The sequence below is a fragment of the Amphiura filiformis genome, chromosome 14 (assembly GCF_039555335.1).
Source record: "Amphiura filiformis chromosome 14, Afil_fr2py, whole genome shotgun sequence".
NCBI classification, from domain to species: domain Eukaryota; kingdom Metazoa; phylum Echinodermata; class Ophiuroidea; order Amphilepidida; family Amphiuridae; genus Amphiura; species Amphiura filiformis.
In genome coordinates, this window is record NC_092641.1 from 50,902,910 (window position 1) to 51,047,088 (window position 144,179).

The following is a 144,179-nucleotide window of genomic DNA, read 5'->3' on the forward strand; positions in this document are numbered from 1 at the left end:
GAATACGAAGCATGTCTTTCTGATATCAAATAATTTTCATTTTTAAAAATCACAATATAATACAAATTTTATGACAAATTATAAAAATTTGATATTTTTCAAATTTTTGATATATAACAGTCCTCGAAGTAAATTATATAAATCTAATGATATATTCTTAAAGTGTATGTAGCAGGGAGGAAAAGCCGACGATCAATTGAAAATTTTGACCTTTCATATTGAAGATATGGATTTTTTCCCCAAAAGACCTATTTTTTTTGGTGTTTTGGGAAAAAAATCCATATCTTCAATGCGAAAGGTTTAAATTTTTTATTGATCGTCGGCTTTTCATCCCACCTACATACACTTTAATTATAGATCATCAGATTTATAAAGTTTACTTCAAGTACTGTTAAATATCAAAAATATCAATTTTAATGATTTGCCATAAAATGTGTATTAAATTGCGAATTTCAAAAATCAAAATTATTTGATATCAGAATGACATTCTTTGTATTCAGAATGCAATTCGATATGTCTGATTTGCTCTAATGTCCCAAAATAAATACTGTCCAAACGTTCATACCCCAGCCCTTAAGGGAACTGGAATGAGCGTTTTGAGCGTTTCGACAGCATTTTTTGTGAGACATGAGAGCACATCAGACCTATCGAATTGCATTCTGAATACGAAGAACGTCTTTCTGATATCAAATAATTTTCATTTATGAAATTCACGATATAATACAACTTTTATGGCAAATTATTAAAATTTGATATTTTTCACATTTTGGAGATATAACAGTCCTCGAAGTAAATTTTATAAATTTAATGATATAGTCTTAAAGTGTATGTAGTTGGGAGGAAAAGCCGACGATCAATTGAAAATTTTGACCTTTCATATTGAAGATATGGATTTTTTCCCCAAAAGACCTTTTTTTTTTTTTTTTTTGGGTGTTTTGGGGAAAAATCCATATCTTCAATACGAAAGGTCAAAATTTTCAATTGATCGTCGGCTTTTCATCCCACCTACATACACTTTAGGTAGAAATCATCAGATTTATAAAGTTTACTACGAGTACTGTTAAATATCAAAAATATCAATTTTTAATGACTTGCCATAAAATGTGTATTACATTGCGAATTTCAAAATATCAAATTATTTGATATCAGAAGGCCATTCTTCGTATTCAGAATGCAATTCGATATGTCTGATGTGCTCTAATGTCCCACAATAAATACTGTCCAAACGTTCATACCCCTTCCTTAAAATTACAAAAATGATTTAGGCCATTAGCGTAGCAGGCTGCCGATATACAGAACACTAGCCTCGTTAGTTGCAACATGATAACGCACCTTACTGTTTAAAATCATGTGAAATCGGGATGAGCGAGATAGTATGAGTGAATGACATTTGATGCCATTAAAAAAGTTGCAGTTTATTTTTTTATCGATAATGCAAAATGCTTTCCATTTTGGCAAGACTGCGGTCGCATTGTCAGTTAGTTACCAATGACACACGTTGACAGCCACTGACTATAAGCCAATGGAACAGTAAAACTATGCAATGTCACACTGAGTAATTTTGAATTTGCAACGTCTCAAATCGGATCTAATTTCGTTCAATCATTAGCTTCTCGATCATTCGGATTTCTTTTTACACACATTTGGTGTCATAATGCAGGTATCAAAATTCTCCTCATGTTCTTGTCAGTGTTATAACTGTTAGTTTAGGTCAGAGGCGGATTTAAGGAAAAAGGATCTATAAGCAAACAGTGGCGTGCGCGAAGCGAGGCGCGCAAAAAAAATGCCATAGTGAAGCTAAACTGCTGAAATATAAAGTCTACACAAAAAGTAACTCGGCTGTTATAAATACGCGTATAGATTCAGAACTAATAACTGTTTTCACAATATTTCAACATAGAGGAAAGCATGATTTATTTACACGCATTTTGATACCTCATTCGTCAAATGTCGTTCAATATTTACAACATAGTAGTGCTTTTACAGAAAAATACCCGAATTTAAAAGTTGCAGTTTACAGCGATCAATGGTTATAATGCCAGCACTGTAAACACGTAAAGCCCGCCATTATCTTTGCGCTTACTTCAAATCAATACAAATAAGGGGTGGTGCAATAATTATGTGTACCCCCCCCCCCGGGGGTGAATTATAGGGGCGGGCAAAGATTTTTGGCAGGCCAAGGGGGGGCAAGCATTTTTGGCAGGTCAAAAGGGGGTGGGGCAAGCGATTTTTGGCACAGATATTTTGGGTACCATTTCTATATTACGCCCTAAAAAGGCGTAGGAAAACGTTAGGAACACATTCAAATATGCACAATTTCCTGCTCGCTGCGCTCGCATTATATGATAAAACAATTTAAGGTTTTAATTTCGGGTTCCCCAAAATCTTGCATGTGTAAGGGGGGGGCATGATTTGTTGGCACGTCAAAAGGGGGGGCAAAGATTTTTTGGCACGTCAAAAGGGGGGGCAAAGATTTTTGGCATGGCCAAAGGGGGGCAAGCGTTTTTGGCAGACCATTTTGAGAATTCACCCCCCGGTACACATAATTATTGCACCACCCCTAACTGCAACTTTTAAATTGGGGTATTTTTATTTCAAAACACTGCTGTATTGTCAATATTGAACAAAATTGGACTAATGGGGTATCAAAATGTGCGTAAATAAATCATCCTTCTTTTTATGTTGAAATATTGTGAAAACAATTATTAGTTCTGAATCTATAGGCGTGTTTATAACAGCTGAGTTACTATTTGTGCAGACTTTAGTACAAAACTGGAATTAATTGGCACTTTTTAGTTTTAAATGACCAAATATGGGGTTAATTTTTGATTAGAAACCCATATACAGGCGTCAACATTGGGGATGATTGTTTGGACCATCCCCTATCAAAAATATTGGGGGGGTTATCCCCATCCCCCCTCGCCCCCCCCAGGAACTACTCCTATGGTCATTAACTCGTTAGCTAAAAATTATCGTTTGGAGTTATTACTCATTGGATTCATAGTGTTACACCCAAAATTGAAAAGTGCGCACATTATTGATTTGTAGCTTGAGATTACAAAATTTTTTGAATGTACATGCCTTCTCGTACATTTTACCCCGGAATGTTACCGTCAAATTTTTTTTTTGATCCCCCCTATTAAGGACTCATTTTTTATGCCCCCTTTTTAGGACCCACATTTTTTGACCCCAATGCATATTTTCCACCCCATCCCCCACCCGCCACCAAAGTATTTATGAACACTCCCTAATGCATGTGATGGTTGCCATCATTCCATTAATAATGTACAATAATATACGAGGGTCATTCAAAAGGTTCTACCTCCATCATCACATCTCTGTTATCGTACTTACCACGATATTGAATATACCCATGATTGTGCTCTTGAATTCAATGTACAAAATAAAATTTATTTGCTGAAAATGTGATTTTGTTGTTGTTTAGATATGTTGGTTGAAGTAAATTCAGATTTGGTACGTCGGCAAATGGTCGAAAACGGTTAAAATTTGAAGCCAACAGCTTCGTAAGCATCATACTGTAGTTTTGGATACTCTACATAAAACACGTTTTAAGATGCGGTTGCCCAACAGCGCACTCAGGATAAATATTTTGTTCCTTTTTGAGCTCCTTGACATGCTTTGGGACTTCAAAAGAAAATAAAACACATTTTATAAGAGAAGAAATCATCGAAGGGCTCCACAGACACACAAATGTTAGTGACATTTGCCAGATTTCGACTAAACCATTCGTAATTACTACCTTTATACTGTAAGCAATTGATGCATCTTGACGTGGAAATGAGGCAGTTTCTTAATAACCTTGTATATACTTACAAAATACAAAAATTGTGCATACGACTCATTAAATTTTGAACCAACCAGCGATCACTCGATGGAAGTCAACAACCTATGGAAAAAGGTCAATATGAAGGATATCTTGAACATGTATCGGTTTTGTTGTGCAAAATACACGAGACCCAGTAAAACTGTACTGCAAGCATTAGCTGTAATGATTTCCATGATCATGCGGGCAACCAAAATTGCACTTTCTTTTCAGACCGTTTCCGACGTACGAAATCTGCATTCGCTCTAACCAACACATCTTAACAACCAAAAAACATAATTATTTGCATCAAATAACATTTGTTTTATAGCAAAGAATTTAGAATACAAGAATGGGTGATTTCAATATCCTGGCACGTAAGCTAACAGAGATGAAGGTTAATAAATAAAAATATCAACATAAGAAAGGAACATGCATTGTCAAACCCTGTTGCTATGGAAACAGATTTGTTGGAATGATAGTTCGTAAGACCTACTTTACTTTTATTTTATATCATAAACTGTCATTATAGTTTATTAAACATGAATGTTGAATGATCATTTGCAATTACTTGAAAAATTACAATGCGCACTTATTCTCTATTTGTTTGATGTCACATCCGTAATAATTATTCTTATATATACATGCGCAATGGCTAATGTAGATAGCTACAAAGCTACTTTACTTTAAAGCAAAGATGTTTGCAAATTAATTCTTTACAAGTGCCTCCTATCATCTGGCTCCAGAAAAAAAAATAAGCGCAGACATTCACGGTTCCAAAATTCTGGACTTATATTTTGGTATAATCCAAAAAATATTCGATCATTTCTCTTGTTTTAAAGTTTGGAACATTAACTGATTAGTTTAAAGGTGTTGCTCCTTTTCATCATCTTCATTATGAAATACCACCATTTATGAAATTTTCGGGGAAAACAAATTTGCAATTTTCTACACAGGCTTTTTATGCTTCAATTTGGTATAGGTTTGCGCAGTTTATATACAAGCAAAGAGGCATTACTGTTATTTATTTTCTCCCATACCTGTAATAGACTCGGTGCCTCCACCAATCGAATGACTCACGCTACATACGCCACTGCAAGTTTACATTGACATTGATTTATTAGAACATGCGAGAAACTAACACGTAAATAATGCCCAAATTAAATGTTTTCACCTCTTATTATCACTAACATTACAACAGAAGAGATTCTGTGTTAATATCTTCTCTAGTTCCGCTTCTTGATTAAATCATCCAACGTAGTAGTTCTCAGACGCTGCCGCATTGTCATCTCCGCAGATGAAATAGAGCATGCATTAAAAGTTAAGTGGATTTTCCCCTACTCCAGGCCTGAAGCTAAAAAACAACATTATCGTCCTGATGATTCGTTAGCCTCTTTTTCCATACAAATAGATTTGTATCCCCCCTGTTAGTTTTTACTGTCAGGTATGTCCCCTTCAGATTCCACATCTTACATCTGGGCCAGGTTTTTACGAGCTTGGCGGTAAAAATTTTCATCGCGCAGAGGAAATGTTGTTGGCGATGAGCCGATTAGAGTTGAACTTTTCAACTTTATTCGCGGCGCGCTGCGATATCACGGTCGTGCACGCTTGTGATTGGCTGTTGGAAAATCAAGGTTTGCAGAATGGCCATAAAAGAAGATGCAGACTCCTCATCGCGGCCGCGATATTGCGATGTTTCAAAAGCATCGCAGCTTAATTTTGAGCCAAACAACCGAGGGAAAGTGGTGTTTATGTCGCCAATGCCACTCAAAATGTTGTGAAGGAATGGTATTTGCCGAACCTTTTGTGATATGCCTTGAATTATTTATCTTTGTTTACAAGTTATTTGATGAGTGATGACATTTGTGTGAATCCTCTCTCATTCATTTTTATCTTTTGGATAGTTGGGAATCCCCTTTTCTAGAATGTTCATTGTGTTGCACAATTGGGAAAATCCCCAAGATTGTATAGTGCATATGTCATCATGTTGAGAAAAACCCGCAAGAAGTGATGTAATGTGAAAGTTTAATGTTTATAATTATTCTTGGTAACTTCCCTTGTTACATAAATTGTGAAAATAGTGATTGGCTATTAATATAAGGTTTTTTCTGATGTTTAGTATATAAGCAGATATAAAGATAATTCTACACAGTACAGTGTTGTTGTGGGCTAATAGCAGTGTGCTTACCTCCATTTCCTTCAAGGAATGAAAATTGCGAACCAGAAAAATTTTATGTAGTCAATGTACTACTATACCCTGTATTATCGAAGAAGTTCTAGAATAGGTCAAAGTGCGTACCTCTTCCGAGAAAGGAATTTATATTATAGCCTTTTCTTCTGTCGACTTGCTGAACTCTGGTTTATGAAACAACACATCTGCAAATGTAAGAGGGAACAGGGGACAACTGCAATGCAGGTATTTTTCCACTAGAAACTGCGGGGAAGGTGAAAATAGCACCAATTTGGAGAGAGCTAACTGTGCGAGGATTTTATGCAAAGGATATAAAAGTGGACTTCGCTGAGCAGTGTTCTACGCAGTGAATCAGGATATACATCAAGAACATTGACATCAGAACTCTCTAATCAACATTATGAAGAAGGCTGCTGGCTATAAGTAACATTAACAAATCTTCAGATGTATTTGATTGAAAGACTCAGATATTGTTAACTAAATTAACAGTGTGTTTTGTTTTGCATTCTGAAGTGAAATTGCGAAAGATGTGTTTTTGGCCTTGAGTCATTAACGACTCGTAACAATTTCGTTAAAGTGATCTATCTGAAGCCACGCCGCGGCGCGCCGCCAGGTTGAGTTAGTAAATTTTAATGCACTGGGTGTTGTTTAATACCTTAACCATTGTTAACGATGATAAAAGATTTATTCTACAAGCCAATCCTAAATCGGAAACACTGGTGCGGCTGTGATTAAAACTGTTTGGAGGACATAGACTGTATAATATCTGCTAAGATATTTCCACTAAAATGTATGCATGTAGTGAGCCACCGTTTCAGTTCCTCTATATTCGCCAACATATATATCGGATATAGAGGGATTTTCCAAAAGTAGCAAACAACAGCAGTTCTGCAATATATACAGTGGCGGCGGAAGCATAAACATTTAATGGTGGAGGTGGGGGAGGGGAGGATCATAAATTTCGTTTCTGTTTTATTGGGACTTTTTTTTGGCGCCCAACAAATACCTATTTCAGACCATTAAAATGAGGTGTCTTTTGATTTTGTGGGCGAGTTCGAGCGAGCGCGCGCAATGTTGCAATTTTAACCTATTTGGGTAAAAACACTGTGTTTTCGTATTAAAAAGGCAAATATTCAGGACAATATTATTGCTTAATTTTCTCGTCTATTATGATTTATAGGAGGAGGGGCGTCCCCGTTGCAAAAATTAACAGAAGGGCGTGTACCACCACCCCACCCCCTCCCAGGAATTTGTACAAGCTGTTACAGCTCGCCCTATCGGACCGGTATCTATGGGGGTTTTTGGCGAACTAAAAACCGATGGTGCGCTTTGAAGCAACACCATGTATGACCATGCAAACGGATGAGCGCCATCCCAGTTTAATAGCGCCATTGTATTCTCATAATATCTCGGGAGATTCAGTCATAAATGGGGGCTGATTTTATTTCTCAATTATTCTGGTGCATAAACTATTCTGTGTTACAAATCGGGGTCCGACACGGCTATTAAGGTTATATTCCTATAATTTATTGCGTCTTTGGACTTGCTGATGTCTTATACCTTTATTAACATGATTGATATCAACGAAAACTTCAAGCATGACATGGTTCGATATTCAAGACTATGCAATGTTTTCCAGGTGGTCAAAATTCAAAATTATTTTTAAAAATCCTAGATTTTGTAAAATCTAGTTTTTGTAAATGTTTTACTGTATAATTTATTTTTTAATCTTGTCAAACAAATGTTTGGTAAAAATCAAGCTTTCTTATGATTTCTCCAAAACTGAACATTTTTTACATAAATGTGACATAAATGTGACTTTCAACTTGCCAACAATTTAGCAGCAACGTTTCATATGCAGGGGAAAGAAGAATCACGCATCGAACACTATATAGGACAATTAAACATGAAATTAAAAGCATGCATAGGCAGATAAACCAGAGTAAAACTCCAGACATACCTGCCTGTGCGTGGACTTGAACCCCAAAGCCATGCTTGTGTGCGATGCGTGATTCTTCTTTCCCCTGCATATGAAACGTTGCTGCTAATCTGCATATTGATATCATTAACTAAGCATCATTAATTTGATCTCGTGCGCTAGTTTGTATTACTATACCTCATAATCTTATCGGTTAATAACGCCAGCGTCCGAGTATTTTGACTACTTCCCCACGCCTGTGCAATTACTAGCACGCGGGGAAGTAGTAAAAACTTCCGCACCCCTATTACCACACGGTGTCTCGACTCCGCGCGTCACCGTTCCTTCAGACGTAGCATTATGCTACACAATGGTGATTCTACAGATGCGTTTATCGTGAAAGTGGCGTCTGCTGCATTTATTTATTACAGATGGATAATAACACACGAATTTGACGTTTTATGAAAGAAAATGATATTTATGAAATGGTTAAAAGAAAATTAGAATAATGTAGGCCTAGCTAATTGTAAATTAGTTGATTGAACATAAATCCTCCAGTAAATTAGATAAGCAAAAATGCCGGTGGGCACATTGACTGGTGTGTATTTTGACTTTTGTTTACGATTTCACCTTGATAGTGAAAATATGTATGAGGTATAGTAAAACAAATACAACATGTTCCATTTCGGGGAAGTATTCAAAACTACTGGTCCCTCGGTGTTGGATGATTTGACGCGTCGGGAAGTAGTCAAATCATCCAACACCTCGCGACCAGTAGTTTTGACTACTTCCCCTTAAAACATGATGTATTTGTATAATGTTTATATGTTCCAGTGAGGCTTGTGGATCAACGTCTAGGCGTTGTGCCTGTGCGTAGCGCACTATAAATCACTGTGCTTTTCTTTCTTTTTTATGATACGTAAGCCTCTCCCCTTGTTTGGTTCATAATACCTGAAAGTATCTAAAAATCGAGAATAGAAATCACTGAAGAACCAGTAGTACCGTGAATATGGTGAAGTTTTTGTCATGAAGGCACCTTTGAGCAAATTGAGTCAAAGGTCACACAGGACTTTTTACAATTTTCATATCTTTAATCCTAACACTCAAAGTAGATTTTTGACCATCGGAAAGGGAAGAAAGAACGAAATAGGAAAGAAGATGAACAAAGAAGGTAAAGTTATTCCCTAGTTTCGACCCCCAAAACCGCTCGCCTGCCGAGTACTTGATCGGAGACAGTAGCCACGGTTGTTTCGCTGGCCAAGCCAACGGTACCGTGTGTATATATGAGATGAGTTAAAGTGATTGCGCCATTTGCATGCGCAGTGGTTTTGCTTTGTAAGATATGCAGTGATATGTGTCTAATGTGCTATTCAAGTTGTAATACAACCCATATATTAAAAAACATGACCTTAATCTCGCACAAAGTGGATGTGAATTCCAATTGGCCTTTTCGGTAAATCCCATAAGCCTTTGCGAGTAAACCTGAGATGTCGTCATTTGACGCCAGTTTGCGTCAGGCCGATGTGCACATCGTTTAGCGATTTTGAGATGTCGTCATTTGACGTCGCGCCGCCTTGCAATGCGCAGTAATGATATTCGCTAAACGATGTGCACATCGGCCTGACGCAAACTGACGTCAAATGTTGACATCACAGGTGTACTCGCAACGGCTTATGGGATTTACCGAATTACCTAAATGGGTGACTCCATTTGAAATCTACTCCCCCTGTGTGGGAGAATAAGGTCTTCCATAGGGGGTTGTGGGTTTCAAATGGAATAGCAAATGAATAGCCAGGGGAAGTAGATGGGAAATGAGTAACATAAGACATAGTCCAATCTGAAAGGTTTACGGGTCACCCCTGTCCGAACGCGATTGTTTATATAGCGCCGCCAAAGAGCGCGAAATCGTGTATTCGATTCATTGGGCATATTGGGCGGATTGTCTCAGATTGTATGCGCCAAACCTAGTCTCTGTTTCATGTCGCAAAAACGTACGTGTATTTGTAGTGAGCAGAATCAAGCCGGTCGCGGAGACTAGGCCATTGTTGTGTTTACATGTTTTTGATTTTCAATCGAGCATAAATTTGCGTTGACTTTGCGGCGGCTGAGATTTATATTACCTACACCGACTGTGTACATACACAGTCACAGCTATGACACTTGACACAGTCATACATGTAGATCATCATGATGCCGTCATGTAAACAGTACATGATGATGAAGGAAGGTAAACTTAAAATTATTTGTCTTTTCGTCGTGTTGTTACTTAACCCAGTTGCTCATAAATGCAGACACAACACCACACAACATTGAGTTTTTTTATCAAACAAAAGAGCAAAAGAGGAACCATATTTTATTTTATGCAGTCCAGTCGACATGTACTTGAAGTTTAAACATACTTCATATGACAATTTACTTTTAAGGGGGTACTACACCCCTGGCCAATTTTGTGCTTATTTTTTTGCATTTTTCTCAAAAATGATAGCGTATTGGTGACAAATAAGATATGTATATTATTGGGGCAAGGACTACAACTACTGCACTGAAAATTCAGCAACTCAAAGCAAGTAGTTATTGATTTATTGATCAAATATTGGTTTCCCTCATTTTTGACTGTAACTCCACAACTATGTATGTGCTGAAATAAAATTTCCAGTGGAGTATTTGTAGTCCTAGCCCCTATAATATACATATGTTACTTGTCCCCAATGCGCTATAATTTTTGAGAAAAATGCTAAAATAGGCACAAAATTGGGCAGGGGTGTAGTACCCCCTAGCCCCTTAAGAATTCTTCATTTCATTTCATTTTTATTTATACACAGGAAAGCCCAGATCAGCCCTTGAGCTGATGTCCCTGTAGCTTGATTTTTCTTATCCCTCGTGACGATTTACTCCATCTCCAAGATTAGAATGCTGAGGCTAACTTGCACCACTGGAAGCTTCTTCATTGTTGTATTGGTGACGCTACATGTCGGACTCCCGGATGGACATAGTCCAGCTGATGGTCATCCCATGCAACGGCGTACTACAGTCATCTTCCCTTCTGGTCTCCCGTTTAATTTGTCAGTCAATCTTAGTACAGGTTATAAACAGGGTCGATACCATGGTAGACCTATTTCTTATGGGGCGAATATCATCAGTACCTACCACGGTCATCGGATCATAATATTATCTAATGACATTGAGTTAAATCCAGGCCCACAACATACAACAGCTTCCCTCAGTTCATTGTGTGATGACATGCTGACTTTAAAGGGAATTAAAATAGCTCTCCTGAACATTGTATCGCTGCTTGGAGAAGATAATTCAAAAATTGACACTCTGAGATTAGTATTACAAAAGATGCCAGTTGATGTTTTATGTGTAAATGAGACATGGCTCTCAAGTCAAATTACATCCGAAGAGGTCTCAATAGACGGCTACTCTCTGTACCGAAATGATAGAAATCGTCGTGGAGGGGGAGTGGCAATCTATGTAAACAGTAAATATCAATGCGTTCATAGGGATGAGTTACAATGCGATTCTATTGAGTCCACTTGGATTGAAATTGGTTTGAGACAGAGTAAACCTATCATTATTGGTACCATCTATGGACCCCCAGAAGAAAAAGTTGAATATATAGATAGGCTTAAGGACCATCTCAGTAATATAACTGACGCAGCTGGTAGTAATGATATCATAGTTACAGGTGATTTTAATCTTGATCTTCACAAACCCGAGACAGCACAGACCATGAAGCAAATATGTCAGCAATTTCAGTTGCATAATGTGATAGACACTCCAACACGTATAACTGAGAAAAGTGCCACTTGTATTGACTTAATTCTAATATCAAATGATAGCAAACTGTATACATCTGGTAATATACCAGTTGGCTTTAGTGATCACAATCTGGTGTATATGACATACAAATCTCGCCCTGTAAAAGCGAAACCTAAGATCTTAAAAACCAGGTCGTACCGTAAGTTTGATAACAGTTTGTTTCATGATGATCTTAATAACACTGATTGGAATGTTGTTTTTCAGGCTGATAACCCTGAGATTGCTTGGTGTTGTTTTAAAGAGAAATTTAAACAGATTTCAGATAAGCATGCACCCCTAGTTGAGGTACGTGTGAAGGGGAACCAGCCTTCATGGTTCAATGAAGATATTTTGTCAATGTGTAAAGACCGGGATTACTACAAAGGTAAGGCACAAAAATCTGGTAGTGCCAAGGACTGGGAATTGTATCGTAATATCAGAAACCAGACTACAAATATGATCAAACAGGTTAAAAAAACATATTATACAGAGACCATCAAGGAAAATAAGGATGACAGCAAACAGCTATGGAAAACCATCAAAACCCTATTACCATCCAAGGTGCATGGTAAAATCAGTGAAATCAATGTTGATGGTAAACAAGTATGTGACCCCAAGCAAATTGCTGACACCTTTAATGGTTTTTTTGTCCAAATTGGTCAGAAGTTGGCCCAAAGGTTTGAAGGTAGTAAAGAATGTGAACTTCCCAGCTACAGCGGGGAACCCCTTCAATTTATTGATATTGAGGAAGAGTTTGTCCAGAAACAATTATCTGCCCTTTGTATTAACAAAGCCACTGGGCTTGATGGTTTAAGCTCTAGATTGTTGAAAGAGGGTGCTGCCCATATTGCTAAACCGCTCACTCATATAATGAACCTCACCATCTCCACAGGTATTATTCCTTCAGAATGGAAACAAGCCATTGTTACTCCCATTTTTAAAGATGGTCTCAAGACCGAGTGTGGGAATTATAGACCAATATCTGTGCTGCCGGTTGTCTCCAAAATTCTTGAGAGGGCTATTCACAAGCAGGTTTATAATCACTTACTCTCAAAGGGCTTCTTTCAAACATGCAATCAGGTTTCCGTCCCCAACATTCAACCCTTACATGTATCACAGATGTGACCGACTACCTTCTTAATAACATGGACAATGGTGAGTTTACAGGTGCTGTCATGCTTGACCTGAAAAAGGCGTTTGACACCGTCAATTATGAGGTGCTTCTGTCAAAACTAAATCACCTTGGCATTATGGGTAAAGAATGGGACTGGTTTTCAAATTACTTGAGTAATAGGCAGCAGTGCACTAGCATTGATGGTGTCCACTCAGAACTTATGCAGGTGACAGTTGGTGTGCCTCAGGGCAGTATTTTAGGCCCACTCCTTTTTATTGCATTTATTATGACATGCCTGGTGTTCTTTCCAAAAGCAAGGTTGTACTATATGCAGACGACACAGCCATCATGTACAACTCTAACTCCAGGGATGACATTGAAGATGTTCTTAATGAGGAACTTGCACTGGTCGCTGAGTGGATGCATGTCAATAAATTGACTGTTAATGCCTCAAAAACAAAAGTAATGCTGTTTGGCTCACAGCGTAAGTTGAAAAACTCTGTTCTTAACATCAAACTTAACAATGTAAAATTAGAACATGTACATGTTTTCAAATACTTAGGCATGTGGTTTGACTCGCATTTGAAATGGAATACCCATGTTAAAAAAACTGCAAATAAGATCTCGCAAAAGACTGGCGCGCATTCTAAGACGCCTGAGGTATTACATAGATCAGAAAACAATGACCATGTTGTATAATGCAATCATTCTCCCCCACATTGACTACTGCTGTCCGATATATGTAGGTGCTGCTGATAAGCTTACTAACAAAATCCAAGTGCTTCAAAATCGTGCTGCAAGACTCACACTGGGATGTAAAGTTAGGGATAAACATGTTAGTGAAATCTATGGTGAACTAAATTGGATGAAGGTGGATCAGCGTGCAAATTATTTTAAATGTATTTTGGTGTACAGGTGTATCAACAAGTTAGCCCCCGAGTACTTGGTACAAAACATCCATGATCGCATGAAGTCCCATGGTTATGGAACACGATTGCATGACACAATCAACATCCGTGTTGGTCGTAGTAGAACCAATTGGGGCAAGCGTACCTTTCAGAACTCGGGAGCTTATTTGTGGAACCAGCTTCCAGCCCAGGTTAAAAACTCACCCAACATTCACATATTTAAAAAAATGCTCAAAGCCCACATCCTCAATTGAGCTTAGGTTTGTATAATGTTTTTTGTTTTCTGGGACTGGATCTGCTATTGTATTGATTTATTGATTTCTCATTGGATTATTTGATTATTATGTTTTGGCTTTATGCCCAACATGTACTTCACCATTAATGTACTACATGTACGCACAGAGGAATTTTTGCATCATGGTGTATAGGTTGTGGAGCATCGCGGTGACTGAGTGGAGTGTTGCCCTGGAGCTGTGGGGTGCTTGCTGAGTTGGGTAGAATTTTACTTCTACTTATTTAAAGTTTTTGCATGATTTAGTGAGTGTTGCATGGTTCTGGGGTGGGATTTTTGCTTGATTAGTGTGGGTTTCTTACTTACATGGCATTTGTGTAGGGGTTCATCTGTGCGTACATGTACTAGCTTTACTGGTGGAGCCAATTACATTCCATTTCTTTGTATTTATTTAAATAGTATTTAATAAGTCACATTTTGGTTTTAAGTAAGTTTTTGATGGTAATTCTGATGGTTAGTGTTCTTGTTTAATTTAATAGGCTTTGGTTTGACTCACTGTGGAAGTCAATGGTAGCACTCTACGTTTTGAGTCGGTCATGTGCGGCGCCTCCTGTGTCTTTGTGCAATTGTGGGATGTCCGATGGCTTTCGCAGTGAATCACACCAAGGTTTATTTTCTACTAGTAACATTTTGCTGTGCTAAGTTTTTGCAATAAATATAATTTTATGTACTCTTGCAATCTATTTATATATAAATACAATTTTATCGATTTTGTTGTACCTATATTTTATGATCGTTTAATTTTAAATTGTGATCCAATGTACATGTATAGTCTGCACGGGAAGTGACGCGGCTGTTATAGATGCGCCGGTGGCTTCGGAGCTAGTATTTGCTTTCAGGATGTTTCGGCGTGGAGAGGGGGGTGGTTTATTTGCGCGCTTTTTGGTGCCCCATTTGTCGGATGTAGTTCAATATTGACAGCGTAGTAGTGCTTTTGGGGAGAGGTGCCTGGGTTTGAAGGTTGCAGGTAACATCGTTCAATGGATGTTGTGCCGGTGCTGTGGTGCGTGGGGCCCGCCGTTGTCTAAGTCTCGCTTGCTTAGATTCCATACGGATAGCTGCAGCTTTTGAGTTCGGGTATTTTTCTATCGAGGCGCTGCTGTGTTGTTGATGTTGAGCCGAGTTGGATAGATTGGGCATCGAGGTGCGCGTGGGTGGATCGTCCTTCCTTTTTTATGTTGGGACATTGTGGGAGCGAATATTTGGTCCTGGAGCTATGGGCGTATTTGTGGCAGCTGCGTTGCTTTTTGTGCAGACTTTATTTTATTGATATGCATGCAATTTACAAAAGTGCAATTTATACAGTTTTTCATGGTATTTTAAGTGCTTTGTAATTTAAGATTAAGGAAATTTTATTTTTCAATATTTGTATCTCTGTGTATTTTAATATGTAAAGAGGGCCCCAGTGGAAAGCAGTGCTTTGTTCACTGATCTGGGCTACCCTCTATAAAGATGCCGTTAATAAAAAAAATAAATAAATAGCCCGACACACCATGGCCCTATTGGTCCCTTCCTCGCCATACATGTAGGGCCATGACTTCCATAGTATTGGAAAAAACGGGGCACTGAGGCAGTTGAACCGCGAACTCATGTCGCAATTTCAAAGGTTCACCCTGCATTCACAAAAGTACACACATGTTCAGTTTTGTGATTATAATCCGGGTTATAATCCTTAAAAATACAATGTAACACTATGAAGACTTCCTGCGCATCTCTTTTCTTCATTAAATCTGCATTTCACAACAAAAAATGAAATTTATTTGCCACCATGGCCACCGTGTTATCTGTAGACTATGAGATATTGATGCTGTTATGGTGACGATCGCTACGGTTACGGTCACAAATTGAAATTTGGTCATTTTACAGTCTTCAAATGTACCTTAAATTTTCACACGTGCACCAAATATGTTTTGTTTAAAAGTCTTATTTTCATGTGAGGAAGAAGTGATATTTTGTTAATAAAATTTGATACTGTGTACCCTGGACCAGATAGGCTCAGACCTTCGTACCTTCGTACGGAGAAGGACAGTGGAAATCGTAGTGACGGAGGTGTGAGTACCTTGGGCTAGTGTCTCTGGGGCCGTGTTGCAACTTCGAATTTGCTCGAGAAGTCTAGCCAAGAATTTGCTCACCGATACATGTAGCTTCACATTCTAGGCTAGAGACCATTGCATTCAAAATCTAGTCGGATTCGCTGAAGCATGACACCGTGTAAAGCAATGGAAGTTCAGAAGTAAACACAGCCGACTCATCAAAATAACTTTCATTCAAATTTCGACATTAAACAGAATCAATAACCTCCGGTGAAAAAACTTGTACCGCTGTCCAACCGAAAAACGATAGCAAAGCACTCTAGCATCGAATGCGTAACTATCCTGTGCAAATTCGAAGCGGGAGTTCTCCAGTAACTTCAAATTTGCACACGATAGTTACGTATTCGATGCTACTTGCTAAAGTGCGTTGGTATCGTTTTTCAGTCGGACAACAGTGCAATTTTTTGCACCAGAAATTTATTTTTTCTGTTAATATTGAAGTGGATGAAAGTCATTTTGATTAGTCAACTGTATCTTTTGAGCAAGATTTGCCTGTTTTGGACAGTCTAAAATTTTTCTGAGTGAAGTGTAATTTTAGCAATATTTTTGATGCAATATGCGGATTTAGGGTTTCTCTACCGGAAGTCAATTTGTGCCGAAATTCCTTCCCACAATGCAATAAGCGTTTTGCATAACAATAGATACAGTTCGGAGGTTAATCAATATTCTTTGTTATGCAATATGCATATTGCATTGTGCGAAGTAATTTCGGCACAATTAATTGACTTCCGGGAGAGAAACCCTAAATCCGCATATTGCCTGTCGTAATCTGGCATACATTGTAATGCTTCACTGCTTCAGCGAATCCGACTACATGTATATTTTGAATGCAATGGTCTCTACTACTCTCATAGCCTAGTAGAATGTAAAACAAATTTGTATTGGAAATTTTGAAAATTTGGAACAAGAACAAGAATTTTGCTCCATTTTTTCCAAATTTTCTACTCGATGACCCCTTTTTTGAAATCAGGTGGTGGTCGCATTGCATTCTCTAAATTCAATAAATTTTCATCGTCAAACGTGTAATTGAATGGGATTATTTTGAAATTTTAAAACGCTTGAAATATCACAAACAAATCGGCCTATGCTAATAAATAATATAAATACAAGCTAAAACCGTTGGGGTCGATAATGAACCCCACAAAAATAACCAAGTATATGAAAAATGTCATGCAGCCGGGCGGTTTCACAAGTTCCTGGCTCGATCATGCCATTCGCCGCCTGTTTGAAATCTTATACCCAATGACCATCTTTTTTTTAAATATTATACCCAATGACCCCCTTTTAATTGGCTTGTACCCAACAACCCCCTTTTAAAATAATGTTATTTACCCGATAGGCCCCTACTTCATGATGCCGATAGGCTTTATACTCGACACTTCTAAAGTCCCCCCCGGATTTGAGGCCTACAAAATGTATTTGTTATCTTTAATATCAGCCGAATATACTAGCTGGTACTGGTAAATTCACAACACTGAAATAATAAAACACAAACAAATTGACACCCTGCATTGAGTGACATTGACATACTACGTATGGATTTATTATTTCAGATTTTGAAAACATATACTCTGGTGAACTGGTCCAAATCATAGAAAAGACATGACAGCTGGTTGGTGAGAGAATACCGACACTTGTAAACAAAGATACAATTTAAGTGAGTTATTTCCATAATTACTTAATTCAGGACCATCACCATGGGGTGGTGTATGAAGCCAGGGGGCACTCCAACTTTGGAGGTGACGCGTATGTAGGGCTGTTAAGACCCCTTTTTCAGCATCGCTGTCACCCAAAGACCCCATATTTTTTTTACGAACACATGCTCTGTCACCCGAAGACCCCCTATTTTTCCATTTGATCTGTCACCCAAAGACCCTTACAAGTTCAATTTGAACAGCAACTTTCATTTATCACTGATTTTATTACTTATTTTGAAAAAACAATGAAATTTGAAGCCATTTTGAACTAGAAATTCGATTTTCGAGGTTTTTGTGGCGCTTTTTCGGCTGTCACCCAAAGATTCCATTCAAAAAAAGGTCATGTTCTCACCCAATGACCCCATATTTTTTACATTTTGCTCTCACCGAATGCTAAAAATCATGCTCTCACCCAATGACCCCATATTTTTTACATTTTGCTCTCACCGAATGCCCCTTAGTGCGAAAGTGCCAGCCCTACACCTATATCCATTTCATATTGAAGTGCCCCCCGGGGTATGAAGTATTTTCAATGACTTGTTGTTTTAAAGCAGGAATAGCGGCATGCCACAGGTACCTGAGTAGTGCATGATACTCTTTGATTTTAAGAAAAAAATCAGAAAAATAAAAAAATTAAGTTTTTTAACAATTTTGAAGTGTATTTTATGTCTGTTGAAATATTTGAAAACATGAACAAAAACATGCCAGGAGATCCTTCCTATACCACTTTCAATGGCCAAAACCAGGGGCGTCGCTAGACCAATATTATTGGGGGGGGGGGGGTGTTTTGCAGACGGAAATATTTTTTGACCAATTTTTAATTAGTAACTACTATAACATTCACAATGTCTATTACGTAACAACAGCACTATTTTGTAACACATTAGGCCCATTCCATGTCAACTCAGGGATGTGCACCGCAGCACCTCTTCAATTTTTCTTTTTTCTGTGTGGTGGTAGATATTGATGAGAAAGTAAAATCCTGAAAAAATTGAGCTTCATACTCTATTTCGTTTTCCCGTGGCATCAATTTGAAATTTAGAGGGGGAGGTCAGCGCAAAAAATTTGTCGCAACGTGAAAGACGATGTTTGGAGGTCCATAAATGTATAAAGGGAACCCTTTAAAACTGTGAAAAGTATGTATCCTGGGGTACTTTTTGGTGTAGAATTCAAATCTGCTATCAGAAAACTTGTAACTTCGTTACTTTAAAAGATATAGGGCCCTCAAAATGCAACTTCGTCCAACCAGGACCAACTTTGGGGGGTCAGAACTCCAAAAGTAAAAATAATTTTAGCGTCAATTTTTTTGCCAGTCAGAGCCCTTTGGTAGGACATTACTCTTATCCAATATTGAGCATATTAGAATACATTTAGCTGAGATATTACCCCATGGAAAACCACTTTTTTACATTTTGACCCCCTGAAAACCAATGTCAGACAATTTGCCCCTCCATCAACTTCAGGTATGTTGAAGATATGTTCTTGGACAACATTTCTTGATGCCAGATATTAGCTTTGGTTCTTGATGCTTCAACACATTAGTAAGGTTTGCCTTCTCCATAGAGTTGTACATGAAATCATTATACATGCAAAATCAAAAATGTGTAAACTCTGTGGGTAACATTGGATAAGAGTTTGTCCTACCGAGGTCTGCAATAAAAGTGAAGTTAAATTGTCTGACTGAGGGTAAAATGTAAAAAAAAGTGGTTTTCCATGGGTAATCATTCTTTTTTAAAGTAAAGGAGGTTACTTTTCTGAAAGATGAAATGGGCCAAAAAATCTTTTATGTCTCTTGCAATTTGCCGACAATCACATAGCTTTGACTACATTTGCCGACAATCACATGGTTTTGACGACAACTGTCAATTTTTGCCGACAAAATTGTGTATGGACCCCAAACCCCACCCATATCATTTTTCAAAGTCAAAATATGAGTGTTCCAAAACGCTATCTGGGGATCTGGGCCAAATTTTGACAAGCCATATCTCCCAAACCGCTTGGAGTTGTGCATTCATTTTTGTCCATGTGTTCATTATGCTCATAGAGTTATGCTAGAAATGATTTTCAGCAAAATTTGAGGGGATGACCACTGACCAACCAACCCTTTTTGTTGATGTGGCTGGAATGACTCCTATGTAAGTAGGCAAGCCTAACATGCCTAACTGATGTTTTTAATGCAAAGTCATCAAGACCCCAAGCCACTATTTCTCAGAAATGTTGTCCAAGAACATATTTTCAACATACCTGAAGTTGATGGTGGGGTAATTTGTCTGACATTGGTTTTCAGGGGGTCAAAATATACAAAAAATGTACTATTTGAGTTTTGCATGGGTAATATCTCAGCTAAAATTATTCTAATTGACTCAATATTGGATAAGAGTAATGTCCTACCAAAGGGTTCCGACTGGCAAAAAAATGGACAAAAAATTATTTTTACTTTTGGAGTTCTGACCCCCCGAAGTTGGTCCTGGATGGACAAAGTTGCATTTTGAGGGCCCTATATCTTTTAAAGTAAAGGAGTTACAAGTTTTCTGATGCCAAATTTGAACTCTACACAATTAAGCTCCCCAGGATACATACTTTTCAAAGTTGTAGGGGGTTTCCTTTATACATTTATGGACCTCCAATTATCGTCTTTCGCCTTGCGACACATTTTTTACGCTGATCCCCCTAAATTTCAAATTGATGCCACGGGAAAACGAAATAGCGTATGAAGCTCAGATTTTCAGGATTTTACTTTCTTATCAATATCTACCACCACACAGAAAAAGAAAAAAAATTGAAGAGGTGCTGCGGTGCACATCCCTGGAGTTGACATGGAATGGCTCAAATACATTTCCGAGAAAAACGCGTTTGAAGGATAGGCTACTAATAACATAGTCAGTACTTCACCAATATTACCAATAAAAAAGCTATATCGTCAATACGGAAGGTCAAAAATTGTCATATAATGGACGGCTTGTCATCCCAGCTAAATACACTCTAGGTACATATCATTTGATTTATACAATTTACTTCGATATATCGAAACTATGTATTCAATTCGAAAAGGTCAAAATTGTCATATAATGGACGGCTTTTCATCACAGCTAAATACACTTTACGTACATATCATTAGATTTATACAGTCTACTTCGAGGAATGTTAAATTTCAAAAGTATCAATTTGTGTAAATTCAAAATGTGTATATCGCGAATTTCAAAAATTCAAACTTTCCATTGGAATTCAATATGTCTGATATGCTCTCAGGTCCCACAATATTACGTGCACACGTCGCTATCCCAGCCTTTAAACGGTAATAATATATATAAAAAAATAATGCACATGCAAAGCACAAAAACGTTCTTCCTTGACCATTATTTCAGTTGCACAAAGTTTCTGCTTTGGTAGCAGATTCTCTCATAATAAACACCTGCCAAAATAAACTTTGTTCAAGTTTTAACATACATTTTTTGCCACAGCGTTCGTCGCAAAACCCTCTGTTGCAGAGATGATAAACAAATAATATTTCGAAGCATAACATCAGCATGACTGTGGAGAATGTGTTACGGCTAATACACAACTGTTTGGACCATGTACAATTTTTATCATTATATAACCAGAATTGCTTAATTTGCACGTAGTAAAGATACGTATACTCAAATGTATCAGTGTTCATAGGTGTAATTATTGCTCCAGATTTAAGTAATAAAAAAATAACGTGTTTTCTTCAATACATAAATGTTACAACCAAAAAATCGTGTAATAAAGAGGAGACGGTTTATACTTAAATGCAATTTGTCAATATGCTATGATCACGACGAGAATGAATCGCACTTTGGGCGCAAGGAGTAGCGATCCATTTCATTGGCCGATGATAATAGTTCTTTTTGGCAACTTTGATAACCTTGCAATCGATGCTCACACAAAGGCGTTTGAGAATTACTTATTAAAAGCGTCTATTGCCTACCCATTGTGATTTATGAAATTGGTTATCAAAGACAGTGAGCAGTAATGATACGCATTTCTAAGGGAACAAGCCAAAAGATCGACGAAGCCGAAAGGTTGAAACATAGCAAGGAAGGAATTAAGTTATGTTGGTATTTTCCGAAAAGTTTTTCGGTAAAATAATTAATTTCTTAAAAAGCAACATTCGCAGTTTAACAAAATAACGGTTGATACGAAAAATACAACATTTAAAACGGATGGATAAATATCACTATACTAATCATGCTAGTAGTTTGATTAGTAAAAACACCAAAAAGGAATTTTGAAGTTATATTCCCAAGTATCAAAATATATATTTAAACAAGAATATTACTTTGGTCAGTAGTGATTACACTATTAGAATATACCGTAAAACTTTGTCTACAAGCATATATATGCCTCTAAACGGTTTTTTTAATGCAAGAGACGAGAGGCAGAAATTCTCCACAAAAACATTATTTGGAGTTTGAACAACTATATTACTGATATAGACGACTGTACAAACACGTATTATTGTAAGACCAATCTATTGTGATATGTTTGTGGAGGGTATTTGCCTTTCGTCTCTTTCGTCAAAAAATACCTCGTTTAGAGGCATATATGCTTGTAGACGGAATTCTACGGTATATCAATTACGTTTCCTATTACGTTTATGTTTTATATCCACTTTCGGTTTCGTTACATAATGGAAAGAGAATGGCTTTGCAACCAAACTAGTTTCGTTTACAGGGTTTTATTAATCTTTTGGTTTGCTCCCTAACGGGAATAACAAATTCTGATATTTTTTGCCACCTGGAACACCTGGATGGTCAATCTTCTATGTTTTCCATGCATGCATCATTTTGTTCATCTGTCTTCACTTATTAAATAAATAGACACCTACATTTTTGATTTTGTTTGTGTTAATTCTGTGTGGTGACCATGATTACATCTCGCCTTCAAAAGTAACGTTACCGGATTATGTAGTCAGCAGTTGATTTAAGGGTACTTGCCCATCAATTTCATTCTGGGTCGTGTTTGAAAAACGGCACAGCGCATTAGTAAAAAGAATAAAAAATACTAACATTTCACCAGGGTTCGAACCATTGCCAATTGCACTATGAAATAATGTTTTTGTGATGAAACACACCATCGACTGGAACAATGTCAAAGTACTGGATCAAGACTCCAACTGGTACAACAGAGGAGTGAGGGAAGCTATCAATATTCACAGACACCGCAGCAACCTGAACAAGGACAAGGGACGACACGACCTGGCACCCGTCTACCGAACATCCTGTCACATGACGTTGTTGACAACAACTCGTCATGTGACACTCATCAAGATCAATAACATCAGTTTGGAAAAGGCTTAGCGACCGCAAGCCGAAAGCTCACGTAAGTGAACATTTTTGTTGTGAGAATAGTCATAAATTCATCAATAAAAAAAAAACAGTTTTAATTCTAATAGATATCTTAATTTTAATTTTATTTATTTAATGTTATAGTACTTTTACATCAGAATAAACCCCGCAAACTTAAAATACACACAACAAAACGAAATTGCAAGCAGCCCTTGTGTGAGTCGAATAGAAAACACAACTGTGCAACAGATAATAGATAATAGGCAGCGCACGGTTGTTTGATGGGGTCATTTATTAGTTTTTCAAACAAAACATCATGTACAACCAAATTCCAGCCTATCCGTCGTTTTATCTTTTCAGTTTCTGTTTCCGTAACCGTAATAGTTTTTGTAAGTCATTGTTATTCTGAAGTGGTAGTCTCCCAGGTGTGACCAATCTTATATTCTAGCCTTTTGTTAGTTACTGAAAATTTGAAGCTCGTGAATTTCAGTTTTTGTTTTTGTTAAATTCACGGTAAATTGTACGGCTTCAATTGACTTGTGTTTGGTGTATATGCACTTACGCCTAGACGTAAGTGGCTCTTAAAAATAGTCTTGCATTGAAATATATACTAACCATATTGCAAGTTATAAGCAAAAGTCTTTCATATTGGCGATGAAACGAGCGTCTAAAATAGTCAAATATCTCCCAATGAGGCGCGTACAAGTGGTGATTTGGTAATCATATTTTATATTGAAATGCAATACAAAAGAATTGCACTGGAGCAAAGATAATGTATTCTATTCATTCGTACCAATGGTAAGCTAATCTGATAATTGGCTGTGTCTATATGTAAGGCTCGGGTTTATGTTAAATGTTACTTTTGCAGAGCTTATTTTCAGTCATGGATCATACTGATAAATTTCGAAGGGAGGGAGGGAGGGAGGGAGGGAAGGAGGGAGGGAAATACTTGAAATTGAACAAGTGAGAGTGGGAGGGGTGAGGAAGAAAGTGAGGAGAGGGAGAGACTGAAAGACTAGAAAGAGAAGAACTCGAGAGGAGGGAGTAGGGACTGGGGAGGGAGTGGGGAGACTGATCATGGGGGGGGGCAGGAGGAAGCAAAATAGGGAGATAGACATTGATGGAAGGGCGACACTGGCCATGCACAAGTGCTTTGGGGTTCGACAGGCTCATAAGCGGACCTTTTGTGATTTTAGGGCTAATTTGCAACGTTTTTACAGAAAAAAGTGGACTTTGTCATTCGGATTGGCATGCATTTTGTCAAATCAATGTAGATCAATTTACCAAGAGGGCGCTAGGCCATTAAAAACACTGGTTGTAACATAACCTTGATCTCCCGGTTTTATTGACATAAGCAATCACCTCTATTGAAATAAGCTGATTGGTACTTCAGAGTTAACAATGAAATCAGATTACAGTAACTTACTGAATCCCTTGCGTTTACGTATCTGAACAAAAGACTTACGGAAACTGAAAAGATAAAAAGACCACATGCCAGCTAAAGGCGATATCATGCTAATGTATATAGATGCGTTTGAGTCATTCTTAACTTTAATTTCCAAAATTATTCACTTTTATAGCCATTTTTTAAAGCTTTTTCGGATATTATTAATCTATTAACGACAAAAGTGGTGGCGCTATTTAGTTACTGGAAATTACTCTGTCAAGCTTTTAATACAAATTATTCCTTTTACTGTTTGATAAAATGTGTTTATAAAATTTCCTTGTTGCTTGTGTCACCTATTCCAGCTGTTTTAATGGCAGTATTAGTCGCATACCCTTTGCAAATAAAGAAATATGATTTAGGATAAATAGCGCCATCTATAGTTTGCATTTAGTTAATATTGAAGCCATTTCTATATACATCAAACAACCATGAGCCTAGAGGGTCAAACAATGCACAGTCGCCCAACGTCAGGGTTCGATTACTGTTTATTTAGTGGTCATTTATCGAAAAGCTGCTTCACATACGTCTCTAAGGGGATATGCAATAATTAAGATCACCCGGGGAGGAGGGTAAAAATTTCCAAATGGCGTGCCAAAAATAGTTCCGTTCTGCTGATATAACAAATAAATCGCTTACCCCCCCTCCCCACCCTCTCCCTCAGCCTGCTAAAAAATCTTTGCCCCCCCCCCAACCCATAATTAAGCGTTTCCTAAGACTTTTAGAGCGTTTTATTTTAAAGGCGTCACATGAATGTGTGCCAAAATCGCTTGGCCCCTCTCGACTTACCGATCAAATGCTTGCGCCCCTCACTCGCAAGCCTCACCCTTACTTTACCCTCCTCAAGGCTCATAATTATTCCACAACCCCTTCAGGGGCTATTTTAACGTGCCTCCCGACACGTTCGTGCAGTGAAATTAAAGATCCGTGCAGTGACAATTGAAAATCCGTGCTTAAAATATGTAGTAGCGATGCTCAGTAGAGGCTTTTTACGGTCACTTATCAGATTTTCGCGCACTTTTGAGCGCACCCAACACTTCAGCAACCCCTTGTTTGAAATCCACATTTGATAGGTCCAGCTGCATATACAAATACTGAAGGAACCGCTATAAAGGGGGGGGGGGAATGAGAGAAACATGGATAAAATGCGACAGGATAGAAAACATAAAATGGCGGATTCAGATTTTTTAAAGGGGGAGCAGGATTGTAAATAACTGGTAGACGTAATTTGGTGGGTAGATGGTCATCTAACCGACCAAGTAAACTTAACCTGCCCATTGCCCCAAAATACCCACCCAGTAAATATTTGGGCATCCAGTAAATATTTGGGTCTAAACAAATATGGGCACCAGACAACGATCGTTCAATTATAGTATCATTGTGCTATCGCTTGAAATCAATTATTGCTATTACTATTGCTAAGTTTTATCTTTTCATAAGATTTATCATATTTATTTCTTTGAAGATTAATTACAACTTCGGAGCCAGAATAAATATCACTCAGTACACAATAGGAGGCTAAAGATATTTTGAGTAATTTCCAAACAAACCTGAAACAATTCGAAAATCCATAATTTTTACTATATATTATCTGAAATTAAGCCCAGTTTAGAGCACATCCCACGACACAGAAACTACAAAACCAATATAAATTTTACTATTGTTACACTACAAACTTTGTTAATATTTTGACGACCGATTAAATTTTATTTTGAACATTTTGTTGAATGGACGTCACTAAAGTGGTGGACCCATAAAGTACAAGCCTAATTTAGTAGACTACTATAATCATTTTGCTCAATATATTGAGTGATTAAATGAATGAAAGTGAACATAAACATATTGAAATGCTGTGTCAACAAAACAATTGGTCTCATCTATTCTCCATAGTATTATTAGATAAAATGATCGATATATTTTTATCATTTATTTCAAACGACTGTAAGGCTTAAAATGAATAACCTTCATCAATTATTATTATATACATAAAAAACTTACGTATTTGGTAGAAAATAAAAGCTAAAAAATTTCATGATTATGTTTACAATTCATCTGTTATACGATACCGGTATAGATCATCTCGCAAACTACATGATATGAATTTCAATCAAGCGATCAGTATTGATGCATTTTAACCATAAGATATCTTGACGCATGCAAGATTTGTGCATTTTACTTTGTACAAAAGTGTTTAAAATACTGCATGCATATAATCGCCGTTTCTAAGCAAAAAGCAAAAACAGTGCATAGACATCGGAGACAGATTGGTGTTCAGAAAGTTAACTGTTTAGTATTTAGACCAAAACATTTTGATATTTAGATCCGAAAAACACTTCATTATCATATGATTATGTGCTTAGATGTTTAGCATGTAAACATTACGGTTTCACTTTCTAAACACAAATTTGTTGCCAATTTCTAAACGCTGTTTTTGCAGTGGGGCGTAGATCCTGGTGGGCGAAAAATAGGTTCGCTTTAAGTAAATTTTTCCTCCTGCAATTGATATTTTTCAAATTTTTGATATATAACAGTCCTCGAAGTAAATTTTATAAATCTAATGATATATTCTTAAAGTGTATTTAGCTGGGAGGAAAAGCCGACGATCAATTGAAAATGTTGACCTTTCATATTGAAGATATGGATTTTTTTCCCAAAAAGACCAAAAGGTCAAAATTTTCAATTGATTGTCGGCTTTTCATCCCACCTACATACACGTTAAGTATTAATCATCAGATTTATTAAGTTTACTTTGAGTACTGTTAAATATCAAGAATATCAATTTTTAATGATTTGCCATAAAATGTGTATTACATTGCGAATTTCAAAAAATCAAAATCATTTGATATCAGAATGACATTCTTCGTATTCAGAATGCAATTCGATATGTCTGATGTGCTCTAATGTCCCACAATAAATACTGTCCAAACGTTCATACCCCTTCCCTTAAGTCTCCTCCAAATTTGTTTCTTTTGTCTCTTTGCTTCTTCTGTTTCCCTGTTCCTCGTTTATCTCCTGTTGACTCCCTTTTGCACTCATCTTTTTCAAGCTTCTTCACTTTCCACAAACTATGCAAGACACACGGTTATAATATAAAGGGGCAAATTAAGGATTTGAAAGGGAAAGGGGCTGAAATCCAAATACTGGCATTAATATTGGAGGGGGGGAGAGAACTGTATGGACCCTCCCCTTGGCAAAATATTGGTGGATTTATCCCCCATCCCCCGGGATCTACGCCAATGACCCTCCTCCCCCACCACACACACATCCCACCATAACTCTTAACGCTTTGCTAACGCCAGTGTGTATTAAGTCCGTCCGGAAACTTTCCGTTTGCCGGCGTGCAGTGACTTTTTCCCACTAAAATAGCCCCTGAACCCCTTATAATTCTTTATAATTCTTACGACAAATATATTACTCTAGCATATACCTACAATTTCACTTATAAATTACAAACATTTAATTCATTTGTTTCACGTAATGCAATACTTATTTAATAGTATTCGTGGGCATATTTACAATAATTGAAGACCTGAGCGCAAGAAGACCGTAAGTCCACTGGCACTTGGGCCTTCAACATGTATACACTAAGGTTGTGTATAGTTTCGTATAGTTTGGTAATGTTTTATACATGTCCAGGGGCCAAAACAAATCTTTCACAACCTTTCATGATGTTTCACCCTGGAACATGTATTAAACATTATAAAACCCTAAGAAACTATATGTAACTTTAGTGTATACATGTTGATTCAAGTGGACTTACGGTCTTCTTGCGCTCAGGTCTTCAATTTTGTTAGGTCTTATGCTTTAGTGGTCTGTGCTACAGATGACACGCCTGTAGTTTCTTTTGAATGAATCTCTGCACGTCCGATAGCTTTTATAAATGCAAAACGATATCGTGGGTTGGTAAAGCAGTATATGTATGGGTTAATTGCCGAATTGAGAACCAATAAGCAGTTTGAAATCCACGTTAATGCCGCTTCCGTATCGCCCGAATACGGGAAATAATCAATATGACGAAAGATGAACCGAGAAAGCCGACGATATTGCCACGGTACAAGACATAAAAAGAAAATGATACCGTTTATTATCAGCATTTTGGCAACTTGGTTACGAACTTTGTTGGTGCTAGATTGTCCAGCTGGTTCTTCGTGTTTTGTGACCGCTCGATTGCTGAGTTTTACGATGATGTTGCTGTATAATATGATATTGATCACAAGCACTATGATAAACGGAACTGGCAAAGCAAAATCTCTAATGTCGTTATATATTTCGTGGAGATAAGCGCAATAGTATTTCATAGAAGGAAATCTTTGCCAACGTTCTGCTGGCGGCCAGATAATGCAATTTTTCTCAACTTTTCCATGGGCTGGTGCAACACACGCTGCTGCTCCCACGGCGATAGTCCACGCTATGACTACCAGAATAACCGTGCGTTTCATAGTGTTAGCCATTCGATGCTTAAGAGGATGGCAAATTGCAAGAATCGTTCAATGGTCACTAATGTTACCAAAGAAAGAGAAGCATAAAATGTTGCATATTGGATACAATACCCTATGAAACATTGCGCGCTTGTTCGAAAAATTTCCGCGAATCTCAAACCGTTGGATAACGCATACGGAACACAATACGTAACCGTTGTCATTATAATGTAGAGCAGATCTGCCACTGCAAGATTAGAGAGGTAAAAGTTGGTTAAAGTACGCATTGCTCTGACTCGAGCAACAACGAACAAAAATGCAACATTACCGGTAAATCCCAAGACAATTACAATGGGAAAGAGAACAGTGATAACGAACTTCTCAAAGTATTTGTGTTCGAAAAGTCTAATCCGAAACGATTCGGAAAAGTAAAAGGCAGTTGTATCTATCAAAAAATCGTATTGGCTGCATTCTGATGGTATTTTTGGAAAGGGAAATCCAGGTACATTGTTATCTGACATCCCTTCTTCTGGTGCCATTGAAGCATTGAAGAAATCCTCCACTGGCGATGTCGAATTTTGTAAAGACGCCATGTTTACCTTTGTCGTTGTTATTTACGTTTTGATAATATTCAGATGAAACAATTGGATGCTTTCACTAAATAGCATTAACAACAGCGGATTCGGAAACAATCTGAGCAACCGTTATGGATATTATGTGCATGTGTTTTTATAGAAGTACTTCATATTGACCCAGTAACTCATTATGAGTATTTCTAGAACAAAATATTTGACAGTGTCTTATCTCTAGACTTGGAATTTATTTGTTACGTATTGGCCTCTGGTTATTTTAAAAGGAAATGATCATGATTAGGTGCATGTTTTTGTTATAGAATTACTTTATATTGACTCAGTAACTCATTGTGAGTCATTTGGAGTCTTTCTAGAAAACATTTTTCGACAGTGTTTTTTTATTCTAGACATAGAATGTTTTTGTTACGTATTGGGCTCTGGTTATTTTTTAAAGCAAATTATGGGTTTTAGGTGTATGTTTTTGTTATAGAATTACTTTATATTGACCCAGTAAATCCTTATGAGTCATTTTGAGTCTTTCTAGAAAAAAACAATTTTGACAGTATTTTTTCTCTAGCCTTTGTTTTGTTACGTATTGGGCTCTGGTTATTTTTGTTTGCTATAAACTTACTTTATATTGACCCGGTAACTCATTTTGAATTATTTTGAATCATTCTAGAACAAAACTGATTATTGTTATTAGGTGCATGTTTTTGTTATAGAATTACTTTATATTGATTCAGTAACTCATTGTGAGTCATTTTGAGTCTTTCTAGAAAAAAAAAAAATTGACAGTGTTTTTTCTTTAGACATAGAATTTTTCGTGTTACGTATTGGGCTCTGGTTATTTTTAAAGCAAATTATGGTTATTAGTGCATGTGTTTGTTATAGAATTACTTTATATTGACCCAGTAACTCATTTTGAGTCATTTGACTCTTTCTAGAGTCATTTTGAGTCTTTTTAGACAATATTTGTCAGTGTTTTTCCTCTGGATTTTTTTGTTACGTATTGGGCTCTTTATATTTTTATGCCTTTTGGAGGTTACACTACCATCGAGAAGATCTAGAATAGGTCAAAGTGCGTACCTATTCCAAGAAAGAAATTTATATTATAGCCTTTTCTTCTGTCGACTTGCTGAAGTCTGGTTTATGAAACAATACATCTGTAAAAGTAAGTGGGAACAGGGGGACAACTGCAATGCAGGTCTTTTCCCATTAGAAACTGTGGGGAAGGTGAAAATAGCACCAATTTGGAGAGGGCTAACTGTGCGAGGATTTTATGCAAAGGATATAAAAGTGGACTTCGCTGAGCAGTGTTCTTCGCAGTGAATCAGGATATACATCTGGATATCTGAATTTATTGTCTTGGCGAACTAAACCCGATGGTGTCCTCTGAAGCAACATGATGCAAACAGATGAGCGCCATCCCAGTTTAATAGCACCATTGCATTCTCATATTCTCGGGAGATTCTTTCATAAATGGGGGCTTATTTTTTCACAATTCTGGTGCATAAAATGTTCTGTGTCACAAACTAGAGTAAAAACTCCAGACATACCTGCATGTGCGTGGACTTGAACGCCAAGGTCATGCTTGTGTGTGATGCGTGATTATACCCGCATGCGAAGCATGAACGGGTATATTGCCATTCTGTGGTTTCTTCGCCTCCTCTTCTTCCTCCTCTTCCTCCATCAAACACAGCATTCTGACAAGGCTAGCGCTAAAACTACAGGGGCCACAGGACCCATATGCGGTACACTTATGGGCCCTACCGCGTAGATTTATTCTTGGCCCCAGAGGTCAGAGGTCACGGGCCCCAGGGGCCCAAATGTAAAAATACAAAGCATGCCGTTTCTCATCAAATGAAGCAGCCTCAGGGCCCTGAGTTGGTACACCGATAGCCCTAGGGGTACTCTATATATACAAGTAAACATGAGCCCCATATGTCATATATTATGGGCCCCAGGGCCCCAAATGTTAAAATAAGGGGCAACATATTGACAGGCCTAGCGCTAAAACTAAAAGGGCCCCAGGGCCCATATGTGACCCGTTACAGCGAAAGGTACCTTATGTCGGCTGCTACGTGTGTCTCTTTCTCCACCTTGTTGGCAGAAAATATCAAACAATGACAATCTGAAGCCTGTGGCGGTCATTTCAAATCATCTCCAAGTCAACGAGGTTCAGGAATGTCTTTTCATTGTTAGTGGGTGGTTAATACGTACCTATACAAATACAATACAATGCCACTTGAACAGGGATTAGCCATAGCAAATAAAGACTGGAGCTGTATTTCAAACAGTTCTATAGACAGGTACAAGCTTATTATCCTCTTCAACAATAGGATTAATGATTGGTTTAGAATGCATTTGGCACAAGCAAAGTAAGACATATGCAGCATCCGACTTAAGGTACCTTTTGCTGTAACGGGTCACATATGTGTTACACTTATGAGCCCTACCCCGTAGATTTATCCTTTGGACATCTTGACCCCAGAGGTCAAAGGTCACGCCCAAATGTAAAAATACAAAGCATGCTGTTTCTGATTAAATGAGGCCCGGCCGTTTTTCATCAAATAAAGCAACTTTAGAGCTCAAAGTTTGTACTCAGATTGCACCTGAGAATTATATTGTTAATAACACCCATTACATACTCCCTTTGGAATAGCTTTCCCCTAATCAAATTGCGTATTGTGAATTTCAATCCATCAAATTGCATAGCTTCACTGTGAATTAGAGAGACTGACAACAGCAACCTAAGTCCTCAGCAAATAAGGACTGTAAGTTTGTGTACACCGATAACATGTGGGTATAGCCGTATTTGTGTACAAATATATAGCCTTCTAGTTCTTCTTTCCCCTGCATATGAAACGTTGCTGCTAAATTGCATACGGTATTGATATATTAATTAAGCATCATTAATTTGATTTCGTGCGCTAGTTTGTAATGTTTATATGTTCCAGTATATGATACGTAAGCCTCTTCCCTTGTTTGATTCATAATGCCTGAAAAGTATCTAAAAATCAAGGATAGAAATCACTGAAGTTTTTTGCTTTTTGTTTTGTTTTGTTTCAAGTATTAGAGGAGCTGGTATATAGATTCAGAAACTGCCGGGTGCCATGAGGCACCTTTGAGCAAATTAAGTCAAAGGTCACAAAACACTTTTACAATTTTTCATATCTTTAACCCTAACACTCAAAGTAGATTTTTGACCATCGGAAAGGAAAGAAATAACGAAATAGGAAAGAAGATGAACAAAGAAGGTAAAGTTATTCCCTAGTTTCGACCCCAAAACTTCTCGCCTGCCGAGTACTTGATCGGAGACAGTAGCCACGGTTGTTTCGCTGGCCAAGCCAACGGTACCGTGTGTATATGAGTTAAAGTGATTTGCGCCATTTGCATGCGCAGTGGTTTTGCTTTGTAAGATATGTAGTGATATGTGTCTAATGGGCTATTCAAGTTGTAAAACATACAACCCATATATTAAAAAACCATGACCTTAATCTCGCACACAGTGGGTGTGAATTCAAATTGGCCTTTTCGGTAAATCCCATAAGCCTTTGCGAGTATACTTGAGATGTCGTCATTTGACGTCACGCCGCCGCCTGACAGCTCAGATTTACTCGCAACGGCTTATGGGATTTACCGAAATACCTGTATGGGTGACGCCATTTGAAATTTACTCCCCTGTGTGGGAGAATAAGATTATGTCTTCCAAAGGATTTCAAATGGAATAGCAAATGAATAACCAGGGGAAGTAAATGGGAAATGAGTAACATAAGACAGGGTCCAATCTTACGGGTATGACGGGTACGCAACTTTTCTATGATGTAAGGCGAATGGTTGTGATTAGACCATTTTAATTTAAGACTTCGTCTCAAAGCCTTTTCAAAGTTGAAAACCTAATGCGGAATGCGGTTTTTATGAGAGATGGGACGATTTTTTGACAAGAATAGACCACCCTTTCATCTAGCAAGGAGGTTTATTGTAGTCAAATTGAAGAATTTTATTCAGATTTACGATTTCAAGGCTATTTTGACGTTTTGCGATGTCAAGCATGATATTGTTGTGTGGTAGATTTGAAAAAATAAATAAGTAAAACAGCGAAAGAAATGAAATTGACTCAATCCAGCAGGATCGGAATAACGCGCAAAATTGCCGAATAGAACCCTATGTAAAGATTTCACCGCTAAAACAGTAACGTCGTCCTCTCTTGACAGAATAAAACAATACCAAAGCGTGATCGCTACAGGCGCTCGACGAGTCGCCTGCAAAAATTCACGTGATAGATATGGAAGATTATAGTAAACTATTATTCGACTCTCTTTCGTGTTCATAACGATATCAGGAGCATGAAGGAGACGATCCTGTATAAACAGTGATCGGGGTACCCATCTCTCTTTCATTGGTGATTGGGCCAGACTCCTCCATGTAATGTTGCTATAGGGGGATCGTTCAATATGTAAGCGCATATCAATATGTAAGCGCTCTTTTTTTTAAAGTCATAGTTCATTAAATTTACAACCGTATGACAAAACAGGCGAAAATAGTAACTTTTTGCACAAGATTTGCAATTTAGAAAGAATTGATCATTGCTCATTCTAGTGACTCTAGTATATGTAAAATATAAGTGTGCATTTTCATTTAATGACATAAAATTTGAAAAATATTGTAAGGAACACTTGAGGTTTTGACTTTTAAAACCTACATTTTGGTCAAAAAATGTGCTTGGATAGGTAATTTTCAACAGATTTTCCACATTCGCCTTGCTAAAACATTGAATTGCGTTATCTGTTGACCTAGTAACTGAAAGTGTTTTTAGCGGGAAGTGTTAGCTTTCCTTTGATATAAAAATTCTGCTTGGATGAAGGGAGCAATTGAGGTTCGATAAAAACCAATCAAAGAGCCAATTTTTCAGCTAGAAGCTCCACAGCTCTTACATTGCTATGCACTCAATCGTGTAGTGTAATCAAAGACTGTGGTGGAGACATTCACTGCTTGTTGTTCTCTGCTTGGAAGCTCTTGGAGGAAAATGTGTGCTCAGGTGTATCGAGGTGGAAACTGTGCACACGGTGGTTTATAAGAGAATCGTTTTTGTATAGAAACCTTTCCATATGAACCCATATTAAAAAATCTGACCTTCATCTCGCACAAAGTGGGTGTGAATTCCAATTTTCCTTTTCGGTAAATCCCATAAGGTTTTTCGAGTGAACCTGAGATGTCGTCATTTGACGTCACGCCGCCTGACATCTCAGATTTACTCGCAACGGCTTATGGGATGTACCAAAATACCTGAATGGGTGACGCCATTTGAAATCTACTCCCCCTGTGTGGTCTTCCATAGGGGGTTGTGGGTTTCAAATGGAATAGCAAATGAATAGCTAGGGGAAGTAAATGGGAAATGAGTAACATAAGACAGGGTCCAATCTTGCGGGTATGACGGGTATGCAAGTTTTCTATGATGTAAGGCGAATTGTTGTGATCACAGATTAGACCATCTTAATGTAAGAGTTCGTCTCAAAGCACTTCCCAAGTTGAAAACCTAATGCGGAATGCGTTTTGTTTTTCTTTTTCTTTTTGAGAGAGATTTTTTTATAGTTTTTTTTATATGTGAAACGAGCTTTTTGACAAGAATAGACCACCTTTTCATCTATCAAGGAGGTTTCACTGTGGTCAAAATTAAGAATGCTATTTTGACATCTGGCGATGTCATACATGATACTATTGTGTGGTAGATTTGAAAAAATAAATAAAACAGCGGAAGAAATTAAATTGACTCAATCCAGCAGGATCGGAATAACGCGCAAAATTGCCGAATAGAACCCTATGTAAAGATTTCACCGCTAAAACAATAACGTCGCCCTCTCTTGACAGAATAAAACAATACCAAAGCGTGATCGCTGCAGGCGCTCGGCGAGTCGCCTGAAAAATGCAGGTGATATATATGGAAGATTATAGTAAACTATTATTCGACTCTCTTTCATAACGATATCAGGAGCATGAAGGGGGCGATCCTGCATAAACAGTGATCGGAGTGCCCATCTCTCTTTCATTGGCGATTGGGCCAGACTCCTCCATGTAATGTTGCTATAGGGGATCGCTACCCTCCTCCACAGCGAGTCTGTTACCTTCCCAGCATTTAATAATGCTCTGGTACCCATTTATACACCTGGGTGGAACGGAATAATCGAGGGTACTTACTCAAGGGCACAACACGATGGCGTCACCTGGGCTCGAACCCGCAACCTTCCGATTGTGAGTCGGAGCCCGTTCCGCTCAGTCACCGTGCTCCACTATGAGGAGCATAATAGATGGAATTACTATGTACTCGACGAAAACTATGTACTCGACGAAAACCTCATTTATTGGGTTTTATTTTTTCTTTATTAATATTATCTAACGTAATCAGATAAGAAACGCTGCTATAGTGTTATCGGATCAGTTCAGTGTTATCAGATGTTATTAGCCAATGAACTGGACCGTTATTTTGGCGCAAGATATAACGGTCCATCTCATTGGACAGGTGTTTATCATTTCTTCCTTGCCATATAGACGTACAATTTTAGGATATCTTCTATGTTCAAATCATCCAGAAAAGAATCATAGTTTCTGGTTACCCTCCTTTTCATCAGTTCATCAGTATTAACGTTTTAACTGCACCGACAAAACGCTATCCCACAATGCACTTCGTCTTTACTCAGACATGGCGATCTCAATCTTACCGGATAGTCGTTCATTTAATCAACTCCTCTTTTTTTTATTGCAAGGTTCTTAAAAAATTGAAAAAGTAACAGTTGCTGTATTGCAGGCAGTGTTCTATGGCATTTTCCATTTGTTGATATGACGTTCAAGTAACACTAAATTATCTAAGTAGGATACCAATGTTTTTATATAAATATATTTATATATATTAACAATAAATCTCTTCTTTCTTCATCTGTTTTAGAAAACTGCGGAATCCCAATTTAGTTATCATCTGCAAAAACGAAAGAGAGAACAAAGTTAACATAGTTGAGTTAGTAGGAGAGTATTCGCTGTCGTATTGCACGTTTAATAGTAACCATTGGTTACTGCTCCAAGCCTAGGCTCAAGCACCTGTTCCGAATTTTGATATGCCATAGGCTTTGTGTTGTGATCATTTCGATCAGTGGTTCGTAACAAGGAAAGCGTGATCCAGTTGGCCTGGCAACGGTCATATTCTAACGTGCGCTACGACAGCGAATTAACTCTTTGTTATGCATGGTTAAATTGCCGGTGGTGGCAATATCACTATTAGATATACTGGCTCAAAACATTTAGTATACTGGTTAAAGCTTTATAAATAATACTGGTAACCATATGTTTGGTCACGAATATAGAATACAAGGTTTATTTTAGCCCAGCGTGGTGTGATTTTTTTTTCCATGTTAACGTTAAGGGCTCAAAAAGGTTGCCAGAAAACGTGAAAATGTGGACTGAAGTAAAGGATATAAAACATTTTTCATTAAAGTTGATCATAATTTTATTAAAAATTTGTCAAACGGTTTTTTTTTATCGTTAATATAATTTTTTTTGTACAATTCCAAAATACTGAAGATGTTAAACTTATATTTTTAGTGACGTGTCACCACTACACTAGTATTTTCATCAGATTGGATTTCATAGATCGTCAATGCTTTCAAATCATCACGTCCTCTATGTCTGTTCCTGTTGCCTATAAAAGGAAACAGCCAGATGTGATGTGTTGCCAGTCTGATGAAACCGCCAGTGGTGAAATGTCACTAAAATGTGTGTTAAAACATCTTCATTTTTCTTGGAATTGTACAACAGTTGAATCTAACATTCCAAATTCTAAATGAACATGTTAAGTCCACAATCAAATGTTTCTCCTTTACTTGTGTGATACAAGTTTGATATTAGCAACAATGAGTTGAACCATCAACAAGCCATTATTTACCGCAACAATGCTGCTTATAACAATATGCAGACTATTGTTCTCATTTGGGAACCAAAGGCCTCGCACAGTATTGTTACTGTGCATCCATACACTGTTTGCTTTATAATGGTGCATCCAAGTGAAATTACTACACCTATAACATCACAATCGAACAGGTAAATCAGAAACATGTGTTTATGGACTTGTATGGTTTGGAAACAAGCTCTTCATATTTTTATTGATGTTTGGAAGAAAATGCAAATATAATTTAGACAACATTGTTTTAATATAATATTTTGATCAGTTATTTTAAAACGTAGTCTTAATCTTTATTAGACTTGTAATTTTATATCATAAAAACCTTTTGGGGGAAAACGTTTTATAACGTGTTAATCACGTTTTGTATTGGGCTATTCCATTTACAATCCACGATCCACGCTACCCCTGTTCAAGATTAAGCCAAAGTCTTCCATAGAGGGAGTATGAGTTTCAAATAGAATAGACAATTGGGTAACTTCTATTTGAAATACGCACTCCAGTTGTGGACGATATAGGTAAAGCCATCATGCAGGAGGAGTATGGGTTTCAAAATGATTAACCCTGACCAATTACATTTGAAACACTTACTCCGTCTGTCGAAGATATTTCCAAAAAATCTTCCACAGGGGTTGTGTGGATTTTAAACAGAATAGCCACATTTTGCTGCGTTATTGCTGAAGACTTATGTTGAAAATTAAATGATGTTTCTTAAACTTAATAATACGTTACAAAATCATACAACCGACAAGCGGTGTATAGAACAGTCACGTATACTCCCATACTGCAGTTACTGTCCATTTGCCTAGTTAACGTCACTGTGTGAAAAATAACCGGCCAATATTTAAAATACTCTCTGAAATTCTAGAAAATATAGTTTTGTAACATGTCCTAAATTTTTAGCTAATTTAGGTGTTTGGAAATATTCGCACTTTGGTGTTTTAGTGTATGTTATAGGTAATAGGGTATTGACTAGTTAACGTCACTGTGTGAAAAATAACCGGCAAATATTTAAAGTTCTCTCTGAAACTCTAGAAAATATAGTTTTGTAACATGTCCTAAATTTTTAGCTAATTTATGTGTTTGGAAATATTCGCACTTTGGTGTTTTAGGAGGGATATCTAAACGACAGATAACACCAGAAAATGTGAGGAAATTAGATCCAAACCGTGTGAAGTCTGCGACCATTATGTTTCTCATTTTCAAGAATGCTGGTTAACAATATGCAGACTATTGTCTCATTTTGTAAACAAATGCCCACCCAGTATTGTTACCTCGCGTTTGCTTTATAATCGTTCACCCAACTGAAACTATAATACCAGCTCATTGCTTATTGCACAGGTAAAACAGAAACATGTGTAGTGTGGATTTAACCAGAGAAGATCTAATTTAGCATAGTTGAGCTGTTTTCAATGAGTGTTATCTTGGTTTAATAGCTTTTAATGTGGTTTAAGTCCTGCAAAGGTCGTGGTGAATTCTACTGTAGACATGACTGCATTATGCGCAAATAGATTCATCAAGATTGTCCCCCCACACATAAAGGAATCGATATGGATACGAAAGACGGGGCAGGCTAATGCACTCTACAGGGATTGTGGCAACTTCTTCCTTCCGCACATATGATCAGTTACTAGCAGCGCCACCTACGTCAGCAATAGAAAACAGCCGACGAGAAAGGTCAAAGCTAATCATTTAATTTGAGAAAGTGCTGTGATAAAGCACGAAACGTCATTGAGGTATGTCAAAATCACCTTTTCTTAGATTTGTTTAAGAACATTTTGTATAACAGCCACATATACTTACTGGGTTCATAATATGCGTTATAATATTGGCAAAGCACCTTAAGACTGCAGTGCAAGTAGGCCGAGTTCATGATCACAATGGATCCCCATTCGCTAGTTTACTTGACTTTCGTCCAACTCAGGCTCACATACTAAAGTAAATAAAATTGAATTTTAATGAAAATTTAAGTTCTAGCAATGTCAAACAGAAAATGTTTGAAAAGTATTTAAAAAAAAGACACATGTATTATTGCGCATAATTATTCGGCAGATTCACAATACGATACAAAATCCCACACCACCCTACGCCATACGATGTTTTATTAGCTACGGGTTTCCCCTAACCAGTGATAGGGGAAGAAGTACACACGTGTCCTATATAATACCGCTATGATGTCATAATGTGATGGCGCCCATCAAATTTGGGAGATGCTGGCTATGTACAAAAGTATAGGCAATATTGATTTTCGGCTAAAAATTCTACAAAAATGTGAATTTCACCGAATGTTTAACTAACAAGTAAAAAGTCAGTAGCTCTTGGATTAATTTCACAGGAGGGAAATGAAAATCATTACTTTTACTGTAGAAAACAATTGTGGGTCCCCCTCTATGGTCATCTTTGACGGCCGGTCCTACCCCCGGGTAAGATCATGTGGTAAAAAAAATATCACTAAATTGAGTGCAAAGGATGGATCTACCATTAGCTTAGGTCGTTTGGGCGTAATGCGTGCGGTGTTTTTGTGACGGATAAAAATCTGGGGGGGGGCTCATAGTTCTAGGGTAGGGTTAATCAGCGCTGTTTAAACTTTTGAACAGCGACTTAACACTACAGTTGCTAAGATCCGATAGCCATTGTACCACGAACTTATTATTAATGACAAACTCATGACTAAACTGTTTGTCAATTCAATGTAAGATGAGTTTGCAAATTGAACTGATATTCGCTATACAGAGGCCATATAAAATACAATTCAAAGGGATTTTACCGTACTATAAATAGCAACAATGTATTTTAAGTGATTAAACTCAACAAAATACACATTTCTGTCCGTACCATTCACATACAATTATACAATTACATACCTTATGTGCCAAATACAGCAAGAAATAATCGACGAGTCCCTCTGCTTCGAAAAGCTTAACTATCGTCTGCTAGCTTTTGTTCTCAGGCCCAGGGCTGCCAGTCTCATTGCTCGGGATGGGCGAACACATGTTAATGTGTCTAATCTTCGTCTATTTTTCCTCCTCCCTCTCCCCCTCCTCCTTCTCCTCCTCCTCATCCTCCTCCTCCTCCTCCTCCTCCTCTTCCTCCTCCTCCTCCTCCTCCTCGTCTTCTTTCCAAGTTCTCTCTCATTTCGTTTCCATCATTCCTCTTTTTCCCTTTCTCCGGGTGGGCATGTCGCCCACCCGGGAAACCCTCGGGATGACTGTCTGTATTGTTTGCTATATTTATATTTATTTACTATATCTGCAAATGTGTAGACCCTATCGATCAATATCAGATGTAGAAAAAAAATACAATATTATATCGTGATTCGTGATATTAGAACTCTAAACAAAACCGTGACAAACTGTCGTCTAGTCGTTGTCACAGGTTTTAAAAACGAAAAACGAGAAAAACAAGTTTTAAAATCATCGATTATTGATGGGGTGTTAAGTTGTTAAGTTGTTGAGTTGTTAGAAAAGGTGTAAAATAACAGAGACAGCGTGCCAAAAACAGTCATTCGATTTTTCAGAGTATTTAGGAGACTTACTTACCATGTTTAACAAATAAACCTTATGGAAGTGCCAACATTGAGAAATGTTATCCACCTTTTCCAAACTTTGCCCCATTTCTAGTATCGTACTTTTTTAACATGTCCCAAAAAAAGTTGCAAAAATGGGCAAAACAAAAACGTATTTAAATGAGTAAACTTGTACACTCATTTTGATACCAACAAGATACACGTTTCTCTTATTACGACATACAAAACAAAATACACCTGAAATTCGACGTATCACTACACTAAAACTATTTTGCGTTTCGCGTTGAGAATTGTGCAATTTATTTTGCAACTTATTATACACTGTTATTAAAATGTTGAAAATGCAAGATTGAAATCATTTGAAATGTAAAACAATCAAATTGATTTTTAAAGAGCGGATCAGTAGAATAGAAAAAACTGATTGTTTTCCTTGGGCTTGTACAAGGTGTCCCATAAAAAGGTTACATTTAGAAAATGAACCACGTTTTGTGATGGTACAACAAAACAATGTCATTTTTTCAGATATTAATTATTCATAGTTCTTTTAACTGTTTGATAAATTTCAATTCCGTATCTTAAAAGCATCGCACACCGAAAGTTGAACACAATCACGACTTTGTTTTCAGATGTTTGTTTTATTACTTTTTATGTGTTTCATATTTTCATTGTTCAACTTATTGCACAAAAGAAACATTTAAAAATCAAATATTGTACACTGAAAATAAATCAGTTTTGGAGCTTCTTGGCTCTTGGTGGTAACAAATAAAGGGAAATGGTCGTTAGAGAAGAACACGTTTTTGGTGAAAGCAGTATCTCCTGTCATCATCAACATAGTGAAATGAATGACAATCTTTTGCATTTAGGCCTTGCTTGGACTTAGTTGACTTGTTTGTTTTTATATTTCTGACTGAAATCTTGAAATAAAACTAAACAATCTTTGTTTATCTGAATAAACTACTGCATCTGCCATGCTATGGCTGGGCCTACTCAAGTGCCCCGCCAAATGCACGGTGGCTATGACAGTGGTATAATGAACCTCATTATTATGTCACGTAAAGAGCTTACTCAGGAATGCGTGGAATGCGGGCTAAGCATGTAGGTTGTGAACTTGACATTCACAGGGGTACTAGTAGAGGGTATATAGATTATGTCATGAAAATGATATTTATATTTGTTAACATTAACTTGGATTATTTTCACAGATTTACATGTAACCTTTTTTTGGGACACCAGGTAGTTATAATTATGATGAACGGTACATTTAGTCAATGTTAACCTCCCTCTTTCTTCGTCCACAGCGAATTCAAAAGTTATGTCCAGATGGAAAAGTCTGTCGTGTGTTTTGACAAAGCAGACAATTGAATGATTTGACAGGGACTAACACAAATGACGACACGGGTATGTTTCCACGGAAAAGACAATATTTTTGAACCGCGCAGCTCCGAAAGATTATGAACTTTACCAAAACAGAGTCTTAAAAGACTCTTGATTTTAATAATTAATTTCAGCTCCTAAATACCCCTAAATTGCTCATTCATGTCATTTCTTGGGTTTTTTTCATGAGATTTTCAACCAGAACGCCCACAAGGATCCTTGATTTTGACCTTTCGCAGCTCCTTTTACCGGTACGTCGCCAGCTCTCAAATATCCACATCTCCAATTCCTAAACATATTTTTGCCTCCAAAAGAGTAAGTGTTGTCGACAAAATAGATCCTGACCTTATCCTGACCTTGACTCTGAACTGATATAAAATATAGGTCCTGGTATAATTTTAACCACGTTTGACCAACTTTTGAGACCTGTATATAAGCGGCCATATTTGTTTTATGCAAATTAGGATATTTTCCATTTTTTTCTGTATTTTTTTAAGGGCTGGGGTATGAACGTTTGGACAGTATTTATTTTGGGACATTAGAGCACATCAGACATATCGAATTGCATTCTGAATACGAAGAATGTCATTCTGATATCAAATAATTTTGATTTTTAAAATCCGCAATTTAATACACATTTTATGGCAAATCATTAAAATTGATATTTTTGATATTTAACAGTACTTGAAGTAAACTTTATAAATCTGATGATTTATACTTAAAGTGTAGGTGGGATGAAAAGCCGACGATCAATTGAAAATTTTGACCTTTCGTATTGAAGATATGGATTTTTTTCCCAAAACACCAAAAAAAATTAGGTCTTTTTGGGAAAAAAATCCATATCTTCAATATGAAAGGTCAACATTTTCAATTGACCGTCGGCTTTTCCTCCCTGCTACATACACTTTAAGAATATATTATTAGATTTATATAATTTACTTCGAGGACTGTTATATATCAAAATTTGAAAAATATCAAATTTTTATAATTTGCCATAAAATTTGTATTATATTGTGATTTTAAAAAATGAAAATTATTTGATATCAGAAAGACATGCTTCGTATTCAGAATGCAATTGATAGGTCTGAGGTGCTCTCATGTCCCACAAAAATACTGTCGAAACGCAATAAACGCTCATTTTGGATCCCTTAAGCATATCAATTTGTAAGCGCTCTTTAGCAAAGTCATAGTTCATTGAATTTACAACTGTATGACAAAACAGGCGAAAACAGTAACTTTTTGCACAAGATTTGCAATTCAGAGAATTAGCCATTGCTCATTCTAAATGTATAATGGACAATATGAGTGTGCTCTTTTGATTATTATTATTAATGACATAAAATTTGAAAAATATTGTAAGGAACACTTGAGTTGAGGTTTTGACTTTTAAAACCTACATTTTGGTCAAATAATATTCTTGGATAGGTAGTTTTCAACAGATTTACCACATTCGCCTTGCAAAAACGTTAAATTACGTTATCTGTTGACCTAATCACGAAAAGTGTTTTAGGGAAGAGTTAGCAAGGATGGAGGGAACACTTGAGGTTTCGACAAAAACCAATCACAGAGGCTCATTTTCCAGCTAGAAGCTCCACAGCTCTTATGCATCGCATGCACCGCATCGTATGCACTCAACCGTGTAGTGAAATCAAAGACTGTATAGAGACAATTCAGTGCTTGCTTTGAAGCTCTTGGACGAAAACGTGTGCTCAGACGTATCGAGGTGGAAACTGTACATAGAGGTTAGGTATAGGGGCCTAATGGTTATATTACAGGCCGTACCCGGTGTTTTTTTTTTTTGAGATTAACTAGACTATTATATTATATACAAATGAAGACATATAGTTTCTGCTATTCCGCGCTCATGGAGTTATGATTGACACAAATTTCCACTAATACGAACGACACAAGTGCCAAATGCGAAACATCATGAACATCAAGAGCATCTGCATAAAATTTTTTATAGTGCAAAAAAGTACCTGAAATATCGTTAAGTTAAAAACAAGTCATATTCAAGTTTTCAAATTGATTATATTGTATTTGTTTCCAATTCCAAATATGACTGCTGTTCATCGACCAATACCATTGATTTACTGTTGCTCAATATGATACCAAATACATTTTGTATCGTGCTTTTGTTCTCACATTATGTATTGTTTTAAGTTGTCATACATTGTCTGTTCGAACATATGGCGAGTCACGTATAGAGTGTCAAGCAGGGGCGTATAGCCAGTCCCCTCACAGTTCGAGTGTGCGAAATTTGCTCCAATATATACGTGTCAGGATAGAATACAACGTGTCCAGATAAAAAATTTAAAAACACCGGATAAATTAATGTTGCAAGAAGGGGGTTGTTGCAAACTTCTTGATTTTGCATTATTAACTTCACTGTTTATTTGGTACCAATGTTTACCATTATTATGTTTTGATGAATCCAAGTGTGTGAAAATATTGGATCCAAAATGATAAAATTGGATGATTTACGCCCAATGGTCTCGCTATGAGTTTTAAAATATTGTACGTCTCGTCCAATACTTTAAAACTCATAGCTCGACCAATAAATATGGGCTCAATCGATCCAACTTTATGTCAAAATAAGTACAAACTTTCCCTAAATCCAACCTATATGGTTTCTGTTTTTATTGAATTTAGCTTCGCCTATATGCTTTTGATCTGATAGAGATACTGTAATATCGTCTGCGTACATTGATATACACACTTCCCTTTTACAATAATTCTGAAGGGGAATTTTTATACCATTTATGCCGTCTTATTTTGCAAGCCAAAATTTCAATAGACATTATAAACAATAGTGCAGAAAAGGGACAACCTTGACTAACACCCTTCTCCAAATGGAAAAAATCTGATACTGAACTGATATGTTCATCAGGACTGCTATTGAAAATAAAGACAAATTTCATAGTTCTAGTAAGTATTGTTTTAATTGAACTACACTCTCGGAGCATCGGCTAAAAATTTTAACCAACTTGGTTTGCAGCAACCCACTCATCGGCCATCTTGTTATCTGCAATGCACTCTGACTAACACAAATGACCAATGACAGTTCGCAAAGGAACACCATGTGACCATGATTGGGCAAAACCAAACTTTGCCAACCAACATTGGTAATTTTGAACTCTGAATTCACCCAACCTGTGTAAATGCCACATTGACAGGTTTGTCCATCCATGTAATTTGCCCAACTTCAAGTATCTTAACCATTGTTGGGCGTTTTTTAACCAACTGTTTTTTGCCCATCCGTTTTTTATCCAATGTTCTGAAAGTGTGGAACTATGAAATTCGTCTTCGTTATAATTCATATGGCCTTAATCTCCCACACAGGGGGTGTAGATTTCATATAGAACCACCTAAGTTACCCATTTAAAATTCACGTTTTCTGTATGGAAGATGAAGATCATGTCTTCCATAGGGATTGTATGAATTTCAAGTGGGATAGCCATGGTTGTTTGATGGCATGTAAAACTGCGTCATTTTTAAGAAAAGGTGAACAATGAGTGGGCTATTTATCTAAAATATTGTTTGCATCTTTACAAGGGGTAAAATGGTATTAGAGCATCAGCAAACAGACTAACGAATGACACAGGAATTTTCAAAAAACCTTTTATCATGAAATGTAAGGTATAACTTGTATTAATTGGCTAATTTAAATTTAAAATATATGTAAATAGCGCACTCAATTTACACACCAATAAGCAGTTTATAGATTTAAAACTACCACAAAAAAGCAGAAACAGATGAATAATTTGATATAGAAACGAAAGTCTATGTTAAAAGGTGCTGCCAAATATTTGTGTATATACATTTATTAGTGTTGGCATTATTCGGGTATAGAATTGAACATTATAATATTTGTTAGAAAAGTTAATAAATGGTCCCATCAAACAACCGTGTAGCCGATTGTTGTAACACAATATTTGAGATACGTATTTTGCCCAATCTTGTGCATTATTTGTCAGCAAAAGAAATTTTTAGGAATTCGGGGCCTGTTAATTGTAAAAATATCAAACTTTCATAAAAAAATTCCCAAGATCTTTTAATAATTTGCCAACTGATCGTACGTGAATTTCTATACGTGTGATATGATGTTCTCTCCTTTCCCAAACACGTCACTTTGGCTAGACCCAGTTGTCACCATAATATTTCTCATTATCATGTTGAATGGTTGATGTACATACATCAATATGGATACCAAGATGTTAACGTCCCATATGTTGCATCAGGTGTTATCCTACCCTCTCTCTGCACCCGTTAGTCTCCAAAAACTGGCACATAAACAATAGCACTTTTCATTAGGTTTATAAAAATGTAAGAAAAGATTTTTGAAGCATTACTGAAATCAATTATCACAGCATTGGGAATATCTGTGAAAGCACAATCAACAATACATCTGATACCTAAAGCTGGATGATAACTGTAAGAAATTGATAAAAAGGTTTTAGTGATATTTTCGATTTTTTGTTGTTGAAATAGTCGAGTTAATATTGTTAAGGTAAAGTAATACACAAGAGTGACAAGTGACACATTTCGATAATTGTTACATTGAGCTTAATATTCAATCTTCCACTGGTTTCAGACTGGTGTCATTATTTTCAACATATATATTCCTAGACAAAGAGAACAAAATTTAAGTTGCTTATTTCCATATGTTATTGATATATTCTAATTGATTTATATGTGTTTGTGCCTTAGTTTAACAAGTGCTACATGGTTTGAGGTGTTTATATTTGTACCGAGACACTATGACGAGTCACGAAATGACAAGTTAAACAAAAATTGTGAATCTGTTGCCACATTAAACACGACACTTGTCCAACTGAGCCATATGGGGGTGGGGAGTTGCAATGTTCTATGTTATTTCTATTATACGTCATTTTGAGTCTACCCAGTGACACTAAAATAAGCACAAACATTCCTCTCATAATGTCATAAATAATGTGAGTGCACCCCTCGCAAAATTCATAATTCTGGCTATTAATCTAATGTAAAAACCCGAGGTTTGCCTCACACCGGTCATTTTCTGGTGGTCAATTCTATCCCCGGATAAAGTCCTTTGACGGTGTAATGTAAGTGGGCCCTCATAGAAAGGAAATCCTACCTATGTACAAAGTATGGGTTAAAATTGATTTTTGCTTGCTAATAAATCGTAGAAATATGAGATTTTGTTTAGAGTTTTGGCAAAGTATGAAAGGAAATAACAATTCTAATTTAAATTTCAAGTTTAAATTCAATACTACTTAGATACCCCATACCCGCGAAATTTGACGCGAAAAATGTCTTTGTTAAAATGAGTGTAAAGGATGGTTCCAACATTACACCATATTTAGGGGTAAATCAGAGCATTATAACGCACTCAGAAGATATGCATAGTGCAGTTTTGTCCACGGCAAATTCACCGTGACCTTTTCAGCCATAAACCCGCTTAGTGAAGATTAAACCGAAATATGCAGTACTAAACCATTATAGTAATCGATTGTCCAATGCACATTTCTTACCAAGTGATAATATTAATCCAATAAGCGATCGAAATGTCCGCTACGGTCGACTAATCCAATCGATAATGACGCTATTGACATGTACGGGTGGAGCTCCACTGACTGAGTTTTGGGGATTAAAAATTCAGATATTTTGAAAAGAATAAGTAATTGAAACATAGAGCAAGTACTAAAATCAGAGCTTTTATACTTTTTGATATATGACGCTAACTAGTTCATCTCCTATACCCACAGCACAGCGCTACTAGTACGGGTTAATTACCTATGTGAGTGCCCCTGTGTTGTGTGCATACATGTAGTTAATAATAACTGCATGATGGTAGTGGGAGGGTTGCAAACACATACCCTCTTCGCCCCCTTTGGTAGACTATATATTTATATAAAGTCTGCACAAAAAGTAACTCAGCTGTTACAAATACGCCTATAGATTCAGAACTAATAATTGTTTTCACAATATTTCAACATAGAGAGAAGGATGATTTATTTACACGCATTTTGATACCCACTTGTAGCATCTTCTCGAAACGTTTGGGTTGCTGTGTGTATGTTATTAAAAAAATTAGAAACACCTTTGAACAAAAATCCACAGCAATTAGGACAAATGCGTAAACGTCAGACCTAGCAGTTCACACTTTCACTTGCCCTGCGGGGCTGTTCCGTTGTGTTCCCATTTGGGTTGCTGCGTGTATGTTAAATGCGTTTGGACGAAAAGATTGATAATAGCAGAATAGCGCCCCAGCAAACACAAAAACGTTTTAAATAAGTTATATTTTGGCTTTTGGTTTAGGTAAAAACGTTTTAATAACATTAAAATGTCGGGTTATATAAAGGTCATGAAAACGTTTTAAAACATTTTGTATGAAAACAAATGTGTTCAAAATTGTATTGTAAACTATTTTTGCAAACATGTTTGGCCAAATTTGGTCAACACTTAAATAACATTATGTTAAAATATTTGCACCCAGCAAACACAGAAATATTCTTAAAATGTTTTTTTCAAAAACGTTTTAACAACATTTAAATGTCGGGTTATATAAAGGTCATGAAAACGTTTTTAAAACGTTATTGCAAATATTTTGGGAAAACATTTTTTGCAAAATATTTATTCAACCCCAAAATAACATTCTGTTTAGAATGTTTTGTATCAATTTTTCAAAAATGTTTTTGAAATGTTATTAAAACGTTATTATGCCCTTTATATAACCCCACATTTAAACGTTTTCTGTAAAACATTTTGTGTTTGCTGGGCAGTAGATTATCAAAAAATGTTTTTTAATGTTATGAAAATGTTTTATACCCTTAATATACCCTTTATATAACCCAACTTTTAAACGTTTTCTGACAACCTTTTATAACCATTTGCGAGTGATGTCGAAAACGTTTTGTGTTTGCTGGGGCACTTGATTGGAGATGTAAAGTAAACATGTCAAAATTGCGCAATTTAGCGCAAAATTTGCACAATTACTTTGAAGCCATTTTTAAAAATAGCGGAATAGCGCAATTGTCACTAAGTGGAGAGTTTTATAATTGCGCTAAATTCAACAACTTATTATCATAATTGCGCTCTTTTCATTGAGCATTTTGAAAGTTTCATAATTACAACGTTTAGTCCATAATTGCGCTAATTTCCAAATGTGGTTGATAATTGCGCTAATTTCCAAATGTGGTTGATAATTGCGCTAATTTCAACAAGTTCTTATCATAATTGCGCTATTTCCATTGAGCATTTTGAAAGTTTCATAATTGCAACGTTTAGTTCATGATTGCGCTATAATTTCAAAATGTGGTTGATAATTGCGCTAATTTCAGCAGGTTTATCATAATTGCGCTAGTTTCATTGAGCATTTTGAAAGTTTTATAATTGCAACGTTTAGTTCATAATTGCGCTAATTTCATTGATAATTGCAGATTAGCAGTCAGTGTTGCTATTTTGATATTATGGTTATTGTCAGTTCCAGCGCCTTCATGACATTGATTGCCATGGAAACTATCACAATTCGCCATCAATGTAATTTCACTTTACTCATAATAAAAGAAGGTCTATAATTATATTGAGCTCGCTGAAAATTAACATGATATGAAGGGACTTTTGCAAAAAGCGATCTTTTGAATAATTATAGAGATATTACAAAAAAATACGTAGGTGTCAACAAACAGTTACAAACAAGTCACAAACATCCAAGTTTACTCTTTTAAGTATAATTGCAATACAGAGTCTAAAATCAGATGTTTTATTGATTAGTGTTCTGTCGTTCATTTGCCAATACCATTGATTTACTACAGAATATGAACCTAAACCAAATTGGTTTTGTGTCTTTTTTTTTGTTCTCACATTTTATATTGTTGTTAAGTTGTTAAACAATGTCTGTTCGCGAGTCGCGAATAGAGTGTCACGCAGGGGCGTTAGCCAGTCCTTGCAGCCAGTGAGAGTGTGAGAGAGAGAGAGAATCGGAGAGTGAGTCATGATCATGATGAAATCATGGTGTTGTCGATAAAATGTAGACTACATTCAGACTTGATCGAATAATATAATCAGAACGTAGACAATAAAAATTTGAGAGACACAATGGCGTAAAGACATACGTGTTTACGACGGCTGTAGGATTATTACTGTCAAAAAAGCCAGCATATGTGTCAACTTCAGTGACTGGTGAAATGTTTTCACCCACCGTCATTTACGAGATTGCTATATATTACAGATGATAATTAAAACTTTCATTACATAGTTGGTATTAATTCAGTGTACACCTATAACAAGACATCTCATTATATTCATTCAGGAAGCTGCTTCAAGGTTTGACGTGCCCTACAATGACGGTAAGTTAACATATTAATCTGGGAGATGATGATGTTGATGATGATGATGATGATGATGATGATGATGATGATGATGATGATGATGATACTGTATGAATTGTATATTTTTTATTTGTGGTAACATGTTTTAATAGATTGAAATTGTTGGGTTAATATGTACAGGCTGTATTACAAATGATTGGAAGTTTTTGGTACCAATCAAATTTGATGTTTGTTGAAAACGCCTGCCGCTTTGGCATTTCTTGAAAAGTCCAGAACATATTATTATGACTTTTTATGGCAACTAACTTTAAATATATATGTATTTCATGTGGAATTTTGATGTGTTCATCCAATTCATCCATTATCAATGGAAACTGGTGGGCACCAATTATTTTGATATACAAGCAAATCCGAGTTCACAAAATCACACGACCATCAAACTCGTAGCACCAGGACGCGAGGACGAGGAGCAGAGAAAGTGTCATTCATCATGTTGATTATTTCTGGCTATATTGTGCTTGGCAAACATTATATTTTACATTTTTCTATGAGATATCCACAGCGGCCTACGCCATGCATACGGTGTTTATATTAATAATAATATCACTGCTGCTAGAATAAGATTAAAAAAACCGCACGTTAAGGGGGTACTACACCCTTGTGATAAATTTGTGACTATTTTTGCATTTTTCTCAAAAAATAATAAAACACTGGTAAAAAAAGTTATGTATATTATTGGGGCAAGGAATCCAATTACTACACTGAAATTTCAGTGACTCAAGACAAGCGGTTCAGTATATATGATAGGAAATAAGGTACATCCTAGCGGTACCTTATTTCTTATCATAAATAACGAAAAAATCATAATGAAAAATCATAAAGATATTCCAATATTTTCTAAAGTTCTATCAAATTGTGTAAAATCTCTATGATTTTTCACACATAATTTGTATGTAGCGTGGAGAATCATTTATATAGGATTTTGGAGACACAATGTGATAATTTTAGGGAAATATAAAATGCTGGAACAAACAAATTAAACATTTTCCTGGAATGTATTGATTTCTATTGATTTCGATGCTGAAATAATTCTTCAAATAAAGTTCTTTGATGATTTATGTTAGCATTCTAGAGTCTCTCATTTTAGGCCAACATGTAGGCTCCTTTTGCATCGTCGAGACTAGCCACAAACCCAACTCTGGTATTCGTACAGGGCCTTTTGATCAGGGATTCAAATCCGACGAGAACCTGAGAACCGGTTCTCCTGAAGGATCTCGCTGGATTATCGTAAGCTTCCACGTCTCAGATCGCATGTTGTGTTATATTTTAACTTCCTTTACTTGCAGCGGCAATATGATTTATAATCTTATTAATCCAAAAAATTTGAAATGTTGGGAAAAAGGTAAAGTTTTCTTAATTTTAGCTGTCAATTTATTGTACGATCACAAATGGAAACCCATGGACTTGGAACTAGTTTAAAGTTTGAGCATTGATGGTAGTACTGAAAGCAACATGCAATTCTGTCGGTAAAAAGAATAAGGCCAGGTACATGAGGGGAAGGTGGTGACAGCCTTATGATTTTGCCTGTTTTTCTCAATATTGTGCAGGAATCGAAAGCCTGTTTTTGATGAGAACCAAAGCTTCTCACAAAAGCCCTTTGCAAAAACCTAAACAGGTTCGCGCACTAAATTGCGATTTTAAACCTCTGTTGATGAACGTATTATGCGTACTTGCTCAAGTGAGGATGATTTCTAAACCAGCAACTCGCACAGTACATAGTTTACGTCTCCTTGGGTTCAGGTATCTGCTGACCTCTCTTGGAATGAGCATGTGTCCAATGTTACCAAAAAGTGCAATAGACTCATAGGCTTCCTCAGGACTGTTGTTGGTAAACAAAATCAAAACATCCTGCTTACACTTTATCGTTCTCTTGTTTTACCGGTCATAGGTTTGTGTATAGTAAAAATCACATTAATAATTTGGAACTTATCCAAAGGAGAGCATCAATATTTATTTTGGGTCAGATAAGGGGGGATCAATCTTACAGGGAGCGAATTCAACAACTCAATCTTATGGATCTTAATAACAGGAGGAAATATTTATCTATTTATTTATCCCCGTCTTTTCGAATGCACTTCCAGTGTCCATCAGGGATCAGTTTATTTTGCATAAAAATATGAGGCCATTCAAAAGCCACCTTAAAACACATTTCATTGAAATGACTATGCAAGAACTGGAGCTGGACTCCTAAATTTTATGTTATTGTTGATAAAATATGTGTAATGTGTAATATGTAATATGTTAATTATTCTAAATGTGCAATATTTAATATATATGTTTTGAGTTCACTTGTCTCGTAGGGTTGGAGGGGTCACACCCCTCGGGTGATAGTGTTCACGCTCCTGGCTCCTCCTGGCTAGCCTACCGGGACAACCTTTTATAAATTTTATTTTATGACATGCTTTGTTTGTGTATTTTTGATGTATTTTAGCCAGTTATGTAAATAAATAAATAAATAAATAAATCAATAAATAAATAAATAAATAAATCAATAAATAAATAAATAAATAAATAAATAAATAAATAAAAAAATAAATAAATAAATCAATAAATAAATCAATCAATCAATCAATCAATCAATCAATCAATCAATCAATCAATCAATCAATCAATCAATCAATCAATCAATCAATCAATAAATAATAAATAAATAAATAAATAAATAAATAAATAAATAAATAAATAAATAAATAAATAAATAAATAAATAAATAAATAAATAAATAAATAAATAAATAAATAAAATGAGTGCAAGTTGTGTCAAGTCCCTTCTTACACTGTTTATTCTAATTGAGTTTTTGAATATGAAAAAAAATGTTTCTTCTACTTAAACAAGACCAGGGGCAATAACACTTCAGGTGCTCCATTCTACTTTAAATCTTCCTTACACAGTGATCGTGAGCTGACATAAAACTGAACAGTAAATGCTAATTACTTAATGTTTACCTTAGCCAAATGGCATTTGGCTAAGGGTCTCTTTTTCTTAGGTTCTGATTTTTCTTCCTTTCTTCTACAAATCGTATAATGAGCCATCGTAGCCATATGCGTTTGTCAATTTTGACGAAATTTGACGAAATTTGGTTATTAGGACCATTGGGGAGTGGGAGGGTGCCACGAATGTCACGTGAAAATGTCTGGCGCAAATGTCATGTCAAGGTCATTATGGCCAAAAACGTGTTTTTCACTGAAAATGCTACTCCTTCCCCATATTATATAGCACCGTGACATCACTTGCATACATTCATTGGGGTCAAAGGTCATTTAACCACTAACTATTTTGTAGAAAACATTTAAATGTGGTGTTATATAAAGGGTATATAAAGTTTATAAAACGTTATTAATATCATTTATTGAAAGTATTTTTGCAAAGACGTTTACTAACAAATATTTTACAAAACAGTTTGATAATATTTTCAAATGTTGTTGAAGTGTGTTTTTTGTTTCGTATAAAATGTTTAAAAATGTATTCAAGACTTTGAAATAACCCAATTGTTCAAAAAACAAATTGACCCAAACCCATAACCTTATCATAACGATATTGGCCATGATGTTGATCTCCGTGTGTTGATCTTAGGGGGCTGTCATTTTCTTCAGAAGGGGCTGGGTCATGAATATACTCGGGTGGGGGATAGAATTTTTAGACCAAAACTAGGGGGGTTAACACCCAAAATAGGTGGGCTATAGAATTATTAAGGGTTGGTAACTCAAAATTTTCGCGAGCATTCTTTATCTTAACAATCAAAATGTGCGCACAATCTTTAAAGGAAGGTGACCTGATATATTTGAAAAATCAAATTCTTTAAAACTTACATGTAACATAAAATGTCATCCCTTTCAAGCACTCATGCAAAAAGAACATGTAAATATTTTTTTTAAATGTGACTAATTCCTAATGGAATTACCAACTGACCGACATTTATACAGCGTGATATTGGTAGTCTACAGTGTTTTTATTAATGATAATCATCATGATCATGTAATATATTGATTTCAAGTGAATGGCCTTATTTTTCTTATAATCATATTGAAATTAGAAGTTCCAACTCGATGTATTTCCGAAGATATCATCAAAAAACTGCCTAATTAGTCTCAACAGTAGTTCTTGTCCATGGTATTCGTAGGTAACCTTATCGAATAAATACCTTCAAATTTATCAATTTGGACACAAATTACTCGGAACCAGAAGGTTTAAAATGAAGCACACATGACAGCTGACAAATCCAAGTATTTATCCCCTTCTAATCTTCCTCGAATCTTATTTTTCTTTCAAATGAGCAGACCGTCGTCTATTTCAGTACATATTTTTCAACAATTAAGTCGTATTCAGTTTTGCATGGCAGGCATGTATGTGAATTCGCAACATTCATTGACATATGATTTGATATCGAACGTACGGGCCTTCTTTATGTACCGATATGGGCATTGGCATGAATGGCGGTGTTTCACAATAGGGTCATGATGTCAAATTGTATTTTGTAGGCAACATTCAGCTACCGAAAGCTACCTACGAATACCTACTTATTTTGTTAATATCTTAGAAATAGTTAAATGCAGGCTATTGAAACTTGGTACTATTAAAGAGTGTATCACCCTGCCCATATTGCTTAAATATAATTTACTATTCTCTCAGTTTGTGGAAACATGTATTCGGAGGTAATTTCTCAATAATAAAGATGTCTGAATGAAATGTATGAAAAATTGTTTTAGTAGGTAATGTCAAAAAATACCACTCAAAAATTATCACAAAAAATTCACAATTATGTACAAATATGTGAAAAATTGAACAGGCAATCTTTTAATACACACCTTTCAGGAAATTTAGATTCAATCCAATGACTGCAATGGCATACCGCACAGCGTCATCATCTTGGTGTCAGAATCAACAGCACGGTGTAGCGATATTTTCCGCCGTGATTTTATGGTTTCGAGATAAAGGCCGAGCACTTTAGGCAAAGTATAACGCTCCACCTGTATCGTTACGAAAACCACCTATGTACGATAGATACGTAACGTTTCTATTCCACGCATGCTCCGCTGCTGAAATCACGATCTGGAAATTCGATTTTATTTTGGTCCGTTTTTGTTTTCAAGACGAAAACAAGCTTTTCAATACGCAGAGTTAAAGGAAGTCTCCGGCAATCACAACATTATGCCTTATATGTTAGAAAAATAATTATCAAGCACGAATCACATGGTTTTATTTAAAACAAACTCATAGTGACCATAAAAACGAATAAAAACATTTCTCAACACGCGATATTCAAAATTCCCGGACGCCAAGTGCAATGACGTCCCAGTAATACAATGAAAGCTGGCGACAATTGAACACAAATAACCATTACGTCATTGCACTTAGACAATTTCGGCGCGGGAATTTTGAATATCGCGTGTAGAGAGAACCGACTGTTTTTATTCGTGTTTATGGTCAATATGAGTTTGTTTAAAATAAAACAATGTGATTCGTGCTTGATAATTATTTTTTAACATATAAGGCATAATGTTATGATTACCGGAGTCCCCCTTTAAGGTTGTCACACTCTTTCAACACACATAATCATGTGCAAGCCTCAAAATATGGTTTATCAAAAAAATACAACGAAATAGTTTCAAGGAATAGAGATTTTATTATATACACCACCATGCATGTAGACCTATCTAGCGTGGAAGTATGTAGTGTGAATTAATTCAATTCAAAGGAATGCGATTCGATCATCTATAGAGACTATGTCAATAGAAGTTATATTGTCCGACATTCAGTAATAGAATAATCAATAACGGTCTTGATATTGTGAAAGACAACTACCAATCGCTTCCCGCGTGCAGAGGTTTTTTGTGACCTCGGCTGCTGGTGGAACATTTTTAGACCGATCGTTTCACTGTAATTTATTATATGGGGTAGACATTGTATACCGTCCAACCCTAAACTGTGCCAAAGCACCCTAAATCATACAGTCAAGGTCTATATCATACCGCCAAACCCAAAGGACTTTGCTGGAGGGCAACAACGACAGATTCGGAAAAAAGAACCCTTTTTATAATTCGGAACAGAGATCACGGTGACTCATTTCGGAATAAAGAACTTCTTTAGAGATTCGGAATGAAGAACCATTTTTTTCATATTCGGAATAGAGAACTTTTTGTCATATTCGGAATATAGAACACGGTGACTTATTTCGGAATAAAGAACCTTTTTTCGTTTTCGGAATAGAGAACCCATTTTTTCACATTCGTAATAGAGTACCTTTTTTCATATTCGGAATAGAGAACCTTTTCTGTTTTCGAAATAGAGAACCTTTGTAATAGAGAACTTTTTTTAATTTTCGGAATAGTGAACCGTCGGAATAGCGAAATTTCGGAATAGCGAACGTCGCCCAACATAACTGGTACCTTAATTCTTTGGCTTACTGTTGTACACACTTACTTCTCATACAAAATGAAAACGAACATAAGCGTAAACCGGTAGACTCATAATTCGCGACTCGTAACGCATTTACAACAAGACGCGAATTTTGTACTTCATTACGGATATATTTATTTGACAGCCTTGACCTCTTCAAAACGTACACGTTCGTTTCCTGGTGGCAGTTCATTGGCGTCAATGTTTTTTTTTTTATAAATGCATGTTCACACTCATCAGTTATTGATGCTATTTCCCTTTTATATTTTACTTTATTTTTGTTTATTAGACTTCAGTCAAAAAAGTACTTTCTTTGGTGGCTTTGCTATGTACAGTCATTGTTGCAGTAAACACTCATCATTGCGGCCCAGCAGATGACTCGAATTCTTCGTATAAAAGCTGTAACGAACAGGCGTACGCAGTATGCTTCAAAAATTATAACGATAACATTTGCTGTCCGCATTTAGGCATGGATTATTGTAAGTAATTACCTACCTAGGTCTTGATTGATTTGCTATCGAATCTTCTTCTTCTCCCATGAACATGCTCTGACCAAATGCATGACACAAAGTGTGTGAGCATGAACAACCCATCAAAAATTCCCCCAAATCATGAAAATTCATGCCCGTTGCTAGCGAAAATAGGGCATGTTCTTGGCATGTTCTTGGCAAGATTTTGGCATTTCCCTTGGCATGGCTCATGCCTAAATTTTTTCTTTCTTTCTTTCTTTCTTTCTTTCTTTCTTTCTTTCTTTCTTTCTTTCTTTCTTTCTTTCTTTCTTTCTTTCTTTCTTTCTTTCTTTCTTTCTTTCTTTCTTTCTTTCTTTCTTTCTTTCTTTCTTTCTTTCTTTCTTTCTTTCATAATAAATAATTACGTTGTAAATGAAAGGAAATCAGGAAATTTTAAAGCTCCCTTTTTGAAATTTGTTCCCTTTTAGATAAAAAAGTAAATATCTAAGTTTATAAATTTTGTTGTCTACTAGGGTTGCAAAATCTATTTATTTAAAATTCTATGATTTTGGCGACGAAATCTCACTCCATGGAAGACATACTTGTCGAATTTTGAACCCGCGTGACAAGATCGGCACGATATTAAAACCAAAAGATCCAGGCCTATTTCAGATGCTCAGGGCTGGGAATTTGGGCCTTGGAATACCCGGGGTTTGCATCGATTTGTATCGGATATTTGACCCGGGTGGGCCGAGGAGTTGTTCAAGATTTTGCCCGGGAGGGTCCACGACTGTCCAGGTGTTTACCCGGGACTTGAACTTTTAAACCCACAATTTTAAAACCGGGTACCCAGGGCCCAGGACTCAGGGGCCGGGGTTTGCATTTGATATGTGCATAAGCTCTAGACAGCTACATTTCTAGTTTGTCACCATCATGTGACCATACTAGATTTTCTCGTTCCAATCCGGCTTTTTTGTGTGTTCATTTATAACGAAGGAGCACAATCCAGCTTGGGACCGAGACTAGTGACATGTACGCATATAATATGAACGCCCGATTGAACGCACGTACATAATACGACGTACTGAACATCGCAATCTCTCTTAATGGGTTCAAATTTAATGGGTTCAACCGTAAACCTTCCACCAACAAATAAGAAGGGAATAATTTACATTGCATGGTCTCCTTCAACTTGAAACTAATTGCAGAAAGAACATTTTTCAAAACTATGCACCACGCTAAATGTACCGAAATCCCTTTACATGTAGGTATTGGAAACAGGCCTCATAGAAATGCAAAATGGTGTAAAAATGTTGCAGTTAGTTAAAAGTGAAAACCTTAATTTGCCTGCATACTATGACTGATTCACAGCATCATGTACTCTCTTCATTATCTGGGCTTCTCTAACATGAATACTTGTATTGAATTTAAAGGCAGCAGTGTATTTAAACATGTAAATTGAAACTCTTGAAAATACGATTTTATTTGATCTCATACCAGGTTCTTAACAAGAAACAGTGTACCAAACGGATGAAAAAGGTAGGTCATAGTTAGCTTACAATTCTCAACGACGATCTTCTTTTTCCGAAACGAGAAGAGGACGTCAAATTTGAGGAGTTGTCAAATTTAAAAGGTGTCCAAATTTAAGAACAATGTTAAATGTTTAAACTTTTTACCATCAGGTTTAAACTATGTTTCTTACCTTTGTGATCAACTATTATCCCCGTAAATTGAAGAGTCAAATTACGGGATAATTATTAACAAATGCAAAGAATGCATATCCATCTATATATCGTCAGCCTGCTACGATAATTCATAACGTCATTTTTGTAATATTTTGAGAACAAAGTACAAAATTAGGTTCAAGGATGCAAGTAAACATAGTTAGTCAACAATCTTTGCATAAGAACAAATGATATGAGACCAATTAAAGGGAATATAGAAACTAATTAGGGTGATTACCCAGCAAACACAAAACGTTTTCGACATCATTCGCAAAAGGTTATAAAAGGTTGTCAGAAAACGCTTAAATGTCGGGTTATATAAAGGGTACATTAATGGTATAAAACTTTTTCATAACATTAAATAACATTTGTTGGTAATTTACTGCAAATGTTTTACAGAAAACATTTAAATGTCGGGTTATATAAAGGGTATAAAAACGTTTTAATAATATTCCTAAAACATTTTTGAAAACTTGGTACAAATCATTCTAAACAGAATGTTATTTTGGGGTTGAAAAAATATTTTGCAAAAAAATGTTTGCCAAAAATATTTACAATAACGTTTTTAAAATGTTTTCACGACCTTTATATAACCCGACATTTAAATGTTATTAAAACATTTTGTAAAAAACATTTTAAGAACATTTCTGTGTTTGCTGGGTGCAAATATTTTAACATAATGTTATTTAAGTGTTGACAAAATATTTGGCCAAAAATGTTTGCAAAACAGTTTACAATGACATTTCGAAAACATTTAAAAAATATTGTTGTAGTGTGTTTCCATACAAAACGTTTTAAAACGATTTCATGACCTTTATATAACCCGACATTTTAATGTTATTAAAACGTTTTTACCTAAAACCAAAACCCAAAATATAACTTATTTAAAACGTTTTTGTGTTTGCTGGGTACGTAACCGACGGATGCTTGAACCGTATTTTGTACTTTGTTCTCGAAATTACAAAAAATAATAGACTTATTCTGTTACAGATAGTCCTACACCCATATCAATTTGTAAGCGCTCTTCAGCAAAGACATAGTTCGTTGAATTTACAACCGTATGACAAAACAAGCGAAAATAGTAACTTTTTGCACAAGATTTGCAATTAAAGAGAACTGGCCATTGCTTATTCTAGTGACGCTAGTATATCGAAAATAATTGTAAGTGTTTCATTTAATGACATAAATTTTGAAAAATATTGTAAGGAACACTTGAGGTTTTGACTTTTAAAACCTACATTTTGGTCAAAAAATGTGCTTGGATAGGTAGTTTTCAACAGATTTTCCATATTCGCCTTGCTATATAACATTGAATTGCGTTATATGTTGACCTAATGCCCGAAAAGTGTCTTTAGGGGGAAGTGTTAGCTTTCGTTTGATAAAACAAATCTGATTGGATGAAGGGAACAGTTTAGGTTTCGACAAAAATCAATCAAAGAGACCCATTTTTCAGCTAGAAACTCTACAGCTCTTGTATTGCTATGCACTCAACCGTGTAGTGTAATCAAAGGCTGTGCGGAGACAATTCACTGCTTGCTTGAGAGCTCATGGGACGAAAATGTGCGCACAGGTGTATCGAAGTGGAAACTGCGCGCATGATGGTTTATAAGAGAATCGTTTTTGTATAGAAACCTTTCCATATGATGCTCACCCATATTATATAGTTTTTATCGGCGCATCCCCATACCACCAACGTGTCACGCGTGAAAACGAGTCTTTTATTGGCGCTATTTTAGACCTTTTGGGCTACAAATTAAATGCTAAAATATCATATTTAGAATGTTTGGCATCAAGTTTTCAAAAATATTTTTGAATGTGATTAAAACGTTTTTATGCTCTTTATATAACGTAAAACGTTTCGTGTTTGCTGGGCCCAGCAAACACAAAAACGTTTTAAAAACGTTTTAAACACTTTATATTTTGGGTTTTGGTTTAGGTAAAAACGTTTTAAATAACATTAAATGTTGGGTTATATAAAGTGATATAAAAACGTTTTCAAAATATTTTATCAACAATTGAATATATGAATACAAAACCCATCCAAGTCCATACTTTGGCCAAATTGAGTTAAGCATGGGAAATCATATGTATGAAAGAACAACTCAAATTCATCCTCTGTGTCTATTGAGCACGTGAGAATTAGCATGTATGAAAGAACCATCCAAGTCCATGATTTGAGTCTTGTAACATATTGATTGAAATCCAGTATGTATAACAATTCACTTGTAACACATTAATTGCTGGAGAGTGACTTTTTTTTTTTAATGGGTTTAATCAAGGAAAGTATGTGGTTTTTATTACATGGCAGAATGCTTATCAACATTATACATACCTGTGTGCTTTATTTTGTATTATCTTACTAGTAATAATCTCATTCCAACATTGTTTTCTTTGTATTTGATTCAAAAAAACCACCCAAGTCCAGCATTTAAAATGAACCCCACTCCAAATCTAACTGAAGGAATTAAAATAGTACACAGGTTTTTTTCTCAAAATCACTTCCCATGGACTTGGGTGGGTTTTGAATTTTGATATTCAATTATTAAATAACATTATGCTACAATATTTGTTGCAGGTTAGGGAACAAACCAAAAGTTCGATGAAGCCCTATAAACGAAAGTCCTTTCTCAATATAATTAATCTTTTCCGTGAGCACGTCCCCGTCCCTTGTCTTGTCTTTTGGGTATGTTTGGTAAAGTTGCTTTTTTTTCTTAATTTCATTTGATTTTAGGGAAAGGCTAACTTTCAGGGCTTTTTGGTCTTCCAGCCTTTTCTTCCATATGCATCGTGTTTGTATATTTTTGATGTAATGTAATGTAATGACTTTTATTGAAATAAATATGAATATGTGTTAATATGTGTTAGGGAGAGAGGGGTCAAAAAGTCTGATTACGTTTGTAAAGAAGTAGTTAAAACATCGGTCCTTTTTTAAGGTTTAATTGTAAAATTTTAGTGTTTTCAAAATGATTTAAAATAAATATAGAGTGCAGCACTCGCAACCTGCAACTTGTAAGTTCATTTTTTAAAGCAGCTGTACCGCACTTCTTTATTGGAAAATCAAGCAAGTCCTAATTTTTATGAAGAAAAATACTTTCAAAATAAAATAGAATCATTGTTTCTTAAACGTGATCAATATCCTAGCAATGTCACACCCCTCCACAACCCCATCGACCATTGCGACGGCCCTGTGCCCAATGAATGCGGGTTGGAATTTTCGATATGACACTTACGGAGGGAGGGGGGAGGGGGAAGGGGTTAGCCTTCTAACGAAAGGACTGTCGTTTATAGGGCTTCATCGAACTTTTAGGTTGTTCCCTTATCAAAAATGGTTTTGATTGTCATGAAAATAGCCTGACATTTAAACGTTTTCTGACAACCTTTTATAATCATTGTGAATTATGTCAAAAACATTTTTGTTTGCTGGGAGAACTACCCAACATGTATTTTTTTTTCAAAAGTTCATTGTTTATCTAAATAATGTGCTGTAGAAGCTTAGCGAAAATTGCTTGGTACCAATAATACTTCATCAGTAGACTTCGGTTGTATATATAAATGCGCATTTATAAATGCGCACGTGACCAGATGGCCAGCGCCATATTTGCATTACATCACTGTCAATCACTGAAATGGCGACCATTGAAGGAGTGGCTACAGTTGTGACCTTGTTTCGTGGCTAGCACTGACAAGGAACATTGGCTGGAGGTTCGATGCTATACATTTGCAAGGATAAATCATGGATATCAAAGGATCATGATTATTGCACAGCACCCCCCATGTACAAACATGTTTATTTATTTATTTTTATTTATTTATTTATTTATTTATTTATTTATTTATTTATTTATTTATATATTTATTTATTTATTTATTTATTTATTTATTTATTTATTTATTTATTTATGCGACGAAAAACGAAAACCCTGGTCTATTTTGAACAAATTGGGAAACAAATTTCGGAAATTTCAGGACAATTTGTTTTTTGTATTTTCTCAAATTGAAATTTATTTACAGATTTTTGTGATTTTTGTGTTATTTAAAATTTTTGTTTTTAAATACCAACCGACCGACCCTACTTGAAAGGTCCGTTCGCCCGTAGAACAGGGTTTCTCTCTTTCTCGCCTTACTTATAATTTTATAAATATTATTTGTCCCCCCCCCTCCCCCACAACCACCCCTCCCCCCCCTTTACACTCATAAATTAATTGTTTTTTGCTAACTTTCCCTTCCGTGTAAAGTAAAACTTTATAAGCCGGTTGAATCAAACTGAACAAAATTGACGTATACAATTACAATATACCATGATAATAATGTGTATGACGAGATCTAACTTACTAGCTGAATAAACCTCAAACCATGCATTAAATACGTGATTGTACGTCATATTGTCATATAACGTATGAGCGTGATGTATAGTATACGAGTCTTGCTCAACATCTTCCAGCCGGGATGATTAGATCATGTACAGTCATCTACGTGTTTATACTCTAAATTGTACGTCAAAGGGTGTGCAGATTACCGATTTAGCATGGGGGGCACAAAAAGGTGCTTAAAAACACATTTTGAATTTGTTTTTTGTCCATTTGCGAGCGAATGAGTAAGTTAGAATTGAGGAGGTCGGGCGGGGACATCTAGCCTATTTAGTTTGAGAGGGTCATTATACCGAAAAGGGCTAAAGTTATAGTTTCTTCAATTTACGTTATAATTAGAGTTAAAATTAGGGTCAGAGTTATGTTCATTGGCGGCGCTACGGGGGGGGATACTTATCTTGACTCCCAAATAAATAAATCCATGACCCCTTCCTTCCGAAGAAAATGACAGCCCCCTAAGTTCCCTACGTGCAAACATTATCAAATAACATCATCGGCAGCTACCCAGTTCTGACCTTAATGCCAGTAAGAATCACATTTCGTCATCAATATGGCCAATTGCCACGCCCATTTAGCACGGAAATAATGAAATATAACTTTTAAATCAGCTATATCTAGCTTTTCCGTCATAATATTTTTTTTTCCGTAATGGAAAATCCAAATAAAGAGTTTATGTTTCGGGTCAAATTATTTTGCCCTTTGCAATCAATGCCACTATTTTGCAAAACTAATTTTCCTTGTAACCTGTCATTTTTGCCTATACTTTTGCGTGTGGAATTTGTGCACATCCGGGTACCTTACATCGTTGAACACGGTATGGCGACTTGTAGATATCACGTGCGCATTTATATATGCGCATTTATATATATACCCGAAGTCCACTGTTCATGTAGAGTGCTATGGCATAAAACAAGACAAGATTACTTCCACAAGTACCAAGTGAACAAATTATAAACTGCACATCTCGCAAACGGCTCCTTAAACAACTTGGGCAAAATTACCCTCGATTAGAAAGAAGCGAGGGCAATAAATCTTGCTCCACTGGTTTCAGTTTCCGAAATAGGATATCATAATTTAATCTCATATTCCTGGCCAGTACTCGACACCTGCTGATGTTTGTCCTCTTGCGTGTCAACACATTCCAGATGTTCTGGAGGCAAGGTTAACCTGGCTCGCTGAGTCAAATCACTGAGAAAATTGAATTCCATAACATAATATAGTTCCAAGTATATTATATTATTTAGAGGATTTCTTTATTAAATTTTATGTGTGAAATATTCAGTGAGTATCTTTATTTGTAAATTGTAAATTTGTAAATATTAAATGCAACATCGTGAAATGTTTCAGATCTGATATACAAAATTATTTACTAATCACACTATTCATATTTATCCGCGTCACATGTGGTTAAGAAGTTTCACCTAAACATATACAATTTCGTGGAAGCTGACCAGCTAAAGCACATGCACAGAGCCACAACAAACGACAGATCACATTAGGGAACAACCCAAAATTTGGATGAAGTCAAATATCGAAAATTCTAACCCATATAGAATACAGGGCTGTCTTTATGGTGGATGTGCAAGGGTTGGGGGGGGGGGTCGGCGATGCAATGCTTGGACATTGATCATGTTTATGGAAGAAATAACTGACTATTCCATTTTATTTTAAAATATTTTTCTTCATACTTTTTTTTGGCACGGAAAAAATAAGACTTGCTGGTTTTTTTAATAAAAAAAATCAAATTGCGGTATAGGCCTAACTGTACAACTGCTTTGAAAATGAAGTTATATAAATTGCAGGTTGCGAATTACGAGTAGGCCTACATCCTGCACTCTATTGATTTGAAATCATCTGAAGCGACCACTGTAAAATGTCAAACTCGTACTTCCAGAAAATACTAAATTTTAAAATTATATAATAAATCCTTTTAAAAAAGATCAACTTTGTCCGATGTTGTAACTACTTTTTTTACAAACGTAATCGGACTTTTCACCCCCCTCCCCGGCCCCTCCTCCCTATTAAACGAAAGGACTTTCGTTTATAGGACTTCATCGAACTTTTTGTTTGTTCTCTTACAAGGTCGATCAATTTTGCTTTGCTTTAGTGCAAAGGTCACCTCGTCTAGGGTAGTCACAAGCATGCATAGCTAGTCTGCAGCAACACGTGGTGGCTGAGGCCCTGGATTGCTTGTGATATTTTCGAATGGTGGTAAATTTTTGTATTCCGTTATTTCACAAAAAACTTGACAATATAGAAACATTTAGTATAAAATCAAGAATTTCGAATGTTTTGCAAACGAGTTTGGGTATACATGTTAGAAATTAATAATACAGGTGCTGAAAATAATAATTTTAGTAAAATGTGAAAATTCGAAGTTAAAAAAAAATTACAAGTGAGGCAGGGAAGTTTTAATTTGCCAAGTCCTGGAAGTATTGAAACCCCAGAACATGTGACTGCGGATATTTTTGAATGGTGGAAAATATTCGTATCTCGCTATTTCATGAAAATTTAGTTTTATTAAGTTTATTACAAATATCAAAAACTAAGAATGTTTGCAAATGAGTTTGGGTATGTTTGGAGCAGAATACAATGTTACTCTGTCGTAAATAGCACACTTTTCAGTACAATATGAAAATTAAAAGTTAAAAATATATGCATAGGGCCTATAGGAGAGGAGAGAGAGCTGGAAGTTTGTTTGCTCTGAAGAGCCCTGCATTCAGGCTAGTTGTTTTGTAGTTTATTGGCGTCCGATATTTTTAATGGGCAGTCAACTTTCATAGGCAAAACTTATGGACACTTGATAATATAAAATACCAAGTAGGCCTATAATAATCATGAACTTTAAATGTTGGTAATGAGTTATAGTTATGTTTTTTTTTTCATTATAAAAATAGTGGTTGAAAGTATAGTCCAAGCACTGAATTGCCGGAGGGCATATAATATGGTGACCCAAGTCCACTTGGTTATGATGACAGGTGGACCACTATGCCCATGGCAATTGCCATGGCAACTAGCTGTCACAGCTGAAAATAGCTGGAAAAAGCATGCATTGAAAACTTTTAAGGACATGTACATATAATGACTTTATATGATTCTTGTGTCAAAATTATTGACCTGCCTGTTTTCTATATACATGAACTTTAATTGACATACTTTTTGTTATTTTTCTTCCAATCACAGATGTATGCTTTTTCAACGATAACAGCGACAACTGACAGAATCCCGAACAATGACAACTGCGAACAACAATTGATTTATTATTTGATATTTTGGTAGAATTAGACAATTCAATGATATGTAGTTTAGGGTCTGGAATCATTTCTCCAACATAAATAAATAAATAAAAATAACAACACCTGATCAATATAATAAATGTAACTATTTACAACAAAGGAACGATATTCATTCAAATGGGACTTGATAAAAAACCTTTAGAAAACCTAGAACTCTCAAACAGAAAATATTTAATATGTAAATCTCCCGACAATAACGTCATCAATTGGCGACTACAGATGCTCGCACATTATTTTATACCACCAAAATTTATTTTCTACCGGGTGATGTTCTTTTGTTTTATTGAATTTCCTATATTATGTATTTTCATTTTCAAATTTTGGTTCAGTTGTATTTATTTTTATTTTACCATGCGGTAGCAATTTATAATGTCGAAATCCCCCGTGCCCCTATGACGCTACGCCACTGGGGAAAACTGTGATGATTTTCCATTCGTTATAGGGTCCATTGTTCCGAAGTGAAAAGCAGTGAAAACATGCTCAATTATGCACTAAAAAAGTTAAAAACTAGCCATTAAAAAAATGTACGAGCCGTGTCATAACACAATTGACATTCAACAACCCCTCCTATACCTTTGTACAGAAGCCAACCGTTGTTAATCCGTGATGAATCCACACTTTTACTTTTACTTTTACGCGAACATGTGTGCGTTTGCAAGCTTAAAGCTGAATTTATACTCGATCGCTTTTGCAGAAAAGCGATTTTCAGAGCGTCAAGCCGCTGGCCGATCAATTGATTCAAATCGCCGAGGCAAAAACGACGTCGCTTTTGCAAGTTGACGAAATCTCAACTTCCCTGCGATATCGCTTGACACGTGAATGCGTCAACCAATCATATACAACCATCTGGATCTATTAAGCTGAATTAATACTCGATTCGTTTTGTAGTCTCCACGGCAGCCAGTTTGGTTCCGCTCCCTCCACACAAAGAGTCTGCCAATGGCCACTTATAACGCCGTTTCTGATTGGCTACACGCATGTAGCTGTAGAGCTGTACATACGGGAACTTGATTGACCTCAGTCAGTGTGGCGAGATGGCGGGTCAAAATTGCTCATGAATAATTAAGTAGCCGATCGATGAATTGAAAGCTTTGTTTGACGCCAAGCCGGATGACGTCGTCAGAAAACCGTTAGCCAATCAAAAAGGACCAGTTCGTCATCATTGGCAGACTGTTTGTGTGGAGGGAGCGGAACCAAACTGGCTGCGAAGGAGACTATCGCTTTTGCAGAAAAGCGATTTTCACGCATGCTCAATGTTTACTTACATTTCCAGAGCGTCAAGCCGATCAATCGATACAAATCGCCGAGGCAAAAACGACGTCGCTTTTGTAAGTTGAAGAAATCTCAACTTCCCTGCGATATCGCTTGACACGTGAACATGGTGAATGCGTCAACCAATCATATACAACCATCTGGATCTATTATTTTGCTAATTAATTTACCTTTCTCGATTATTAATTTTTGGTGATGAATTAATTCAAAGCATTAATTATTGACAGCAACTGATGTTTTAAAAATGTATTTTGTGGCATTTAGAATATTTTAATTGTCGTCTGCAATCGCTATCGCCGTGATAAGTATAAATGCAAAAGCGACGAGCGATGCATCGCAAAATTCGGCGATTACCCATCGCTTTTCAAAAGCGTTTAATCGCAATCGCTCGGCGAGCGAGTATAAACTTAGCTTTACAAGTTGAATTCAGTATTTTTCAGGCAGCGGCTAAACTGCAGTTTTATTCTGTGGTTACATTGCTGATATCAACGGAGAAATCATAGAAGTTTTTGTAAGGCTGAGTAGCCGTAGTACAAACATGTACTGTAGGCTGGTTCTATTTTGGAACAATCGTGTTCCTAGCGGCAAGTTTGCGTAAAATTTGAACTGAACTCGAATCACCTATCTGCCAAGCAGTATTTTGAGACCGATACCCTTAAAAGACCCTAAATGACCCCATGGGATCGTATTAGGGGCAAAAATTAATTTTATAACACTTTCAAACATGTCAAATTATGCCTCTGCCCACACGGATCCCAAAAATGTAATGTTGGTGCGTGTACGACCTATCGTTAAGAAGTTATGGGGCGCAAAAGTCACAGGTCGATTTGCTTGTTGTGTATGGGCCAAAAGTCAAAGTTGCTCCAATTTTCGGAAAAGGTTAGATAAGATCACGAGCTTAGCGGTTTCAGAAAAATAATAGTTTGCACTATCTGGGATGTCCATTTAGCATGTTACACAGCAAAGAGTCAAAATATATAAGATTGCATAGGATTCAGTGGAATTTGCATTTATTTATCATCTATCTTCTCTGAACTTGACATCGCTGATACTAAAAAATAATTTTTTCTTGAATCTCATGAACTTGCGGAACAGTTTGCATCCATTTTTCGGAACAACATTAATTTTTCACCCTGACCTTGGACTTGTTGAGCGCCATAGCTTGGTAAACTATATGTACTACGCACAAATATGTTAGATTTGTACGGTCCTGAGACTCAGACGAATATTTTGACATGTTTTTAGTGAATTTGGAACATGTTTAAATATCAGTATCCGAAGTAACCAAAATAATTTGGTTGGCATCTTTTACGCAAACTCGCATAAAGTGACCGAAAAAGCCTTTGAAAGCAATGAAAACACGGGATTTCTAAAGCGCATTAAAGTGGATATTCTTGTTCTTGCATGTAGGCCTACTCAATGATATCCTAAATATTCACACTTTGAATAGGTAACTTATTGGTCAACGCAAAGGGAAGTATATGGTATATGGCAATAAATATTTTCGATATCAGAGCTTATGGATTTTACTTAAATCTGATTATCTGACCGATGGTGTTAATTAATCGTACTTGTTGGCGCAAGAAGTAACATTCAATACCATCAGTTGTTGGTCAATTGCTTACCCCCTCCCCCTTAATTCCGCTAGAGTTCTACTCTTAAATTGAGGTCAACATGTTTGAGAGCGGTTCTTAGTCAATTTAAGGTGCCGATTCCGAATCTTTGCATGTACTTTCAGTAAAAGGGTCAGCAGTTTTGAAACTTGTCATTAAAGGGTAACACATGCGTCTAATGTCAAATTAAATTAAAAAAGAAAATGACTAACCAAGAAAATGACCAACTGAGCAATTTGACCCATATGTAACTACCCTCTCATCATGTTCATTTCAAATATGAAAACTTTGGACAACTTTTACATATTGCACATAAAAGATTCGAATCCCCCATTTGATAAACATTCTGTGTATTTCTGTGTATATCCCTCTAAATGTGCATACCCTTGGACCATCAATCAACTATATATTATCAAAACAAGCGGTACGGGGTTACTATAATAATAATAATGATTCTACTTATTTCCAAAGCATTTCCGAAGTAATGTGAACAGACATCATCTATTCTATCTATAGTTTATTCATGCTTTGATCACATTTTGAATAAGCTTGTTAGCAATGCCAGGATACCATCAGCCTGTTCACATCACGTCACTTTTTACGTATTAATTAAAATGGGATACCAAAAGTGTTGCTTTGTCTAGTGTGTTTAATATCACGTCGTTTAGTTGCACAATGTATAGTTAGTGAATGGAAACCACTTTTGACATACAGTACCACCCACTTTCTTTTGTATTCAAGCCTGCAAACAAAGAAAAGGAAGAATGCCGTATGATTACCATGTCTTACCAACCCAGTCGCTCTATAATAAAATGATCATATTAATCATTCCACAACTGGTCTTAAAGTGATCATTATGAATCAATAGCGCCATCTGTATGTTGTTATTAAGTTTATGCCGTATGTATGTTTCGAAGTTATATTATTTTGACATAAACATACGCACCCCTCCCCCCCCCCCACACACACACATATAATCACACTAAACAAGCACGACCCGTTTCCATCCAACACCAGGCTGTGCACAGCTGATGCATCGTCCTTGTATACCAGTATCGTTCACAGGGACGGTCTTCATGTTAGCCAAATCGCTCTCAACACGCGTACTGTTCATAATCCCCCCACTGACCACCTGGTCCGCCCCATGGAACTTGTTCTCACGTTGAACAATTTTATGTTCAACAACATCACTACATCGAATCTTCTTAGACTCTGGATTACTTTCAACGCACCTTTACTCCAAACCCATCGACTCTCATAATGTATTTGTTTCCCAGGTCACGTCACCCACCACATACTTTTTAAGGTGTGGCTTATAGCAAGGCCCTTCGTGTCAAGATATGCTCTGAGGAAGCACAGAAGGAGGAACACATGGAGTTCCTAAAGAACAATCTCATTGCCCGGGGCTACGAGCGTGATCTTGTTGAGAAGCAGATCAAGCTTGCCGACGACCGCCAGAGGGATGAGCTTCTTCAATACAGGAGAAAATCACCCACCAAAAGGGTCCCCCTCGTCGTTACCTATAACCCCAGGTTCTCCCACCTTCACTGCATCATTCGCTCTCATCTTCAGATCCTTCATAAATCACCCATTATGAAAGAGATCTTTTCTGAACCTCCTTTAACTGGATTCAAACGCCCTCGCAACATTCGTGACCTCCTGGTTTCTGCTTAATTGAAAGACCCCAACACCTCTGATGAACTACACCAGACGGGTTTTTTACAAATGTACTGCCAAGAAATGTCGTCGGCAGAGTGCTACACTATCGTAAGTGCAGTTTGGACAGTTTTACAGGAGTGGCATTTTTGTGTTTAGCGTAGCTGTTTGTTTCAAGTAGCCATAAAATAACATTGGAATGTAAAGCAATTTGATTTTAATAATATAAACTATATAAATGGTGTTAAAGTTAATAAATCGATGAATTATTTACTGATTTAGATGTCGTAAGTGCCACATATGATAGTGTTACACTCAAATTGAAATTAGTGTAGAGTGCAACACTATCGTATGTGCCACATACGATAGTGTAGCATTCATTGCTAAATTAGGATATGCGTAATATCGGCTCAAATATCCAATATTTTGTCATTTTATGTTTCTTAACCGGTGTTAATTTATTTTGGCACATAATATTAACTAGACTTAGCTGTGGTCTAAGACCACGAACACAGCCGTGTTGTTACCCCTTAATGACATTTGACCACAAAATATATGAAAACCCCATAGACATTGGCTAATGTCAATGTATGTGTGTACGTGGCATCACTTTGCCATGTTATTTGTGGCAGAAGGGCATTTTGAAAGTTTTTGTCTCAAACCGGAAATGACCCCTTAATGACCTATGACCCCAAATAAAAAAAAACCATATATACATTGGGAAAACACAATTCATGTGTGAACATACCATCACTCTCCTATGTTTTTCTTAGCTAATAAAATTTTTTGAAAATATTTCAATTTATACCGGAAGTGACCCCTTAATGACCTTTGACCCCAAATCTGTGTACACCTTATAGACACTTGGTAATTACAATGCATGTGTGCAAGTGGCGTCACTGTTCTACGTAATTTGTAGGAGAAGATGCATTTTGAGTCGAAATCACGTTTTTGACCCCTATGACCCCTGTGTGACCTTTGACCCCACAAGTTTCATGTGACATGTAGGGGCACGGTCAATGATCATTGTGACCAAGTTAGGTCAAAATCTATGTAAGCATGTGAGTGCTAGAGCAAATGTAATGGTTGACAGAAAGAAGAAAGAAGAAAGAAGAAAGACTAGACTTAGCTGTGGTCTAAGACCACGAACACAGCCGTGTTGTGACCTTTTAATGACCTTTGACCCCAAAATCTACGAAAACCCCACATGCATTGCCTTATGTCAATGCATGTGTGCACATAGTATCACTCTGCCATGTTATTTGTGACAGAAGGGACATTTTGAATGTTTTTGTCTTGGACCAGAAGTGATCCCTTAATGACCTTTGACCCCAAATAAAAATATATCACATATACATTAGGTAAATATAATTCATGTGTGCACATACCGTCACTCTCCTTTGTTTTTTTAGCTAATAATTTTTTTTTGAAGGAATTTGGTTTTATACCGGAAGTGACCCCTTAATGACCTTTGACCTCAAATTTGTGTATGATTCATAGGCACTGGGTAATAGCAATGCATATGGTCATTTTCACGGTAAAGGGTGTAACTTTGGATTTTTAACATTTTAATCCGTAGTGTTCTAATAAAGCCACAGAATTCCATAATTTTTGGCCACATAAGTCATCTAGTTAGCAGCTACCTTGGGTAGCATAATCAGCTTTGGGAGTTACTGTGTTCAGTTTTAGCAGGCTTAAATGTACTTAAAGGCCCTTTCAGTGATTTCACAGGAAAATAAAAAAAAATGGAAATTTGTCAGAGTTGCTTAGAAATAAAGAATAAGTCTACAGAATTTCATTAAACCACTTTTCCCCTGAATACATTGACAAAAAAAAAAAAAAACAGAAGTTTTAGAAAGGTTTTCTACTTCAACTCAGATCGACTCGAGAAAATCGAGATTTTCGTACAGTGCGCCACCAATCGACTGGAAAAACTTCCTAGTCCAGTGTTTCTAACACGGGGAAGTAGAGTCTAAATTGATTTAAAACAGACGCTTAATTTTTGTAGTAGAAAACAAAATAAGCAATTAAAGGTCACCGAGGCAAACTAACGGTCAATTCAAATATGAAAAACAGTTAAAATTGTGTATTTTGTTTAAAATAGTAGCTACTGATGTAATAAGTAGTAGAAACAATACGCAACGCGTGTTGGTACGTGGAGAGTGAGCTTCTTTCGATCTCGAGTCGGACTTTTTGTACTGTCAGTATCAAAAGTCCAGAATCATGCAAATGCTTTATTTTGTCTAAAATACACGGCTTTCGACCGAACCACTAGCAGGCTATGTTAGCACATCTATGCCAATTACAAAGGTACCAAAATCTGAATTTTGATGATTTTTACGATCGTCCGGATGAGCAAATCACTGAATGGGCCTTTAATATTGCCATTTTGAAAAACTATAAAAAACAGTAACATTTTTGTAAAACCCTGTGTTTTCTTCAGTTAGTTCATGGATAATTGTTCTTATCCTGAAAGTACAGTCATATGTTCAGTAAACACTGCCACATTAGATTTAATTGTGAACGGCCCTGTATTTTTTAGAACCGGACTTCGATATTTGTCGTTTCGGAGGCTTCATTTTCCGTTAACAATTGTTAACAAACTTTGTGGGTGTAGCTTTGGTTCATAATTCTTGGTTATTTCTTCACTTTTTCTTGATTTATAACAGTTGTTATCTTAACTTGAAATGGGTAACAAAAATTAGCCGATTTGCAAGCTTTTAAAATTTTTATAAAATCTTGACTTCAAATAGCCGTTTTTCCGTTAACTTTTTTGAAGCCTCCGAAACAAACTGTTCAGCAAGCTTGTGCAAATATAAATAAAAGAGCTCATCCAATCTATTTATCAAAATGTAGCAAAGTAGATCCTCAAGTCACATGTTTTTAAATCGTGGAGATATATATCACCGTTTGAAAATGGGACCCAATACAAACTTTCCGTTAACAATTGAAGCCTCCGAAACAAATGAAGCCTCCGAAACAACAGTAAACTTAATTATCATCTATGCATATCTAAATTGGTGTGTTTCATACTGATATCTGCATTGTAATTATTACTTGATATGTGCAGAATGTCATAAAAAAAAAAAAAAATTGACATTATGGTTAATGTTTGAAAAATATACTGATACCTTAAAAAGCCTGTTTCGGAGGCTTCACATGCAAAAAACACCATACTTAACAAATGGGTGAAAAAATTAATGTGTGATAAATCTACAATATCTGCTGCATAGAATCATTGATTCAATACACACAAGAAAATAACAGCTTAGATGATCCCAACACTGTTGTTTTCAAAAAAACTACTTCTGCAATGTTTAACAATTGTTAACATGAAGCCTCCGAAACAAAAAAATGACTTGCTGTCATAATTTAATTTTTGTCACAACTGAAATTCAATACTTAGAAGCAAAGCATGAAAATTGGTAATTGTGATATTTTTTACCTATTTTTTATGTCAACTTGTAGTACTTAGCTAAATATTTTACTTTTATGATCACCTGTGTTGTTAACTGAAGCCTCCGAAACACAAATCGCTTGAATTGCCAATTCTAAAAAATAACTCCAATTTCTGTGAAACTTGGATGGGAGGTTCCTTTCATCAAGTAGTATTTGTACATGAAGTTAGACATTCAAATTATTTTAGGAACCCAATTAAAACTTAAAAAATATGTTTAAGGTTTGGAAATTTCCATTGTAAATGACACTTCATGTTGAAAATTTTCAAAACTGCAATTACGAACATAGCAAAACATGGTATAAAATTTAACTTATATCTGTTGACTTACTTTGGAATGGAATTTCACATGTATTCCAGCTTTCATGTCAAAATTTTCTGAGGTTATGTAAAATACATTTTTTCTTAGATTTTAACCAAAATGTTATGCAAATGTCAAATTTTTTATTAGAAATCAAAAGGTTTAAGCCTTGAAACATTATTTTACTTGAATTTAAGTTGCTTCTATGCATGATTTCAGTAAACAGAAACATATTTAAGTGGTTTGAAATTTTGACCCTAAAAATCAAAAGATACACCCTTTACCGTGAAAATGACCATGTGCAAGTTGCGTCACCGTCCTATGTAATTTGTGGGAGAAGTAGCATTTTGAAGGTATTTTGTTTTATACCGGAAGTGACCCCTTAATGACCTTTGGACCCCAAATAAAAATACCACATATAAACTGGGTACTTAGTAATCTCAATTCATGTGTGAACATACCGTTACTTTCCTTTTTTCTTAGCTAATAACAAAATTTTATTTCGATTTATACCAGCAGTGTGGGGGCAGGGATTGCAATTGACAGCCTGGGTGAAGTATGGGGGGCAGGGATTGCAGTTGACAGCCGCATTTTAATATCAGTTACTGGGCTAATAAAATAATTATTTGTAAGGGTGGGAAGGATAATTTTCAAAAAGTGAATCCAGACCCCTCTATAAATATTTCATGAGCGGTGCATGCATATTTACCCTCCAATCTGTTTAATTATTCACCCGCGAGGTCATATATAATTATTGCACCAGCCCTTAAGGGGGTACTACAGCCCTGCCCAATTTTGTGCCTATTTTTGCATTTTTCTTAAAAATTATAGCACATTGATGACAAGTGAGCTATGTATATTATAGGGGCAAGGACTACACCTACTGCACTGGAAATAATTTTATTTCAACACAGACAACAGTTGTGGAGTTACAGTAAAACATGAGGGAAAACCAGTATTTGATCAATAAATCAATAACTACTTGCCTTGAGTTGCTGAATTTTCAGTGCAGTAGTTGTAATCCTTATAATATACATATCTCACTTGTCACCAATGTGCTATAATTTTTGAGAAAAATGCAAAAATAGGCACAAAATTGGTCAGGGGTGTAATACCCCTAACCTTGTTGGACAACAAATATTAGTTACTCAATACTACAACACACCAGTTGCATAGCCAGGGTGCAAGGGGGAAAGCTGCCCACTAATTTTAGGCTCTTTCTGTTTCTGATTTCTGATCATTACCTCCCCACTCTTTGAAAAAGTTCAGGCTACACTACTAACTGCAACACACTGAAAGACACATTGATTCCACACTTAATATTTAATTGCAGTTATATTATTTTTTAATGTTCAATGTACATGAGTGTATTTTTATGCAACACATATTTAATACTGGGGGGCCCAAATGTTTTGGCCTGAGGCAGAACGTGAAATGCTGAAGGGGTGGGTGCATCCCTCAAGATTTTGAAATGCATACATTTTTACATGAATTCTACCTTACATTTTCACTTATACCTAAAATTATGAATATTATCTTAAAATTATGAATTTTATCCTAAATTTTTGAATTTTACCCTAAAATTATTAATGTTACCTTAGATTATTGGGAAGGGGGCCTAGGGTACTTGAGCGCGCCCTCACCAAAATGAGCAAATCGGTACCATATTTACAAGATAACAGTTTCATCCTGAAAAAAAAAATTGCAAAATATAGGCTCAATATTGTAGGGATGCACTTTTTGACTATTTTTTTAAACCTTCCCCCACTACACAAGCACAAAATTTAAACTTTCCGCACTATCACTATAAATCCTGGCCAATACCTAGTGCAAAAAAAAAAAAAATCTAACTGACCCGAACTTAAGTTCCAGCCCCCCATGGAAGTCAAATGGTACATCCCTATTCAGTATTCTTTTGCACTGGAATGTTTAAAAAATTTGGGTCTGTACCGGTCGTGGCGGGCAACAAAATAATATTTTTAGACCACAATGTTCCACCTTTTTCACAGAATTCATAGAAAATTACACGTACATGTAGGGGGACCTACCACAACTACTGCATCTATTTGTCCATTGCACGGTTCCACAATATGCAATATGCAAGGGGAGCCATGGCAATTAGACATGAAAGGAGAATTACTGGTATGTAATTTTACACAATGATATACGATTGGTTCATTTCCCATTCATGTATGCAGACCTGATTGATTTGTGTGAAATTAAAAGTTCATGCTGTAGCTTTTTGCGTAGGTGGTGGAAGCAACTCCAAAATGTTTTCATGAGGGGGTATGGTGCACTCTTGGAAATCAACTTCTAATCGACGTAAAAATTGTGCAGAAAATGATACAGTAAGGCGTAAGCTATGTTAAAAAATTCAAAAAAATGTCCCTAGGGATCAAATTTCATACAACAGGGTCAAATGTCCAACTTCCTCAGATTTCAAAAAACACGCCACATCATTCCTCTGGTCATAACGATTTAGAAAAAGTTTGACCTACCTGTGACATACCGTTCCTGAGTTCAAAAAGGTCAGAATTGGGACCAGACTCACCAGCGAAATAATATTTGCAGTTTTTGACAAAATCCGAGTAATTTTGAAATTTGGACCCTGTTGTTGGAAATTGACCCCTGTTCACCCATAAGGACATTTTTTAATATTTTAACATAGAATCATGTATGGTAGCTATGTTTTCTGATCTGCAGACATCGATTAAAGGGTGATTTTCGAAAGTGCACGATACCCTTTTTTTCCAATTTAACTACATCTGGAACATCACCCTGTGGTTGCTGAAGTCAGAGAAGAGCCCAATCTACTTTGCTACATTTGTATTGTGATGATATGCAGCTCAAGAGTCTTCCATGGAGGGAGTTCCAGTTGTTGCGTGTAGTCTTTGGGAAGAACTTTTGCTGGAAGCAATCCATTATAATATGATAGTACAAAAATAATGTACCGTTTTTTGATAGTACTTTTGAGAGAGAGTGGATTGGGATTTCTGGTATTATCATTGGTGCTACGTTGATGAAGTCGAGGTATTTCGCAAGCTGAAGGCATAAAACTGGATATACATTCTCCGGTCACCATTTACCATGAGACGACGGTCTGAAGCCTCCCTAGGCCGTTTCATGGTTGGTTAATCATCTGTGTATACAGTAAAAAGGAAACAAAGAACAATTTAGTATTAAATCATTAAATTTTTTAAATAGAATTAGAAAGTAATTTTAACCGTTTCCTTGCAGATGCTAGTGAATTACAATGATATTGTGTACACTGCAAGTCAGAATGAGTGGCCTCGCATCATAAGGGCACTGGGGCATGTGCCCCCCCACTACCACCAATCGATTGCAAAAATTAGGAAATCCCATAGGAAAATTGCTGAAAATCTGTGAATCTACAATAGCTTTGTGGGGAAGGAAAATTGCAGCACATATTGTCTGATCACCAGTGGCATGGCAGCTCCATTATTTTTTTCCAGGGGGGAACTTACTCGAGAACTCTAGCTAGAATATGAATTCAGTGATAGGTATGTTCATAAAATTTTGAAGTTCAATATTTTGAGCTGAAAGTTCTTTCATTTGAAAGAGAATCAAATTACCTAAACAATAAGGGGTCAATCATGTTTCTAGTGCATATACTTTTGAACTTGGTTACAGACAAAAATAGTGTCACCAAATTGTCCAAAATTTTGTGTGTGAAATTGTGACAGCAGGCACATGTACAATGTACACTACTGTATGTGACCCCAGATGACCTCCTATTCTTTACTGTAAGAAAGCTGTTTTGGATGGTCTTGATTTGCACACAAATTGCTCTTGAGCTTTAACGAGTGTCCACTTGGTGGAACATAGATTGCACTATGTGATAGCTTATCAATCCATTATTATGCCAGTACCAACATAAGTCAACATCACTTAGGTTTTGGTTGTCAAAATTTATTTTTAGTAATTTTTTCCATTGAGCCCCACAGTAAAGCCATTTTTGGACCGTACAGGCACATTCCACTTCCCTATGGACGAATAGCGCCACCTATAGTGTGTGATGTGAGCCTGACTATCAGTGAGCAAATTCTTGGCTAAACTTCTCGGGCAAGGGGACACTGAGGGTAAAAATGAATTTCGGGTGGTAAACGATCATGAAATTTACACAAAATTGCCATGGGGGGGGGGGCAACTTGAGGGGGGTAATCTGACTCGGAGAATCCCCCGGCATCACACTGCAATGCTGCTGACCACACAAGTTTACCCCTTCCTACATGTACATCATGCAGTACATTAAACCAAAGATCGCAAACAAATTTTAGGATTTTACATGATATGTGCATATACAGCTGATTTATCATGACATTTAGTAGCTATGAAAGGCAAACCTCAGTTAACACATTTGCTAGTCAGCCAAATTGGCTCAAACTGGGTCCCACACAATTTTACATAATTTACATAAAATTAAAAGAACAGATTTTTCAAAGAAACCTACATAAACATGTTGTCTATACTTACTTGACCCAAATATATCAATTTCTTTTTGTGATGAGATAATTCCACATGGAATTTTAGAGGGATTTTGATAGCAGTTCTACATAAAAGCTGCGCTATTATTATTATTATTTATTATTTATTCTTTCTTTATTGAGGGTAATACTGCTTCAGTGACAAGCACTGCTTTTCAAGCAGGCCCTCATTGTATACATGTTATAGCAACAAAATATATTACGATACACAATATTTACAAAAATAGCATACATAATATACTAGTATTACAAAAAAAGTATAATGGTATCATCAAATACAAGAAAATTATAAATACCATGATTCAAAATACAGAAATACAATAATTATATTTATACACAAAATAAGCAAGCAAATGAACAAAATGTAGATAAAGACAGGCCTAAATTTCTTTAATTTTTGACTGAAATTGGCCTAAAGTCATATTTTCCATCTGCGCTCTTACTGTCGGTGGCAAAGAATTCCATGCATAGGCTGCCCTGACGTGAAAAGTACGTTGACCTGAATTTGATTTAAATTTTGGAACAATCAATGTATTAGAAGTATGATTTCTAGTTATATGATTATGGTTATCATGAACAAAATCAAATTGAGAAGATAAGTATGATGGATATTCGTTCTTTAAACATTTGAAAACAGTCATTAATAGAGTATTATGCCATCTTTGATCAAGTTTAACCCACTGCAATGTATTCATTAAATCATTAGTTGGTGTCCTTATATCTGCTGAGAGAATTATTCTAGCTAAATTATTATGAAGTACCTGAAGCCTATTATGGTACTCTACACTAAAATTTGACCAGACCATGCTGCCATAATCAAAGTGGGGAATAACAAGAGCATTTGATAACATTACAGTGGTTTTATATGGAAGGAAATATTTTATACGTTTTATTATACCAGTTCTTTTGGAAATAGTTTTACTAACATTATCAACGTGAGCTGACCAAGACATCTTGCTATCAAATTTTACACCTAGATATTTAAACTCATCTACTCTTTCAATATCATTGTTGTTATATAATAAATGTACATTGTTGAACTTTTCAAGCATTTTGTTTGTACCAAAGATCATAAACTTAGTCTTTTCAACATTTAAAGTGAGTTTGTTTACTTTGAACCATTCAGCTACCCTACTTAGACATGACTCCATTTGAATTTTAAGATCAGATTCATTTTTAGCTTTACACATTAAAGAGGTATCATCAGCATACATTACAGTTTTACATTCAGACACAGCATTAGGTAAACAGTTAACAAAAATGATAAACAGTAAAGGACCTAAAATTGAGCCCTGAGGAATACCAATATCAATTGGCCTAAAGTCAGAAAGAGTTGAGTTAACATTAACAGTTTGTTCTCTGTTGTTTAAGTATGATTTAAACCATAATAATTCATCCCCATATACCCCATATTGTTTAAGTTTCCTAATCAGAATATCATGATTTACAGTATCAAATGCTTTCTTTAAGTCTATAAATAAAACGCCTGTAGCATAACCTGTATCCATATTCTTTAAAATGTAATCTTGCACATCTAGAAGGGTTGTTGTTGTGGAATGATTCGGACGAAATCCTGATTGAGCATTTGATAACAGTCCTACATTACTCATATATTCATATAATTGATCATGGACAGCTCTTTCAATGATCTTTGATACAATTGGTAATACAGAGATAGGTCTATAGTTACTAACATTAGTTTTATCACCCGATTTAAATATTGGAGTTACTTTAGCCTTCTTCCATGCATCAGGAAAAGTAGACCCATTCAAAGACAGGTTGCAAATATGAACAAGGCATTTTGAGATGAAAGGCGCAGCCAACTTTAATAACCTTACATTGAATGGATCTAATCCTGACGATTTACAATTTTGCATTTTACTTATTTGTTTGAGAACAAATTCATTAGATATTGCTCTAAAACTAAATTTGTTTACACTATGATTTTGATGAGAACATATAGTATTACAAGTGCATACATAATTATCATTGTTGTTATTAAATTTACTCCCAAGTTCATTACCTATTGAAGTGAAAAACTCATTGAACTCATTTGCCATATCCTTTTTGTTACCTGAGTAATTACCATTCTTTTTAACAACTGCTGTAGGTATACTTGATGTTTTGTTTGGTATAATTTTCTTAATTGTTTTCCAAAGATTTTTACTATTATTTATGTTGTTACTTATAGCCTCGTTACAATAACTCTTTTTCAGTGAATATTTCATATTGTTTACTTTATTTCTAAGAGACTTTGCTTTACTCCAATCTTCAGCATTATTTGTCTTATGTGCTTTTGAAAAATAGTAGTCCCTATCTTTACTTAGTCTCAAAATTCACTATTCACCCATTCAGGTAAACAACCTTTAACTTTCTTTTCCTTAAATGGTGCATGCTTGTCACAGGCAGCATTGAATGAAGACTGCCATTCATTAAGTGCTTCATTGACATCATTTATATTACGAATTCTACCCCAATCAATATTTTTGATTGTATCAATATAATCTGCTTCATTAAAGTTTTTGAAACATCTGGATCTTACAATTTTTGGTGGAAGTTTCAACTTATTACATTTTCTTACAGCATATATTAATGAATGATCACTAAGACCTAAACTATGAACACCAGATGAGATAATAAGTTCTGGTTTTGATACAAATATTAAATCAATTTTTGTTTTACTAGTTTCAGTTATTCTTGTATAATCTGTTATAATTTGTTTCATATTAGAATTGTTTGCCAACCTTGTCACTTTTCTTAAATTCTTTGTGTACATAAATATTCGATTCTTTCTTGGTCTGAGCCCGGGTCGTGAAGATAAATATCATGAGATGCATTTTAAAAAGTTGGCTGAATATTTTTGATGAAAGTCAACCTTTGACAAGATGTAACTTTGCTGCGGAATGTGCTATGACAAAACGGTTTTCAGTTTTGGCTTTCTTTATTCAAGGGCTTTAACTTGATAAAATGATGTGGTTTTGGCAAATCTGAATTCACCTTTTATACCTACATTCAGCATGTTCAGTGAATATATGATCAGTCGACATGACATTTTTAATTCATGATTATCATTTTTGTAGGGATCCGGGAAGTCATCTCATCTCATATCATAATGTACAAGATCATGTCAGAAATTAATATTTTGTTCTGGGTCTGATTATTCGGACTAATCATAATGGTACATGATATTGCGATCGACACGGCTGGCATGACAGCTACATGTACTGACGACATGGCATGCATCATGCATGCATGTGAAATAATAATTATCCACATCTTCACGACCCGGGCTCAGACCAAGAAAGAATCGAATATTTATGTACACAAAGAATCATTCTTACCAATATAGCCCAAAACATGCAATCAAACTTGATTCTGACCATTCTGACGAGGGGAAATGGGTCTGGTTTACACACGCTGTGTGCAATTCCCACTCGCGATGACTTGCCGGCATATTTACTGTACAGAAAGAGGACGTGTATGACGAACATGACGTGCGATCGCTGCCATAAATGGACAAATTGACATATGTCAATTTCTTTAAGTGAAATCGACATAATTATGTTGATTTCATCCAATAGCAGAACTAATCGACATAAGTAAGCTAATTTTCGTAAAATGTAGATAATGTCAATTACCTTAGGAGAAATCGACATATGTTCATTATGTGAAAACTAGTGTCAAATTTATTACTGTTTACTGGTTGCTGCAACCGGCCTTCACTTTTCTTGGAAATGTCACTATGTCGATTTTATGTAAATTAGCTTACTTATGTCAATTACAAGTTCTCCAATTGGACAAAATCAACATAATTATGTCAATTTCTTTCAGCGAAATTGAGATATGTCGATTTGCCTATTAATGGCAGCGATCGCACGTTAAAGCCGTGTTTGTACTTTTCTCGCCGCGATTTGTTTTGTGCTAAAGATGGTATTTTTAGCATATGACGCAATGTTCGTCCAGCCAGCGACGGAAATCTGAGTACGCTTGCACGATAATACATCACCAAGCAATGATTTAATTGGAGCACTGTCTGAAAATCGCTCTAAAACTGTTGATCACGTGTCAATTACATGCATAGCATAACTCGGCAGTACGTTTGTGTGCGATAGTACAGTACGTGCCATTGACGACCTGCAGGTGGGGTAACATGTAGATCTGTTGTAGAGATTGCACCTTTTTGAAAAAAGGCCAAAAAGACCCACTTAACCTCAAAATTTCAAAAATCTGTGTACACCCTGTAGACAGTAGCTACAGCCAATGCTTATGTGCAAGTAACGTGTTTGAATAATGTGATCTGTAGAAGAAGATGCATTTTGAAACAGAAAATGCTAAATTTTAATTTATTGAACCTAGTCTGACCTTTGACCTCCCAAAGGTCATGTGCAGTTATGGTCAGTGATTCTTGTGACCAAATTTGGTCAAAATTGATGGAAGTATGTAGGAGCTAGAGCACAAAATAGATTGGGGTCAAAAGGTCAGGTTGACAGAAGAAAATTCTGTGTGACTGAGATCTCGTACGATACAAGACACAGCCGTGGGTCACGGCTGTGTAAAGAAAGAAAGAACTAGATCTGGTTACAGATCTGGACCTAGCTGGGCCGGAAATGCCAGTCTTAACTTAAAGTTTGACCTTTGACCGGCTATTATGGACATCTCACACCATTAATGGTGCATCACTGTAGCATGTAGGGGCTTTATCCGTCTTCCATAGGCTGAGATACAGCTACTTTTCCGTAATTTTAAACATTTTTTTTTGCAAATTTGACGTTTTGACCCCCTTAATGACCTTTGACCCCAATATAAAAAAAACCTCATATACACCGAGAAAATGCATTGTTACAGTTTAAATTTAAAAAATCTACTGTGCTTAGTTATGGAGATAAAAATTCTTGAACTTATTTAGCTTAAAACCGGAAATGACGTCTAAATGACCTTTGACCAAAAAATAAAAATACCGTGCATACATCAGGTAACACTAATGCATATATGAAGTTTATGTCACTCTGGTCTGGTTACGTTTTGAGATATAAAAAATGAACATATTTGATGATTTTTGGTTTTTGACCGGAAGCGACCCTTAATGACCTTTGACCCCAAAACTGTAGACACCCCAAAGACCCTGGCTAATAGCAATGCATGTGTGCTAATGACAACACTCTGCTATGTAATTTGTAAAAACAGTGATTTTTTGAATATTTTTAGCTTTCAGACCGGAAATGACCCCCTAATGACCTTTGACCCCTTATCTGTGAACACCCTATAGACACCGACCAAAGTCAAGTCACATGACCTAAGCATGTCACCATCACATGTTATTTGTGGAAGAAGAAGCATTTTAGAGTAAAATCGCATTTTTGCCATTGTGAGCAGGTCAAAGGTCAAATGGAGTTCAATGTCATGTCACATGTGGGGACATGGTTAGTGGTGTTTGTGACCAAGTATAGTCAAAATCGGTCAAAGCATAACAGAGCTAGGGCGAAACGTGGCAAGTCACGCAAAATGTCACGTGTTGCCAGAAAGAAAGAAAGATCCGATAGCATCCCAAGACCTAGCCGGTGTCCCGGCTAGGTAAAGAAGAACCTGTAAGAAAAAAGACACAGCCGTGACGTCACGGCTGTGTAACAATAGCAAGACACCTTTTGCCGTAATGTTATCTCTCAATACTTATTACTGAATCTAAAACTAACTAGACTTAGCTGTGGTCTAAGACCACGAACACAGCCGTGTTGTGACCTCTTAATGACCTTTGACCCCAAAATATATGAAAACCCCATAGGCATTGGCTAATGTCAATGTATGCGTGCACGTGGCATTATTTTGCCAGGTTATTTGTGGCAGAAGGGGCATTTTGAAAGTTTTTCGTCTCAGACCGGAAGTGGCCCCTTAATGACCTTTGACCCCAAATCTGTGTACACCCCATAAACACTGGGTAATAACAATGCATGTGTGTAAGTGGCATCACTGTCCTGAGTAATTTGTGGGAGAAGATGCATTTTAAAGGTATTTCGTTTTATACCGGAAATGACCCCTTAATGACCTTTGACCCCAAATAAAAAAATATCATATATACATTGGTTAAACACAATTCATGTGTGAACATACCATTACTCTCCTATGTTTTTCTTAGCTAATAAATTTTTTTGAAGATATTTCAATTTATACCGGAAGTGGCCCCTTAATGACCTTTGGCCCCAAATCTGTGTACACCACATTGACACTGGGTAATAGCAATGCATGTGTGCAAGTGGTGTCACTGTCCTACGTAATTTGTGGGAGAAGATGCATTTTTAAAGGTATTTCGTTTTATTCCGGAAGTGACCCCTTAATGACCTTTGACCCCAAATAAAAAAATACCACATATACATTGGGTAACTGCAACTCATATGTGAATATACCGTTACTGTCCTATGTTTTCCTTAGCTAATAAAAAAATTTGAAAGTATTTCGTTTTATACCGGAAGTGACCCCTTAATGACCTTTGACCCCAAATCTGTGTACACCATATAGACACTGGATAATAACAACGCATGTGTGCAAGTGGCGTCACTGTCGTACGTAATCTGTAGGAGAAGATGCATTTTAGTTGAAATCACGTTTTTGACCCCTATGACCCTTGCGTGACCTTTGACCAAAACAAGTTTCATGTGACATGTAGGGGCACGGTCAATGATCATTGTGACCAAGTTAAGTCAAAATCGATATAAGCATGTGAGTGCTAGAGCAAATGTAATGGTTGACAGAAAGAAGAAAGAAAGAAGAAATACCGGAAGTGGCCCCTTAATGACCTTTGGCCCCAAATCTGTGTACACCACATTGACACTGGGTAATAGCAATGCATGTGTGCAAGTGGTGTCACTGTCCTACGTAATTTGTGGGAGAAGATGCATTTTAAAGGTATTTCGTTTTATTCCGGAAGTGACCCCTTAATGACCTTTGCCCCCAAATAAAAAATACCACATATACATTGGGTAACTGCAACTCATATGTGAATATACCGTTACTGTCGTATGTTTTTCCTTAGCTAATAAAAAAATTTGAAAGTATTTCGTTTTATACCGGAAGTGACCCCTTAATGACCTTTGACCCCAAATCTGTGTACACCATATAGACACTGGTTAATAACAACGCATGTGTGCAAGTGGCGTCACTGTCGTACGTAATCTGTAGGAGAAGATGCATTTTTAGTTGAAATCACGTTTTTGACCCCTATGACCCCTGCGTGACCTTTGACCCCACAAGTTTCATGTGACATTTAGGGGCACGGTCAATGATCATTGTGACCAAGTTAAGTCAAAATCGATATAAGCATGTGAGTGCTAGAGCAAATGTAATGGTTGACAGAAAGAAGAAAGAAGAAGAAGATCCTGTAAGAAAAAAGACACAGCCGTGACTAACGTCACGGCTGTGTAACTAGACTTAGCTGTGGTCTAAGACCACGAACACAGCCGTGCTGTGACCCCTTCATCACCTTTGACCCCAAAATATATGAAAACCCCATAGACATTGGTTAATGTCAATGCACATGTCCATGTGGCATCACTTTGCTATGCTTTTTGTGGCAGAAGGGATATTTTGAAGGTATATCGTTTTATACCGGAAGTAACCCCTTACTGACCTTTGACCCCAAATGTGTGTACACCATATAGACACTGTGTTATAACAATGCATGTGTGCAAGTGGCGTCACTGTCCTACGTAATTAGTAGAAGAAGAAGAAGCATTTTAAAGATTTTCGTTTTATACCGGAAGTGACCCCTTAATGACCTTTGACCCCAAATCTGTGTACACCCCATAGACACTGGATAATAACAATGCATGTGTGCAAGTGGCGTCACTGTCCTACAGAATCTGTGGAAGAAGATGCATTTTAAAGGTATTTCGTTTTATACCGGAAGTGACCCCTTAATGAGATTTGACCCCAAATAAAAAAATACCACATATACATTGGGTGACTGCACATCATGTGTGAACATACCGTTACTGTCCCATGTTTTACTTATCTAATAAAAATTTTGAAGGTATTTCGTTTTATACCGGAAGTGACCCCTTAACGACCTTTGACCTCAAATATGTGTATAATTTATAGACACTGAGTAATAGCAATGCATGTGTGCAAGTGGCATCTCTGTCCCACATAATTTGTGGAAGAAGATGCATTTTAAAGGCATTTCTTTTTATACCGGAAGTGACCCCTTAATGAGCTTTGACCCCAAATAAAAAAAATACCACATGTACATTGGGTGACTGCAGATCATATGTGAACATACCGTTACTGTGCTATGTTTTACTTAGCTAATACACATTTTTGAAGGTTTTTCGTTTTATACCGGAAGTGACCCCTTAATGACCTTTGACCCCAAATATGTGTACACCACATAGACACTGGGTAATAACAATGCATGTGTGCAAGTAGGGTCGCTGTCCTACGTAAGTTGTGGGAGAAGATGCATTTTAGTTGAAATCACGTTTTTGACCCCTGTGACCCTGCGTGACCTTTGACCCCACAAGTTTCATGTGACATGTAGGGGCATGGTCAATGATCATTGTGACCAAGTTAGGTCAAAATCGATGTAAGCATGTGAGTGCTAGAGCAAATGTAATGGTTGACAGAAGAAGAAAGAAGAAACTAGATCTGGTTACAGATCTGGACCTAGCCCGGCCGGAAATGCCAGTCTTATCTTAAAGTTTGACCTTTGACCGGCTATTATGGACATCTCACACCATTAATGGTGCATCACTGTAGTATGTAGGTGCTTTATCCGTCTTCCATAGGCTGAGATGCAGCTACTTTTCCGTAATTTTAAACATTTTTTGGCATATTTGACGTTTTGACCTCCTTAATGACCTTTGACCCCAATATAAAAAAACCCTCATATACACCGAGAAAATGCATTGTTACAGTTTAAATTTAAAAATCTACTATGCTTAGTTATGGAGATAAAAATTCTTGAAGTTATTTAGCTTAAAACCGGAAATGACGTCTAAATGACCTTTGACCAAAAAAATAAAAATACCGTGCATACATCGGGTAACACTAATGCATATATGAAGTTTATGTCACTCTGGTCTGGTTACGTTTTGAGATATAAAAAAAATGAACATATTTGATGATTTTTGGTTTTGACCGGAAGCGACCCCTTAATGACCTTTGACCCCAAAACTGTAAGCACCCCAAGGACCCTGGTTAGTAGCAATGCAAGTGTGTTAATGACAACACTCTGCTATGTAATTTGTAAAAGCAGTGATTTTTGAATATTTTAGCTTTCAGACCGGAAATGACCCCTTAATGACCTTTGACCCCTTATCTGTGAACACCCTATAGACACCGACCAAAGTCAAGTCACATGACCTAAGCATGTCACCATCACATGTTATTTGTGGAAGAAGAAGCATTTTAGAGTAAAATCGCATTTTGCCATTGTGAGCAGGTCAAAGGTCAAATGGAGTTCAATGTCATGTCACATGTGGGGACATGGTCAGTGGTGTTTGCGACCAAGTATAGTCAAAATCGGTCAAAGCATAACAGAGCTGGGGCGAAACGTGGCAAGTCACGCACGTGTTGCCAGAAAGAAGCAGAAGAAAGATCCGATAGCATCACAAGACCTAGCCGGTGTCCCGGCTAGGTAAGAAGAAAGAAAGAACCTGTAAGAAAAAAGACACAGCCGTGACTAACGTCACGGCAAGAAGAAGATCCTGTAAGAATAAAGACACAGCCGTGACTAAACGTCACGGCTGTGTAAAAACACCTAATTTATCGTCTCTATTACCATGCTATGAACTTAGCCAGCATGATGACAACGCATACAGCCGTCAGCGTCACAGCCAGTGATGTGTTAGAGACTGCTTTGCACTTACGATGTTGTAGCATTCCGTGATGTTGTTGTTTAGGCCCAATAAAGTAGCGTATGTGGCACATACGATGGTCTTGCAGCAAATGAAAAACAAAATTAGCGTGCAAGACTAACGTAAGTGGCACATACGATAGTCTTGCATGCATTAATTAAAATTGCATTGCACTTACGATATTTAATTTTATTAATTAAAAAATAATTAAGCAATTTTGAAACTTAGAACCTGGTTTAAAATGTGCGTTTTTATATGGCCTTCCATAATTCGTCAAAATCTCATTTTGGCCAAAAATGTCACTTACGATAGTGTAGCACTCTGGCGACGATGTATTCTCCATACTTTCAACATCACCAGTCACATTGATTTTTAAGTCTTCATGGATCGTCTACGTTATTACTTGCCAGAAGTGTCATCTGCAATACACCTGAACAATACGTATCACTACCTGGAGAGAATTGATCAAAAATTGAATTCCCTCCTGAAGTTCGTATCTGTCAATGAGTTGACCAGATCACAAGGATGTCATTATAGCTAGAGGCAGTATATAACACAAATGGGTCAATGAGTTACATAAAAATGACCTTGTGTGGTGTATAGTTCTCAGGAAGTGAGTTTTACCTGAGGCAATTTGTGGTTAAATGTTAATCCCTCAATACTAGAGTTATTACCATCGATTTGGTCAGACATGATCAAATCTCTTCAGGTAACAAAACATAATGAAAACCACCACCAGTTTGTACACTCGGTTTAACAGCACGAGATAGGAAATAACACGCACCACTAAAAACTTGCCCTACGTGAGACACTTCAATCTTCGCGGTCACAATGTCAAGCATGCCAAAGTTACCGGAATTGAACAGATCCGTACCAAATCTGCCAAATCTGTGAAAATCATCCGTATCCGAGAGTCCTTCTGGATTGCAAAACTACGCACTCTTGCACCGTCTGGTATCAATGTTGATGAGTAGCATGTTTCGATTTTTCTTCTTTGCTGCCCACCTTTTCTTTCCCCTCTCGATTTGACTAGCTGGGTTTACTTAGCGCACTGCAGGGTTTATTGTTCTATTGTATCCGATTTGAACGCTGACATATTGTAAAATGTTGCCAATTAATATTCATGAGAGTGTATATTCAAAGTCTAGTTTTCAAAATTGGGTGACTTGTGTTTGGCAGGAGTGGAATACATCTGACTGGGCGTATCAATTACGTAACGCATAAAGGCATTTATATGTGCTGTTATGTGTTTAGTCTCTATATTCACTGCAAAAACAGCGTTTAGAAAGTGAAGGCAAGAATGTGTTTAGATTAGAAACGTTGTGTTTAGAATAATGGATGTCAAATATTTAGAAATTGAACACCATCACAACCCCTTAAGCAACTATGTACAAAACTTGTTATTAAGTCCACGAGGTTGCATAGTGCCGAGTTTGAATATCAGACGGTGCTCTGCAATAAGTCTGTCCTTATTAGAGCCGCGAGATTGAATAACGGCGGAAACTCTGAAGTGGCTAACATTGCAAAGAGAAGGAGAATAGAAATGGCGAGCAACAGGGAAACCAGCGAAGTTCTTAGAAATGGAGCGGAGATGTACTGTGGTTCGATCTGCTAATCGTCGGCTGGTTTCCCCTATGTACAGTATATGGCATTTGGTACACTGGATATAATAAACTACATTGCGAGAAATGCATGTGAAGTGGGGGCGGGGGGTGATGTCAAAACCCCCATTGGGACTGCGGATGTGAGTTTCGTTCAGACATGAGCACAGGTATTACACCTCATATCACAGCAAAAGGTACCAGGGGCACAGCGTCATCATCCCTATATCTTCGTGTCAAAATTTGCCGTGATAGTACGGCGAATCCTCTCGTTTTTCAAAAGCTACGCATGGCGATTTTGTTAGAGATAGGCCGAGCGACTCAGGCTAAACATACCATATGCACACGATATGAGATACCACATAGCCTGCAACAGAGTTTCTATTCTATGTTTTTACGATTCGCGCATGATCAAGTACCCCATATGATATTCGATTTTTGTCAGGTAAAACCCAGGTTTTGTTTCCAATACACTAACTGGAAATGCAATACACTAATTAGCAAGGATTGCTGTTTGCTGTGGATATGTTTTGCTGCATTTTATCCGTAACGATTTTGAAATCGTTCATCAAAATTGTGATATATTAAACTGTTTGAGAATTACAATTATATAAAGGAACAGAATATTAAATCACACGTCTATACAATGTATATATCAACACACTATACCACTTTCTTTATCTGCGTCAATAAGAGAATGTTGATTTCAATTGAATTGAATACATCTCTCCATTTAAAGTTTGTACTCCACCACTGAGCGATCTAGCGATCGATTTCTAGCCAATCAGATAGGACTCCTTTTCTTGCGTTCGGTGAAATACCAATCGCCCGTCGCTCACCAACGGAGTATTAAGTTTATATTTATAATATATGGTGTCGACACTGTGAGGGGTGTCACATGACTGGATAGGGTGTAACAGTCTGTCCCAGTACTCGTAACATTAACACACCAGTTTGTTACCGTCAGCCATAAAAAATCACATCTCTGTTATGGCTAACCGTAACATATTGCCAATCTCTGCTTTTTTGACTCATTCTGATAAATACTTCCCTATTTATGCACTTTTAGAGTGATAAGTTGGATTCTGGTGAAGAGAAATACTACTAGTGATATAACTGGAGGTTATGTACAAGGTCACATCCCGGGGTCACATCTTTATTTAGCTGGATAGGGGAGTAAAATGGGTTGATTTACACATATTGTTCTTCAGGTTTGACATGTTTGAGGACTGATTTAGTAATGAAGGAATCAAAATATCTTAATTGAATTGACAAAATTAAGTTATTAGGGTATTAATTGAAGTATTTATTCATATAGATTTTGTAGGGGCGTTTATTTAAGAATGAGGACGTTTTAGACCGTGGAGTGTTTTTACCATTCTTATGAAAAATGTTACGGTTGGCAGTATCACTTTTATTGCGTTATGGATATCCATAACAAATTATTGTTACCGTTAACCATAACATTTTCAGATTTGCCCCTAGTTTGACCTCAGCCACATTTTGAATTCTCCAATGTGTTATCAGACGTCAAAAATGCCAAAAAGAAACTCCCTATTGTCGATCATTTCAACTCCCCTGACCATTCCATCTCCGATATCTCTTTGATGGGGCTTGAAATGATTTACAAACACCACGAGAATATCATTTTGAAACGTGAATCATTTTGGATAGCCAAACTTCGTACTCTTAAACCATATTGCATCAACGCCGATCGTTGAACCTCAGCTTGTCCACGTCTTTTCCTTTTTCCCCCGTCCTAAACCTGGTTGCCTCGCCTTATCCATTAAATTTATCCAGTAAACCTGGATATTCCATGGTTGTGTACTACAGAGACCCACACTCCTCAGTTGCAATGAATGATGTTATAATAATAATAATAATAATTCAAGGAAATCCCGCCTATTTTTCAGGCGCACCACTGCAACGGCAGTGTATTTCGACAATTCACGCGTCACTGCAACGGCAGTGTAATTTTCGAATTTCGATTTTTACATGAATAATCTATATCACCATTTCACAAACACAACTAATCTATTACTATCACTGTACAGACAACTAGCCCTGGAACCTAGGGGAAGGGGGTACAGATACCAGAACCGGGGGTGATCCCCTACTCTTTCCGAATAGCTCTGACACTTTTACGTGCACAGGGATGATCGAGAGCCCTCCTGTACAAGGGACCAACGGCTTTACGTGACTTCCGAACCACGGACGAAGCACATACACTACCTATATCTGCACGTGATAAGCAGTGTATGGGGGCGAGAAGAAATTCTTCAATTAAATTCTGAGATTAAATTTCTGAACTGAATTGAAGGATTCCTGACCATATAGGAACTTTTTGGGAGGGAAGAGAATTTTCACCTAAGGCAAGCCCAAGGCTCGAACCCTCGTCGATCGCATCTCCCGGCCGGCAGCGCAATGCCTTAACCACTCGGCCATCTCGCCCTCCTTGGGCGAGATGGTTTATACTAAACACACACTGGGCGAGATGGTTTATACTAAACACACACATTAGTTTATACTAAACACACACTGTTCAACTGAGTTTACAAAACTTGAGAAAACAATCAATCAATACTCAAGTTGCATTACATAAAAGAAATTTCTTTCTGTGTCTACAAGTACTAACAAGCTCATTCCTTTTGTTTAATGAGCCGAGTCCTGGCTTGCATATGATTAAAAAAAATTCATGCAAGAATAAATTACATCTTTTGTTTATACTCGAATATGGTTAGTCGAAAGAGCTCAACTTTGGAATTAAAAGTTCTCAAACCCATAACAGGTAGGCGTAGAAACAAATTCAAAGTCTTGAGAAATAATGTATAACGTGTAAAATGCATTGAAAATCATTAGGAAATGAATTTGGAGAAAACCGTCTGTTAATAAAATACTATGCTGAGCCACCAGCCTGGGTGGCTTACGCTCCAGTAATTTCAGATGATTGAGCTCAGTAATACATCAAAGAATGTCTTCCAATTCATGAAAACAAATAGATAATCAGCTTATCGGATTAAAAGCTTTAAGAGGGAAGGTCTTGCTGCTCAGCGAGTGTTTGTAATTATCAGAAGGATTTCTCCAAATTCATTCTCTAATGTATTGTCGGCTAAAGAGTGTATACATTAAAATCGTGAACAGTAACATATCAACAATAACTATTTACATTCCAAGCGGGAACGCTTTTCAAAAACATATCACCTTTTTCGGACAAACGCTGAAACCTAAATATTCAATTCCAGGCGATCTGTAAAAAAGAGCGTGAGCGTAAATGACTACGAACTTGGGTCACCGAAACAAATGTTAACATTGGTGTTAGGACTTTCAAATTGATACAATAATTAGCCCCCAATAATAGCTTTCATTTTAACCGTTATTTGTTAACTGGGATTTTTACTTTTTGAGAAATTAATGAACGTATCAAAAAACTTTTCGGAGATCGCTTTTAAATTGCCACATCCCTTAAATCAGCACTTTTTTCCCAATGTGACCATGTTTCAAAAACTGAGCCGAGATGGGGGGGGGGGGCTTTTTAAACTTGATGAATACATGCATGGTTTACCATTTATTAGTACTGCTTCTCTATTCTAGTGTTCTGTGGCATCGTAATTCAGACACAGGAATGTGGTATTTTTAATAGAATAATTTAGAAGTAAGATTGTTTTAGACAACGTTTACATTAATAAAATAACAATGGCCTTGGCCTTGATAACATGTAACGAACACCGAATTCATACTTTTATTATATTATCTGTGAATATTATTTATTATTGAACAATTTAAAATACGATATTGACAACATGACATGAATCATAATAATGATAATCGCAACCACACAAGTACAACAATTTAATTAAAATTTACTATACCATTAATACCAGTAGTTATAATATCATAAATTTCATAAGCCCTTTACATTGAGGTGCACCGCTGTTATACTGGTTCTATTTTGGAAAAATCGCGTTCCAACCGACAAGTTTGCGTAAAAGTTGGCAACCACATTTTCATTGTTTGTGTATGCTGAACTCGAATCTATTGTCTTATACTGTCAGACAGTATTTTTAGTACGCGACCCTCACCCCTCCCCCCACCCATGATCCCATAGGATCATATAAGGGGCGAAAATTAGTTTTATTCCAACAACAATTTCGAACATGTCTAATTATTCGTCTTGCCATATGGATCCCAGAAATGTGAAGTTTGTGAGCGTACAACCTACAGTAAGGCACAAAAGTTCTAAGATCGATTTGCTTGTTGTGCATGGGTCAAATATCAAATTTGCTCAAATGTTAGTAAAATTTAGGCAAATTGTTCACATAGGTCAGAGGTTTCAGAAAAAGAATTGTTTGCACTATCTGCAATGTCTAGTTAGTATGGTATGTTACACGACATATAGTTAAAAGATCTATAGGATTCAATGACATTTGTATTTATTTATTTATTGATCATCTATCTTCTGAACTTCACATTGCAGAGAGTAAAAACTAGTCTTTTCCTCTATCCCTTGAACAAAGAACAACAGTTTGCCTTTTTCTGTTCTTTTCTTTTCTCGAAGATACTTATTTTTCACCCCTGCAGCAATTTGACAGCATGCAATTTGACCTTATTGGACCTGTTTAGCTTCATAGCTTGCTAACTAAAGTCTGCACAAAAAGAAACGCAGCTGTTCAAACACACCACTCCACGCCATACATAAATTCTTCCAGTCACATTTCCCCAATATGAAATTTAAAAAAGGAAAATTAAGTTTGGCAGAGGCGGGTTTTCGAACTCACGGCGCACCGATTTGGATGAGCCTAGCGCATTAGACCGCTCGGCCTCTTGTCTTGTTGGTATCCACTTGAAACTTATTTGAACATATAATCGCAACTTCAACATAGGCCTACCACGTGACAAGCAAAGACAAAAAATGTAAAAACATTAATGTGTATTTATAGCGCTTAATTGTTGCTAATTGCGTGTTCTACATACAGAAATCCGACAATAAATGGGCCTCTACATGGACAATACATTTGATCGATTTTGACTCGCCGGAAACGTGCGCTCGTACATCGTATATACATGTGTGTCAGTATAATACTATAGTGGAACCTACCATTTTTCTTGTATACACGTTCGATGTTTTTATCATTTATATAAAAATTCCACATTAGACCTCAATTTTTTTTCAGGAAATAAAAGATTATATTACCATAAAAACGAAACAGTAATCTTTGGCGGGTTCTAATGTAATTGTTACATAGAACTTTCAACGTCTTTTCTATCCTAATTCTTGCTCAATTAAAAAAATATTTTGGCGTATATAAAATTTAAATAAAATTCTCTGCTTCTTAAACGACCACAAATCTGCCACAATTGGGTATCACGAATCGTTATATGCGATCTGCACTGTGCAGTAAATATTCATAATTATATTCTTCTATACATAGGATGCTTCAATTTTGACACAAAAAATATTTCATTGAAAACCCTCTCACTCGGCTATTTAAAAAAAGGTAACCACGCTTCCTTCGTTTGGCGAAAAGAGGAGTAGGGTTCAAATAAAGCTTGGCAGACAAAATATGTGAATTCAGAATACCCGAATTAACAAAACGCCAGCTTGCCGCTTGACCATTATATCCAAATTAGAACCAGTCTATGTCCGTTATGTACCCAAATGCAACTTGAGTATACTTTGCAATGCCTCTATACAATGCTATATTGTTCCAATGCATGCATACGCTGCTTATCATACTATACAATATTGACAACATGACATGAATCATAATAATGATGATTGCAATTATAACGTCAACTACGACAAATTAAATTAAAATTTACTATACCATTAATACCAGTAGTTATAATATCCTAAATTTCATAAGCGTTTTACACTGTGGTGCACATCTCAAAGCACCGCTGTTAGACTGTGGGTCTATTTTTCAAAAATCGCGTTCCAACCGGCAGGTTTGCGTAAAAGTCGGCAAACACATTATTCTTGTTTAATTGTGTATGCTGAACTCGAATCTGTTGTCTGCCAGGTAGTATTTTGAGTACGTGACCTGAAAAAGACACCCCAAATGACCCCATAGGATAATATAGGGGGCAAATATGAGTTTAAATTTATTCCAACAACACTTTCAAATTACGGATCCCAGAAATGTTAAGTTTGTGGAGCCTGTTTAATTGTTACCCTCTTTATGATCATGTAGAGGTTAATGTGTGTTGTTTTTTTGGGTCATGAGGTTTAAATACAGCTTGGCACACAAAATGTTTGAATTCAGCATACCCGACTTAACAAAGCGCCAACTTTTTTCGATTTTTATTATCTTAATTAAGGGCTGGGGTATGAACGTTTGGACAGTATTTATTTTGGGACATTAGAGCGCATCAGACATATCGAATTGCATTCTGAATACGAAGTATGTCATTCTAATATCAAATAATTTTGATTTTTTGAAATTCGCAATTTAATACACATTTTATGGCAAATCATTAAAAATTGATATTTTTGATATTTAACAGTACTTGATTTATGATTTATACTTAAAGTGTATGTAGGTGGGATGAAAAGCCGACGATCAATTAACAATTTTGACCCTTCGTATTGAAGATATGGATTTTTTTCCCAAAACACCAAAAAAAATTAGGTCTTTTAGGGAAAAAATCCATATCTTCAATATGAAAGTTCAAAATTTTCAATTGACCGTCGGCTTTTCCTCCCTGCTACATACACTTTAAGAATATATCATTAGATTTATATAATTTACTTCGAGGACTGTTATATATCAAAAATTTGAAAAATATCAAATTTTTATAATTTGTCATAAAATTTGTATTATATTGTGATTTTAAACAATGAAAATTATTTGATATCAGAAAGACATGCTTCGTATTCAGAATGCAATTCGATGTAGGTCTGAGGTGCTCTCATGTCCCACACAAAATACTGTCGAAACGCAATAAACGCTCATTTTGGATCCCTTAATGTATTATTGAAAAATAACACTTTGATGTTTTGTTAATTCTACAAATCATACACTTTGAAAACTTGCTTGATTTATGGTTGTTAATGAGTTATGTATGTTTTACAAAAGTGTTGTTGTTTCAGCCCTCTTAACAACATAACTCAAGAACCACCGGACCTACAAAACTATATCTGTGATATTTGAATTCTTCTACACACTCGCTGTGAAATGATCAATGTAATTTTTGCCAAAGCTCACTACCATTCGCAAGATGCTGTGAACTACCAAATTGCAACAGTCTAAAATAGTTGCAAACCTTAAAACTAATAAACACATTATGTCATCCGTTACAGCAAAAGGTACATAATTATGTCTCATTTTGCTGGTGTCAAATAACATTCTAAACCAATCATTAATTGTTGAAGAGGATAATAGACTTGTACCTTTCTATAGAACTGTTTGTTAAGGTTGGCTCACACTATGACGGCTGATAACCAACGAAAGGTGACGAACGTGAAAATCACAAAATGTTGGCGGCAAAGCAACGGCACAAGAGGAAAAACAAGATTCGCTGACGAGTGGGTACGACATTCAGCGACAACACGACGGCAAGGGACAAAAGGCTGCGGCAGGAGACTAGCGACCAAAATCGGACGTTGTCTGGGCGGCGAGTGACGATGTCTCGACGGAGCCCGACAACAAGCAACGAGGTCAGACGATTGGCAGCGGATTTTCCTGGCGGCAAGGAACGGTAGTTGATGGTGGATTGCGGCGACGATAACGTGACTCAGCGGCCGACATCAAAGCCTGTGTGTGTGCGGGTCGTATAGTCCACTTTGGCGTTCCCACTCTTCACAACGTTCTGGCCATCCACTCAAAAATATTAATATCAATAATAATCAAAAATATTAAAATCAATATCAATAATAATCCAGAGTATAATTAATATCAATATCAATTATAATCAAAAATATTAACGTCTATATTAATAATGATCAAAAATATTATCATCAATATCAATAATGATCAAAAATATTAATATCAGTATCAATAATAATCAAAAATATTAACATCAATATCAATATCAATAATAATCAAAACTATTAACATCAATATCAATATCAATAATAATCAAAAATATTAACATCAATATCAATATCAATAATAATCAAAAATATTAATATTTTTGAACATTTTTAATATTTCTTTTTGTATGTCTATTGAAATCAAACTGACGTCAAAAAATGTTTAAAATCACACAAAAAGTTTAAAATCGTGGACCATCGTTTAAAAATCGTAACCCATCGCAGACCACCGTTGCAATGCCGCAGGTACTCGCAAACGACACGCCATCAACAGTCAACATCCTTCACCCTCCGGACAAAATTTGCAAGTCATTGTCGCACCAAGATCGTTACAATTTCGATACTTGCCACAATGTGTCGTCAGTGTTCGAGATGTGACGTTACTAAGTGCCGTTGTTTTTTCGTCAATGGTCGTTGACAACGAGTACCAACGAAATTGTGACGACCTCAAAACGACTAAAGACGGCCTCAACATGTTGAAAATTTGTCGACGGACGCGACGGATAATACCGGCCTGCTGCGGTCGCTAGCGGATTCGTCAACGACAACTAACGTCAACACACGATGATTGACGGCTAGTTCAAGACTGTAATCCACAGCTTAACGTAGTTTGCCGTTCACCCTTATTCGTCATAGTGTGAGCCTTACACAGCTCCAGTCTCTATTTGCCATAGCTAAACGCATTGTATTGTTATTTATATAGGTATGTATTAGCCACCCACTAACAATGAGAGGACATTCCTGAACCTCGTTGACTTGGAGATGATTTGAAATGACCGCCACTTCAGATTGTTATTATTGTTTGATATTTTCTGCCAACAATGTGGAAAGAGAGACACATGTAGCCGACATACGGTAACTGTAACGGGTCGCATATTACCAAATTATAACCACTGAACCGGTCTATGTCCGTTTTGTACCAAAATTCAACTTGAGTATACTTTGCAGTGGTTCCATAAATTGTGCCAACGCATGCATACGCTACTGATAATACTATAAAAATGATGTATATCTACTCCCCCTCGCCCGACAATGTAACACCGAAACGCCACTGGCTATTTATTGACATTTGAGGGTAATATTGGCCAACCTGTGATGGGTAGGTCATACAATATTCACCTCGAGATAGGAGGGTCAGAAAATGACAATCCCCAATAATAACACGCTAATTTTGCTTTGGTCTGGACCGTGGATTTTCCCGTGGATCTCAAGCGTGCGTCTCTTAATACGAACGATTAATCAAACAGACAAATGGTCGACATAATCGTAGAAACAATATTATACAGATATTTACTGCACATGAGGGATCTGGTGGAATCTATTGGTCCCCGAGGTGAACTGGAGACCGTGAGCCTACTATTTTCCCGAAACCGCCAGTAGTAGGCTCACGGTCTCCAGTTCACCGAGAGGACCAATAGATCCCACCAGATCCCGAATTTAGAGCAGTAAATATTTGTTTTATATCCTTTATTAATATATTCTTAGTTCATTGATAGGTTAAAATATTAGAAACACAAGGTTTTTATCATAGACTTAGACCTATGCATAAATGTAGCCTAGGCCTAGTCAAGAATAGTCTGGCTTAGCTTTGTTTTGATTGAATGCTCGCTAAAGCTTACCGTGAAATGTTGTAACTTCTACAATACCGCCGTGAAACGAGTAACCATGTTCTCTGTTATTTCACTGTCAATATTAAGATACTGATCATGATGTATTCAGATCATGCCATGAAACCGCCGTATTTTAGCTGCACTTCTGTGCTGCTTGTATGCATCGCAACGACTTCCTACACATTAATACCCCGGAACCGGTACTGATATCCAGCGTATGTGGCGAGTTGCACCGACCACTAGAAACTGCGACGCGGCTATGAGGTCATACGCGCTCAGAGGGAGATAGTAAAACTATTTCCCGGGGATATAGTACTTTGAATAGTACCCCGTTTCCTCATCAATTGGCTTTTTGACTGCTTCGCAAAATAGCAAAACTATTTTTGGTCACATGATACTCGTTTAACCAATTAATGAACGAGAATATATTATGAAGGATATAAAATTTGCCATTGCAGGCTATCACGAGAGCAAAATCCAAAATTCATCTAATTTACTAGAGCACCCAAATGTGATATTTGGGCTACAAAATCGCTGGTCGAGTAATCATTGCTTTCAATGCAAAAGGGACCTGGATTACAACAATGGAATTATCAACTATTTCTGCTGTTGCTTTCGAGATAAAGTACTTGAGTTTGATATTTTACATGTTTTAGGAGCATGACGTGAAAAACGGTGAAATCAAAACGGAAATTCTGACCAAACTATAGACAGACCCACACGATGTGCCTTACAGAGGTGGGAAATAGCTTTCTTTAGCGAACTGTATTGGTTTGAAACGTTAAAAGTAAATTCCGAAAAAAAGCTCGCGGACGAAGATAAGGCCTATAAAAATCAAAAATCTTACACTAAAAGACACAATTTCATGCCTTATTTTAACACCAGGATTTAAAAAAAAATATATATCCAAGCACTATGTTTTTAACTGACATTACCGAAGAAATAAAAATACTGCTTTATATTTGACCAAGAAAATTAATTTCATAGTAAAAAGGTGTATCTCTGAATTGTGCTGATTTTAACATGTATCGATCGACTTTTAGCGCGACTATGCATTTAACAAAAGAATTTTTGACCACCGTTCTGAGTGCATACATACACCTTTTAAAACAGAATCCCAGTGTTAGAATTAGGCCTGAAAGGTTGCATTTACCCTCGACAACGATTAGTATTATTTTCATGATTTTGACCTCTACTTCAGCTATCGTTCGGCGATGTAGTATAGCTTCAGCTTCATGTAATACGGAAAAGATCAAACGACTATACGTCGCATGCATATTGAATACCAAGTTCTCAATTAAAATCGTGTTTTATTGATTTGTAATATCGTGGAAATATTTACAGTCTTTCTACCATCAAACTGGGTTAATATTCTGTTTTCGTTATATGTTATTCGCCCTAGTGGTGTGTGTTGCAGATGACGTCTTTGTTGAGGCTGCAGATGACATTTTTGTTGACGATTTTGCATCATTTTTCGCAAGCCCGAGAGCTTTCACAAATGCTGAACGATATTTGTTGTTAGTAAAGTTGTATACATATGGATTGATTGAAGAGTTGAGAATCAACAAGCATTTTGAGACCCAATTTATAGCGGCGCGTGTATCTTTATCATACCAATAAATACCAGTGTAACGAGAAAAGATACGATGAAACTTGTCAACTTGATACGGCACTAGGCATAAAAAGAAAATGATACCGTTAATTATCAGCATTCTGGCAACTTGGTTACGAACTTTGTTGGCGCTGGATTGTTCCTTGCTTCTTTCATTCGTTATTACAGCTCGATTGCTGAGTCTCGCGATGATTTGGCTATACAGCACAGTATTGATAACAAGCACTATAACAAACGGAATGAACAAAGCAAGATCTCTAATATTAATAAAACCGGGTGTGACATAGTAACAAGTGTACGCCATAGCTGGATATTTTTGCCAACGTTCAGTCGACGGCCAGAGCAAACAGATTTTACTAATTCTTCCCGCTGCTGGTGCTACAGGTACAGCAATACCCACCGCGATAACCCATGAGATAACCACCAAAGTAACCGTACGTTTCTTGGTGTTAACCGCCCGATGCTTAAGAGGGTAACAAATTGCAAGGAATCGTTCGAAGGTTACTAACGTTACCAGCGACAGTGAAGCGTAAAATGTTGCATATTCACTACCATATCCAATCAAACATTGAGTATTTGTGCGAAATATTTCCGATCCCTTTAGACCATTAGACAACGCGTACTGAAGACAGGATCTCACCGCTGTCAGAGTAACGTAGAGCAGATCCACAATAGCCAGATTGGCCAGATAAAAGTTGGTTAATGTACGCATCTCTTTCAGCCGAGCAACAACGAACAAAAATGCAACATTGCCGACGAATCCGAAAACAAAGACAATGGGAATGAGAACTGTTATAACGATCTTTTCAAAGTATTTGTGTTCGTAAAAGCGAGTGAGCAACCAGTCAGGGAAACGATAAAGAGATGCTGAGAAATCACTTTCTCTGCATTCAGGTGGCTCATCAGGCCAGCTATTGACTGGCATCTTATCTGTTTCCATAGACATATTGGAGAAATCCTCTGGTAACGACGTCGCATTCAGCAAAGAATCCATGTTTCCTCTACCGGCGATGCAGTGGTCGAAAGTATATGTAGACACTGTAGGCAAAATTCGACTTGATATCAAAACAAATTAAAGTGGACAACCAAGTGCTATTTTCTTATTATACATTTGAGACATTGCTGACTAAAATTGTTAAAGAAATACAGGATATCTGAGGGAAAGTCACTGTTCACTATTATCTCATAAGATACGAAATGCACTTTTCTTGTCATTTCAACATGTTCAATGGTAGTGAAAGACCTCGGGTCCACCTATCTACTGTGTTTCACCGATAAAACCGCATTCATGATACGCAAATGGAGTTTGTATATTTTTGAAACGGCATGTGTTTCATGAATTGATATCTTCGGTATTTCATAATTAATCTAAGTCAGCAATGTCTCAAATTGACGATACGAGAATAGCGCGCAATTGCATATTAGAAAGTGTTTGATATTAAGTCTTGTACGTTCATATTTCTGCTGGATCAAATTTTTGAGTAATGACTACCAGCACACTTTGATCCCGAATCAAACTACCGCTTGACTCAAAAATTAAACTGTGATGGCAGTTATTACTCACAAAGTATGAGTGTATAGGTACTGCAACCTTAATAATTTCGAGCACTAAAATAGTCAGACTGTAGTACGGCTTCTACTGCGTTTCGATAATCTGCAGGTCGAATTTGGTTGGTAACCAGGCTAAAGTAAAATAAAATGAAATGCGGATGATATAGAAGTTGTCTGCGGAACGTCGCAAATATTTTGTCCCACTGTTTCAGAACAACATCTATTTATATGATTGCCACAATGATCTAATCGTTCAATATGAATTATACATCCCTTTCACCAATCGCATCTGTCTTTCTGTGCAATCGATCATAACTTGCTACATATTGCTACATATTTGCTACATATTGCTAAATCAATCACACTGTTCTGGCGTAATTCTATTCGCAATAGTTACCATTAGAGCAATAATATTCGATTTCATATGATAAACCTTCGTTCTAAAGTGATTTCTTTTACTTTCGTCAAATGATGAAATTAGTATAGATTCCATTAAGGTATGTTTCCGGTGTTATTATTAAATCTAAGCAAAATACGTCATCTCAACTTCTCAATCCAGTAAAAATAGTTAATTGAAGCAAATTAAAAAGCGCTGGGTGCACGGTGACGCAGCGGTACAGGCGCTACCTCGCAATCGGAGGGTAGCGAATTCGATCCCCTGAGGTGCCATCGCGTTGTGCACTTGGGCAAGGCCTTTACCTCACTCGCCTCCCTCTACCCAGAGGTGAAATGGGTAGCTGTTAGGAATATTGATCCCCTGAGGTGCCATCGCGTTGTGCACTTGGGCAAGGCCTTTACCTCACTCGCCTCCCTCTACCCAGAGGTGAAATGGGTAGCTGTTAGGAATATTGGTCAATGAGCGCCACCCAATAAAGATATGAACATGCCTTGGCCATTAACAGCTGACATATTCAATTGAAAGCAGAATAAATTTAAAGCGCTTTGATACGTGTGAAAGGCGCTGTATAAATGTCAACATTTATTATTTATTTATTTATTTATTTATTTATTTATTTATTTATTTATTTATTTATTTATTTATTTATTTATTTATTTATTTATTTATTTATTTATTTACTTATTTATTTATTTATTTATTTAAATTACCATGCTAGCGTTGATAACATATAGGGCGCACAACTTATAAGTTCCCCCTAATACTTTTTGAAAGAAATCGAAAATTATTTAACGAAATTTAAAATTGTAAAAAGATATGAGTAACCGTATTTGTTTTACAAATCTGGACCAATTTGTAGTGTCACACATGATTGCGTTCGGTCACAATGGTTCATTATATAAAAAAAGAGGCAGGTTTAAAAGTTGCACCTGAGTCCATAGGAGTCAAATTTCAAACAATACAGTATGTCAGGCCTGTTCATGAGTTTGTAATGGAAATAAAACTTAACGTCTAAGATGTTCAGTAGGAAATGTGTCCTCCTACACTGTTAACAAGTGCATTACAACGTCGGCGCATGCTGTTTACGAAAGTCCGGATTCGGACTATTGACATCTTCTGACGAACATACGTGACACGTCAACGAGGTGCTCTCGGCTGATTTTTCACTTCTCCTGTCACCTGAAATTTTGTTTTCAATTTTCGAATAATTATGCATTAGGCACAACTCCCATACGACGAGCAATTTCTTTCACTGGTACATTAATTTTTTAATATTGCTCGACCGCGAAGGAAATCAGGCAAACGTGGCATGATTAAAATGTGACTTTTCTTATGTAATGAACTGGCGATGTATGGTCTTTTCTCACTGCAGTACATATCCTGCCCAATTCAGCCATTTATCATTAAAAAAAGAAAAGATTTAAACACCTGCTTTGCTTTTAAAAATGAAGAATACCAAAGATTGAGTTTTTCTTTAATCAACACATGAATATTCCTGGCCTAATGTATTGTTTTAGAGTTGACTCCTATGGACTCAGATGCAACTTTTAACACTGTTAAAAACGGTCTTTTCTTTTACATAATAACCCATTGTGACTGAACGCAATGATGTGTGACGCTATAATTTTGTCCATATGTGTAAAACAAATAAGGCTACCCATACCTTTTTACATGTTTGCATTTTTCGATTTATTCTAAAAAGTTAAAAAGTATGTAGGGGAACTTATAAGTTGCGGACCCTATATTATCAGCTATCCATTTTTTTTTTATGGTTGGATGTTCCTGTTTTATTTCACCATTTTCAATTCAAACATATATCTCTTAAGTGAATTGAAATCTGAATTAATTAATTCGTGACATTTAAAAACTCGCTGTTTTCCAATAAATTTGGCGAGTTTGGCTGATCCTATAGAAATAAGTTAGAACATAGCATCTAAATGCCTTATATAACATATTTGGGTCTGAATTATAATAAAGTGTCTGAATTAGGGTCTGAATTATAATAAAGGTTATGCCCAAAGTCTAAGTACAGTATAATGAAAGACAGCGATAAAAAGACTAAATTGCGTCTGACGTCAGGGCAAAGGCGCGCCGTGATTGGTTGCCGACCTGCGCAGAACCTGTTGTCAGAATTTCAGACGCGAACAAGACTTTTTTTTATCTCTGTCTTTCATTATAGAGCTTCAATAAAGTGAATAATACATTTATAATGGTTGCGTGTTACTGATTTTCTTGATTAATTTACATGCCATCAAATAAGAATACAAAACCGTGTTCTACATTCATGACATACGATGAAAGACACATATTAGAGTACCTAATGTTAAATATCAATCATAAGTTCCAGTTTATAGTCCGATATTTTTGCGGGCGATTTTCCATTGCGACAAATACTGCTTGTTCAGTTCGCCGCATTTCTCGGCTTTGATATCCGCTCACGTGATTATATGTTTGTTCATTGGCCTTCTAGAGGGATGGCGGATACAATAGGATGGAGCTGCACGATATAGGTAAAGGCTTTTGAATTTGGCGGGTTTTACCCATATTGAATACTGCCCTCTTATTGTGTACGACATGCTTCGAAAAGGTTAATGGCATTGTTCAGGTTTTCTTCTCGACGTGTTCCACAGCGGAAGAATTTTAGCCGCTGCCGAAGACACTAGTAGAAAAGTAGCCGCTGCGTATGTCAGTAAATCGTCCGCAAGACGTCTTACTATGAGCTGGACTTAAGAGGGTACTACACCCCTCGATAAAGTTGTGTCTATTTTTGCATTTTTCTCAAAAACTAATAACACAGTGGTAACAAAAGTTATATATACATGTATTATAGGGGCAAGGAATCTAATTACTACACTGGGATTTCAGTGACCCAAGACAAGCGGTTCGTTATTTATGATAAGAAATTAGGTACCGCTATAGGATGTACCTCATTTCCGATCATTATACTGAACCGCTTGTCTTGAGTCACTGAAATATCAGTGTAGTAATTGGGATCCTTGCCCCAATACTCTACATAACTTTTGTTACCAGTGTGTTATTATGTTTTGAGAAAAATGCAAAAATAGTCACAACTTTACCACAGGGGTGTAGTACCCACTTAATGCATTCACACCACGTCAAGTGCAACTTGATTAATCAAAATAGCAGACATATACAGCCGGGGGCGGTGTCACTTATTAAGCAAATGTGCAATAAATTATTTATTACAGTTTTAAAATGTAGGACAACTCATTTGTTTAAATGGGCTTTCTCATCCTTTCAAATTGTCAATATAGTAGATGAAAGTATGCATTTTTTGCCCCTGTAAAGAACTCAAACAATTTAATTAAATCAAGTCAAGTCAAGTCAAGTCAAGTTAAACTTTATTAATCCATTTCTGGAAATTACATGCACATGAGATCATAATAAAATACATTACATTAGAGAACAAGCATAATACAAAAACAGGTATTATATAAAGCACAATGAAATTCAAAGGCACTCCCTAGAAATGGTATGAAAACATAAATTAACGACGGTACTTGGAGTTATGATACAAAATAGCTTGAGGGACAAATGAGTTCAGGTATCTGTCTGTATTTGCACGCGGCAGTTGCATACGACCAGTTTTTGAGTTATGATATGACAAGCGATGGTGGAGTGGATGTTGGGGATCCTCCATCACATCGGTGAGCTTCTTCAACAAAAGATCAGTGTACACTGTCTGGAAATCCTGTCGTGGTGAGCCTATGATTCTACTAGCTTCTTTAATTACCCTTTCCACCCTCTGTCTGTCCCCTATGGTAATGTTCCCTCCCCAACAAAGTAAACAATAACGCCAGACACTTGCCACAACTGAATCATAAAACAAAGCGAGGATACGAGAATTGACATGAAAAAATCAAACCGTGGCCTTCAACAAAGGTAATCATGAAAGTTGATGATTGATTATAAATTTCAAACAAATCAAAACGTATATTACTCCTTAATCCAGAAAAATGGAGCACTAATTTTTTTGAATTAAAAAAATATTATCCAGTTTTGCTAAATGAAACATAGCTTAATCCTAATCCTTTAGTTAGTTTTAATTTTTTTTTTCTTCTTCTTTTTTTTCTTCAATTTTTGGAAATTATGGCCAAACACGTGCGTTTTTAAGGCGTTTTTCATACGCTGTGACAATAAAACCCAAAGACTTACAAAGTTATACATTCATATTTTTGGAAAACACATTTTTCTAATCTTTTTCATAACCAATAATCAATACCTCTTTGCCTATACTCAGGATTTTAATTCCTTAGAATTGTGCCATGTCTATTTTATGACTACAAAATTGTACGAAAACATGCAAAAAAGTATGTTTGTCCTTTTTTCCTCAGATTGCAAAGATATTAAAACTGGATTTAGCTATGTTTCACTTGGCAAAACAAGGATAATATTTTGAAATTAGTGCTATATTTTTCTAGAATAGGAGTAGGCTAGGCAACAGTCGCCTTTCATTACAATTACATGCATGATTATTTTTCATTACATTTCAATTCTTTGACTGTATGATCCATCGTGGCATCTGGTATTAATGTTCTTTTAACATGTATCGGCATTAGTCAGTCTGTGCGCTAAAAGTTTAGATCAATCTTTGTAAATATAAGCACGTTACAAAGAGTAATTATCATCTTCATTATACATGTATGTGAGCGTACACTGTAATGAGCCGTAAAGTCGTCAAATTGTATTCTGAGATACAGTGCCTCATTTCAAATATTTAGTTTTAGTTTTAGTTTTGGTTTTGGTCACGTGGTTTCCTATTGTCCTGCCTAACCAACGCTCTGCAGGGTCTATTGTTCTATTGTTTCCGATTAGAGCGCTGACATATTGGAAAATGTTGCCAATCAATATTCATGAGAGTGTACATTCAACGTCCAGTTTTCGAAATCGGGTGACTTGTGCTTGGCAGGTGCGAAATACATCTGACTGGGCTCATTAATTACGTAACGTACAACGGCATTGATATCATCGAATGGCTGCTTAGTGCTGTTATATGTGTTAAGTTTTATAATAATTATTATTACATTTATTTTCCTTTCTTTTCTTTCTCTGTATTTATTCTTTCCTAGGCCTACACTAACTTTATCACTCCCTCGCTATCCTTCTCTCTCTTGCCTTCTTCCCCCTCTTTCTTTTCTTTTTGTCCTCTCTCACTCTCCCTGTCATTCCAATATAAATATGTCCTATGTCCTTATCTTTCTGTTATTTTATTTACTTCTCATTATTTCTTTCTCTTCATTTGCCCTCTTTCTCTCTTCCTGTAGGCCCCTCATTCTCCATATCCCTGCTCCCCTTTTCCTCCCTCATATCCCCTCTCAAGACTTCTCACCGGGGAGAATCTGCCCCCACCCCTTCCACCGCCGCTATTTGTATGCCAATCTCCTTCTTAAAATAAAAGATAAATGTGATGCAATCAAGCAAAATCAGTCGGAACTCGGAAATATTGATTTTGAGATACAGCCAAACAAAGCAAATATTTCCTTTTGTTTCCTCTTGTTTTGGAAACTCTTTACTTGCTCATATCTTTGAAACTGGTTGTACAATTTCAATGGGGTTTTCTGCAAAATCCAGCTTTGTAAATGCTATTTACTATCCTATAAGAAACTGAAAATTTAATATTTCCGAGTTCCGACTGATTTTGCTTGATCGCATCACAAATGGACATTTGTGAAAAAAACCTTTATACATGTAGGCCTATACTTATACTTACATGTATACGCAGCGATTACCATTATAGAATACTATAGAAATGTGAACCTGCCAGCTAATACATTCTGATGTGTAGTCGATCAGCAGGGGCATTCAATTTATTTAAATGAAGCGTCTAAAGGTGGGCGTACACGAGGCAATTTCCATTGCAAGGCCCATTACTTAGTGGGTGAGATTATGTGCTCACTGACCATGAAGCTGTGCAATTGATCAAAATAGACGAAGCAATGTTCGGCCTTGCAATTCCTTGAGCGTGGCCATAGGTTTGGGATATACTCAAAACATAAGTAGTGGTTAATGATTTTCGTAATAATATCAAAATGGCTCATGTGTTGTCCTGAAAGCAAAAGATTGCCATCCTCTGCTGTATATCTATACAATTTTCCATAAAGAAAAGGCTAAGGAAAACCAAGATCAAAAGGGCTAAACACCACCACCAACAACAACATAGGCCTACAAGTGTATAATGTAGCATGTGCACACATTATCATGTTGTGGATGGTGAATCAAGCTGGTCCCTACACATTCCCAAATGAATGCAGTGACCAGTCGGTGTTCACTCAGCTGATTGGCTGGAGGAGGTTAGATTGCATGCAACAACCTTGAAAGTAGAGCATGTCTCTACTGTTTTGCCTGTTGCTCGGGGATTAATTTGCCTGATGCTTGGGGGATTAATTCCTTGCAAATCCAAAATACACGGAGCAATCTTTTTCCAAGGTCTGTGCAACAGGCAATTGCATGGAAAATTGCATCGTGTAAGCCGGCCTTAAAGTCAGGTGGGTGATAAAAAAGATTATATCGACAACTAAAGCCTCCATTATAGACGACAGACCCGCACAAGCGCACATTTGGGATTCGTGAATACAATGGTACCACTTTACACATGACTGCCCTTAACAGAGAAGATTTTCATTTTGGACTTTACTAAGTCCAGATTTATTTTAAACTTGAAATTAAATTCACTTTGTGTATCAAGTATGATTTTGAATGTCCAATTTATTATCCATTCCAAAAGGAGCACCCCCCTTCCAAGGCTATATGATTAGGATTTGGACTAAGGTTAGGAATTGATATAGGATTAGGGTTTGCCTGTTAAGGGTATGTTAGGGTTAAGGTTGGGATTAGGGTTGGGATTAGGGTTAGGATTAGGGTTAGGATTAGAATTACGGTTAGTGTTATGGCCCATGTTTAGGGTTATAGGGTACCGTATGTAGGAGGGGTCTGCAATTACCTTGGATAAAATACAGTTGTTTGTGTGGGTGTGTGTACAGCTGTACAGGTACATGTATGGCTATGTGAATATAAACCTGTGATTCATATGAAGAATGTGCATGGTCTTTTTATAGTACAAGGACAAATTGGCCAATGCCAGAGGCTATATGCATACCAATGTGTGTACATCTACAAATGAGAAATTTTGGTGGTTTGCTTTTCATTGCAAATTGCAGTCATTTTAAATTATCGCAGTTTTTTTAATTGCAACGTCCTACGCACAAAATGGCGTTTAATTTACTCGCAACATTACGCGTCTGGTAAAGCCGTGAAATTGTGCCTATTTAGAGGATATCTCATCATTTGAATAATGTACATCATCACTATACTTGTCCATGTTATCAAAGATATGGCTATATGCAGCTGTGAATTTCCAGCCCCACCCCCCCTTATGGCCAGGGTACCACGGGGACGGGTGGCTGGGACTTATACCAGGGCTAAATTTCAAAAATGTTAAAACTCCCGGCCAAGTCCCGGACCGACGGGAAACAACACATGGCCGGCCCTACAGGGACAAATTTTGTGTCAATGCCCGTCTGTTATAAACTGCCCGGCTATTTTTTCCGGGTACTCTGCACTGCAGGCAGGGGTTGGAGTGGGCCAGGGACTCAGGGTTTCAATTGACAAGTGCATTATCAACAGTCTTCATTTTCACGTGCATGAAATCTATAAGCTTACGGAACATACAAGTCTATGTACCCCCCCCTACAATCATAATTACTCACCTCACTAGTATCACAGGGTCAGGGTTTCTATTGACAAGTGCATTATCAACAGCATTGCATTTTCACGTGCAAGAAATCTATAAGCTTACTGAACATACAGGTCTATGTACCCCCCCCCATACACAATCATAATTACTCACATCACTAGTATCACAGGGTCAGGGTTTCTATTGACAAGTGCATTATCAACAGCATTGCATTTTCACGTGCATGAAATCTATAAGCTTACTGAACATACAGGTCTATGTACCCCCCCCCCCATACGCACAATCATAATTACTCACATCACTAGTATCACAGACATTCAAATTCCATCATGAAATCTATTCGGCTTTCATAGTACACTGATTTTCAAGTTCAAACGCTAGTTCTTGACAAAGGTGCTGAATTCCACCATCGTGCATATCGCATAAAAAAGCAAATTAACATAAGGGCGCACATCACTGAAAAGTGATGCCAGTTTTTCTCTATAATAATGCTGTTTAAAATCATTTAAACAATTTTTGATATCTGCCATCTGTGATACACTTGTAGGATTTAATATTACTAATCATTACCAATCCAAATTTATGCAAATTTCTGCTCATTTTAATGCTTACTTTTATTATCTATGTTTTTTTCTTAGAATAAAAATTAATTAAGATTTGTTCCAAGTCTACCATGTTACGATACTGATAATTCAATAAAAAAACTTTTTAGACTGCAACAAGTCTCTCCTAAAACAATTTATTTATTTGGATAATAAATTGGACATTCAAAATCATACTTGATACACAAAGTGAATTTAATTTCAAGTTTAAAATAAATCTGGACTTAGTAAAGTCCAAAATGAAAATCTTCTCTGTTCCTTACACATGACTGTATTATGGTCACTTATTTATACTCGCCTGTTGGGTAAAGCGTTAATATGATGCCGGATCAGTGACCAATTTAATGGCGGAACCCATTCACTGCCCTTTGTTCGAAACAATGGTACCACTTTTATGAATAGCCTGTCGCAACTTCTAATCGGCATCAAACGAACAAAAGATTATATAATCTATTGCGACTCTATTTCTATTTAAAAGCTCTTTGTGCCTAACCACTTGAATCATAAGATATCGAACTCATTGTTTCTACCTTTTGTTTAAAACCGAACATTTGTGTCAGTCAGTTTCGGTTTTGGTTTCAGTTTCTTATAAGTAGTGTGAATCGTAAAATTATTTGATTTGAAGTTACCTACTCTAAAAGAAATGTTTAAATTTCGCAGTGCAATATTCACGAGGAGAGAAATCGAGCATGGTAATCTACATTGAAAGACGTGGTTTACAAAACCGAATAAGCCTAACCTGTGAAAAAATATAGACCATCGGAATCAACGCTCTGCAGGGTCTATTGTTCTATTGTTTCCGATTAGAGCGCTGACATATTGGAAAATGTTGCCAATCAATATTCATGAGAGCGTACATTCAACGTCCAGTTTGCGAAATTGGGTGAGTTGTGTTTGGTAGGTGTGAAATACATCTGACTGGGCGTTTTATTTACGTAACGAATAAAGGCATTGACATCATCGAATCGCTGCCCAGTGCTGTTATGTGTTTAGTTATTATATAGGCCTAATAATTGTTATTAAATGTATTCATCATTCCTTTATTTTCCCTTCTCTGTACTTATTCTTTCCTAGGCCTACACTTTATCACTCCCTCGCTCTCATTGTCCCCTCTCACCCTCCCTCTCTCATTCCCATCATTTTCCTTATATTTCTATTTATCTACTTGTCTTTATTATATCTTTTTATTTCTCCTTCCTCCAGCCCTCTCTCATTCTCCATATCCCTCCTCCCTCTTCCTCCCTCCACCCCTCCCAAGACTTCTCACAGAGGTGAATCTGCCCCTCCCCAACCCCTTCCCTCTTTGGGTACGCCACTATTTCTATACCAATCTCCTTCTTAAAATAAAATTAAATGGAAATTTCTTAAAACAACCTTTATAGGCCTATACTTATACTTGCATGTATACGTATAGCTATTACCATTATAGTGTAATATAGATATATGGACTGGACATGGCAGCCTTCATACATTCTAATGTGTAATCGATCAGCGAGAGCATTCAATTTATTTAAATGAAACGCCTAACGTCAGGTGGGTGGTAAAGATGATTGCATCGACAGCTAAAGCCTCCTTATATACTTCAGACCCACACAAGCACACATTTGGGATACGTCAGTACAATGGTACCACTTTACACATGACTGCCCTTACACACGACTGTAGTGTGGTCACTTATTGATACTCGCCTGTTGTGTAGAGCGTTAATATGATGCCGGATCAGTGACCAATTTAATGGCGGAACCCTTTATTCGAAACAATGGTACCACTTTTATGAATAGCCTGTCGCAACTTCTAATCGGCATCAAACGAACAAAAGATTATATAATCTATTGCGACTCTATTTCTATTTAAAACCTCTTTGATCGGAATATTTGCATTCGACATTACAAAAGGGGTCACTATTGTATATGTATAGGTGCTATAAACAAAATCGATTCATGTCCTTAATCCCATGTACCAGAATCGATGGAAGGCCATTATATGACCTCTAATAACCTAATGACTTTTACTGAAGCAATTTTTACTGCAAAAAGTAGAAGATAGAGGGGAAAAGAGACTGTGTGGGGGTGTGTGTGTGTGGGGGGGGGGGGTGTGGTGGTGGGGGTTGTTGGAGGGCAAGGGGGATATGGGCTGGGGAGAGAGAGAAACAGATGAGAGAGAGCATTGGAAGTGAAAGAGAAAGTGGGGAGGAGAGCTCGAGATGAAGATATCGAATGTAGGGGAGGAGGAGGAGGAGGAGGAAAGGGGTAATTTAGGGAAGAGGTGGTTATATTAGGGAGGGGAGCCCCTCTTAAAGAGGTATGGGTTGTGCTTCCGGGGATAATAAACTAATTCATAATCAAATCATCTCCATGCATCGTTTATGTTTCATACAAACAAACAAATCCCCCACCCGCTCCATCGTTCAATATACGCGCATGTATATGATTTCTAGGCCTAGAACTCGTGAGTGTAATATGCCACCTACCTTCGACAGAGAGCATCAACTGTCGTCCGCGGGATAGATTTCCGATATCAATCATGATAATAATTATGTTAACACAATAGGCTATTGTATACTTCTGGTTATATACCCTATACTGTGTCCTCCCAGCATAATAGTGTTATGATTGCAGACCAGATCAGCTCTACTTTTTAATCCCTTGATTTTTGGTTTCTGAACAAAAGAGAAACCAAAACTAAATATTTGAAATGAGGGAGTGTAAAATGTGCGTGAAGGTCGTGACATAGGTAACTCAATTAGGCGCGACATGCTTCTCATTTGATAGTGTTTAAACCAATCAATAATCCTATTGCTGAAGAGGGTAATAATCTTCTACCTATTTCTATAGAATCATTAAAAGCTCTAGTCTTTGTTTGCTTTATAAATCCTGTTCAAGTGGTGGGTTACAATTGCCTTGTATTTTGTCTAGGTATGTATAAAAAACAATTAACAATGAGAGGACATTCCTGAACCTCGTTGACTTGGGGATGATTTGAAATGACCGCCAATTATGACTTTATTACCAGCAATGTGGAAAAAGAGACACATATAGAACCGAAAAAGGTACCATTTTGTTGAAGGAGCAGAGTTCAACAAACCATAACCCCGCTTCTGGATATCATTTGAATTCAAATGATATACCATTTTAAAGCTTATGATATATATTTTCTAAACACGAAATAAACAAAATTGACCGGAGCCGACTTTACGGCTGATTCGTAGTGTCCGGTCACATATAGTAATCACTCAAACTTGAAATTTAAAACTGCAATAGCAAAAAAAAAAGGCCCAGTTATGTTTTTCTACTTTTGATACCTCATTTGTCTTAATATACCAAACATTGTTGCCATGGTGAGGCATTGAAGTAAAAGATGTAGATTCCAAATGATTTTGGTCGCTAGTTTCCTTTTCCTGCCGCAGCCGTACTGACTGCGAATAAAGTAATTTCAATGGGTTTAAGATTTTCCCGACATTCCGACAAGCCCTACTATCTGTATACATGTATTTTATAATATTCACAACATTTTCATCAAATTCAGGATAAATACATACGTTTATAACAAAGACATTAATAATTAATCAAAGTTATTATCCACATTCAGGGTGTCTTTAAAGTCTATTTACCATTTGAACCATCATCTTTCACAAGGATTAGTCGAGGAGAATTCAAAACATAGCATGTAGAAAGAGTAAAATAATTCATACACTAATTTGGACAGAAAACATGCACATTATCCATCAACTTAGGATGGTCTTAACCCTGGAACTATGGAAACTTTCCGCCTCATAACTGCTTAATTGTTTGGTCTAAAGAATATAATCAAACACATAACCGGGTATCGAGTATCACTATATAATCTTCAGAGGAACACAAAAATTAGTGTTTATAGGTAAAAAATGCATTTCTCACCTTCAGAGGATAAACGCACACAAATGGATGATACATGATTGTGTTATCATCGGAAGGTATATGTACAATACTCATGAGTGGAGTTCATCCAAAATAATCAGATCACCAAAATGACGATGCTATATTTATAAAACGGGTTTAATATATTATTGAAAAAAGTTTGTCTTAAAAGGAAAGAAAGTTTTTATTGATCTTTAAAATTGCTATGAGTTAGACAATTTATTATCGATATGAATTTATATTTGGTCCAGATAGATGCCGCCCATGCACTTAATGAAATTGCGTGACATATTTTTTATTCAATCAAATCGTCTCATTTTAAAATGGAAATTTGTGTTAATGGTATGGGCGACATATGAGAATACATCCCGTTGTTTACGACTAAGGAATGTTATTAAATAATGGTATTCATATGATTGTACTTTGTCCTTTTTTATTTTTTTATCATATTTATTGAACATCAAGGTTTATTTTTATTACATGAAACGGTCCATCGATTCAAATATGCTTAATTTTGTACAAACTACTTTGTACTTTTATCAATTTAGTTTATAAAAAGGTTCGCAATAGGTATGCATTCACTTAAGGGCTGGGATATGAACGTTTGGACAGTATTTATTTTGGGACATCAGAGCACATCAGACATATCGAATTGCATTCTGAATACGAAGAATGTCATTCTGATATCAAATAATTTTGATTTTTTGAAATTCGCAATTTAATACACATTTTATGGCAAATCATTAAAAATTGATATTTTGATATTAAACAGTACTTGAAGTAAACTTTATAAATCTGATGATTTATACTTAAAGTGTATGTAGGTGGGATGAAAAGCCGACGATCAATTGAAAATTTTGACCTTTCGTATTGAAGATATGGATTTTTTTCCCAAAACACCAAAAAAATAGGTCTTTTGGGGAAAAAATCCATATCTTCAATATGAAAAGTCAAAATTTTCAATTGACCGTCGGCTTTTCTCCTGCTACATACACTTTAAAAATATATCATAAGATTTATATAATTTACTTCGAGGACTGTTATATATCAAAAATTTGAAAAATATCAAATTTTCATAATTTGTCGTAAAATTTGTATTCTATTGTGATTTTCAAAAATGAAAATTATTTGATATCAGAAAGACATGCTTCGTATTCAGAATGCAATTCGATAGGTCTGAGGTGCTCTCATGTCCCAAAAAAATACTGTCGAAACGCAAAAAACGCTCCTTTTAGATCCCTTAACTAATTCCAATTGGACATAAAAGCGACTGGGTTGTTCCATTTGAGATCCACACTCCCACTATGGAAGACATAACCTTAATCTTTTACACAGGGTGTGTAGATTTTAAATGGGAGTTACGCATTCAGCATGTTCAGGTAACTCAATTTGTAAAACATACTCCTGTGTGTAAAACTAAGGTTAAGTCTTCCATAGGAGGTGTATGGAAATCATATTGAAAAGCCCATTGTGTTATTTTGTTAATAAACACAAGGGAAAACTACTATATCTTTATATTGTGGCAAAATCTTCGATCCTTTTAAGGGGGTACTACACCCTTGTGGTAAATTTGTGACTATTTTTGCATTTTTATCAAAAAATAATAACACACTGGTAACAAAAGTTACGTATATTATTGGGGCAAGGAATCCGATTACTTCACTGAAATTTCAGTGATTCAAGACATCAAGCGGTTCAGTAAATATGATAGGATATGAGGTACATCCTTGCTGTACCTCTTTTCTTGTCATAAATAAATGAACCGGGTCACTGAAATTCCAGTGTAGTAATTGGATTCCTTGCCCCTATAATACAGATAACTTTTGTTACCACTGTGTTATTACTTTTTGAAAAATACAAAAATAGACAAAAATTTATGGAGGGGTGTAGTACCCCCTTAAGTGAATGTGAAAAGGCAAAAGTAATAGACTAAATACACCAAAGACTTTTATCCAATCAAAAACATACCCCTGAATGTTTGTGTGAAAAACTCTTTGCATATTCGTTCGGTTGACAAAGATAATTGCGTACGATTTGTATTTTCCGGTCGCCTGTGGCTGTAATACCGAAAAGATTCGCCTAATGGCGCACATGGACTCCTTTGCTTTGGGGTAAATTTCATGTGAAAATAGAGAGCTCCCTCCTCTGAAATCCCAGCTAAAATTAATGTTCCGTGCCCTTATTTACTGCTGGGAATTTTGCGGGAGGGTACTTTTAGGTTGTGCCTAAAATTCCACTTACGTCAAGGGTGCCCACAGCGCCATTAGGCGAATATTTACGGTATTATGCATTATGCGGAACTCACAAACTCAATCTATCTATTGAACCATGCATACCATAAAAAAGATGCATAAATCACGAAATGCCCCTTTAAAGAAGTATTACATTGATGACAATATATGTACACAAAATATTTCTTTTATAGTGAGGCGCCATTATTTGACGTTGCTCCTAACTTGAAACAACCAACCAATTGATTAGTACCTCAGCAAACGTTTTACAGAAAATGTGGAAATGCCGGGTTATAAGTGGTATAATGTGATGCGATCAAGTAAAATCAGTCGGAACTCAGAAATATTGATTTTGAGGTATAGCCAAATAAAGGAGATATTTCCTTTTGTTTCCTATTGTTTTGGAAACTCTTTAAATGCTCATATCTTTGGAACTGGTTGTTCAATTTCAATGGTGTTTTCTGCGAAATCCAGATTTGTAAATGCTTTTTACTCTCCAATAAGAAACCGAAAACGTTTTAATAACTTTAACATCCTAATAATAATGATATTTAAGCGTATTTTGCCAAATAAAACATGATTGCTAAACACATATTTTACAATAACATTTTAACAATATTTTAATGTTGTTGCAGTGGTTTTCATACAAAACATTTTAAAACGTGTTAAAGACCTTATATAACCCAATATGAAATGCATGACCAGGTCGATGACCTTATCCCAATAGTCATATTTTTCTTAAAATCCCGGTGAATTTCTTGGTCTGAAATATATTCCGTTAAGATGTTAGGAACGAAAAAGTGACAACATCATCCTCAATTGTGGTATACCACGCACATACACGTTATATGGGCCGTTGTGAAACACTTTTCTAACCATGCCCCCTAAAACGTTTCGACCCAAATTAAACGCGTTTTTAATCTGTTTATCTTGTTTTGAACACTTTTATGTTTGCTGTAATAAGCCCAATCGCTATTGTAACTTCCGGTTTTGTGGGACACTTTGACCTCTGACATATCGGTAAATTGCTGTAATATTTATTATTATTAATCTATTTATTATTGTCATAATATTATTTTTAAAAATATTTAAATAATTAATCAATAATAATGTTTTCGGGGTTTGTTTTTATTCTTGCAAAACATTTAAGATTATATTTTGTAAGCACAAAAACAAATTTTTCTGAATTTTCTCAATAGGTTCATCTGGTAATGGCGGGGTAGATGATTCATGATAAAGACATCGTTTCGGGTCCGATCAGGGTTACTCCCGATTGTTGGCTACACTTGCCTGTCCTGTAAAAATACTCCGACCAGCTATCTGCGGTGACCCTCTTCGCTCACCAGGTCACGAAGTTTCGTCATTTGTCAACGTTATATCTCCTAGATGTCAGCTGTTAATGCCCAGATATGCCCGACATTAAAAAATAGGTTTGGCTTATTGCAGAATGATATTTATTGGCAGTAACATTGAAAACAATGATGAGTACATACAAGAGATAAGAAGCTAATTGCATGGGCCTTGGTACTGCATGGGCCCTGATATTAGTTCGATGAGACCTTCTTAATATGCTGTCATCGAGCTGTGTCTAAATCCATTTACAATGATACATTAAGTTGAACTGAAAAGTGCATTTGAACTGAAAAGTGCATTTGTTTAAAAAAAAATAGACTGAAAAAGATGGGTGACACAAATCAGATATATCAGCAATCAAATAATCAAATACAACTGACAAACCATTGCCATTACGTTTAATAGCAACGGTAATATAAATTAGCAAAACAAGGATTGCTCGAAACAGATATAAGCAAAAGGGCGTCTGGACTAAACAGTTTAGTTCAATTTAAAGGTAAATAATGAAGTTGAACTAAAAAGTACATTCTTGTTACCAATAAACAGTACAAGATGGGTCAAACTGCGCAAAACAAGCAATCAAACAGAACGTACAAACAAAATATCCAGCAGTGATGAAAATAAGTAAGACAGTAAAATCAAGCAGAAGCAAGAGAGCGTCTGACCGAAATAGGCCAGTTCAAGCTAATCATAAATATTTAAGTTTAACTAAGAGGTATATATGTATATTTTTATTACAAATATATAGAAAGTTGGTAAAAACAAATTGCACTTGTATCAACAGATCAAACGAGTGGCTAATTTAAGAGGGAAAAGTAACACGCCGGTATATGGAAAGTTTGTAAATGCTGTCGTTAGCAAAGCGTGGAGGAGGAGCGGATTTAGACCAATCTGGGGCACTATATAAAGGATCCCCAAATGTGTAAATATGGCCGCGGGTCTGGGCGTGGCGCTTATTGCAAAGAGTCTCAGCAGTGGCGTAGCGTGGGTCATCTTATGGGGGTACCGGGTCTGATTGAGGGGCACAAGCCGTTTTCGGCAATTTTCCTATGGGATTTTCTAAATTGTGCAATCGATAGGGGAACGTGCACCCCCCCCCTCACCACCCTAACACGCTACGCCACTGAGTCTGTGTTGGAAAAGGGTGACAAAGTTTTAAAAATGACTGGCCAATTAAAGCCAGTTGTGCATCATTTTTTACACTATATTATTGTTTTAAAGAAAAAAAAAAGGTATACGAGTGTCCAAACCAGAAGCCAAAACGGCCGCGTTTTTACATATACAACAAAAAAGGCAATGTGCGTATGTAGATCGAAGCCGACTCGACCCTAAAATAATCCTAGACCAACCGCGATCAACCATCTTTGAGGCTTTTATAGGCAATTACGGATCAAGGAGAGCTCGGGTGTTGGGTTCACCTCCTCCTCTATTCAATAAAGATAAAGATTACGTTACTGTTTTGTTTTTATAGTAATCTAATCTTCCATTTTATTAAATTATCTTGGGGTTCTATGAGAAAATCTTGAATGAAAGGGGGAAACTCAACGTCTTTACCCCGGGACTATTAGGCCTACAATGATGGCAAGCTCCTATACATTGCTCCACACCACTCTTCGCCATACATACATTCTCCCAGCCACATTTCCTTAACATAACATGAAATTTAAAAAAAAGGAAATTTAGTTCGACAGAGGCGCCGGCGGGGCTCGAACCCACGCTGCACTGCGCCGCTAATATGTAGGCCTATACAGTCTCGACAAAGCACCAGCACCTTAGACCGCTCGGCCACAAGGACTTGTTGATGTCATCGTGAAAATTTAAACATATAAATTGCAACTTCATTACTTCAACATACCACGTGACAAGCAAAGACAGAAAACGTACCATATTTTGGAATTTTATTCGTTTAAAAATTTCATTCGTTTTACATACAAAAATACCCAAAAATTACAAAGTTATGGCTAAAAATGTGATTTTCACGGGAAAATGTGGCCATTTTGGATTTTTGCTGTGCACATTCTTTTTTGAAACCCAGGCTTAACATTTTGTAATTTCATGTTGAGATAGGCCTAGGTTAAATAGAGCATACAAAAAACCTTATCCCGAAGCAAAACAAAACAAGTCCCATTTATAGCCCACTCCTAGCATTAAGTTCCACCCCAGGTTATTAGGATTTAGTACTTTGGGGTATGGGGCCCTACTAGGCCTAGTTCCTATAGCTTAAGTACTGATGCATGTGAAATGATTAAGAATCAGAATAGGAGCTTGTGATTTTCATAATAATCATAATACCACTAACATGTATGAATACGAGCTTGTGACATGAGAGGGGCTCATATTCAAGGAGCATTATCAACTGGCGATTTTACCAATATGCTGTAAAAGAGAAACACCTACCCCTGTACTTGATTTGCATTCTTAAATGTGGTTCTTAACTCCTCAATGGAATAACTGACTATTGGCTCAAGAAAAGGGACTGCTACAGTGAAAAGATCTTATATTTGATGTTGGCGTTATATACAGCATCATTATACCAATGTCACATATTGGGAAAATCCATGTTTGTGTATACACGGTCTGGATTTTTGCAATTTACAGGATAATTCCACGCAGATCCCCAAAAGTTTCTTCCAGATATTGGAGATTAGATTCCCATAAAGACGAAACAGTAATCTTAAGTCGGGACCTACGTAAAATTTACATAAAATTTTTACCATCAATTGAGTGTTAATTTTGACTAAATTCAGAAAATATTTTGGCGTATATAAAATTGAAATAAAATTCTCTGCCTCCTAAATCACGTTAATTTTAGCACGATTGGGTATCACGAATCGTTATATGTGATGTGCAGTTAATATTCATATATTAGAGTCACGCGGTAGCCGTGACCAGCAAGTTTTTAAAAAAAGACTGATAAAGAAGACTAATAACAGATGCTCCCGCGAGACTATATTTACACCTAACATTAAAACACTTGACTTCTATTGTTCGATGTTATTTGTCGCTGGGTACAAAATGTATCTAAAACCATGCTAAATGTTATTTACAGTCCCAGTTGTAATATCTTGACAACTCATTAATTCCAAAAGGGCCACCAATCCTACAGTCAATCATTGTTCGTAATAAACAAATATTTTTGCTTCCATTTCACGCGGTATTTCATAGCGAAAATTAGTTGTAAATCATACTGATCCAGAATTTTTGGACACTGCTACAGGTCTACCTGGTTATCACCTTCACACTACTTTTTCAGATTCACTTCCAAATATACCCTAGCAGTTTCTGAGATACCCTACATACAAATTCTGAGCCCCATTCGCCAAAAAATCAAGTTTTTCACAATTCTTTTGTTCTTATCGGACGACGCATCCATTTATATAATAAATGCTGTATTTCGACACAGTAATTTACAGCAGAGGCCCGTGGCCCAATGGTTAGGGCGCTTGACTCCAGATACGCTATCCCGAGTTCGAAACCCGGTGACCAACTGATTTTTTTTCAATGTTTTATTAAACAATTTATTGTCATTAATCAAGGATAACATAATTTTAATCATCCAGTGCTATTGTGATATTATTTTTTTTTATTAAAGCAAGTTGTTTGATTCTCAGGGAAATTGTTTATTGTGTTAAGGGCCTATTTAAAAAACAGCATAGTGTGATACAACACCATCAAGGATCAAAAGAAATCTGAATAACACAAGAAACTAGATCAGGTATTATAGGGTATGCAATACGACGTTACTCATTGTTATTCTCATTTAAATATATTTTGTCCTACCACGGGCAAATTCGCATGATAATAGGACAATAAAACATGATTGTGATATGTATGAATGGTTGTTGAATCGATTTAGAGACCTGACTCTCTGTCATCTTCAGCTATGTACCGTCCCGGTAGGTTGATTACAAACACTCTGTAGGTGTGGAAAATTGTTCCGCTAGTATGGAAGGCCAGCAGGAAAAAATAATATCCAAATAACATTTATCAAGCATATATAGTACGGAAGCGTCTATGTGACACAACTTGACAAGATAATTATCTTACCATGTCGATATCAGCATTATGTCAACATGACGATATAAAATATCTCGCCAAGACAACTGAACAAACAAGTCAACATGGCAAGATAAATTATTATGCTAAGTCGACATACCAAAAATGGATGTCGGCTTCGCGAAATAAATTATTATGCCAAATCAATTTAGCAACAAATTAATGTCTACATAGCAGGATATTTTGTCACGCCCAGTTGACTTAACAAACAATATAAGTCAACATGGTAAGATAAATTATCATACCAAGGAATAGTAATTTTTGACACCGTATAATTTAAATTATTGAAAAGCATCCTCGGGATGTAGAGGAGGGGGCACCCGAAATTAAAGCGAAAATTAAATCTCAAAAGACCGCCGACAACCGCCGCTCAATAGGGATATCCAACTAGATTGCCCCGCAGGGCTACAAAGAACCACAAACCGCGAAATTTGGATATCCAGCTAGATTGCCCCGCAGGACTCAGGAACCACAAATCTTGAAATATGGATATCCTACAAATTAAAACCACAAACCGCGAAAAACCGCCAACAACTGCCGCTCAATAGAAATATTCAACTATATTGTCCCGAAGGGCTACAAAGAACCACAAACCGCGAAATTTGGATATCCTACTAGATTGCCCCGTAGGGCTATAAAGAACCACACACTGCGAGATATGGATGTCCAACAAGGCTACAAAGAACCACAAACCGCGAAATTTGGATATCACAAACCGCGAAATTTGGATATCAACTAGATTGCCCCGTAGGGCTATAAAGAACCACACACCGCGAAATATGGATATCCAACAAGCTTAAACAATAAATTAGCCCCGATAGAGGACAGGGCTTGAAGAATAAAGGAATACCACGAACCGCGAAAGACCGCCAACAACCGCCGCTCAATAAAGATATCCAACTAGATTGCCTGCAGGGCTACAAAGAACCACAAACGGCGAAATTTGGATATCCAACTAGATTGCCCCAGGGCTACAAAGAACCACGTACATTTTAGTTATAGGTCTAGCTACATATAGGCCTACTCGTATTTTTATTGTCATAAATCAAGGATAATATTATTCAAACTTCTATTTTTCGCTTTATTCGTCTTATGGAGTACTTCGTAACCGGATGACTTTTCAAGCTTGGAGCTACTCGGCTTCATTCATAAAAAGAAAGGAAATCTACCAAAAAAAACGTTGACAACGTAAAGAAAGCAGCAAGTTTAAAAAGCCCCACCTCGGCTCACTTTTTGAAACTTGGTCCCATTTTGAACATCAACAGGAAAATCAGCGTTTTTATTTTATTTTTTTTAAACAAAATACAGCGTTTCCAACAAGTTATAACGTTTTAATTATAGCATGACTGGCATTATACGCCTACTTGTTATTCATTTAATTCGATCATTAATCATGAAATTAATATTATAAAACAAAACATATATAGGATGTTGGTTTACCATGCAAGAGCAAGATTATAACCTTTCTGATCTTACAAATTAATATCGCATCGGCACATTAAAGACACATAACACATCTGGAAATGTTTGAAGTTGATAATATTATGATATTTAAATCAGTCCCAGGAAATCAGTACGTTTTACAAATGGGACCAAGTTTCAAAAAGTGAGCCGAGGTGGGGCTTTTTAAACTTGCTGCTTTCTTTACGTTGTCAACGTGTTTTTTTGGTAGATTCTTTTATACATAGGATACTTCAGTTTTAACACAAAAATATTTCATTGAAAACCCTCCCACTCGGTGATTTCAAAAAGGTAACCACGCTTCCCTAGAATGTGCAATAAATTAACATTAAAAAATTTCTTATTTTAGCAGCATTCCAGAAACTCTGGCGTACGGCGAGTACTGCTGTAACATTGCTCGGACCAATGTACCTTGCACGATGCAGTCAAAAGCGATGTATTATGCGCAGCTCAGTACACATATGTAAGAGCCCAGCAGACTTGTAGTGACTCGACTCGAAATGACTCGACTCGACTCGACTCGACTCGAGTTTTGGTGACTCGATGACTCGACTCGAGGCAAGGCGACTCGACGACTCGACTCGACTCGAGGGTTGATGACTCGATGACTCGACTCGACTCGAAATTTGATGACTCGAGGCTTGTGACTCGAGTCAGTATGGCTGAATCGACTTTTTAAAAATGACTCGAAAATATAAATTATACCTTAATATTTCTAATAATATCTGCATGTATTCTTCCACATATCTCAGTGTGTGAATGATTCTTATATTTTACAAAGTGGGCTCTTACTATACCAGCTGGGAGCCTCTCTCACATCCCTACATACATGTACTTGGTGCATGGAGCACAGTGTCATCGACCCTATATCTTCATGGCAGGAATCGCCATGGTAGGTTGAATCCACAGCCACGATTAGCCATTTGGTTCAAACCTTTAAAGCTCTTTAGAACTAATAATTAATCGAGGGACATAACTAAGGCTACTCACAATAGCCGGGTAATTGATCTTGGTTGTGCGTGAATAAGCTTGTATACCCCATTGAGGTCAATGGTCATCGACTTTTATACTGCCTACAGTGAGTGCAGCTGTACTACACGCTGTAGTCCACACAGGGTATTACAGGACCAACGCAATATAAAATGATCAGATTTTGACTTCAAAGCGCACGGCCAATTTTCAAAGCGCATTCTAGCGACTATCATATCTGTTCAACACGTATTTTCGTGTGTATGAGACCACATCTGGTTTCTTGAGAAAAATTCATTTGCGGGAGATATTCATCAATTTCTAACCCAGTATTCGAAGATTTTCGTCTGATATCAAAAACGTGCATAGCAATTCACGTGTATCGATCCCGTGTATTCATTTTAGTGTCCCTGCTCCACCAAATAATTATTAGCCAGGCGGTGTCGGTGTGTGGAGGTATATTGAAAAGTAGTCTAGCTCCAAACCCTTCCACCTATACAACATTAATTATAGAACTACCAAGTTGAGCATAATTTCAGGACTTGATCAAAACTGTACCCATTAATTGTGTCTGTTACTGTTATGCAAATGAGCAACTGAACTTCCCCATTCATAAAACACACAAGTGAATAGGTCAACTTTCAAGTGGTGTTCAATCAATAAAGTGTCATCAGTCAATCATCACACATCATTGGATGACTGTGCACATCAGAATCAGAAAGCAAGATGACAAAAGATGAACCTGGGATTGTGGAATTTGGGGGCCAAACAAACATGAAGCAATCTGCAAAGTGTGCAACAGTAGTGCCTCAAACCCAATTGGTGTGACATCCAACTTTAATAGACACTACAGAACCAAACATCCAACTTTGTAAGTTAATTCTTTCTTTGATTACTGTGTACCTTTTGATGTAACTGGTTAATAATTAATATATAATTATTTCATTTTGGATTACATACACTTAAAAGTACATGTCAATGCCTACATGTTTGCCTGTTATCAACACAGTAGACCCCTACTGTTTTAGTCTTTTATGTAGCTATATTACAAACATTATTACATCAAACAACAAACAATTTACATGGTAACATGAATGGTCTGAGATTCAATCAATCAACATTGTTATACATTTGTACATCATCTTAAAACACATCAATGTTAAAAAAATTGATCAAAGATTATTATTGATCATTCTTAGTCAGTGGGAGTGGTCTAGTTCGTAGACACGTTTCTGATTGGACAATCGCATGATTTCGGGTGCCGTCTATCAGGCCGTAGACGACCCCACGTCATCATGCGTCTTGATAATGCGTAACACGCGTGTAGAGGTGCGCGTATGTATTCCGCTGGATGCGTAGACTAGTGCGGAATACGCGAACGCGCTAGCAGTACGCGCAACAGATTACGTGAAGTTGTAAACAAGTTTCGTTCATTTTATAATGAGGGGAGTTTTTATGACGGTAACTTAGTTTTTGCTTTAAAAAATTGTTTACCGTTATTATAATAATATTTAACTGACTAAGAATGAGAATAAACGATAGGAATTTTTATTTTGCCTATCCTCTACCTATGATAGACGACAGGCAGGTCCAATATTTTTATCGTAGTGGATACCGGCTGCGCCGGCATCCACTACTCAAAATATTGGACCTGCCTGTCGTCTATCACACGGTAGAGGATAGGCAAAATAAAAATTCCTATCGTTTATTCTCTAATTGTCAGAAGTGTTTTGAGTTGATTGTCAAAAGTGGTCATCACTCATAAGTACAAGTAGGTCAATTGTAGTAGTACACATACTTCAGTTCTTGTTGTTTTACACAATATTGTAAGTAATTGATTTTACATGGTGGTATTTATTCGTAACCTGTAAACAATTTAACACAGGCGTGAGAATTTGCAGGATTTTTTCTGAATTCAAATTTTGTGCTCAAATTTGTTAATTTTCAGGCTGTTTTGAGCTATTTTTGCCCAATTGTACATATTTTCAGGATTTTCCCAGAAGATTCATTCTCATGCCTGTTAATATAACAATTAATTTTGTGAGGACTTTTTTTCATTTGCAAATTGTCAAAATCCACCATTTTCGTGGAGACTTAATTTCACAAATCACCATTGTGCTAAATTTTGATATTGATTTAATGATTTTAATAAGTAAGCTTAAGAATTTAAATCTGACTTTCATAATACAATTACCTTTTTAATTTCACCTGTGCTCATTTTTGTTAGGCCTACGCAGTCTCTTGTGAATTTAGCCCACTCGCGAAATTAAAATCCTTTTAGTTCATGGTTTGAAAGTAGGCCCTATGACATTATGGTCTATGCTGGGGGTCTGATGAGTCCCACAGAAAATCTTAGCTTTTTTCTCAAGTCTGTTGTAACCATGGTAACAGTTGTGTGCAGTGTGTTATTTGAGTGTATACCCTCACTATCCTGGCACTACAGTTTAATGTTTTGCAAATACCGGTACTTCTAATTTATTTGTGTGCTAAAAATGTACATGAATGCTACACACATGTCATTGTAACAGCCTGTGCACACACCCCTACATGTATGCTACATGTCTCATTCACACAATGACTGATCACTTTATTCCCCATCCAAATACACTCCTCTACATGCTGCACACATGAAGAACTACATTGCAATGTGACTGACTGGTGTGAGCATTTCCACCAACCACATGTACTTCTTGTGCCCAGGCTTGGGCTTGTGCATCTGAGTCAAATGAATAGAGAGGTTCTTACCATATACAGAAATTTGGGATGTATATGAATTTTGAAATAAAACATGGATATAATTATCCAGATGTGCATAATAAGACTCGAAAGCTAAATCATTGCTAAATATAATTATGTTGAAATTAGTATTGCACAGTCTGGCTGTCCATACTGTACATAGACATAGTTTTTTCACTTGCATCCCAAAATATGCCACCTTTAGGCTAGATTCACTATGCCCACCAATATTTGATCTCTTTTTGTACTTGATTAATTTGTTTATACCCATAATAGGACCCATACAAGTACTTGAAGTCCCAATTTCCATACCACTACTGGACCAGTACCCGTGCTCGAGTCCCAATTTCCTTACCTATACTCGTACCCGTACCCATGGCGCCGTACCCGTACTCGCACCCTATTTTGGAATGGACCCGTACTGAATACTCATGGCTAGGGATCCGTACCCGTACCCTTACCCATGACCTGAAATCCGTACCCATGGCCTGGGACCCGTACCCGTAAGTACTCGTGGTCCGGGACACGCACCTGTACCCATACTCATGGCGGGTCCTAATGGCAATACTACAAGTATGACTGATTACTGATTTCCACAATGCACTGGATGGAGCACATAGATTCATAAATTAATATTATGTACTCTCACTGGGATTTTAATTTTAAAAAAGTACAAATTCATGCAAATTGGGCTATCAAGTTGACAGCTGGTATCATGAGCATATAAAACGTGAAGTGACTCGAAATGACTCGACAAAATATATCCGACTCGACTCGACTCGACTCGACAGAATGGCCTGACTCGACTCGACTCGACTCGACTGAAAACTTCAAATGACTCGACTCGACTCGGACTCGAAGCCTTCATGACTCGACTCGACTCGAGACTCGAGGGCTTGATGACTCGACTCGACTCGGACTCGACTTTCAGTGACTCGACTACAAGTCTGGAGCCCAGTACGTAACAAAATCCCAGTACGTATCAATTTGATACGTATTGGGCTCAACCTCTTCTACCTAGAACAAAAAGTGGCAAAAAATAATTCATCCCGCCCAATACGTAACAAAACTAAAATTTGATTAAAATTACTTTATTCATACTCCCTCCCTCTGTAGTGGTTTTTGTTACGTATTGGGCTCCGGTTGTTTTTCAAGCAAATTATGGATATTATGTGCATGTGTTTTTATAGAAGTACTTTATATTGACCCAGTAACTCATTTTGAGTCTTTCTAGAACAAAATATTAGACAGTGTTTTATCTCTAGACTTGGAATTTATTTGTTACGTATTGGCCTCTGGTTATTTTAAAAGGACATTATCATGATTAAATGCATGTTTTTGTTATAGAATTACTTTATATTGACTCAGTAAATCCTTTTGAGTCATTTTGAGTCTTTCTAGAAAAAAAAATTGACAGTTTTTTCTCTAGACTTAGAATTTTTTTGTTACGTATTGGGCTCTGGTTATTTTTAAAGCAAATTATGGGTTTTAGGTGCATGTTTTTGATATAGAATTACTTTATATTGACTCAGTAAATCCTTTTGAGTCATTTTGATTCTTTCTAGAAAAAAATTTTTGACAGTGTTTTTTCTCTAGACTTAGAATTTTTTTGTTACGTATTGGGCTCTGGTTATTTTTAAAGCAAATTATGGGTTTTAGGTGCATGTGTTTGTTATAGAATTACTTTATATTGACTCAGTAAATCCTTTTGAGTCATTTTGAGTCTTTCTAGAAAAACAATTTTGACAGTGTTTTTTCTCTAGACTTAGAATTTTTTGTTACGTATTGGGCTCTGGTTATTTTTAAAGCAAATTATGGGTTTTAGGTGCATGTTTTTGTTATAGAATTACTTTATATTGACTCAGTAAATCCTTTTGAGTCATTTTGAGTCTTTCTAGAAAAATTTTTTTGACAGTGTTTTTTCTCTAGACTTAGAATTTTTTTGTTACGTATTGGTCTCTGGTTATTGTGGTGATTAGTTGCATTTTTTTGTTTGCTATAAACTTACTTTTTATATATTGACCCGGTAACTCATTTTGAGTCATTTTGAATAATTCTAGAACAAAGCTGATTATGGTTATTAGGTGCATGTTTTTGTTATAGAATTACTTTATATTGACTCAGTAACTCATTTTGAGTCATTTTGAGTCTTCTAGAAAAAAATTTGACAGTGTTTTTTCTTTAGACATAGAATTTTTCTTGTTACGTATTGGGCTCTGGTTATTTTTAAAGCAAATTATGGTTATTAGTGCGTATTTTTGTTATAGAATTACTTTATATTGACCCAGTAACTCATTTTGAGTCATTTGTGACTCTTTCTAGATTCATTTTGAGTATTAGAACAAAATATTTGTCAGTGTTTTTCGGCTGGATTTTTTGTTACGTATTGGGCTCTATACATTTTTTATGTGTTTTGGAGGTTACACTGTCGGTAAAGCTCTTTTATCCGGATTTTTTCGCATATATGGACATGACCTGACCTCCATTTAATATTTATCGAACAAAGAAAACAATTCGAGTGGGTCTAATTTTTTGTTACGTATTGGGCTCTTTACATTTTTTATGCATTTTGGAGGTTACACTGTCGGAAAAGCTCTTTTATCCGGATTTTTTCGCATATATGGACATGACCTGACCTCCATTTAATATTTATCGAACAAAGAAAACAATTCGAGTGGGTCTAATTTTTTGTTACGTATTGGGTTCTATACATTCTTTATGCGTTACACGGTCGGTAAAGCTCTTTTATCTGGATTTTTCGCATTATATGGACATGACCTGACCTCCAGTTAATATTTATCGAACAAAGAAAACAATTCGAGTGGGTCTAATTTTTTGTTACGTATTGGGCTCTATACATTTTTGTATGCGTTTTGGAGGTTACACTGTCGGAAAAGCTCTTTTATCCGGATTTTTTCGCATATATGGACATGACCTGACCTCCATTTAATATTTATCGAAGAAAGAAAAAAAAATTCGAGTGGGTCTAATTTTTTGTTACGTATTGGGCTCTATACATTCTTTATGCGTTACACGGTCGGTAAAGCTCTTTTATCCGGATTTTTCGCATATATGGACATGACCTGACCTCCAGTTAATATTTATCGAACAAAGAAAAAAAAAAATTCGAGTGGGTCTAATTTTTTGTTACGTATTGGGCTCTTTACATTTTTTATGTGTTTTGGAGGTTACACTGTCGGTAAAGCTCTTTTATCCGGATTTTTTCGCATACATGGACATGAGCTGACCTCCAGTTAATATTTATCGAAGAAAGAAAAAAAATTCGAGTGGGTCTAATTTTTTGTTACGTATTGGGCTCTTTACATTTTTTATGCGTTTTGGAGGTTACACTGTCGGAAAAGCTCTTTTATCCGGATTTTTTCGCATATATGGACATGACCTGACCTCCATTTAATATTTATCGAAGAAAGAAAAAAAAATTCGAGTGGGTCTAATTTTTTGTTACGCATTGGGCTCTATACCTTCTTTATGCGTTACACGGTCGGTAAAGCTCTTTTATCTGGATTTTTCGCATATATGGACATGACCTGACCTCCAGTTAATATTTATCGAACAAAGAAAACAATTCGAGTGGGTCTAATTTTTTGTTACGTATTGGGCTCTTTACATTTTTTATGTGTTTTGGAGGTTACACTGTCGGAAAAGCTCTTTTATCCGGATTTTTTCGCATATATGGAAATGACTTGACCTCCGGTTAATATTTATCGAAGAAAGAAAACAATTCGAGTGGGTCTAATTTTTTGTTACGTATTGGGCTCTATGCATTTTTGTATGCGTTTTGGAGGTTACACTGTCGGAAAAGCTCTTTTATCTGGATTTTTCTCATATATGGACATGACTTGACATCCGGTTAATATTTATCGAAGAAAGAAAAAAAAAATCGAGTGGGTCTAATTTTTTTGTTACGTATTGGGCTCTGTATATTTTTTATGCGTTTTTGAGGTAACACTGTCGGAAAAGCTCTTTTATCCGGATTTTTTCGCATATATGGACAGGACCTGACCTCCAGTTAATATTTATCGAAGAAAGAAAAAAAAAAAATCGAGTGGGTCTAATTTTTTGTTACGTTATGCGTTTTGGAGGTTACACTGTCGGAAATATGGACATGACTTGACCTCCATTTAATATTTATCGAAGAAAGAAAAAAAAAATTCGAGTGGGTCTAATTTTTTGTTACGTATTGGGCTCTATACATTCTTTATGCGTTACACGGTCGGTAAAGCTCTTTTATCCGGATTTTTCGCATATATGGACATGACCTGACCTCCAGTTAATATTTATCGAACAAAGAAAAAAATTCGAGTGGGTCTAATTTTTTGTTACGTATTGGGCTCTATGCATTTTTGTATGCGTTTTGGAGGTTACACTGTCGGAAAAGCTCTTTTATCTGGATTTTTCTCATATATGGACATGACTTGACCTCCAGTTAATATTTATCGAAGAAAGGAAAAAATTCGAGTGGGTCTAATTTTTTGTTACGTATTGGGCTCTGTATAATTTTTTATGCGTTTTTGAGGTAACACTGTCGGAAAAGCTCTTTTATCCGGATTTTTTCGCATATATGGACAGGACCTGACCTCCAGTTAATATTTATCGAAGAAAGAAAAAAAAAAATCGAGTGGGTCTAATTTTTTGTTACGTTATGCGTTTTGGAGGTTACACTGTCGGAAAAGCTCTTTTATCCGGATTTTTTCTCATATATGGACATGACTTGACCTCCATTTAATATTTATCGAAGAAAGAAAAAATTCGAGTGGGTCTAATTTTTTGTTACGTATTGGGCTCTATACATTCTTTATGCGTTACACGGTCGGTAAAGCTCTTTTATCCGGATTTTTCGCATATATGGACATGACCTGACCTCCAGTTAATATTTATCGAACAAAGAAAAAAAATTCGAGTGGGTCTAATTTTTTGTTACGTATTGGGCTCTTTACATTTTTTATGTGTTTTGGAGGTTACACTGTCGGAAAAGCTCTTTTATCCGGATTTTTCGCATATATGGAAATGACTTGACCTCCGGTTAATATTTATCGAAGAAAGAAAAAAATTCGAGTGGGTCTAATTTTTTGTTACGTATTGGGCTCTATACATTTTTATGTGTTTTGGAGGTTACACTGTCGGTAAAGCTCTTTTATCCGGATTTTTTCGCATACATGGACATGAGCTGACCTCCAGTTAATATTTATCGAAGAAAGAAAAAAATTCGAGTGGGTCTAATTTTTTGTTCCGTATTGGGCCCTTGACATTTTTATGCGTTTTGGAGGTTACACTGTCGGAAAAGCTCTTTTATCCGGATTTTTTCGCATATATGGACATGACTTGTCCTCCGGTTAATATTTATCGAAGAAAGAAAAACATTCGAGTGGTTCTATTTTTTGTTACGTACTGGGCTTTATACATTTTCTATGCGTTTTAGAGGTTACACTGTTGGAAAAGCTCTTTTATCGTGATTTTTTTCGCATATATGGACATGACCTGACCTCCAGTTAATATTTATCGAAGAAAGAAAAAATTCGAATGGTTCTAATTTTTTGTTACGTATTGGGCTCTATACATTTTTGTGCGTTTTGGAGGTTACATTGTCGGAAAAGCTCTTTTATCCTGATTTTGTTCGCATATATGGACATGACTTGACCTCCGGTTAATATTTATCGAAGAAAGAACAAAAGATCGAGTGGGTCTATTTTTTTGTTACGTTATGCGTTTTGGAAGGTACACAGTCGGAAAAGTTCTTTTATGCGGGATTTTTCGCATGTATGAACTTGACCTCACCTCCGATTAATATTTATCGAAGAAAGAAAAAATTCAAGGGGGTCTTATTGTTTTGTTACGTTATACGTTTTGACTCCGACACTCTCAGAAAAGTTCTTCAATCCCGATTTTTTTGCATAAATGGAGTTGACCTGACTTACGGTTAATACCTATCGAAGAAAGAAAAAAGTGGAGAGGGTCTAATTGTTGCGTTATGCGTTTTGGCTCCGACACTGTCGAAAAAGTTCTTTTTTCCGGATTTGTTCGCATAAATGCACTTGACTTGACCTCCGGTTAATATTTATCGAAGAAAGAAACAAAACCGAGAGGGTCTAATTTTTTTTACGTTATGCGTTTTGGCTCCGACACTGTCCGAAAAGTTCTTTTATCCGGATTTGTTCGCATTTTGTCTTGACCTCCAACATTTATCGAAGAAAGATAAAAAAAATCGAGTGAGGATTAAAAAAAATTGTACAGATATAGAAACTAAATGTTTTTTTTTAATTTAATTTTTTTTGAAAGACTAGTCTTAATTGATTATCTAACAAGTAGGCCTATTCAGTAGTAAATATTGACAATGTCCCTAATGGATGGACCAGTATTTAATACTTGTTAGGATTTTTAAAAGCTGAAGGTTTAAAAAAATCGACTGGACCGACCGGCCCATTTTGAACATAGAATAGCTTGTTATTTAGAGGGCGAATGCGTACGGGATGAGAATGTGCTGGGATGAAAATGTGCGGGCCGCGTGGAAATATACGTGGTGAAAGTGTGCGGGTGAAGTGTCCAGTATTATCCCATACTTACAATTTATTATGAATCGGATATTCATATTGGTATCGGTACCTTGCGAAAAAGTTATATTCGATCATCGATTTTTATTACACAAGATAATAATTATCTAGCTCTGTTCAGTATGGGCGAATATCGTGAGTAATTATACAAAAAATATGTCCAATATACGATATTTGTTAATGTCACTGATATAATTTGATAACAAGCTATTTAAACGTGTGTGCAAATCCTATTGGGTGACGCACGTTATAAAAATGGAGAAATTATGAAAAAATTATAAATTATTTTATTTTAAATTGTTTTATTATTATTATTTTTCTCTCAAAACTTGCCCCTTCTCTAGATCGTGGCCCCATTTACTCCCATTTTTTATTTTACTGAGAAATTTGCTCAATTTTGCTGGGAGAATTTGCTTTAAAATGAGTATATATGGCCGTTGCCATGGAAACTGCCTTCACTTTGAATGCTCCTAATAGCTTAAAATTAAAGCTTGTATATCAATAATATAAAGTGTAATACAAACTTTTGTGATAAACATTTTCACTCCCCACAAACACTTTTGTGGGTCAACCAGGAATCAAATTTAAAAGAAGAGAATCCCCCCCCCTCTAGCCTCCTGTTATGCACACGGTGCGCCTAACTTTATAGGCCATATGCCTTTAACCATTATTAGTTTTCTAAATCACACCAGAAAGCATCAAATTAGTTCAAAGTAGTCGAATGTCAATTTTCCGGGGAGGGGGGGGGGGGCTTTCCCACTGAAGCTCTGGACCCCGACAGAGGCCTACCTAGCATTGAGCCCCCTGGACCCCCTGTCGATGTCTTTGGGCACGCCCATGATATTCTTGCAGCAATTTCATGTTCAAAGGGAAGCAAGAAACGTCATTCCCCTCCATAGTAATTTCTAACTTGTTTTTATACTTTTGTAGGCCTACATCGCGGCATCACATAATCAGCTGTACAGTGACTTGTTAACTCTAAAAGTAAATCTATGATTTTAATGCTGTAACATTTTGACTGGATAATGTGAGAACCAGTACAAGTGTCAACCGAAAGCATTCGATAAAAACAAATCAAAAACAAAAAAGACCAAGGACTTGTTTTTAGTTTAAAACATCAATTTTTTTACCTGATTGGTGGGGAACCTGAAAGGGGGAACGTAAAAATCGAGAAAAATATGGAAATCCCCATCCCCCTTGCTGGCGTAGATATTAAATGACCGCTCCCTAAATACTGCAAAAATCTGAAATGTGTGAAAATCATAGAAGTTCTATTATGTTGTCCTGCAATCACACCAAATTTGTCTGAAACCAATTAACATGAGTTTAGTGTAAGTTTGGCACATGTGTAAACATACAACAAATTTGCAAAAAGGTTTTAAAAAATCTGTAAAAAAATCGTGCATTAATTGTGGCTTTTAAGGGGTATGCAAAATGAAGGGCAAATCTTCTCGTTCTATTGGTGGCATCGGTATCAATGTAACTTACATGCTTTTAAAGGTAGAAGCCAAAAGGTGGTACATCACTGGTGTTTTAAATTCACTTCATTTTGGAAAGCTTACTATCAACGGATTTCGTTATAAATTTGGATATGTGTTGCTAACACATTAGGGAAATAATGTTGATATGTAAAATGGAAATAAGCGCTTCCTGATTTCTTTTATGACTTCATGAACTTGGTGCTCCACACCTATCAAAAAACAAAGTGGTTAAAATGCTTCTATTTTCAATTTTGAGCTATATTTTTAACTTGCGACATTATTTCACTGAAACTTAATTAAGCCATAGGTAACAGGTTACCACAACCACACTACAGCAATTCTTGTCACCTATACCACCATATTAGGTAGTTTTTCGTAAGCTTCACTTTTGTGATTTTGGTAACTATTTTATATTTATGTGTCCAATCCATCTCAACTAGACAATCTAAATTGTACTCACCATTTACATCCCAAGGTATTTTAGTATATCCACCTCACACCTTTTCAATATTATATCCAGTAAAAAACAAAATATTAAAATTGATGCCTCATTATAATATCACAGACTATCACAAGTTTTCAAAATGGATGCCTAAATTTGACCTGAACCAAGTGACCTATAAACTGACCTATGATGACATATAGCCTTTTTTCGCTCAGGTACACCTGAGTGAATATATACATCCAGTTTAGACCTTGGAATTAAAGTCGACCTTTGAACCTAAGTAGCTCCAAGTCAGGCTTCTTCTGCAAATGCTTTTGCTTTGTCTTCACTAAAAATATTTTATAGGATAATATTTGATAGGATAATGCCTGGTAATGGAAATGCAGACTATAAATGCTAGCTACTAAATTAACCTCACTCCCTATGACATAGTTCATAATATATATGCAGCAGTGAGATATCTAACTTGAGGTGGGCATAGAATATTAGCCTCATTTCCCATGAAATTACTTATAAAACTGTTCTGTAGCCCATAGTGGAGGGTTTTTTTACCTGGGGATGATATTAGTTTCAATAGTTATAGGTGTTGACAGATTGATAGTGGTCTGGAAGTTCAAGTTAGTAAATTACATACTGCTCAGGAACTTCTTTAGATCAGATTTTGTTTGCCAGCCAACTAGATCAGTGTGCATGGCCAAATATACAATACCAAATGCCCATGAACTTCTTAAATTTGCATTGAGAGGTACTTGTTCTGACTGATATGGATTTGATATAATCAGCCCAGCATAACAACATTATTTACAACATTGAATTTTAAGGCCAAATGTTTATATCTTCTCCATTATTGCACACAGTATTTTGATGCATTATCTGAATAGGTATAGTTTCATACACGTAGCCCTTAAGGCTTCAACTTTTACTTTTCCTCTCTAGTTGAAAGTAAGTGGCCACTAATGTAATGAAGTTCTTAGCATTAACCAAAACAGGTCCAGTTTTAAACCTTTAACTTGTTGTTTTCATACAATTTTAATTGATTTTGTATTAAATTATACAAGTTTTTGGTTATTTCATGATCCCCTCCAGCTACATCATAATTTTGCACTTCTGTACCAAAAACAAAACCAAAAACAGATAAAATGGGATATTCTTATCATTTTGGACAATGATAATCAGCCTTCTGGAACGTTAAAATTTTACTGTATTTCCTAAAAATCACCCAAGTCTTAAGAAACCTCATCATTATCATTATCTATCACACATCATATCATATCTATACATATCCTAACAGGCTCTACATTAGTAGATATGCAGTCTCTAAATATTGAAGAGCTAATCACCCTAGTGGAACGTTATATTTACCCTTTTAATCAAAATGCTTATGGATCTTCACAATCTTATATCTTAATCTTATGTAGGCCTACATATAAAAACAGTATCATTAGCCCTAATTATAAGAAACGCGACCTTATTCAACACCAACGACCTACATTGCATAACTACAGGGTGTCCCAGAAAAAATTACCGGGCGAATCAATTTGGACGTAAGTCGAGAAATAGACATCACAATCCAAAAATTTACACATCATCATCTTATTTTGCATCTTATACGTCCATTTTACTGGAATCGGTTGACTGATTGCGAAGAAATGAGCAATTACATGACGCATGTGTCAATTCACTTCATTCTAAGTTTGAAAGAAAGATCATTCAACACAATGCGCACTGGTTATCTGTCAATGGGCTTCATATTTTGTTCTGTGAACTCCTTTTCGTTCTTTTTAAACAATCTGTTTCTTGCAAAACATTTATTAGGTTTTGTTCAAATTTGAAAACCTACACGATATTAAAAGCTTGCATGTAAGATGATGCTCGGTACTTGTAAATATCTTTTTGCGTTAATGTTGATGTGAATGTGGGATACATAACTATTGCATAAAGAATTCCAGCTGGCTTAAAAAATTACACACACATTAATGTTTCTGGAATATTTCCAAGAAATTGTAATGCAAAGTTTAAATCTTTTAAAACTTCAACATTAATGTTGCATGGTATCAAAAATCACACGTAAATCTGTAAGCACTTGATCATTGTCATTCCTGACTCAAATGTTCTTCGGAAAGTTAAAATATAACACATTTGCACAACTTAAAGATTTAAAGATGGAAAGCTTCCAATTGCAGAAATTAAAGTTTTCTCGAACAAACTGATATTCATCTTCAGTGAAAGCATGAATCACATAACACCGCCGGATTATAGAATAGATAACGTGGACTAAATTTAATGAGATACACAAATTTTAGGATGCGGGTAGCGAGTCATGAAAAAAGCGCTTTTGATCAAACTTGGAATGAACTGCGTTAATGCGTGTATTATGTAATCGCTTATATCTTCGCAACCAGTCAACCGAATCAAATAAAATCTTCGTATCTGATACACAATAAAATAAGCTATGCGTTACATTTTAAATGTTTCAATTCTAATGTCTATTTCTCGACTTACGTTCGATTTTATTCCCACAGTAATTTTTTCTGGGACACCCTGTATGTGTTCTAATCATGCCTGAGCACTCTCTTTTAAAGGGTTTTTTATTAAATCTCTTTTCCTGACAACACATTATAGAAGGTACATAGTATTAAATTGACTATGCATCCATATTGTGGAAAAGTTTATTTAATTTATTCAGTGTTATTTAGCATGCATTGCTGAATAAGTTTTCTAAAGATAGTATAACAAAGGATTTAATGTATTCTATTCATGTACTCTACTTAAAGAGAATAAATTATAGTTTGTTATGAAACATGTACTTCATAAATTTGCAACAAAAAAAAAAAGAAGAGGGATACTGATCAAAATCATGGTATTATATCCCCTTAAGCAGAATCCATATTACCTTCCCTGAGTCCTCGACCATACCCGTCCTGAGGGCCAGGTCGATTCGCACCCAAAACAATTCGGTCCCACGGCAATTCGGCCACAAACCACTTTGAGCACATGCAATTTCTGTTCCAAACAAAATCGGTAATTTACCAATAAACTGTATATGGTTTTTAATATAAATGTTACGTTCATCATTAAACAGAGAAAATTAAAAGATATATCATGAAAGAGGACGCCCCAAAAGGACAAAAACATGAAACTATAGGAAGGAAGAAATATATGCTAGTATGGTGCCCAGTCATTCCTTTTTGATTGCGGTAACGTAACTTTGCGGGCTGCCGCTAGAAGGGGGTGGGGTGGTATGGGTTGAGACACCCCTCCTCCAATTCTTAATGTTGTCGGCAAAAGTGACGGTTGTCGGCAAAACATATAGGATTGTCGGCAGATTACAAAAGCCAATGTGCGGAAGTTGTTGTTATACAATATTGTTATTGTAAAAGTAGTTAATAATGAAAAAAAAAATATTGAGGAACAATTTTGATAATTACCCCCCCCCCCCCCACCCCCCCCCCAGACACACACACACACACTTTTTAGATTCTTAAGCGCCCTGGCGAAAAAATAAAATTGGGATCTACAATTCAAAATTGTATTAGACAGACCAAGATATTTCCGTCGGCAAAATTATGCCGTATAACCCCACCCCCCAATCCGATTGGTCTAACGACGCCTCTGCTTACTTTGGGTCAGGGTGCCTGGGGCCGAAAGTAGATCGGTGCACTGACAAAGGGTGTACAATGTTACTAAAGGTTCGCTATTCCGAAAAAACGGTTCTCTATTTCGAAGGTTATCTATTCCGAAAATTGTCAAAACACAAACAGGCTCTCTATTCCGAAAACAAAAAGGTTCTATATTCCGAATATGTAAAAAGTTCGTTATTCCGAATATGAAAAATGGGTTCTCTATTCCGAAATCGAATAAAGGTTCTTTATTTCGAAACAAGTCACCGTGTTCTCTACTCCGAATATGAAAAAAATGTTCTCTATTCGGAATATCAGGTACTGCTCCGGCATATCTACAAGATCTTGTCACGTTTTATAATCATCCAGATTCATCTAGAAGCAGTCGCATGTTTGCGCCCTCTAGAAAGGTCCTTTGAAGTTGACCAAAGCACCACTAAACTAATGTGTCATGTGTGGAAGAACCGTAATAAATGTATGTTTAAAAAAAAATATAATTCGATAGAGGTATCTGGAGTTCCTCTGATTTCTTGTGAAGGTAGAGAATAGTTTGAAGTTTGTAACTGTGGAGTCTGCAACGTTTTGCACGTGAAGAACAATTATAGAAAATTAGCTAATTTGCATACAATTTGCATGGTCACCTCACCGTCATCATGCATGGTCATCAAGTACATTGCTAATCAGACAATCTGAAAATTCAACAAACTTTAACCATTATGTAGGCCTAATAATCACATATAATCACATAATCACTTACTTGGAATGAAGCAAATTTTAAACATTGCTGTTCCTTACCTACATAAATTTGCATACTACATTTTAACAATTTGGGCAATTTTACAATCTTGTAAATTTGCGTTGTTAGGTAAAATATAATTCATATTTCTTTTATTGAGTATAGCTATAATCAAGGAAAAACATTTCTTCAGAAGAAGGTTGGGGTCCGGGTGTGAGCGTATTCGTGGGGAATCTACTGAAGATAGCTGATGGCGATGTCATTGCTATCTACTAAAGATAGCTGATGACTGAAGTCATTTCTATCTACTGAAGATGGCTGATGGCTATATGTGATGTCAGTGCTACCTACTGATATTAGCGGAAGGCTATGTGAAGTCTTTGTTATCTGCTGAAGATAGCTGAAGTTATTCTCACAAAGGGAAACAGGACATTTCGCATCCCTACCATTTCACCCCTTACGTGCTGAACTGCTGGATATAGTGCCCACACACCACGTATCTACTAAAGGGAAACAGGACACTTCGCCTACCTGACATTTCGCCCCTATATGCTGAACTGCTAAATACAGTGTTTAGCTAAATTAGTTATGGTTAGGGTTTAGGGTTTGGACTTAGGGTAATGGTTTAGGGTTTAGGATATTCGGGTTAAGGTTTTCAGAGCGTAAGGGTAAGGGCGCTGCTTGTGGTTAGGGTTTTGGTTTGGGACTTGGGTTAAGATTTATAGTTATAGGGCTTAGGGTTAGGGTTAAAGGTTAGGGTTAGGGTATTGTCAACTTGATACAGTATTTGCCAATTTAGAAATGGTCATATAAAGTCATTGTTATCTATTGATATTAGCTGATGGCTATGTAAAGTCATATATATTTACTGAGGTTGCTGATGTGAAGTAATTGCTATCTACTGAAGATAGCTGATGGTTATGTAAAGACAGTGCTATCAAATGATAGCAGGTTGTTCTGTGAAGTCATTGCTATCTACTGAAGATTATATTTCATATTTTTCCGAGGGGGCGTTGAACCTCCTTGATATACGAGGGTCATTCAAAAAGTTCTACCTCCACTCTTATAACTTCTGTCCTGTATAAAATGATAGCTTCTTCAAGCTTAGCATAATTGTACATTTAAATGTTACCTACACTGTATTTTGATACATTTTCCATATTTTTGTAGGTGAACTCATAACCAGAGTAAGATTTTATATTCCGGAAACGATAAAAAGTCGTAAACATTTAAATGAAAATAAGTGTGTATTCCTCTTAGGAGATTAGATCGATATACAAGTGTTATGATTAGGTAAAAAAAAAAGTTGTTGCATTGCCCTCCGCGGCCGGGTCAAAATCGCGAAAATAATTATGGGCCCGGTTTTTTGGGGTTTAAAAAATAAATAAATCAGTAAACTAAGAGTTAATTGTGAAAGACCTTGATATTATTTACTTCAATAAAAATTGTAAACATCGGGTAGAAAATATAGCCGATATTATGCATTTGCCTCTCTTCACTCATGTTACTGTAAAATAGTACGTATCAAATGGTTGAGTTGGTACAAAAAAATCCGGCCGGCTGTACCAAGATTTTAGGCTTGGGAGGGCAAGACAACAATTTAGTTTTTTTGGCCTAATATGCTAGCATACCGTAAAACCCCGTCTACAAGGATATACCCAAGAAACGCCCTCAATAAAATTGGTTGCTTGTTGTATTTGGAGTTTGAGCAAATATATACTGGCACTGGGTGGCTATGCATTCCATCTAAGTATGTTGTAACACCAATCAATTGTATTGACATAATAACGACTGTTTCGTATATCAGGATCGTATAGCTCAATTGATAG

At 36.4% G+C, this 144,179-nt stretch overlaps 1 protein-coding gene and 3 long non-coding RNA genes across 5 annotated transcripts; 1 reads left to right on the forward strand and 3 right to left on the reverse strand.

The window, feature by feature from the left end:
* Positions 1–35,935: 35,935 nt before the first annotated feature.
* On the reverse strand, positions 35,936–40,582 carry LOC140169070 (uncharacterized). The gene is made up of 3 exons (XR_011861341.1): positions 40,390–40,582; positions 39,329–39,458; positions 35,936–36,550 (listed from the first exon to the last, which is right to left on the reverse strand). It is a non-coding gene; the product is annotated as an uncharacterized lncRNA (long non-coding RNA).
* A 10,065-nt stretch (positions 40,583–50,647) lies between these two features.
* On the forward strand, positions 50,648–70,240 carry LOC140170269 (uncharacterized). The gene is made up of 4 exons (XR_011861513.1): positions 50,648–50,755; positions 57,483–57,672; positions 59,143–59,181; positions 66,917–70,240. It is a non-coding gene; the product is annotated as an uncharacterized lncRNA (long non-coding RNA).
* A 6,410-nt stretch (positions 70,241–76,650) lies between these two features.
* Positions 76,651–83,330, reverse strand: LOC140170270 (uncharacterized). Its single transcript, XR_011861514.1, has 2 exons — positions 83,175–83,330; positions 76,651–78,467 (listed from the first exon to the last, which is right to left on the reverse strand). It is a non-coding gene; the product is annotated as an uncharacterized lncRNA (long non-coding RNA).
* Positions 83,331–100,740: 17,410 nt separating this feature from the next.
* LOC140170271 (growth hormone secretagogue receptor type 1-like) lies at positions 100,741–104,261 on the reverse strand. 2 transcript variants are annotated; one of them, XM_072193641.1, is made up of 2 exons: positions 104,125–104,261; positions 100,741–103,588 (listed from the first exon to the last, which is right to left on the reverse strand). In XM_072193641.1, exon 2 carries the CDS (start codon positions 103,525–103,527, stop codon positions 102,304–102,306), a length of 1,224 nt encoding a protein of 407 aa, XP_072049742.1. In that variant the 5' UTR covers positions 103,528–103,588; positions 104,125–104,261; the 3' UTR covers positions 100,741–102,303. The 2 variants fall into 2 exon arrangements, with proteins under 2 accessions (XP_072049742.1, XP_072049741.1); XM_072193640.1 differs by having other exon boundaries at positions 100,741–103,571; positions 104,098–104,261.
* Positions 104,262–144,179: the final 39,918 nt, after the last annotated feature.

Coding starts and splice junctions, on each gene's coding strand:
- LOC140170271 (XM_072193641.1), bottom strand. CDS start 103,527: ATGGATTCTTTGCTGAATGCGACGTCGTTACCAGAGGATTTCTCCAAT.